We start from the raw sequence: 144,179 nt of genomic DNA, 5'->3' as shown, positions 1-144,179 counted from the left end.
GTGAATCCAATTATATCTAACAGTTGTCAGCCAGCATGTTAATACATACGTTGCTTTTGACAATAACCATTAAAACCCATAGAAATCTGCATTTTTTTTCCCACTTGGGAGTAGTGCAACAAGCTGATAAACAACCCTGACATGTTATCACCACGCTGATAATAGAAAGTATCCTACATGATCTTCTTAAAAGAGCTGTATTTAACATTCCAAACATTAAAATAGCAGCAAACAACTATTTGCTCTGTAGAGATATAATTGAGTAATACGGTGGTTAGTTGAACCCGTTCCGACCGACATGGTCATCGAGGAAGCGTAGCAGCAACCCTCCTGTTCCCCCTAAACACTTTTAGATCTGTCAGCACTTTCATCGTAGTTTGCACTGTTAGCGCCGTTAGCTATGAGCCGCCGTCGACATTCAGCCAATCTCAGATCTTGCACTTTTTCACATCAGATCAGTACGGAGATCAAGCAAGACTAGTTTTTGTATAAACTACTTAATTATTTTCACGTGAAAAGTGATTATAAAATATGCAAGTAAAGTCAATCTAATTTCATTATGTAGATTAAGCAAAACAAGTATTTTGAAATGTTTTTTAGCCGTATTCAAGAAAGTGAAGATGAGTTGGGGTACATACTTCAAACCACGCACATTTGATTGGATAATTGATCAGACCACCAATTTCTATTGAAAGAATGACATTAGTATTAATTTGCAGTTGTCTTTGTGTCCGGCCGATCAATGTAAGTCCGATATTCATTCTCGTTTTAGCTCTGTTTTGTTCTCAACCAACTTCTGGGGAAATATTTGACTTTTTGCTGATACATCAGAATGCTCTGATGTATCCACTACCTAGTCGCTAACTTTGTCTGTTGTTTGACAGCTGCAGCAGGAAATGAGTATAACATGAATATTGATTAAAGCAGCATTAAACTGATTTAAATGCTGAATGTAATGTTTTGGTCATTAATAGAAGCAATAACCATTTTGGCACAAAGGCACACACAAGAATCTAAACAACCCTGTAAAAGTTACATAGTTGTAATCCGTGGTTTGTGAGGTTGAGGTGTATTAATGACTAATAAAACAGACAGATTTGAAAAGTTGTTCCAGACTATATACACAGGGAGAAATGCTTTACATTGAAGCACCAGTTCAGTGAAGACAGAGCAAAGCAGGTGTTGTAATATTTAAAAAACTTGCTCCTATAGACTTAGACATAAACCTATTCTTTTTGTAGAAATTAGCTCCATAGGGGAGTGGATCAGTTTCATACGTGCCTCCTGAGGAAAGCCTAAAAAATTTGGAGGAAATAAAACAACTTGCAACCTGCTGTAGCTTTTTAGTCACTAGATTTACCCTGCATCTCTGACAAATCAAGTAGCTATCACTATGTGAGGCTCAATCAGTTATTGAACCAATGAGCAGCCTCCCTAACCAACCTGCTGCCTTCAGAGCACATAGTTATCAGCAGAAGCATTTCCAATAGAAGCTGCTAAAAGATCTTCCGGCTCACTATCCATACACCAAGGTTGCTGTCAGTGATGAGGCGAGTGGAGAGATAAGAGGAGCTAACTGACCAGATAATCAGGACTTAGTTTTTCCGCATTTCCCCTCCCACACTGCAGCAGCTGGGCTTCGGAGCTCAGCGGAGCAGACAACCTGAGCTCACAGGTTGGAAGAAGAGAGAAGAGAATGTCAATACCTCTTACTGCCCTGGGAACCTCCAAAGAAGGTGAGCATAAAAAAAACCCAAAAGAGACCCAGGGATGATAAGAAATCTACAGAAGCACATGCAGATGTGCGCTGTGAAATGTGATTGATCAATCAGCCATGGTACAGTATTGCTATTCATAACTGTCAAAAACATCAGTTGCATACAATATGTCGTCCTCAACATGCTTTGGAGCAAGATGCAGTGTTATTTGCCAAACAAACGTATCACTTAGACCGTTCCTTTTCTGTCCTCCTGTCTCGTCACTGTCTCATCTCTATGCCATGGCTTTCAGGTGCAAAGAATCTAAATAAGGATGGAAAGAGAGGTATAGAGAAAAATCTCTCTGTCTGTGGTCCCCATTCTCAACTAAGGCATTATTTTCAAGAGGAGCTGGCTTCAAGCTCCTCCTGAGCCCGGATGGTTTGGTACTCAAACATGCAACAGGTGTGCTTTCTCTGGCAATCCTTCCCTCTCTCACTGTCTTTCTCATGCACAGAGAGCGGCAGAAGTGATTCTGTCCTCATTGCCATTCAGCAGTCAGCCGTGTATGAAGGTCATGAGGGCATGAGAGGAACAAGCCAATCAGAGGAGAGGGATGAGACCAAAGTGTGATTGACTGGCTTGGTGAGGATGGGGTGGGGGGTAGATGATGGTGCCAAACGGAATATGCATACCAAATGAGGAATCAGGAGATGAAAGGGTCTTGTTGCTATGGCAACACACCTGCCGTGCTGGAATATTGGTGTGGCTTCATTGATATGAGGGCTATAGGGTTTTAGGCCATGGAGGTTTGAGTGAGGTTGGATGGAGAGCTCACACACGTTTGTTTGTTTGTGTGTGTGTTGTGTGCAAACAAACCACTACATACTGACTTTTAGTGCTCCTGTGAAATCACTGCCTCTGTCAATTTCTCTGAAACTGTTCTTTGCTCCTGATGATACATACCAGACATTTAGTATTCTGATTAGCTTTTTATCTCCTTCCTTATTTTTATAGATTCATATGTCTGGCAGTAAAAAATATTGGGCTTTTCTATGTTACAATATCATCATTATTATCTTATGTCTTATTATATGACATAATATTTAAATCTATGACAATATCATAAAAACATTGCACATATTCATACTGTTTCACAAGTCCAGTTTTAGCAAAACTTCTCCAAGACTGACCTGAAGGCTGAACAGATTGTCCTCTCACAGTCCTGAGTCTGCTAAATAATAGGACAGATTATCAGAATTGAGTTGTCATTTCCTTGATGCTTCAAGGGTCGTAGCCTTTAGCTGATAACGGAACACAGATAGCACTGATCAAGGATGTATAATACAACTTATCATACGGTAAATCCCACATGGTTTACAACTGATAAAGAAGTGATATATTTGTTTGGCTTTTTACCACAGCCATTTTTCAATTTCCCAGCACACTAGCATCATAAAAAGATAAAATCACCTGTCACAGAAATGTATTATACTGACTGTATAGTGGAAGATAACCTTGGTAGACAGCTTCCATGTATGATGCAGAAAATTGTCATATTTTGAAATCTTGAGCATCTTAAGGGGCTTTGAAGGATCCTGGGTGCACATAAATTTCATTTTTAAATTCCATTTTCAGTTTTTCGCAGTCAATCTTGTCTAAAGTATCACTGCATCAATAGAAGGACAATTGATAAAAGTAGCCTGGTTACCACTTAGATAGATAAAGGACAGAAGAGAGGACTTTTGTCTGCCAAGAGACAGAAAATAGAGCGATATTAGAAAATACATGAGTTATCCTCCCTGCGAGGCCATGTGGAGAAAAGGCCTTGTCCTCCTCCTCCACTTCTCTTCTCCTCTCTCCCACTCTCATTTATTTCAATTTGCCATGCTTTACTTTTCCCTTAAGAGAGCATGCTTGCTGGTGAGCGGCCCCATATAGGCCGCGAAATTGTGTCTGCGCCTAGGCTGTAATGAAACATTTAGATGCAGGGGAGAGTGATGGTTGCGCATTAATACAAGTGGTGGTGTTACCAATGCAAGCCTCGGCTCCAAGCAGCCGGCTCGGCATCCCACTCCAAACAGCATGGTGGTGAGAGATGTCTCAGCTCTCAAATCAACACCTCCTGCGGAGGGGTCAATGGTTTTCCAGTGGTGCATGATGGTTGAGAGCAGATGTTGACATGAGGTGATAATGGCATCGTGAAATGAAGGTCCTGAACCAACATCAGTACAGATCAAAACATTCGTGATACTGCCAATATCGTAATGCTGAGCGAGATTGTAATTTTGCTGATGTGAGCTGATGGCATTGAAACTGTAAGTAAGTTCATAAGTGTTATATGTTAAATGAACTTAAAGTATTGCAAGTAATTTACTTACAACTCTGAAAAATGGCCCCTGAAAATGTTGTAATATAAATATAACATTAGATTATTATTACTGATGCATCAATGTGATTAATGTGTAAATGTATGTGTAATGTTAATTTGAACTTTTCTATTTGATGTTTGGTTGTTTAATTTATAATAGTAATATGCTGTATTTACATTTTTGAAATTTAAAGTAACTAGAACTAAACTGATAAATGTTGTGCAGTAAACTGTACAACATTTCCCTCTGAAATGCAGTAGAGTCAAAATGTAAAGTAGCATGAAAGGGAAATATAAATATAAAGTACATTATATGCTAATTGTCAATTATCATTTTGTTTATATTGTCAATATAGCAACCCTTTATGAAATACAAAACACACCATCAAAAACTGAAACTATTCTATTTTTAACTGCTTTGAAAAATACAAAAATAAATGTGTCACTAAGACAATGTTGCTCATTGGAGATAATTAACCTCTGCCATTCCTGGCTGTGTAGAAAAATTGTACTCAAACGCTTCCATAGTCAACACTCCACCACATGCTGCTACATACCTACGCTGTTAGCTTTATTGGTATTAAAATGTGAAACAATGCATAATTTTGCTTTAAAAGCATTAGCATTCATTTGCATGCATAAACCTGCTGAGGGGCAAACCCTTGCCTTGGGTTGCTCACTAAAAGAAAAGCAATAGACACAGCAGACACTTGCTTATGTATGAGTGCTGTACACATTTTGCCTTATGCAAATAACCCCTCTCATCTTGTTGTAGATCAATTGGAACTGCACCATTAATATGTGAATTCCAAAATGTTTAACATGCACATCACATTGCATGACAAATGTATTATACTATGTGAAACATTTGTTGACATTGCGCAACCTAACATTGCTCATCTTAGCACATCAAAGCTTTAAGCAGGTAAAATCATTGCAATACACCTGTTTTCATCTTCTTCAATGACCCTAAACTTGTTTTTACCACTAAAATCATTGAAGTTCACCATATTTAAATGCAGATGCAATTGTCCATATCTTCATACAGCTTTTTCTTTCATGAATGCCTGATTTTCCACACTGGTGTTCTCCATTCAACATTTTGAAATAAAAATAAAACCAAAGGAATATCCGATGAAGTTGACAGTTTCCTTTTTATGTTTTTTATGGAGTGCTGGCGTTGGCTTCAGGCAAAGATCTTTTCTGTGTGTGCATCTGTGTGTGTGTTTTTTCAGAACCTGGTTAAGGGTTTGACATTGTGTGACAAGGAGAATACACTTGTGTTATTGAGAGATTAAAGGGAGGCATGTCTGGGTAAATTCTTACATCTCGTTGCTATTGAAGCCAAAAGGCAGATTGATACTGTGGCCTATTGAATGCTACTTTGAGCTTTGCATGAAAGTAGTTTTTCATGTGTGTGAGAGACAGAGAGAGACAGCCGTAGAAGGAGGAATCATCCACAGGATCCTCCAAAAAGCAAAAGGTCCATATTCATTGACCAGTTCCATATTTCTACCACCTGGTTAACAAACATGACTCACACCAAAACAACTCTGATTTTTTTCTTTTAACAGTCACGGAGTGAATCAAAATTTGGACAAATATGTGTGACCTTTAGACAAGAAAATCATGATCATTAGTGTCTGGTGCGTATGTATGTATGTATCGGCATGAGATGAACAATAGCGAATGGCTGATCGAAAAAATGAAATGAAAACCTTTGGTCTCTACCAAATTGAAAGGCAATCCAGTCAAATATAAGTCACAAATGTCAATCTCATGTTTGCGCTAGAAGAAAAGTCCTCGAGATTTGATTGTCAGCACAAAAATTGAATGGCCATACAACAGCTGTTAAGATATTTTGGACCATAATGGTGGACTGACTGACCAACAGACAGACATCGCCATCTCTAGAGCAACACTGTTGGGGGCTTTGCTAAAAAGCAGATCTAAGAAAGCACAAAGGAGAAAATAAATCATGCTACCTAGAAGTGTATACTGCATACAGCATAGCTGTATATACACATGTTATACTTTAGCTTAAAAGGCAGAACACACAATTTGTCATTCCTGGAGGTGGTTGAATTGGCATTTTATAAAAGACAGAAATGTGTTTGTAAGACATGTATTCTTTCCCATGACTTACGTCTTGGTAGTGGGACCAGCCTGAAAGATCATTGCTTTGTCAGTGTCATAACCTCGAGCTATAGCATGTTCTATAGGATTATACATTTGCCAGAACCAATTTAAAAATGGCCAGTAAGTTCATCAATTTGCACTGTGCAAGCAGCACGACAGACTTATGACATAACCATCCTGTCTAATGTAATTAGTCTATAGTTATAAAAAGAAAGGCGGTAATGAATTGTTTAATTCTGGAGCGAGAGTAATCCGTTTTCCTGCTTAAAAGTTCTATTATCTCATTGTAACACATCCTCTCTTAGAGATGTTAGACTTGCTTGTTGAACACTAAGTGTATGTAGCGCGAAAGAAATGATGGACAAATCCTGCATTAACACATGAACGCACAGTGGTAATAACAGACACACAATCATGCACACAAGCTAGGAGCATCATAACTCCCTGTCCTGTCCTGCCCTGTCAGTCTGATCTCCCCCTCAGGCGATGAGGGGAGCAGAGGTGGAGGGACTCTGGGTGGGAGTGCCTCAGGTCTTTTACAGAGGGGCCCATATAGACTCTCCTGTCCGCTGGAGGGTGAAATGAGCCCAGATAGAGCATACTGAGCAGTGGCTGGTGTAGCAAGACTAGATAGAAGGCTCTTCACCTTTAGCCCTCCTGCATGTTTTCCAGCTGATAAATTGCATATCTGGTCTGGGAGTGTGGAGCTGGGGATGGTCCGTCAGTTTTTTGAGTTGAGAGGAGCTCAGCTTGTGAGTGTGTACTGTAGGATGATGGGGATGCTATTGGTGGCTGTAGGGGTGTCAGCTAAAAATGCACAAATTCACTTGCAGCAGATGTTTGCTTGGCTGGCCATGAGCGGCTCAAAATCAATCAATAAATAAAGCTCTACATAGTACCACAAATTTAATGCATCCTGAGCACTAAGGTAAGCTTCCTTATGACTGGGTATCAGAACAGATATTGGACATATATTTTGTCTACACACTGCAGGTAACCATTGAATTGTGCATGTGTGCTGGTAAATGTAATCTAAAAGTAAATATAGCTATTTTAGAGAACATGAAGACCAGCACAACAAACTGTAAAACCTAGTGCTGTTAACAGCCCAATGCATCACCTCTCCCCAAGAGCAAAAACCAACAACTTTCATCAGATTGATTTAGATGCAAATGTTGTCCTCATACATGGTGGAAAATGACACTTGTTTCCTATTTTCTTACACCCCCCTTTTTTGCGCACTGCTTTGCAAATTAAGTGGAGTGTTTGTGACAGCTTGATGCTGGTGGAAGCAACAGCAAGCAGAGCTTTGGATTGCAAATGTTCCCTGAGGGGGCCAGCCCTGGTTTGATATACTTAATAAACTTCAAATCCGACAGGCTGGCAGAGGCAGTACGCCGCTGCTTATTTCTCTCCCTTCCCACAGTGAGATATGGGGCCCTGTGGAAATGGGAATGGGAAAGTTTAGACGCTTTTCTAAGAAGGATCAGCAAAGAAAGGTGTGTGTTTGTGTGTTCGTGCACAGAATTGTGTCTGCTTGTTATGGAGGACTGAACACTATCCAGTAGAAGTAAGGGAGTGTGTATATGTGCATTGCTGGCACAATGTTTTATCAAATAAAGAAGCATCTACAGGTTTGGACACAATAATATGAAAACCCTAAGAATATAATGCAACCCAATGTATGAATGTGCATGTTTGTATTTTGATTATTTCGAATTTAACAAGAATAGGACACTGCAGCCATGCTAGCAGCTCTGTGAGGCTGTCCTTTTGCCCAGCAGTGTTTTTAGCTAAATGGAAACATCACCATGCTAACATTTGCTAATTAGCCCTAAACAAAAGGTCCAACTGAGACGGGAATGCCATTTATTTTGCAAATATTGAGTCATAAGCCAACGTATTGGAAACATTTCCAAATGTTACGCTTATTTAGACATTTCACTCAAAACCAAAGCCATAAATGTCATAGATTTTGTCCCAATCCATCCAATAGTTGATGTGATATTTCACTCGATTACAGTAATGGTCTGGTCTGGCCAATTGACAGACCACTATTGCCATACACTATTGCCATACATATGACCACCTGACCTTTCCTCTCGCACCTTATGTCGGCCAAAATCCTCATTCTAAAAATTCAAATGGCAGATTACAACGAATAAATCCTTATTATTTTTAACATCAATTTACTTGCCTCTAAGGCAATTAGGCCAAAATGGCCCTTTGGAACATTGCATAATATCTGTGTGCAAACCCCTTCGCTACACTTACTTACTTACCACTATCGAACTATCAATAAAACTCACATTATTTATAAATAGGTTTGCTCACTTTTTTGTATTTGTAAAGCTTTATGCTAGTGTAGAAATTAAAAGCCAAGGCGTTGTCTGGGTCTCTCAAGCTGTAAGAGCAATCATCAACGCTCATTCGTAGAGCAAGTAAAAATTTACCAGCCATAGCATAATCCTGCAACATCTCACAGGAGTTGCTTTTAATCCTCCCCTAGTAAATTAAAGTAAGAAATTGAATTACAAGCTTTTCTTGTCCAATAATACAGATTTAGAACAAAGTCACTGATAGAGAGCAAATGCGGTAGTCTCCTCTATTCTGACATATCCTCAGAAGTCTAATCTCTCACGTACATGCAGTGTTTGATGTCCAATTAACCAGAATGCACATAACTGAATATCCCATTTAAACCCCTTTATCTAGACAACGGACATTTCCACAGCTACCTTTGAGTTTTCTTGTCAAAATGCCCATGTTGTGCATTTCCAATAATTCCAGCTATTTCCAGACTTAAAGAATAGCTAAGGGAGAGCAGTAAAGAGAGAAAATGATGCTGGCAAAATATTACCATAAAAAGTACCAATACAAAATTTTGGCTTCACAGTTCTTCAACCAATATATCAAACAGGCCAAATCAAGGTCAATGAACAAGCAACAGTTTTTGTTACCATTGTATCCCTCTTTAATTGGAAGAAAACGTGTAATATAAAATTCTACAAAACAGATAAGATGCTCCTAATTCTTATCTTAACCATATCGGCCATTAACACTGCCCCAACAAGTTTTCATGTTGCATCTTCCAGCAAACAGTTAGGGCTACTTGCATAAAATTGGCATACTCTGACCCCTATTACAAAAACATACAGTAGTGTGGACTTCAGATAGACCTAATAGTCACTAAACTATTTGCTATGTAAAGATATGGTGTAGTAATGGCATCCTGAGCATGAGAATGAAGTTACACTCCCTCTGTTTGTGTTCTAATCCGAGCTTCTCTGTACTTTGTTTACATAGCCGGTCCGTAGGTAGCCAGTGATTAGCAGTGTGCGGGCCCCATGGGCTAGCTAGCACCGTCAGCTGATAACCACCAGCTCAGCCGTCGCCATGTTGAGAAAATGTGTAGGCAATCCGTCAATCATATGCTCTGAATTTGGCACCTTTGAAGTAGGCCATATTTTGCATATTGCTACATAAATATATGTATATGAATTTTTCTACATCATTTGGCAAATTCTTTTCCAACTCTTTGCATTTCTTCGATGTGTAGTTTGGCTCTCTTGGGAAAGGCAAACAACCTGGTAAATGGCTACTTGGTGCACCAAATGTATTTTAAGTGCAAACTAAATGGGGGTCAATGCTCAGATTTAATAAATCAGAAACCAAACCGAACCACTTCGGTTTGGTTTCTGAGTCAGAAGATGTTCAGCACATGTTATTATTATCTTAATATTTTTTCCTCCCCTTTTCTTGTCTCTCACACAGGACACTGATTTGTGCTGAAATGTTGAGATTAATGTTTCATTTAGCAACAAGAACTCAGCTCTCTTCTCTTCTACACTGTGCTGCACTTTGACTCTTGACTTTGATGCTGAAGGGTAAATGTAAGGTAAAAACACCAAACGACGGATTTAATACATCAATCAATGATATGAGTCACTGATTCTACCTGGTCAAGCCTTTTCATTTATTTGTGGTTCATCGTTAGTCATTGTACTCTTCATCATATTCCTTATTCATTCCATTGATTTGTTTATCAATTTATTTTCTGTTTAGTTTGATTTGTGTGTATATGAAATAATATCTCCCTGTACACCTTGAGAAGAATTCCATAGCCACCCTAAGATTAAGATCTAAGTGATTCATATACAATTTTGAAGTTGTCCCTATTTTTCCAAAATTGGGTGGCGTCCTAAATTGAATCTTGTGTTAAATTCTAATAAAGTTAGTTAAACTAATGGTGTCTTATGGCGTAAACTGAGTACCAACATTCTTTTATACTAATTTATGGGTTTATAAATCATAATAGAATTATTTATAATAGTTACATACCTTGATATAATGAATAAATATGTATTAAATCTGCTACCAGCAATAGCGCTACATGTCACAAAAAATCAAATCGAGTATATGATGTCATAAAAAGTTTTTTAAAAAGTCATAGTATGGTATGTGGGGAAAAAACATAATATAGTATGTCCAATAAAGTCATAAAAAAGTCATAGTATAGTGTGTTCAAAAAAGGCAAAATAAAATGTCTAGTATGTCATAACGTATTGTGTTGAAAAAAAAGTTATAGTATAGTACGTCAAAATCTATCACTTCAAAATAATCACAGTATAGTATGTCATAGAAAGTCAAAAAAGTCATGGTAAATCTTTTAAAAAGTCATAGTATAGTTTTTCTAAAAAAAATGCATTAAAGGTAATTGTAGAATATTTTAAAAAGAGTCATAGTACAGTATGACAAAAAGTCATAATATAGCATGTAAAAAATGTAAACAAATCATAGTATACTATGTAAAAAAAAATCATAAAATGTCACTAGTTTTTCATAAAAAAAATCATATGTTCATAGTACAATATGTAAAGTCACTATAGTATGATTGAAAAATCATGTTAAGTTTATGTTATGAAAAGTCATTGTATAGTATTTCATAAAAAGGTCGTAGCATAATTTGTCATTCATCAGTCATCAGTCTGCCGATATCCTCCACCATCTTCTTTCATCTTTTGCAGTTAGAATCAAGTTCAGGCTCCCCATGACTACCACCAGCCCAGCACACACACAACAGAAGTAGCAGCAATTTAAAAAAAAAAGTCACTATCATCATATAGTCATAATATAGTATGTCATAAAAAAGGGATATGATGTGTCTTAATGAAAATCATAGTATAGTATGACATAAAAACTTCATAGTATTATGTAAAAAAACATAGATCTTTTTTATTTTCATGGATAAAACTGGTTGGCTGGTGTGATAGAGAACGTGTTGGTTACTTGAGCCTAAGCTTAAGACCTGTTTAATAAAGAATCCTGAGATGTAGTTGCTTGACGTAATTTGCATTCACCACATATAGTCCGGTAAGACCTGGAGAATAAGATGTCCTCAAATGGTGCTTCATTAATACCACACACACACATAATGTAAGCCACTCTTGTCTCATACTGAGTTTAGATTGATATCTGTGAACTACTACTGTGAAGTAGGGAAAACATGCCTTACTTACAACACAATTCATGCTATTTGTCACTATTCTACCTGCATAAACTTCAATATAGCTACACTGAATATATATGAATTTAACTGATGTATAATATTCATAACAGGGACATATTAAGCTAACAGAGAGCTCAGCTTGCTCAGTTAGGAAATCAAAGTTACTGCCTTTAAGGTCTTTAAGCTGTAGTTGAATTGAGCTACACAGACATTAAATGATAGAAACAACTAATGTACACAAAAACAAAACCTTCTGAAACGGGCTTATTAATTTGTCCACAGGGGAGTGCTCAAGGGTTATTCAAAGGTCCAAATGCTGACCTTGGAACAGTAGATAGGCACTGATACCGATACCGGTATTGCTATCGGGCCTGATACTGTGTTCATGTACTAAATACTCGTAATCGCAAAACTACACCAATACAACCGCACCCAATACCACTACGGCAAAATACCCTCTTGTCAATGGAGCTTAATAAGCCTCCCGGCTGATAACCTGATGTACAAACAGGTTGAAACCATCTTAACAGACAGCCCCCACTTCACCTGTCCGGGACAGTTGGCAGCCACAATCAGTTAGTTAAGCTGTGAGGTTGTCAGCTGTGTGTCTGCCTGAAATAACCTGTCAGAGTTAGAGTTTCCATCATATTGCAAGCCTGGTGTAACGTTAGCGAGCGACTAGTTGAGAGAGAGAGTGTGTGATGGTGAGTATGAAGGCAGCAGGAACGTTACAGCTGTAAACGTAGCTGCCGGGATCATAGTTTACTGAATTGAACATCATGCTGTTTTGAAGAAGACTTGAAAGTATCGATTGAGACCATAAACTCATGTTCACAATGTTTACTAAGGATTAAAAAATAAAGTGAGAAGTGGGGTCATTTTCTCATAGGCTTCCATACAATCTGACTTCTTTTTCCATCATGGCCAGTAGAGAGAATGCATGTTTAAGGTACATCTGCATTGGCTTAACTTTTCAGAACTGGAGGATCGGGGGCCTTTAGGCAGTAGAATAGGTATCTTTAGGATTTTATTACAACTAGGAGCTGATCGTATCAATACTGTTCTTTTTCATAACTAAATAATTTAAAAAAATATATATATATTTTTAAAAACAAAATAAATTTAGAACAGGATTAGAATTTATTTATAATTTACCTATGACTGAATATTGCTTCTAGAGCAGCAACAGCAATGTTTACAGCAAACTCACTGTATAAACTCAATAATAACTCACTTGAAACAAATCTAAAATGTCAATAAGATAAATAACATATCTGAGTTAAGTTTATAAGTAATGAGGAACACAAACATCAGTCAGTATCAGTCATACCACCTGTCCTTTGTCCTCCTCCCTCTGATGAGGGCCTGCAAGTACCGCTGGTACAGAGAGGAGGGCTGCTTTGTCTTGGCCAGAAACTAAGAAAAACAGAGACTGCGGACATAGCAGATCGAAACAGGTTAAGCTTATGTTTACATTAATGATGTTGAACAGGTGTATTGAGAAAGTATTGGCTTTTAGCTCGAACGTAGTCGTCAACTTGAATAATCTTCACATCACCCGGTTCACTTCAGTCTCTCTCTCTCTCTCTCTCTCTCTCTCTCTCTCTCTCTCTCTCTCTCTCTCTCTCTCTCTCTCTCTCTGCTTGTTTGATTGAAAAGTACTGATAAAAAGCACCTTCACCTACCACAACGATTCTTCATTTCAAAAGATGATACACTCTTGAAAACATAGTTCTGAATATTATATTCCATTTCTGCCATTAAATCCCCCTAAATGTTACACATTGCTCCTCTAATGTTGCTACTGCAAACTATGCTCTGTTTGTATCCAGAAAACACAAAGTTGAATGTTGAAATGTCAGCAACAGCATTAAGTTGCATATTTAATTTGTAACAAGAAAGTGAGGAACATCTGACGGAAATAAATCATGTTCTCAAAGTAATTGTTAGTACTGTAATGGTATAATTAAGTGCTCATATCTGTACTCGGTATCGGCAAGCACCCAAATATAAGTACTATATAGTAAAATATACATAGTAACGTAAAGTCGCATTTAGCATTTACTATAAGTTATTCCTGCCATAGCCCTTTCATGTCACTGCCTTCATCATTACAAAGAAAGATGTAAATGGTCTTTACTCCGTCAGTTGACAACAGAAGTTCAAAGTGGCCATAACAATGATTCAAATTTGCTGCTGTCTGTGGGGCTAGCGGCATAGTGAGTAACGTGTCTGACTACAGATTAGAGGATTGAAAGATCAACTCTTGGCTATCTTAGAATAAGCCTTAGTTCACTTGTTGTTCCTTTCTAATATTACTTTGGGCATCTCTGTGGCCTCAGGACCTTTGTTGTATGTCATTATATTTGTTTTCATCCTGTCATCCATTTCCTGTCAATCTTTACTGTCATTTGTCAAATCCCTAAAAATTCCTCCAAAAAATCTTTTTCATGCTAACTAATTCCCCTACTTTTCTAATATGACGGATATCTTCAGATTTTGCCATCGGTTAAGGCTAACAAGATGCTGACAGGTTGCTCTCTCTTCATATACATTAAAAATATGATGGCAATGAATGAGGATTCCCCTTTATAATAAGAATCTTTGAAAATAGAATTTCAAACAAGCCAGTGACCTTTCTGCTCAATGCTGCAGAGCCACTGCAGTGAGAACGTGTCTGAAGTCCGGGTGACGTGAGTCTGGTAGTTGTGAACCCCTCTCCCCTTTCTCTGCTGGCTTCTGTAAAGAGATCCAGCGAGGTTGTGAGAAGCCCTACCATTCCCTCTAATAAGGCCCTGTGGGACCTGCATGAACACTGCTGCATGTACATGCAAGCCGTCTGCAAAGTGAGGGCGCCAGCTACTTTTAGGGAGGGAGGGGGCCTTAACAAGGCTAGTGTGAATAGCCATGGTTATAGGATAATGACCTAATATGGCTCTCTGCTCTGTGACAGGTTATTGCCAAACGCAGCAGGGTTACAGTAAGATGCCCGATTCAATTATGGTTCAGTGCTCATTGCGGCACAAAATGCTTCCTTTTACAAGAGCTGGACTGGCTTGATGTTGTGTTGATTTGTGTGATGTAAGGATATTGGTAAGATGCTGGTCTTCTCCTACTTCATTCAATTACCAGGGAACTTGTCAGAGCTGCCCACTTCTTCAAAGTTCTCATCAATGTTTAACTCTTGAGCAGCAAAATTGGACATATACAATGTGTATTATTATGTAAAGGACAGGAAAGATTCATTCAGATTGATTACCTTTTTCACATTTATGTTGTGCAAGTTCCAAGTGCCAATCTGATTTCTCCAACATCAGATTTCAACTTAACCCTGTCTGTTGACACACAAATCCCCACAACAGCTTGTTGTGGACTCCGACCGAGGCACTCGATGAAGGCGCGCAGAATGTCAGCAGGTGCTGAGGATGGCAGCGTGGGGGCGTTGGTGTAATTAATTTTGTGGGAGACTTGGCGAGAGAGGTCCAGAGCCTATTCCTTTCATTTTATATCAGGTCTAGGGATCGCCCCCCCCCCCCCCCCCCCCACAGCTTGTGGTTCTGCTGTAGGGGTCTCCAGCCTTATCTATAGCACCGTCTTATCTCTAGCTTGTCCCTGCAACCTGACTGTGGGAAGATTAGCTCTGCACCTCTTGTCAGCTCCTGATTTTTCCTTCAGTGAGGACAGAAAGGAGCCCAACATAAGCCAAGATTAAGCTAGTGCTGTGGGTGTGCTAACCATGTTTTTGTGAAAGTCTTCTAGAGCTGTAGTGGCTAGGGTAAAGGTCAAACCTGTTTAGTTTAAGCCTTCACTTTTACAAAGTAATTACACAAGGAAGGGTAGGAAGAAAGTTCACTTGGGAACATAGTTCCTTATAGACCCCTGTATATCCCACTCATAAGTCCTTTCTCTTCCGTTGGAGCTCAGACCATCCCTAATATATATTTTATAGAGATTCCTGATGTTAGGCTCTAATAAAACTACAATACAGGGAAATGTGTTCTGTTCAATGCTCAGTCACTCAGTAAATTTGGGTCAGTTGCTGGCTCTAAGCTGTCACAGAAAGAAGGCTAAAAGGGAAAGATGAAGGCTCTGATGATGGGACCTTCTGGGAGAAATCACAAGCTCAGCCAATTAGCTGCCGAAAGGAGGGTGTAAACTTTGACCCTGCCTGCTGTACTTTCATTCTTCACAGTGATCTGATTTTGTTCATTAAGCCCAGTGTGGTATATTCTCTGCTGTCTACAGCTTGCTATTACAAAAGTGTCAGAGGCAAGGCCACAAATGGTACAGTTACAATTTCACCTCAGCATTTTGACATTTAGAAACGAGAGAGAAAAGAGGGTATTTGTTGAAAAACAAAATATCATTAGAGAGATAAAAATCCAGACAACTTGCTGACCTTTTTGTAAATGTTTGCCCTCTGTGCCACAACATTATTATTATATTGACATGTTGTGGATTGTTTGATTTTAGAGATTATGGGATTTTCAAGTCTGATTATGGAATATTATATCAAGGCTTTACCAAAAATATTATTCCTCATTTATGATTAATGAAAATTGTATCCCTCATTTATGATTAAACCATGACAGAATTCAGCTGGAAGCCTGATTTGGAGGGATATTATTGTACATGTGTCAATTAAAAGAACCTGAAAGCTGTCTGCCTCTTCTCCCCCCAAGAAAACAAAAATCAACTCACAACCTCCCGCTCCCATCATAAATAACTGCTGGTGTTTAGTAAATAAACATAACATGCTGAGGCATATTCTAGTACATTAAGCTGCCGCTTGAATGTTTAATTATCTCCATCCCCAAAAAAGCAGTTTGAGAATCTCTCAGTTGATTGGGTTGTTTTTGTTCACAAAAAAAGGAACTAGCACAAGAATTGCACAATATGTAATGTGTGAGACTTTTTCTCATGTATTTCCCTCTCAGAATTAGTTCAATTCTAGATTCATAATAACTTTGTGGGCATGTGTAAGCTGAATTCCTTCTCCACTTTTGTATGGGCATTAGTGACATTATGAAAACATTTGTTGTTTTGTTCTGCAGTAGGTTACAGTAGGAATACATATTTCAATGTTTTTGCTGTAGCTGTTTTAGTCATTGATTTAGAAATCAATCTGCTAGACTTAAAGCTGCAATCGGCTGCAATAAACTGTTTGCTAAGCCCCACCTCCCTTGGTCACTGTCGCTATGCCTGTCACCCTTTGCAGTTTACAGTTATAGTGGTGTAAGATTTTTTCAATGTGCAGTCATTTTCTAAGCAGAAATAAACAAAGCAGGTGTCTCATTTCTATCCCATGACTATCGATTTTTATTTTGTCGGTGAATTGAAAACAAATCTCTAGCAGATTTTATTTGTTCACAACAGCTATCTTAGTAAGTCGATAGTCAGGAGTCATTAGTGTCGTTAGTGTTGTTAGCCACGTGACTCACGTGAGTAGCTAATCAGAAACAAGAGACGACGTATATGAAAGGCTTGTCTCACAAGTAGCCAGTTTACAAGCTAAGCTAAGTTTAAACCAATCAAAATCAATTTCAGACGATAGCCGATGGTTTCCAAGATTGTATTTCAGCCAATGTGTTCCAACACATTCATCAATTAATTATAGCAGATTAATCCATTGCTTACACTTTTACTCTTGTGTTTTTGGTTTTGAAAAGGTGATTCAAAAAACTTTGTTTTCAAAATGATTTGGATGCAGACTGTCACTTTTAATTGAGTCACAAGCAAGCAGTTTTGGCACGTGGAGGAATCCAAAGCTGGACTCACTATTTAAATTAGTCTCACTTGCGTCATTTCAAAATGCTTGACCATCTGCAGGTGTGCTTAACCACCCTCAGAGGGACTTGCACAGCATGGCAGTGGCTCACAGTGAGCCCAGTGTGTTTGCACAGGAACACAGCCTGGAGATCATGTGCTTTTTCTGTAGAACCTAAATCCTAAAATAGTTTCCTTTTGGTCATAGGCTAAATGAGTAAAAATGTCTTCAGTTGCAGACAAGAAATATTTTGAGGGACATATAGCAAGTGACATATTTTTAAAATGTGTATTTCAATACCCATTTGTATTGTTTTGTAGTGTTGTGTGCACAAAATCAAACATGCATCCCTTACTGCCACTGAGGGCCAGCAAACAGCCCAGGCAGCTTTATATGTGTGTTTCTATTTTGAGAGATAGAGACAAGAGACAACTTTGGGATGATTGACAAGCAACAGCTGGGAAGGAGGATAACACAAGCCTGGAATACAGTGTCACAGGAACACAGGTGTCAGTCACAACGGCTAATTAAAACAAAGCCAGCAGTGTTAATGAGAAATGATGAGTGAATGTGTTGAAGCTCTCATTTCTGTCAGTTTACCTTTGACAAACTTATCAGCAAAGAAAGACTCTATGATCTCAAGAAAGTTTTTTTTAGACAAAGGAGAACTAATTGAAAATCAGAAAAACACCCCACATTTTTATACACACAGTAATGTTAAATTAGTACCGAGTATAACCACATTTTATGGCATCCTCAGATTTGCAACTTGACATCCTGACTTTTATATTCCTAATCATTTATATGTATGTTTAAATATGACTTCGAAAAAGTCGAGAATAACTTCAAGTGGAATTCTTGACGTGAAAAGCTCCTCTGCACTCCACTCACTGAGTGCTATTTACCAATGCAGTTTGTCTTCGATATAAGAAGAGAATAGCAAAACCTCATTGTATAATTCACATTCCAGTTAAGTTAAGCTCACAGATACGCTTTCTGGATGTATGTATGCAGGGACTCTTTTTGGGGAATGCTTGGTCTATAGAAATTGGCATGGTCCACACCCCTACATTCAATCTACCTCACCCCATTTAGAAGGATCAGAGGAGGCCCATCAGATACAGAAGGTAATGAGGTTTCTTTTGCACTGTACCTCTGATACTAACAGTGTTTCTTACCCATACATTATGTTGTGTGACTGACACTGTGGTATTGGTCGAGATAACAGGCTAACTAGCATTTTTTCAGAAGATGTGAGTCCCCTCAAAATCACAGAGAATGTCTTCACCAGAATTTAGTCTGTTTCACTTCTCTCTTCTGTAGAGAGAAGTGAAACAGTCAGGAGCAATTATAGTTTTAAATAGGACATTTGGAGAAAAAAAAAACAGAATTGCACAATGTCACACTAAGAGGATGTGGTGGAAAAAAAATCCTATACCCGCTTTGCATGAGTCTTCTAATGCTGAAATACATAATACCAAAAACCAGGTTGTCTTTTAAGTATTTATTCTCTGCGCAGAGAAGGTTCAATCATCACAACAGAATGCGTTCAGTCTCAGTGAGGAAGAACCTCGAAAAAAGTGAACAAGCTTTCTTTATACAGAATGAGCAAAGGTGGGGGCCGATGGCCAACGTTACAGACATCTCGGTCTCAGACTTTTGGTCTCAGACTGATAGGAACAACATTCAAAAACAAACGGCCAGCAACCAAAACAAGCAGCCAAAAGGCCTTGGAATGGAACATTCTCATACAACACAGTTAGTTATCTATGTGAACAGAGAGGGAGAATTATTCTTCTGCACAACAGAGACACGGTGAAGTTCAACAAAGTCCAGAGCAAAATTACTTATGCATGAATACAATATACAGAGTAGAAATATATACTACGTAAAAAATTACCATTACAATCCTCCCCTTGATCATTACATTAGATCACTACAATAGTATATATTCCCTGCTAGAAGTGAGAACATAAGTCAATAATATTTCATAACGATTTTAGTTAAGGTCATCATTAACCCCTAGCATAGGAAAGTGTTGGTGGGCTGTTTTTGTGTAGTGAAAACACCAAGCCTGTGGAGGAAACAATCTTTATCATAGTTGGGAAAAGTGTCTAATTGTGCAGTCGTTGGAACAGAGTGCCCATGGGAATACAGGAGGAGTTGATGGGACACTGATTTGTTGATGGTTCGCACTAAAGGACAGTCTAACAGACGGATTGACACGTACCATCATCTGGATAGTTCACTAGTTAGTTTGGTTAACATTGGCAGGCGAGACTAGAGAAGTTTACTGACGTGTGGACAGAATAATTACAGTTTTTTTCAGGCGCTACCAAGCGTTTGTCCAACCAGTGGTCACATTTTCAAAACTCTAAACACAATTAGCACAGCATCGGTCTTTTGTGGCCATACCATTCACACATTTCATGTCGTTCTCAAACAATATGCAGTCAGTGAACACATTTCCACAATGCTTACATTTTCTTAACAGACAAGCTATACCTCCCAACAAAATTATGGATTGTTTTTGTATTATTTACGAATGTTAACACACAACATCCCACAATGGCAAAAACAATATTCCAAACCTTAGATACAGTCTAAAAACCTCTTCTGCAATGATATCAGTTCTAAAACAATATATCTCAGCTGATAATAAACAAACAATTGAATAATTGACACACAGCTGATTTATGTTGGGTAAATTGGGCAAACTACAGCTGATTCCAGTCTGGCTCAGACTCAGTGGCATTACTTATACAGTAAAAGGAGGACTTTGAGGAGTGATGTTTTTGGAAACAGAAACAGAAAAAGACAAACACTGTAATGTCTGGACGAGGAAGAGTAAGAGCAAGGGGCCCAGGGAGAAGAGCAGGCCCAGTGAGAGATTCAGTGAGAGGTGCAGGAGCAGTGAGAGGAGCAGTGAGAGGTGCAGGAGCAGTGAGAGGAGCAGTGATGAGATGCAGTGAGAGGTGCAGGAGCAGTGAGAGGTGCAGTGAGAGGTGCAGGAGCAGTGAGAGGAGCAGTGATGAGATGCAGTGAGAGGTGCAGGAGCAGTGAGAGGTGCAGTGAGAGGTGCAGGAGCAGTGAGAGGAGCAGTGAGAGGTGCAGGAGCAGTGAGAGGTGCAGTGAGAGGTGCAGGAGCAGTGAGAGGAGCAGTGAGAGGTGCAGGAGCAGTGAGAGGTGCAGTGAGAGGTGCAGGAGCAGTGAGAGGTGCAGTGAGAGGTGCAGGAGCAGTGAGAGGAGCAGTGAGAGGTGCAGGAGCAGTGAGAGGTGCAGTAAGAGGTGCAGGAGCAGTGAGAGGAGCAGTGAGAGGTGCAGGAGCAGTGAGAGATGCAGTAAGTGGTGCAGGTGCAGTGAGAGGAGCAGTGAGAGGAGCAGTGAGAGGTGCAGGAGCAGTGAGAGGAGCAGTGAGAGGAGCAGTGAGAGGTGCAGGAGCAGTGAGAGGTGCAGTAAGAGGTGCAGGAGCAGTGAGAGGAGCAGTGAGAGGAGCAGTGAGAGATGCAGTAAGAGGTGCAGGTGCAGTGAGAGGAGCAGGGCCAGGGAGAAGAGCAGGCCCAAGGAGAGGGCAAGGTAGAGGTGTAAGAATGCGTGGTGGTGGCATTCCAAGGGCTGCAAGAACAGTAATCAGTGATGGAATTTGTGCCACTATCATTGACCATGTAATCAACCACGGTCTTTCACTAAGAGAGGCTGGTGAAAGAGTGCAGCCCAATTTGAGGCGGTCAACGGTTGCCTCCATTATACGCATCTTTCAACAAACCAACAGGTAAGTATAGCATTTTACATGGATTGTTTCTATTCTCACTTGACATGTCAATAAGGCCATACAGTAATGCATATGTTGAATTTTTTGTCCCTCTAAAGAATGCAACGTCTTCCTCCCTCTGGGGGAAGAGGAAAGCTCCTCACTAATGATCAAGAGCTTGCCATTGTAGAAATGGTTGTTGCAAATAATGCAATAAAACTGCATGAAATTCAAAGTAGAATTGTGGAGGACCATGGGATATTTGACAATATCAATAGCATCAGCCTCACAACCATTACGCGGACATTGTCCAAACACAGAGTGAGGATGAAGCAGCTCTACACTGTTCCCTTTGAGAGGAACAGTGAGAGAGTCAAGGAGCTACGACGACAATATGTCCAGGTATAGTGTATATTCAATTCAATGTCCAGTTCTATAAGCGGAGGGTGAAAACATGAGGACCTTTGTAATCACCTGGGACAATGTGGCTTTCCATCATTCGCAAGCAATAACAACATGGTTTGAAGTCCACCCAAGACTGGTACGTCTCTTCCTTCCACCCTATTCACCTTTCCTCAACCACATAGAGGAGTTCTTTTCTTTTATGACCATCAGCCACATGACCAGATGTCCCTCCTTGAAGCCATGGATGCTGGCTGCAGGGACATCACAGTTGATGTTTGCCAAGGGTGGATCCGACATTCCAAGTGGTTTTATCCCAGGTGCATCGCCTTGGATAATATCAGATGCGATGTTGATGAAAACATGTGGCCTAACCCTGAAGATTGCAGAGATTAGACACAGGAATTTTGTGCTTTTTTTAGTTCCCCCCCTTTTTATCTGGGCTTTTTGCGGTTGTTTTTTTGTTCAGAATGCTCTTGTGTGTTTCATGGATATTTTGTTCACTGTAAGCAATACTGTAAAACTTTTTCTGTTCTATCATACTGTAAACAGTATTTATACTGTACCTCCTGTAGTAAACAGTAAAGGGAAAAAAAACTGATTTGGTTTTTACTGGAATGCTTTTGAATGTGAACATTACATGTGGACATACAGTTCCCAACCAAGAAATTTAGTGTAAAAACAGTGGATTGCATGTTTTGCATGCAAATACCTGTAAAACTGAAACATAAAAGTCTATGCAGTTTTTGTAATGTCAGCAATAGCCAGTATTTTGAAACCTGGTGTACTTTGATTGACTGGAAGGACCTTGTGAAGTGAAAACAAGAGTTATTCTTTGACAGAATAATTTCATTTTGAGTCAGATTTCCAGTGTTTTGGTAAAGTTAGTGTGTGCAGAGAAAGATGTGTTCTATTTTGAAATGAAGAGTTAGTATATATTTAACAAAATGTGTTTTTGAGAAGAAAATTATCCATTTCGCCAATTGTGGTTTGTAGGTGTGAGTCTGTGTTAAGAGTTTAGAAAAAGTATCTGAAGTATGGGTAAGCGCTTGTTAGCGATTGAAAAAAACTGTAAGGTGTTGAAACAGATTTCGTTGTAGCCTGTCGTCAATCAGGGGCATATCAAAACATCAACACACAATACTCAAAATGGTTTACATATGCACATCATTAATCAATAAGGTTAAGGCATTAGCTGCTTTTTTCAAATTGTAGGCAACTCTATGTTGTAGCAAGCTAGGGAATGTTAACATGAACATGGGAAGATAAGTCTCCTGAGATGAGGTGAAACACAGACCCTCTCTGTTGAACAGTATCATAAGACAACATATCAGTGAGTTTCATAACAAACAATAATCAAACAACTTAAACGATTTGTAAGAAATTCTATCATATTATCATAATGCACATTCAGAATCAAGTGTCAATTTAATCGATTCCTTTATCAGGTAAACTAAACAAAAGCACTAGGTGTTTTGTGAGATCATATTTCTCAGATAACAAGCTGCAATAATAAACATAAGTATTACACAGAAATGTCACTATTAAAGTACTACTCCTCTAAGGGAGGAAAACAGTCGGCCATTGAAAACAAGTCACATGTTGCAGGATTGGCTTTTTTTTCCTTCTTTTCTAACAGCATGTCGAGGGCCAATTTAAATCAATTTAGTCTATTCATATCACATGTTATTTGCCGTTTAGTTAAATTACAAACCGTTTCTTTAATCTGATGGTTGCTGGTTTTTGGTTCTATGTTATTTGGTTGCTATGGTTTCTCATGCATCAATTATTAGGAAACACAATTATTATTGCACAAAAATACAGAAAACACATTGAACCTCTTAGGCCACACACCCCCCCCGGACCGTGGAATGAGTGCTATGGTGCTGGAGATCTGCCTTCCATCGCCGTTACTTAGGTGCTCGATGAGTTATTAGCAAACAATACATTTTCTTTAAAATACAAAAAACTATGCACTCTTTTGTGTACCATGCTGAATTAATACAATAACATTCCATATTTCTTTGCTTTATTTCCACTGACCGTTACTTTACAGTTTTTTTCAGGCGCTACCAAGCGTTTGTCCAACCAGTGGTCACATTTTCAAAACTCTAAACACAATTAGCACAGCATCGGTCTTTTGTGGCCATACCATTCACACATTTCATGTCGTTTTCAAACAATATGCAGTCAGTGAACACATTTCCACAATGCTTACATTTTCTTAACAGACAAGCTATACCTCCCAACAAAATTATGGATTGTTTTTGTATTATTTACGAATGTTAACACACAACATCCCACAATGGCAAAAACAATATTCCAAACCTTAGATACAGTCTAAAAACCTCTTCTGCAATGATATCAGTTCTAAAACAATATATCTCAGCTGATAATAAACAAACAATTGAATAATTGACACACAGCTGATTTATGTTGGGTAAATTGGGCAAACCACAGCTGATTCCAGTCTGGCTTAGACTCAGTGGCATTACTTATACAGTAAAAGGAGGACTTTGAGGAGTGATGTTTTTGGAAACAGAAACAGAAAAAGACAAACACTGTAATGTCTGGACGAGGAAGAGTAAGAGCAAGGGGCCCAGGAAGAAGAGCAGGCCCAGTGAGAGATGCAGTGAGAGGTGCAGGAGCAGTGAGAGATGCAGTGAGAGGTGCAGGAGCAGTGAGAGGAGCAGTGAGAGGAGCAGTGAGAGGTGCAGGAGCAGTGAGAGGTGCAGGAGCAGTGAGAGGAGCAGTGAGAGGAGCAGTGAGAGGTGCAGGAGCAGTGAGAGATGCAGGAGCAGTGAGAGATGCAGTAAGAGGTGCAGGTGCAGTGAGAGGAGCAGTGAGAGGTGCAGGAGCAGTGAGAGGTGCAGGAGCAGTGAGAGGAGCAGTGAGAGGAGCAGTGAGAGGTGCAGGAGCAGTGAGAGGTGCAGGAGCAGTGAGAGATGCAGTAAGAGGTGCAGGTGCAGTGAGAGGAGCAGGGCCAGGGAGAAGAGCAGGCCCAAGGAGAGGGCAAGGTAGAGGTGTAAGAATGCGTGGTGGTGGCATTCCAAGGGCTGCAAGAACAGTAATCAGTGATGGAATTCGTGCCACTATCATTGACCATGTAGTCAACCACAGTCTTTCACTAAGAGAGGCTGGTGAAAGAGTGCAGCCCAATTTGAGGCGGTCAACGGTTGCCTCCATTATACGCATCTTTCAACAAACCAACAGGTAAGTATTGCATTTTACATGGATTGTTTCTATTCTCACTTGACATGTCAATAAGGCCATACAGTAATGCATATGTTGAATTTTTTGTCCCTCTAAAGAATGCAATGTCTTCCTCCCTCTGGGGGAAGAGGAAAGCTCCTCACTAATGATCAAGAGCTTGCCATTGTAGAAATGGTTGTTGCAAATAATGCAATAAAACTGCATGAAATTCAAAGTAGAATTGTGGAGGACCATGGGATATTTGACAATATCGATAGCATCAGCCTCACAACCATTGCGCGGACATTGTCCAAACACAGAGTGCGGATGAAGCAGCTCTACACTGTTCCCTTTGAAAGGAACAGTGAGAGAGTCAAGGAGCTACGACGACAATATGTCCAGGTATAGTGTATATTCAATTCAATGTCCAGTTCTATAAGCTTTGCACTTTTCAAGTAGGTAACCTACACAGTAATAGGTTACAGTACAGTATGGTATAAAGTAATGACATGATTTACATAAACTTTGTTTCAGAGAGTTATGGAATTGGAGGCCAACCAGGCCCCTCATGAATTCATATACATAGATGAGGCAGGATTCAATCTGGCCAAAAGGCGTCGACGTGGACGAAATGTCATTGGAAAAAGGGCCACAGTTTATGTGCCAGGACAGAGAGGGGCAAACATTACCATGTGTGCAGCAATTGCAAATGCAGGATTACTCCTTCACAGATGTCAGGTTGGACCCTACAATACCGAGCGCCTCCTTGCCTTTCTCAATGATCTCCACCAGCGCCTGGTTCCAGAGCAGGATCAGGAGGGTGAAAACATGAGGACCTTTGTAATCACCTGGGACAATGTGGCTTTCCATCATTCGCAAGCAATAACAACATGGTTTGAAGTCCACCCAAGACTGGTACGTCTCTTCCTTCCACCCTATTCACCTTTCCTCAACCCCATAGAGGAGTTCTTTTCTGCATGGAGGTGGAAGGTTTATGACCATCAGCCACATGACCAGATGTCCCTCCTTGAAGCCATGGATGCTGGCTGCAGGGACATCACAGTTGATGATTGCCAAGGGTGGATCCGACATTCCAAGCGGTTTTATCCCAGGTGCATCGCCTTGGATAATATCAGATGCGATGTTGATGAAAATATGTGGCCTAACCCTGAAGATCGCAGAGATTAGATACAGGAATTTTCTGCTTTTTTTAGTTCCCCCCCCTTTTTATCTGGGCTTTTTGCGGTTGTTTTTTTGTTCAGAATGCTCTTGTGTGTTTCATGGATATTTTGTTCTCTGTAAGCAATACTGTAAAACTTTTTCTGTTCTATCATACTGTAAACAGTATTTATACTGTACCTCCTGTAGTAAACAGTAAAGGGAAAAAAAACTGATTTGGTTTTTACTGGAATGCTTTTGAATGTGAACATTACATGTGGACATACAGTTCCCAACCAAGAAATTTAGTGTAAAAACAGTGGATTGCATGTTTTGCATGCAAATACCTGTAAAACTGAAACATAAAAGTCTATGCAGTTTTTGTAATGTCAGCAATAGCCAGTATTTTGAAACCTGGTGTACTTTGGTTGACTGGAAGGACCTTGTGAAGTGAAAACAAGAGTTATTCTTTGACAGAATAATTTCATTTTGAGTCAGATTTCCAGTGTTTTGGTAACGTTAGTGTGTGCAGAGAAAGATGTGTTCTATTTTGAAATGAAGAGTTAGTATATATTTAACAAAATGTGTTTTTGAGAAGAAAATTATCCATTTCGCCAATTGTGGTTTGTAGGTGTGAGTCTGTGTTAAGAGTTTAGAAAAAGTATCTGAAGTATGGGTAAGCGCTTGTTAGCGATTGGAAAAAACTGTAAGTCTAGTCTTAAAATCCTGAAATCCACAGATGAATGATGCTACTTAGTCTATTCTGATAAATCCCTGCTGTGATACATCATAACGTATTGTATTGTAATTCCTAAAACATAATAAAAACAAATATTTATTGTATTTCTCTTTTACATTCCCTAATGCCAGTTAACAACTAATTTGAATACAGTGATATTTATATTATTTAATGTAGAGGCTCAGCTCATCATGTCATCATGTTATCTTGAGAGTATAGATAGATAGATAGATAGATAGATAGATAGATACTTTATTCATCCTGCAAGGGGAAATGTGTTTGTTACAGCAGCAGAAAATATACTAAAGCAATTAAAGTAACAGAGTAAAAAAGTTTAAAGTATAAAAATGCACAATATATACAATAAAAATATATTGTGCAAATATAGTAAAACTATGGAATATATACAAAAAACATGCACAGTAGTGTATACAATGAAATAGAATGGTATCATTACCTAAGCTAAAATAAACAGTAGTGCAAAATTTAGATTTAGTATAAGAGGTGTAAAATGTTCTAAAACGTTTGTACTCCTTGTATTTAAATGGTGTTTTTATTTGCTTTGATGATACATCAAGATTTTGACGACCAGTTGAAGAAAGGGATTATAACCTGCATGGGACAGTTACAAAGTAAAAGTATAAGATTCAATCTTATTCAATCTCTTATCACTGGTAGAAGACTGGGATTTTGATAGTCTTTTAGACAAAGGTTGTGGTTTTAAACAACGTTGCTGAATATTAAATTCTGTACAAAATGTGGATAACACATATACTTTAAACTACATATTTCCCCTGTACTAAGTTATCTCTGCTGTGAGCTAATTTAGCATACTACTGGAAGAGAGCATGTGGCAAATGTCTGCAATAATTGAATATCATAAGTGAGGGATATTTCTGTAGGCTCACCTAGCGTAAGTGTTGTGAACCAAAAAGAGTAACCTGATAATAAAAAAAATGCTTGCTTAGTCGTAGCATCAGCTGCAGCATTTCCTGTTGAAATGGGATCAGAAGTGTTAGTGTGAGCATCACATTTCATAACACAGACAGTTTTAGGGAATACATTCTTTACTTGTCATCTGAATATAAGAACTTTTCCTAGCAACTATGACAAATTAAATCATTATTTGTCTTTACTTAAGCATGAATTTGCATTTATTGCCCTATCAGAAACATGGTTTACTGAGGACTCTAGATACATCTTTAAAATAGCAAAATACAGTTCAGTTCACCATGCAAGAGAGGATGGATCTGGAGGTGGAGTATCTCTGTTTATTCATGGTGACTGTGAATTCAAAATGTTGTCTTTACTCTAGTTACCTTTTCCCTCTTATTTATAAAGCAACATGAGTTACAGAGTTACATGAGTTCTGTATTCAAGATTAATAGAGCTAAACATATTAATACAATAATGGATAATACATCGTTCCACAATAATGTTAGGCACATCTAATGTATTAATCTAATCTAATGTGTGAAACGGCAGAAAGGAACCATGAGCTCCCCATGTTCCTGAGTCAAAACTGATGTCATGTAACCGTCTCTTTCGTCCACGTACTGTGTGAACGGTGTGTCTAGTTTAGGTAGTCCAAGTGTCGGAGCTGACAGTAATGCGTCCTTTATGTCATTAAAGGCAGCAGTCGAGTAGTCAGTCCAGGTCAGTTTGTTCTGCGCAGAAAGATGTTTACCATGAATCATGGGAGAGAGGGATGCCTCTCTTTCTGAGTAGTTTAGGATCCACTGATCTAATATGACGTCATTCATACAAAGCTCATCATTTGTTTCTTAGTTGTGTTTTAGGCACATTTTGAATTGCCTGTATTCTCTTGGGAGAGAGGGTTTTGCCCTCTGCTGTGATCACATGTCCCAGATATGAAACTTTATCGAGAGCAAATTTCAATTTGATGGATAGCCTTGTGACCATTTGCAGCCAAAATTTAAGTAGGATAACTGTAATTGTAAATTACTCTAATCTGCATGCTTCTTCTGTGGGGCTGCAAATCATGATGTCATCAACATATTGTAACGAGGCAGAACCATTTGGTAACTATAAATTAGCCAGATTGTCTCTCAAGACACTGTTTAACGCCAGGGCATTCTGGGTATCCCTGAGGACACCGGGTCCCTTTAAATTACAAGCTACCCAAAATTGACTTTGTGCACAGGTACAGAAATACAAATATTTAAAAAAACATTGTGTGTGTGTGCGTGTGTGTGTGTGTGTGTGCGTGCGTGCGTGCGTGCGTGCGTGCGTGCGTGCGTGCGTGCGTGCGTGTGTGTGTGTGTGTTTTTTATCAAACATAAGTTGAGTTACTCTTTTACTGTTAACATTGATGTACATCATATTCTATTCTGTATACATATTACTGAAGTGAGTTGAGTCTTACTGTGCAGCCAGTCAGACATGTCCTTCCATCTCCAATAATGGGCCTCATGCATAGGACACATGTGTCAACTCCCTCTTAAACAACTCAGATTGTGTGGGAGACAGAGAAACAGAGACAGCAGCAGCATTTTCTGTCCAATAAATGTCCATCATACATAATTTCTCTACCTACCAAATTTATATAGCAGTGATCAGACAGTAGAAATGAATGTTTGTCTGAGATGTTATCTAATATACAGGATAAGGGCTTTGTGTACATTTCACTAATTGGTATTCCCCTGAGCCAATCAAAAATGTAACATATTTACCTTTAATAGTTAACGTGTTGTGGTAACTTTCTAAAAACTTAATTTTTGTTTGAGTACATCTGGTATGTGGGTGTGAGTGGTGTTTGTATGGTTTCTAATGTGTCTATTGATGTACAAGTTTGTCATAGGCAGAATCTAAAGTTAACTCACCCTCTGTTGTAATGTGTGTGCGTCGAATGGTCCATCACTGAGGTCCGCCCCGCCGCGCCTGCTCCTCCCCTTGATTGCTGATGTTGAGCCCTCCCACCAGTCCTGTCTCCATGGAGATTGTGGGCCGTCCCTTAGACAATGTCCAAGTTGTCACTTTTATGGCACACAAAGTTTTCAGCTGGTGTCTGTTTTCCAAAGTCAATTTTCCTCCTCGTCCGTCATGGCCTGATTCCATTGTCAGCTGGGCATCCTCAAGTTTGCGCTGACGAAAGTCTTTGCTTGTTCTCTGTCGTTGTACTGCTTCTCAGCGTGTTCAGCATCTTGTAATATGGTTGCAGTCTTCCATATCACACAATTCTCTTTAATGTTATGTTGTTCAGATTCATAGATGGCAGGAAGGCCTTCTTACAAAGTTCTGTCCTATATAACATATTTCAGGTTGATTACGGCTGGTGTGAATGCCGCACATCTTTTATGATAACGCACAAAGGAGGTCATAGTTCTCTTGAATTCTGTGAAGTTGCTCTTTGAACTCTCCAGATGAGTCATGGCTTCTTCTTCTTCACGTCTTCTTTCTCTGTTGTAATGTCCTCTTTTTCTTGCGATCAGATAATCCAGGTTCATATTGTCACCAGTGTTCATTGACGGGCTTGTAGCTGTGAGCGTTGACATGGTGCCTGTAGATTTTGATGAGTCTCGTTCGTCTTCTTCATCCTTGGAGTGTTGAGTGGTGGGTTTGGCTGTAATGTTGTTTGTGCCTGGGGAGCATACAGCAGCGGCGTTGCGGAGACCAGATCAGGGGCCTGTTGTTCGAAACCTAGATAAGGGATTAAGCCGGGATATGTTGGTTATTCTGGCTGAATTTATCCTGCAGTCGGTTGTTCGAAAGCTGGATAACTTTATCCTGGTCAAGTTACCATGGTGATTTATTCTCTGCAGCTAGCCTGCTCCAGACCAGGCTAAGTGCCAAGCTTAGTTGATCCTGTTGTCTTATCTTTGGAGTCAGCGGCTGCGCTGATCAGAAATGAATGTGTTTTATACAGTCATTCCATGTTCTGATGAAGGCTACGCATTGGCCTCGTTTTTAAACAAACAACACGTAGGCTAAATTATTATTTAAAAAAAAGAAATACAACAAAACATGATCAAATTAAAAAAATAAATAAAGTTAGCCTATTACGATAGTTCTTTTTCATAATTGGGGCCTATTCGTGTGTTCGTCATTGTAAATAAATACCCTTCATATTGTTTGCCAGCTCAAATCTGATTTTATTGCAGTCATTACAGTAATTAGAAATGGCTGCACTTGCAAAGGTGCTTGCAATTAATTACACTACTCATTTAATCAGTCCGTCTCCAAACTTCAAGACAGCAGCGGTGCTTCATTTTATGAGAGGTGTGTCACCTTACGTCAGCATTCAGATCCGCTGTTCATTGGAGGAAAGTGTCCACACCTGTCGTCTCATCAGTGAATCTGTGATCAATCTCTGTGGTCTACTGAAGAAAGCCGTGGCCGCGCACCTACTCAAATTAGTTAGACCTGGCTTGACAAAGCTGCCCCTCCTCAGCCTGGCTCGACGTTCGAACAACCAATTAAGCCAGGATGAACTTATGAGACTTTGTCCAACCTGGCTTTCCCTCTTATCCTGGATGTCTTTATTCTACTTTCAAACAACAGGCCCCAGGATCCACTCGACCATGTAAAACAAATTCAAAACAAAAAACAAAAACAAAGTTCAGCAGTATATTTTACTTTTCTATCAGTTGTATGTGTCTTATTCAAATACATCTGTTTCTTTCTTTACCTCTTGGACATTACTTCATCTGTTTCTGCTTCGCCTTTTCCTCTCTGCTCCAGACACGGTTTGAGTTGATCCAATTTTTGTCGTAGGCTAAAGTTGCCTTTTCCAGGGAACCCCAATTTTATGTTGTTTGGCCGTCTGATTATCTTTGTCCCACATGTATTTTATTATTGGAGGTAAGACCTTGGCATCGGGCTGCTCAGGCTCATTATATGACTTTTTATCATTTCCAAATGTTTCACCTTTATCTTTTATTTTTATTATATTTTTTTTTTTTCATATCATTCTCTTTTTTTTTTTTTTCAACTCTGTGTATAATTTCTGTATCAGATTGAGACTGAATAAACCTCCCGCAGGAAAACCATCTTTGTTTACTTATTTGTTTGGATGCCGGCAACTCACCTCCCCATATTTGTTTTTCATGAACATGACATTGGGTCCATCAGGCGGAGTAACCTGGCACTTACTCTTACTAGCCCCCATATGCTAACCTTTTCACTAATATGGGTCTATCGCGCGTATCTATCTCTTTAAACAATATAAACACAGTGGTCACCGTGAGTTTCAAGATTCGTTTCTGGCACAATCTGAATAAAAGCTGTTGCTCTAGACTCACTGTCTAAGCCGTTATATAGAGGCAGCCGTCCTTACGGACATCTTTGTCTCTTTGGTCAAGCGACTTCAGCGTTTAGCGCCTAACCCCAAGATAGAGCAGGCGCCAGATGCTCACCTCTGTTTCCCAGCATAGGTCAAAGGACTTCAGCGCTTAGCGTACCTCCCCTTTAAGGCTAAGGTCTGCAACATGCAACATCCCATCCTTGTTTTCCAGTCCTCCTTTTTTAGACAACATTTACTTACAGACTTTCGTCTCACAGGTCCAATGACTGCAGTGCTCAACGTCTACCTCCTCGAAGGTCTGCAACATGCAACGCTAGACACTCATCCCTGCCTTGTTATCTACGGGTCAAAGGACTTCAGTGTTTAGCTCTATATCCCAAACACTCACCCTTGTTTTCCAGCTACCCAATCGTCACTGCTCAGAAAAATGCTAAATTACTAAAATACGAGTTGCGCCAACATCCTCAATAAAACCCACAAAACAAAATTAAAAACCCCAATGTGAACAATAATAGACATATTTGCTTTTCAGTCTCACGATATGGTCTTCCAGGATTAATTTCACTCATACGATTATTTTTAATAATTTCAGCGACTCACCAAATGAGAATTTGTAGTTATTTGGACTCAACGGGTCCTTCAGGATCCCAGTGAAGACGATCAGGACAGGGATCGGGCCTCTCTCTCTTCATTTTGTCTGGAGGTACGCAGAGGCAGAAGGGCCAGTTCACCGATCCCTGTTGGCTTCTGACAATCTTACAAGGGATCCTGTTCGTGACGCCAATGTGGTGGAAAAAAAATCCTATACCCGCTTTGCATGAGTCTTTTCATGCTGAAATACATAATACCAAAAACCAGGTTGTCTTTTAAGTATTTATTCTCTGCGCAGAGAAGGTTCAATCATCACAACAGAATGTGTTCAGTCTCAGTGAGGAAGAATCTCGAAAAAAGTGAACAAGCTTTCTTTATACAGAATGAGCAAAGGTGGGGGCCGATGGCCAACGTTACAGACATCTCGGTCTCAGACTTTTGGTCTCAGACTGATAGGAACAACAAGTGAAAACAAACAGCCAGCAACCAAAACAGCCCAAAGGCCTTGGCATGGAACATTCTCATACAACACAGTTAGTTATCTATGTGAACAGAGAGGGAGAATCATTCTTTTGCACAACAGAGACACGGTGAAGTTCAACAAAGTCCAGAGCAAAATTACTTATGCATGAATACAATATACTGAGTAGAAATATATACTACGTAAAAAATTACCATTACAAGGAAAAATCATATATAGTATTCAAAAAACATATGTAAATTTGACTTAAATACATATATCACAGCAATGTTACAGTCTCGGATAAATGCCTGCGGTGGGTATAAACTGCACTGATTAAATTAACGCTGCATGTCACATTCAAAGATTGAAGTTGTAACTGCTAAAAAAAAGTTTGAGTATTGAAATGTAACTGATTGAAATTGTTCAGTACTACTTGACAAATTTAATGACATCACATCACAATATGGTAGATATTGGTCTAGGTTTCATAATGTAAAAAAGATTGAAGTCTACTCATACTTGAGTGTGGTCTACACTGAACTTTAGCTGTACCTGCTAATCTCTGGGGCGAAGAATTGATCCTGGTTGCCAGACCCAAATTCCTTGAAAAAGTCATCCTTTCTAGCTCTCTCTTTAGTCAGTTGAATAACCTTGTCACGTAAGATGTCTCTCTCTGTTTCCAAGGCCTGATATTCCCTCAGTAGTCTTCTCAGCAGGTTCTTGCAGCAGAAACATGACTGGGTTGAGTTCTGTTGAGATTGGTCGTTCTGGCACATGTCCGCTATTATGGAGCTGTTGAAAGGAAATTGATCTGTATCTTCTTTTGAAAAAACTGTCAAAAAACAGAAGTTGCAGGTTATAATTACAAACTGTTCCATCTCGGAAACATATTACAACATGTGCTGTGGGTTATTTTGCATTTGTAAGACAAAATATTGCTATTCACCACTTACAGGCAAGGCGCAAGGAGATATTGAGAGTGGCTTGTGCGATACACAACACTCCTAAAGTTAAAATCCCAATTCTGAGAAGTCTTCCTTTTCTCTGTGTCGCACCTGCACACACAGATACATACACAGTACAGTCAATCATTCTGTTATTCGGGATAATGACACTGCTATCTGAACCCCTGGATGTAAGATGACTGGTCTTCTTACTAAAATCAAAGTTGTTTTAGGTTGATGATCTGAGCAACTCATCCAATCATTGTTGAGTGTTCCTGAGTCTTCATCATTTTGACATCATTAAAACATGAGGTAGTTTGAGTAAATTTGATAGAAAACACAAGATACAATCATTGATGTGTCGTATGTAATCCCTGATGAACATTGCTGTTTTGCAGTATCCCTTAACTGAAACTCTTAATAAATGATTCTTTATTTGTGCTCTTACCCGACTGTTCAGTTGCACTGCGGTTTGTTTTAGTTCCCTGAAGCTCGTGTATAGTGGTGTTGTGAGAAAGCTCCAATTCTTGCGCCATGGTGAGGTTTTGGCAATTCTGACAATGTCAAGAGTCTATATACACTGTCTGATATGTCGCTGCTTTGAGGGTTTTTCTCCTGTCTTTCAAAAGGAAGGAAGTTGGTTTTTGAATTGAGGAAATACACAGTTTTGTCAGAAAGACTAAAAATAGGCAATAGATAGATAGATAATAGAGGCCAAATGTCTGTACACGTATTTAATCAGTCACCTTTACCTGTATATGAAAAACTAATTATGGGTCAATTTGATTTACATCCTTTTCATAGCTAATCTTTATGCATTTCCAAATTGTCACAAACTGAAAAGAGAATCAATTTATTAGGGTCTTGAACCCGGTTGGTCAAATCTAGTGGTAAATTGATCGGCAAGAATCTCTTTCAAGTGCGCTATTTTTCTACATTCGCCTGTTGCAAATTTGTACTTTCTGTTTTTTTGCTATTGTTGTGTTTTTTATTTGACCACAGGACCCTACTGACATCACAGGCGTCTCTTTGACCAAACAGCCTGGCACGATGAACCCAGCCCTCTGCAGCTGCATCACCACATACTTCCACAGTTGCTTGTGTAAAAGGGGCATGGACTTAAGGGGATTGCATTCATATACATATATCCCTTTACCAACCACAACCTGTTAAACGGAAATGAACAGCCCACCTCTGACCTTTAAATCATGAAGCCTTGCAAAGCAACAGGTGTTTGTCCATGTGAGGAGTCAATCGTGCAATTGGTGGGTTGTATTTAGCAGCAGAAGGGTGGCTTTTTTATGAACACATACTTTTAATAGCTATTTTGTACTAGTATACAGTATAACTGCCATTCATTTTAAAACATCATACACCTTTTCAAATCTGCAAACACACAAAAATGTGACACTAGATAAATTAGTTGTCTAATTTTATCATTTTCAAAACCTAGCATATAAGGAGGAAAAACCTTAATGTACAATTATGAAACAACTTTGACTTGACTTCAGTAATCAATAATCTGAGTGCTCCAAATGCAGGGGATTGTTCTAAAACTATGTACTCATGTATCACAATAAGCTGGTCTGAAACTAACACTAGAAATATAATGTTTAGAGTTATTGTAACTAAATTAAAATATTGAATTTGTTGAATGTTGCAACACAGTACAGCGCAATCAGAGCCAATTCGCAATTTACTACTTGCACACACACTTTGCACTCCATTTTCAGCAAGAAGAGGAGTTCACAAGAAAATAGATAACGACAGATGTTGAACATTTAGTGACAGGCATCAAGTTACAAATGCAGAGTGTGATATAAAGAGAATGCATATGTATGCAAGCGGCTGTCAACCGTACAGTTAAGGTAAAACTGCGAACATGTGAATTACATGTGTGATAAGGCTCCAACATACACTGGTCCCTGTTGAGCTTACATTTATGTATGAATTCTACCCAATTTAATATTTTCCCTAGAGGTGAAGTAATACCTGTCACCTGAGCAGGCTGCAAAACTTTATCAGCTCAAATTAAAGCTTTAGTGGTGTAAATGACACCAATACTGACACTACTGTACCACTCCCATATCTTAACAACCAAAGGGGAACCGGTAATGATATAGTTGTGGAGATGGGTGAAATTAATGGGTGTGTTCAACTGGTTCAGCTAGAGAAGACCTGCATCGTGACACTGACATTGATTACAGGGAGCAACAGTGCATTCTAGTGGCTAAAAGTAAAATCACTGGAAGTATTTCAAAAGTGTGCTTTGGTTAAATTATTTCTTGTGGGGCTTTCAAAACTAGTTTGAATGTTGAAGAGCTCTTTTTAATGATTCAATTCTGCAAATGACCTGAGGCTTTTTAATTTCTGATGCTACAGATTTAGATGCTGTGGGGAATAATCATGAGAGGAGGCCCAGATAACAATACATGACCTAGCAACGTTTCACGAATCTTGCTAAGATTCAACAAACACACAAAAACAACTGTGTAGTGCCAGGGGTGTGGTGGTATACTACAAGAGAAAAGAGACTACAAAAGATATGAGGCTTGGGGCTGTGTGGTTTAGAGGATATGAGTATATCATATCTGTTATGTATACAGTATTTATAGCTCAGTCCACCCATGCAGAAAAAACAATCCCAAACTCTGAGGCAGAGGCACACACATACCTGCACACACATGGTCGCTGCACACACTCACTAGAAAACACTCAGCCATTCATGCCCACAACCCCTCTCACACTATTCCATATCATGCACCTGTGCACACACATTCACATTCAATTACATGAATTCAGATGCACTCATGCAGGAGGGCACACACACAAACACCCAGCTGCATGCATACAGGTATTTTAGGTGTGCGTATGTGTGTGTGCATCCACATGTGAGAGGTTTATAAAAACAGTACATAAATCATGGAAACAATGGCAGCAGTCAATGGTGTGCATGTGTGTGTGGGGATGTGGATGCCTACAACGCTGCCAAACAGACCATGATGTCACTCTGCTGGCAAGAAACCTGTCACTAAAGATCTTTATTCTTTGAAGAATTATTTTTAGCAAAGCTAGAGACATGGCTCTAGGGAGGGCAATGTCAGTCCACCACTTTGATCCAGACCCAGATATCTCAACCACTATCTAATGGCTTTCCACAACATGTTGTACAAACATTCATGGCCCCCAGAGGATGAATTCTACTTCGTAGGTTATCCAGTGACTTTTCCTTTAGTGCCACTAGCAGGTTGACATTTTGGGGTTTGAGTGAAATGTTAGCAAATGTGCACGCTAACATGCTAAACTGACATGGTAAACACAATACCTGCTTAACATTAGCTTATTAGCGTTGTCATTGTGAGCATGTTAGCATGCTGAACACTGTGCCCCAAGTAGAACCTCACAGAGCCTAGCCTGGTTGTACTCTGTCTTGTTGATACTCTAGAAACACTGCTGCCCTGATTTCATGTTAACATTGATACAGACACTGCCCCAAGAACCCATTTTCTTTCTCTGAACTTCTCTTGTCCTCACATAAAGTCATAATTGCCGTTGTATTGTGACAGTTTAGCACTTTAGTACTACAGTATAATAAGTGTTACTTTGAGATTCTTGACAACCAGCAACATCCTTTTCTTGCATTACATTGCCTACAGTATGGTCCGTGAGAATTGCTGTTTCTGAATAAAGACACTTTCTTAGGAGAAAATGAGCCAGATGTGGCATGTTGTTTCTCATTAGTGACATGCAGCTCACTCTTTTCCTTGTTAAAACAAATACTCTGCCCTGACTTTGTGTATGACAGCTGGAGATGAGTACTCAGTTAAGTGGAAAAATAAATCAAAAATAAATCAAAGCAATTGCCATCTTTTTGTGATGATTTGTCTAATTCTTGTCTGGTATGTCCAAGGGAGGGGAAAGGGAAAGAGATATAGAGGCAGTTGGGGAATGTGGAGATAGTGTGTGTGTGTGTGTGTGTGTGTGTGTGTGTGTGTGTGTGTGTGTGTGTGTGTGTGTGTGTGTGTGTCGTGGGGGATGAGAAGAGAGAAAGAGAGAGTGAGTAAGAGAGAAAGAGAGAGAGAGTGCCTGTGTGTTCGGACCAGCTGCACAGCAAATCTGTTTATTCTGCACAATTTGGCATCAAACACAACAGACTGCTGAGTGCCTGCTACTGCTTGTGGTGCCCCATTAAAATGGAATTTATTGCTGCCTTAAGAGCAAACCCAGAATACACATTTTTCCCTTCTACGTTCTGTCCTCCTCCCTCTCTCTTTCTCACACACACTCTCTGGTGATGGTAGTGGTGTATTTTTTCCCCACTTTAAGTAACAGCTGTCAGACAAGCTCATTACAGACCAACACAGGGAAGTATGGTAGGCATGCTCACCTACCTGTCAACCATCTCCACTGTCACCTGAGGGTGTGGTGTGGTTGTAAGGTGTCATAAAGTAGGAAGACATTCTTGTCATCTGAAGGCAGCATACGTATGTTGTGTGAGAGGACAGTTTAATGTCACATCTCCGTGTCGGATGCATCCTCATGACAGTGACTGAAATAACCACGTCCTTGTTTAAAATTTAGGACACATAACCTCGCCAACCTGACAACTTGTTACCCATTTAGCTTACAGTAATATGTAACCAGACTTTGAACTTACGCTGTAAAGAGAGCGTGAACTCGGGGCCCACATCTCGCTCCATAAATCTCCTCAGCCAATGATAAATTCATATTTAATGACCATGGCCATCGTCTGGGAAGGAGGAGCATTCTTTCATTATTGCCTCTTTCCCCTGCTGCTTGGTCGAGATAATTGATTTCTCTGTGGTAACAAGGTATCGACCACGCATGGTAGCCAGCTAAGACGGCGGTTCGATTCAAAGGAGGGGTGGAGAGGGGAGGAAAAAAAAAACAGAAGGAATAAAAGAAGAAGAGATAAAGTGAGAGAGCAAGAGCATTGAAAGCCAACAAGCCATACAATTATTTGCAGTTAAAAAAACTCACTGGCTTTAGGTGGGTGTAGATTGGACAACGACTAGTCTTATTTTTCAGGATTTTTATAGATCTAGTGCAGGACAGTTTGGTATTTTAGTGTTGTATGTATAATTCACCAAAAGGAAAGCATATTGATCACACAATCTGTCACTTAATTCACTGAAAACTGTGTCAGAAACAAATCTGGAGGACCACTTTTCAAGCACATGCTTCGCCTGCTAAGGAGGCAGTATATTGGTCCCGTTCCTTGTGTTTATGAATTTGCATTTATTCTCTAAACCTGACAAACTGCTCCTTCTCCCCTGCCCGTTTTGATGTGATTTCAAAAGCAAATCTGCATGATGCCTAGCTTAATCCAGCAGTAAATCTTCCAAAAATAGTAAGCAGATTCTACAACAGCACAGCAGGAACGTAGAAATGCCCCCCAGCAAGTAACAAAATATGTAAAACACTGCATTTTATGTAGCAAATGTACATCAAAAATAAAGAAATGAAAGAAATATTTGTTTACTGGTTAACACAGCTTTCTGCTTTAATAAATGTATTGATTAGATACATGATCAGGTGGATTTGACTGGCAGTTATTGAATTGACATCTCTGAGGCGCTGACATTATTGACCCCGACCTCGAGCAGACAACGCTCGACATGTATGCACTGTATTTTCAATCAGTCAATAACTTAACTAAACCTTATGAATTGAATAATGTATTGATTGTATTCAGCTTCCAGAGATGGTAATACACCTGTTAGTTCCTTTGGCAACACTGCCTTGCAGGTCACTCTATAAATAGAGGAATTAAATAGTGCTGCTGTTGTCGTGTGTTTACCAGCTTACATTGTAATTTATTTAAGAGCTCTTAATTGGACTAGTTACTCATTTGGCCCTCGTTGGTCCCACAGCAGAGTGGAGCTCCATCACTGCACACTGGGGCATGCTGGAATATGGAGCTACAGAGACTCACTGCACACAGCCAGCTGTTTGATGTCTGTAGCCGCCGAGCGTATGCTGCACCATACAGCATAAATAAACACACAATCCCCCCCCATGAGAGGACAGATCGACACACAGGAGACCTCATTTCAGGCTGATGAACTATTAATGTTTATTTGAAATTCAAACATTTTCTGAGGGCCTCCTCCGCAGTCGTTCATGGCTCTCTCTCTGTGCGTATGCGTGCGTGAGCAAGAGAGAAAGGAAGAGCCAACAACCTAAATTTGGATGAACTCTGCACACCATATTTTTATTTCTCCCCCAAACCGCTGGACTCCGATGTCAACGGGCCTCATGTGTTGTTGAAGCTCCGTATCGAATGAGGCAATACAAAATGTATGTCAATGGGTTCAGCCTGGCTTAGCACTCTCCAAAGTAACTGTTAATGGAATAACTATACAATGTATAAATGGTCCCCGCTTTAATTCATAATAATGTTGGACCTCATCAGCTGCCCACTCAGCCCAATAGATTATGGAAATAGCTGTAATGACTATTGGAACAATGAGCCAAATTACATTATCATTCAGTGCCACATCAGTTTTGGAATAACCGACGCCGTGCTTTGCTCCTTCACTGAAGATCTTGAATAACAATGGCCAACATTCAATTCCCAACAGAAAGATGAAGATGAGGAGGTTTTAGGCCGCGTGAAGTAGACATTAATAACACACTTATAGTTAATAAGGCAACACTAATCCATTTCCAGGTGCAAGAGGATTTTTAGGTTCAATTGGTAACAAAACCCACACATCATACATGTATGCCTCACATGATTTCAGTAGGGTTCCTCACCCCACAAGCCCAGCTCATGCATGAACACCCACCAAGACAAAAGAACCAGCCTTTGATGTTTTATTTTTAGCTCAACCATGGACTTTTGTGTGATTTTATTGGAGTGAAGACACAGAAATTAAAGTTAACATTCAATCCAATCTTTGGTAACTACATCAGTTAGACAATAGAACCATATAATGGAATAAATGTACAACAATGTAAAAAAAACAGTGTAGTTATTCTTGAGTCCCACAATCTCCGACTATGCACATTTTTTTTAAATCCCCAGGCAAAACATGGTTAGATTCGGTTTAATGACTAAATACTGTTAATCAGTTTTCGTCAACATAAATATTTCTCCTCTAAATAACTAATACTTGTACCAGTAATGTCATCATCACGCTAAAATCTGGAGCTTCTAAAAATATGGCAGTGAGAGCAACCGAGAAAAAATTTCCTCAGAGGAAAAGGCACTTCTTGTGCATTGCTAGTGATGTAACTGTGCAAATCAGTTATATTCATAAATTAAAGAAGCTCCAGATTGTATTTTGTGATGACCACACAGATAAAGAGTCTCAGACCTCTGGCTTGTGATGGAGATAAATCTTCACTGAACTGTCCTAGATCACAGGAATAACTTAGTGTTTCCAATGATCTGTTGATTGTAATGGGTGTCAGTAATACTCACTGGTTGTGTGCATAACATGCAGTAAATCATCTTCATTAGTTATGGCTTCCATATCAAAAGTGGTGCAACAGCAGCCTCTAGTGGCGTGTACTCCCAGGTAGACTCCGATTGTTACATAGACAGTGCAAAATGCAACATTGTTCCCATTCAGTATCAGTGTTTACATTGCAGGATTGTTACAGTATATAAATTGTCATGATTCATATACATCATAGCGCACAATCAATATAAATATAAAACATAATGTTAAAACAAAAAAATGTGTCAGTTTCAGGACAATGATAAGGCAACCAATGCCAAAAGACAAAGAGACACTGGCCAATAATACAATTTCTTTCCTCTCTGTCAAATGCAGATGTGTATTTCACGTGTGTTCGAGCACCCCTGTTGCTGTGGTTACAACCACAGGTTCAAAGACAGACCAACACCTGTGAATGCATAGCTTTTGTACATCAAACCTGTGTTAAACACAGAGCATATAATCCTTAAATTGTTTTAGGATGGTTGCATGGTCAAAGCCTTCAAACATCTTACAATCATATAGATGTCACCACAGTTTTGGTCAATAATAAATCATTAGTAATCAAAGATATAAAAACACACTCATGTCGTAATCTTTTCAAAGAAATCAGGTTAGAAAGACTTGTACAAAACACTTGAATAAAAAAAAACTCATTACATTACGTTACATGCTAAAATTGCACAGTAGTTTTCTCACATGATTATGTGAATACATCTTCAGTTATTGCAGTAAGCAACCCAGAAATACAATATGGGTGATATTGAAGAGTAATATTTTCTCTTTTACCATTACTTCAGCTGTGGAGAGGCGAAGAAGTTTCCCTGGCGGTGAGAGGCCACTGATGCTTTGCTCTTGCTCCCAAATCTACGGATAGGGGATAGGGGATACGGGGGGGGGCAGAATTTCAAGCTTAGTGAGAGCAATTTTTGCAAATGCAAGAGGCAGAACTGGTGTGGTCAGGTCCGCATGTCGAAGTGTCTGAACTGAACCCCACATTGCTCCCGAATCGGTGTAGGAATGATTAGATTAGAATCTGATGTGCATGGTAGGCTCTGCCATCAGTATATGAATGGATGTATGTTGACATGTAGTGTAAAGTGATTTGAGTGCTCATGAGAATAGAAAGGCACTATATAAATGCAAGTCCTTTTACCATTTAACTGTGAGGATGAATGTTGAGGTAAAAACAGGAATCCAATCTTTATATGTGGACAACTCAGTTTGCTTCACTTGATTGTTGATCATTGACTTAGCTCAAAGCTTAAACTGTATGAGGAGCATTGATTGTGTATGTGAAACAATGCTCAAATCTGCAAAAGTTGAAGCTTTATCAGAGTTGGATCTTGACCAAGGCTTTTTAACTGCTCTTCTAATAAGAGCCCAATGTTCAACCTGCATTTCCCCACGCAGAGTTAACGTTTGTGAGATTCTTTTACATTAAACCAGAGCCCTGATATCTATTGTCCAGCTGTTTCAGCCAGGTGCACCTCCACCCGCTTAAAAGACTAAACGCCAGCAAACATGGATTTAAGCAGAATATTTTGTTACAATAACAACAACTTTGGACAATTTGGAAATGTTTGGATCACACGAGTCAGAAACAACCCTACTACAACCCTACACCACTGGATTCTAATTCTAAGGCACCGATAACCTATCCAACTGAGGAGGAAAGTGCAGCTGTGTGTAACAAGCAGAGTAGTGAACCAGCCAATGGACCCTTTTAAATAGCAGGAAAATACTGCACCATTGACTTTAGACCAGATTTTTTGTTGGTCAATGCTGAATCGCTTTCTGCTGCCTCAAGATAGCAACGCCCCAGTAATGCTCCTGATCCTGGGCGCATGTACATTTGCTACTTCTACAATGAGGGAGCTGGGCGTGAAAATTACAACTGCATGGCTCTGAAACTAGCAATGCTAGTTTCACTGCGCTGTGCGCTGGATGTGAGGTAGAGCCCTGTTTATGTGAGCATGAGTGAGCTTACATCGTGGTGCTGGAGAGGGTCTGCTTCATGCGCTGAGACAGCGAGCTGGAGGAGGGTGTTTTGGCCATCATCTGGTGCTCTGGAGTGGTCAATGGTCCCAATATGCTCACTACAGATACATTAAAGAAAAACGCAATCAAACACAGTTGATTATTTCAAGAGAGCATTGCGCAATTTTGAATCCTCAAAAGGTGAAAAGGTTGGTGTTAATCTCTTATCTGTCATTTCATGTGTACTATTTACAAACAGTTCTTTAAAATAAAATAGAACACATCGTCTTACTCTCAAGCTATTCAATTTTAAGAAACTTTTACTCTTGGTAATCCCTTTCCAGTGATTTACCTTTGAGGTCTGGAGTTTCAGTGTGGTGAGCATCGTCCATGCCGGTATTATCTGGATAAGCAAACTGGTCCCAGTAGTTTGCTGGAATACTAAGCAAGCGCTCTACAACCTAGAAAGAGAACAAAATAAATCCAGTATTTGTAGTCAAAACCATTCCAAAGAACAGAAACACCAATGTTGAAGTAAACAAAAGCACACACATCTGCACACTGTATTGTCATTCACTTTACCCGTGGTTGTCGGTTTGTGTCATGCAGGATGGTCATAGGGTCTGGGTCGGGAACAGCATGACCCACCAGAGTAGGGCCAAACACCCGGGCCAGGTTGGTCACATCCATCTTGGTATCCACACACTCAGAGACCCTGTGAGGAGACAAGGGTAGAACATTTCAGTCTGAAATAAAATGAAAGTTAAGATGTAGGAGGTTACAACACGCTTGCCCACCCGTGACTAAAATCATATACATTTTGGACAAAAGTCCTTCAGGCTTACAAGTAGTTGCTTATACTACTACGATCTAATGCGTGGAAGGCAGTGCCAAACAGATGGGAGCAAAAACAGGATAAAACAAAAAGGCTTCATAGAGCTACTGAAATATAATGACAATTACTTTTGCAGATGGATCATGAGGCAGGCCAGAGTGTCTCGGTTAGGTTGAGGCAGCTCACTAATGGTCTGATACAGCATGGCGAGACTGTTGCCATCATCCTGGATTTCTACAAAAAACAAACATTAAAACCAGTCATTTAATAGCTCTTTAGTTCAACTAATGTAAAAGTTTGTTCTTGAAAGAATAATGTTGCGTAAACACACTGTTTCTAAGTCCTAAAGACTCACCAGCTGCTTCCATGAAAACTTTGTTGAGGTGGAAGGTCAGCAGTGGCTCTGGGAGGTTTCTGAAGAAGTCTTTTAGGACACCTGCAATGACGTTAATGTCATCCACTTTGTGAAGTGGAGGCAGAGTCTTTCCTCTAATCAGCTTCTCTTTCAGCTCTTTCACCATGCGCTCTTGGCCAGAGACTCTGTACAGGCCAACCTGGGGCAAAGGGAAAGATAAACAGCTGTCATTGTCTGACTGCTTGTGATACCGCACCACTGAATGAGATAACTAATTAGAAAGTATTATCTATTGTAATCGCCCAGGGGGAAAAGGATCAGAGCATAACATGAAGGTGACAAGTAAACAAGGACTTCAATAAAGTCTGTCTCACCTCATGTAGGCCTCTGTGTTCAATCTCCTTAATACAGTAGATAACCATAGCTGGGATCTTTGGGGAGGTGGCTGGAGCAAAGTCAGCCAAGGTGCTCTGCACACAAATTACACAGAATTAATCTAAACATTATAGCAATACAAATTAATGAAAAATAGTTTAAACATGCCATGTACAGCATGTACCTCTGTGGTCAGGATGGGAGTGCCAGCGGCTGGCGGGTTACAGGGCAGGGGACAGTAGTCCCGACACTCTGGATGGGTCACAACCTTACAATCCTGGCAGCGAAGGTACATCTTGCCAAACTTTGTTCTTCTTCCACATGGTACGCAGAACTCAGACTTGATCACCTTATTTAGAGAAGGAACACAGTGCCAAAGGTGAGTGGTGGTACTTCAACAATGGTGAACAAGTTGTTAGTGTGGATGCAGACAAAACAGTAAGTAGACAGTCTTACTGTTTTGGGGTTGAACTGGTGCTTCTTTCCTTCTCCATTATGTCTGGGGGTTCGGAGCTGGGCTCGTAAAGTGGAGACTGGTGTGCTTGGAGCCTCACTTGCGGTCTCAGATTGGTCAGTAGTGGTTGTATCAGCCCATGCTGGAGCAACTGTAGGCACAATCACATGTTGAAAAATTATCAAAAATGATTCAAGCAGATAATGGTTTTATATTCTAATTAATTTTGTTGTTTTTGTTCAAAAGGTCCCGTAAAGGAGAAACCATACAGAAGATCTAGAAAATCCTCACCGCTCTTTCTGCTGCGTGTCCAGTAAGGAACAGCTTCAATGGTGGAGACGGCCTCAACAGCACCACCGTTCACCGGGACAGTGATTGTGGTTTTTGCCACTATAGACTCATTCATCTGAATCAAATGTTTAAAAAACATATATTAATTGCTTTTTTTTTTTTTTAAACAAACTGATGGACATCTGAGTTGCTTTGGAATAAAAAGAGACTTAATCACCCAAAGCTGTTTCACAGCCATTTTTTTTTCTTCAAGTGTTACTGTTATGTAGTACATTTATCTGAGGAGGTCAGCATTACCCTTTCTGCTGTTCGTCCACTGGAGCGAGGTTTCTTCATTGCCAGTGGAGGAACCTCAGAGAGTTTTCTGGAGGAACGCTGCAGATTAAAATGTACAGTAACTTTCAAAAACACATTTTATGGATTGGCCACTGAAGACTGTACACCAAATAGCAGGACAAAGTTGTGCTGATATGTAGCAAAGTAACATGAATCAAACACACTGAGTGTCTTTACACCTAGCCTGAATCATTAGAATGACTTCATTAATGCACGCAAAGAAGGCATTCTTTCAAAATGCACAATAAAAACTCACTCGTTTCTGGCGTTTCCGCAGTCGCACAGTCTTCATCACGGAGGAATCCCAGTCCTGCATGTTAAGACACACAAACCACAGCACTTAATGAACTTAACTAAATGAATGCTGTTGTATCTGAAATCAGAATTTCTCCTAAAATATACAGTGACACATTTAAGAAAATGGTTCAAAATACCAGAGAGTCATCCGTTTGGTCATAGCTGATGTCTGACAGCAAAGAAGCCGATTCATCAATGGTATTTAACCTGTAAAATAGATTAATGTCAGCACTTAATCTTCCTGTCGGAAGTCGATGGCTAGTTGGAAAATAAGACAATATTCTGGTGAGTTACAAGGCTTTAATATAAGAATTCATATTTTACAGATTGAATTTAATATAATTTAATGTACAAATGCTACACCTCTATACAGTCACTAACTTCATAAAGTGAACCAGTAAAGTATCCTTATTATACTTGAAAGTTCAAACAAGGATGGGACACTGAAATCATTACTGTTGTCTTATCAGTAGCTGTTTCAGAACTAGAGGAGGAGGATCTGACCTGCGACTGGAGTTGAGGTTGCTCTTAGCAGCCTGTGCTGTCTGTGAGTGAGCACTGAGGAAGGCCAGGGCGGAGCGCTGCTCCTCACTCAGGTAGACACTGTTACCGTTCTCCGAGATCAGCAGCTCCCGGATCAGCTGTAGCTGACGTTCCTGTTACAACCACAAACCAGCATGTTGACAGGGACAGATTAATATATATTAAAAAAAGACAAATAGATTATTATTTTTATTAGAATTAACAATCTCCAGTTAGATAACATATATGCACACACAGTGATTGCATTATCTGAAGATTAACATCTAGGTTGTGAAGACATTGGAGTAGAAGCACTGCTGGATGTTTGTGGCGATCACATACAGCTGCTATGTGGATCCTTCTGGTGTGCCCTGCTTAGTCCATCTTGTGAAGGGCTCATTGCATGGGTGGAATATCGTCTCAAAAAATATAAAATGCAAGAACCCTTCAAAAGTAATACATACATAACGTATTTAAAATGACCAACATCTTGCGACCGACATGGAACTTTATCAGGTTCGTTGTCAGCAAACTGCATTTTATATGTTTTTTGAGACCATACTCCACTCATGCAATGAGTCCCTCACAAGATGAAATTTATTTCTAGATTTTCCTTCTTCTAACTTCCTATATATTCCAATAGCAACCACACAGATATACAAGACCCCTAACTAGTGTTGTACCAACCAGCTTCTCATAAACCGCCTCCGCCTTCTGCCGCCGGCGGATCTCCACATCCACCTGGTTGCGGGCATGCTTTAGCTTGACCTCTAGGGCTCCCCTCTCAGTCTCTGCTTTTGTCAGCACTTCTTTACAGGAAACCAGCTCCTCACCTGCTAGCATCCACTTCTTACGACACTCCTCAAAGTTAACTGCCATCTGGAGGAACTCTTTAAATAGACAATAGAAGAGGAGATTGTTGTATTGCTACTGTGCATAATAATAAAAAAAAATTCTGTGGTGGTTATGTGTGATAAGCCTCCAAAATGCCATAGCAGTGGCAGTGATGTAAATTACCTGAAGATAGAGGACAAGAGGACAGAGTGCTGCAGTAAAGTGAACAAATGTGTGACAGTGCTTTCCTGTTAGATACAATGGAAATGAATTGCATTATCTGGACTATTGAAATGGAAATGTTTACTACACCCCAATAGCTAGTTCAACACCCATGTGTGACATGTGGTGCACCAACAATTTCTACAGCAAATCTGTAGTCCTGGCTCTGCTAACCTTTAGTCACTAAGGCAAAGGCTCTATACTTCCCTGCATTCATTACCCGTGGCGAAGAATTTGCACCAACTAACACAGTTTGGGATTAAAAAAAAAAATGCACCCAATATCACTGCTACTAACGTTAGCACCATGCCATAGCAGACAAGCTTAACCACACTAACGTTACACAAGTACTTAAGCTCTGACAGCCTTCTAAAGGAGGTGGCAAATACCAAAACCAAGTATGGAAATAACTTACGTGGTTCAATGCCCTCATTCAGACCGTCCACCTGGGCTCTCAGACTCTGGAACTGGTTGTACAGGTTCACCACAGACGACTCCATCGTGTGTTACTGCATGCAGCTACTTAGATTAGTAGGGAGAGATGGGTAGAGTTTGATAATAATGCCAGTAAATGTTACCCTACTTATTAACCCGTTGAATTAGCCAGTTAGTGGTACTAACACTAAATAAATTGCATGTCGGTTGGTTAACCGTCAAACATGAAATTAAAAAATGCTTACATTAGCTATAGTGCTGAAGAAAAAACACGTTAACGTATCTCCTTGTGTTTGCCATTACTTTAACTCCACTGTTTTCGAATCAACTTTCAAGCTAGTTATCCAAGTTAATGTTACGCTAGGTTTAACGTTAACGTTACTGCACCTAAAATGACGCTATCGGCATGCTAACAGTAACGGTAGCAAGTTTGTGTTGACTTAACGCTAGCTAATTATCGTTACGTTGGTCAAAAGAAATAACAAAACACATTACCTGTGCAATGTTTTTCCCGTGATAGTGTGGTTGACATGTAACGTAACAACGTCCAATGTCTAAAGCAAACGTTATGTGGTTAGTTCCTACACCAGCAACAGCAGAGCCACACCTATTTGATAAAGTTTTCACATTCTTCTTCAAAGTTTAAAATCAGCGCCGGTTTTCTTCTTCGTGGGCTGTTTGACGGAAGTTGCAGCGCTCTATCGCTCCCACACAATCAGAGTTGTAACTGCAGGTGATTGTGGCGATTAGTGTCAACTGGCTCCTAAAACAAGAATCCAAGCATCCCCTGGAGTCAAGGTGGCTTAACGTGATGTGTGTGTAATATCAAAAATAAATGTATTATATGAGTCATAGAAATACTTTTTAAAAAGCAGTAGTATTTGAATTTTCGCTGTACTATATGAACATTAATTAAATACATAAAAAAAAAAAAAAAAAAAAAAAAAAAAATATATATATATATATATATATATATATATATATATATATATATATATATATTATTTTACTACTACTTATTAACTGTGTAATATATATATATATATATATATATATATATATATATATATATATAAATTACACAGTTAATAACTGTGTAATATATATATATATATATATATATATATATATATATATATATATATATATATATATATATATATATATATATATATATATATATATTCAGGATCTCTGGCTCAAAAATCTGTGTTAAATTTAACTGAGCTTGGAGTTTTAAAAAACTCTGGAGGTTTTTAAAATCAGATCTGTGCTTGAGGTAACTTATTAACTGTACCCAGGAACCCCACTAATAGCATCAATAACTTTGCTATATGTGCCATTTTTTGCACAGTAAATAAAAATATTTAAAAGGTATGTTGATTGAGGTGTGTCAGTCCAGTATCTGTGCCTCCTGCTTTCCTGACTGTTTATCAAAATATTCAATTGAGTAGGGACAAATTATGTGTCAAATTGTAAAATCCTTTGAAACATTCACTAACTGTGTCATGTTGTGGGTCTGGCACATGGGATGCTCACAACGACATCATTAATCAGCCACGGAAGGCATATCTGGGTGCAGCAGCAGCACTGTGCAACATTTAATGAGGGTATCACATTCTCTCTCTCTCACACACACACACACACACACACACACACACACACACTAAATCAACTGCAAATAACTTACATGTGTGCTTCCATAACACATTAGAATTAAAAAAAATAGACTATAACTGATTTGTGTGTGCTTGTGTTTTTAAAATGCATTGGCAGGCGGATTTAGCATCACACTTGTCCCCAGAAGGTTGTGTGTGCGTGTGTGTTGTAAATATCGCATGTCCATTAGAGGTGATTTGGGATAATGGGATCTGTCAGTCAATATGCAGTCTCTGTCTTAGTCAATTATTTATTTCTATATGTACATTTCCTCCAGTCACAGATCATTTAACTGACAGAATTCTCTGTTTACATCAATCATTGACTCCCCTTCCTAAACTGAGTGGACTATTACTACTTTGTGCATTAATCTGTATTCTGGCATCAAGAGCAACGCCTGACGGAAAAAAGGGAAATAATTAATTTTGCAAAACAGAGCAGTTGCTTTTAAATGTATATTTATAACATAGTGCAAATTTATTATTTATCAGATCAAACATATTGTAAAAGGTATGTTACCACTTTGCCGAGTTTATTCAGACAGGCAACAAAGGTCAATGTAACATTTTCTTTAATTCACAAGCAGTTTTTAAGACAGAGTGTTTACCTGAATAATGAGTTCACAGATTTATAGATGTCTGTTTAGAAGGTGCATGAATAATAGGCTACAGCAAGGTCCAAATTTCACAAGTGCATCTGAGGAATGAAAAAAGTATCAGCAGGCTCTTATGCACCGAAGTTTCAGAGGAAGCACCGGCAGCTTGTGCTGACTAAGGCTTAGGCCTCCTCAGTGGCACCATTGGAAGGGTAATGGATCCACAAACAGCCTCATGGGGAACACTTGGCAGATATACATCTACTTAGGAGGATGCATGCTAGCAGAACACATCCTCTATACATTCTTTACATAGCTGTGCACACAAAGCAAAGCAACGTTTAAGGGTCTGGATTCAAGTAAAGAAAACAAGCATTTTCATGCACGTTAGTTTTTTTCCCCAATGATATACATTGTTTTTGTCCACTTTGGTGTATAAAGGGAAAAAATGCTTATCTATTGTTGAACAGAAACAAAATCATCCATATCTAAGAAATTAGAAGGCGTGGACAAAAAACATGAACACCTAGAAAACGTGATACAATCCAATACATTTGCCCTTTTTATTATTGAGATAGTGACAGGTGTTGAATTTCACTATTTGGTTACTGATAGAATTGTAATAGATTACACATACTGTGTTGTAAAGTGTGCCTCTTATTGTGACCACTCTATAATGCACATTGTATTGCATTACAGCCTTATTACAAGCTCTGCAAATGTAGTTTTTACTGTGGACATATTAGGTTGAATTTAATCATATTTTAGAAGTGTGCATGATTTTGTGTCAACCCCCCACAGTCTGGCACCAAGAGTCGATTTTAATATAATGTCTACCGAGTTAACAGGAAGCTTTTACAAAATGGAATGTCACACAACTAGCAAGACTATTTTCATCATCTGTTAAAAGGACGCCAGAAGAATCTGGTGGTGCTAAGTGAGCCTGCAGGTATGTGGAAAAGCTCTGGCCAAGTGAGTATAGTGATAGGATAATGTGCATAGGTGCACTTCAAACATCCCATCAATTGAATTACAAGTGGAATCTCCCACTCAGAGAGTGTTTACTGGAAAAGGCTCCCTCTTTCCTTCACCACTTCAACAACAACACATTTTTTTTACCTTCCGGGTTTTGAAACCTGAAACTTGGTAAACACTCCAACGCAAACACATTCATGAGTGGATTAAATAGCTTATGTTTTCCAGTATGAAAAATGGGAGGAACTTTATAAAAATATTATTTTTTTTATTGGCTTAAACTTGTTTGAGCACTATATCTTGTTGTTTAAGGAAAGGACAAGAGTATTCAACCTAAAAGAAAGTAAAAGCGCTCCTGTCGAGAGAATCCATTACTATTTATGAACAGAGGATGTAAAACTGTTATGTAGTGATAAAACTCTTTTCTTACATAGAAGTGAAATAAGCCCTGAGGTGGCAAAAAAGTCAGGCAGTGCTCAAGACTGAAGCTGATTCACAATGCATTCGTAAAAGTGTTGTTACTCAGAAAGAGTAAGCAAAATGAGACAAAAAAGAAACTAACAATTTGCATTGGCTCAGTATTACGAATTTTAACATATCCTCTCAGAGATATTTGACAATTATGTAAAACATTGATACTGAAATGCTTCCTTTTTCAGCCATCTGAAATGATTAAGAACAAAAATCATTAAATAAATGACAGTAAAGGGGGAAAAAACGTAACATGGGAGATTACTTACAATGTGTTGTGACTGCACGAGGGAGTGACTGTAAGCTACAGTTCGAATCTTCCTGTTTTTCTGAAGTCATAAATAATGGTGCTGCATGCAGAGAACTCTAAGGAGTTACTGAATGTTAACTGAACACCAATCCAGCTTTATGGTCTTGGTGTCAGTCAGTAACTTATCTCCATGAGAATGGCGTGCAAGCTCCTAGGTACAGCACATATCTGGCAGGCAACAATGTGGGCTGTAAAGGTCTTCATGACCCAATGGTGCAAATGGGAATGACAATGATGAGAATAATAACCACTGCAGACGTGATGAGTGCAAGCAGCTTGCAGACCTTGGCCCGGCGGAGGTCAGCCTCTTTACGCCTGAGTAGAGCATCATAGCCTGGAGTGTAAATGTCGTCCATCCAGAACTCCATGTTGTTGGGGTTCAGAGACTCCTGGGTCTGAGTAACATGATGCCATTTAAAGATTATTAGAGCAGTTATACACTCATATAGACTAAATACAAATCCTAATCTAATCTAAAATGTTAAAGGAAATTGCTCTTTCCTGCTATGAATCATTCATTTGTGATGTGCTATTTCATGACAATAATTGTATTTTACTAACCCCACTCTTTAGCTTGAATGATATAAAAAATATGAATATAAATATATTTATACTAATCAATTAGGAAAACATATTACATTTACTCATCTATAGACTAAAACCAACGACTTTATACAAAAGATATGCTAGGAAACAGAATTGGATTCAATGTTTTTAACTAATGTAGCCCTTTCAAAGTCAACAAATCTTACCTGTAAGTCCAAAGGGGAGATTCGTGCCTCTCTGTCGTCTACAGTCCATATGGGTCTTCCCCTCCCCTCAGACAATCTGGGGTCCAGGGTCTTCCCAGAGGTAAGCCCACCAGTCAGACTGCTGTCTTTGTGGCGGAACAGGGACGAGTTAAACACTTGTTCCACCAGGCTGGAGGACTTTTTGGAGATTAGGTTAGTCGTGCTGCCTGACTGATCTGCCTAAAAGGAAAATGGGCCAAACACAGATTTTATATAGACTGTATTATACAAAAAAAATATTTTATTCTTTAAAATGTTTCTTTGCAGCCCTGACCAAATAGTGCTATATATAAAGATGTATTAAATATTTTGCATATTTGTTATAATTTATCCCTATTTTTAACAACTGCTTCTTTGTAATTATTTTGCATATAACAGTAAACAACTTGAAACATGAACTGTTCATTGTAAAGGTTTAAACAAACACCCCACAAAGTGGCCTAATTAGTCAACTGACCACTAAATCACATAGTCTGCACAGCAGACCTCCAGCTTCAGGCCAAACACATTTTGTGGTTGCACGTTATACACATGGTTTGAGGATTTGTACTTCTGTCTTCAAAATGGATTACTGTCACTCATCTCTCATCTAACAGTTATTTCTTCATGTATCATGGTAAATAGAATAAACGGTGCACAGTAAAATTAGTCTACCTTTTCATGTGAAGATTTGCCATCTTTACTTTTGGAGAATGACACTGTCCAGTCTCTTGCAGAGTTAGAAACATTCAGCTGTTTTGAATCAGAAAGATTTTTCTCTTCAGGCTGGGTTTTGGAGGCACGACGAGATGATGCATCCTTCTTCCCTTCTTTCCCACCCTTTGAATCAGCCTGACCGTTAATGCTTTCTGTATGCTCCACGGACGTGTTCCACCGGTTCCAGTCCAGACTACTAGTGCTGGTCCCTGGAAACAGATGCTCAGACACAGACAGAGGCTGAGGCTCTGATGACTCAGAAGGGGTTATAGGGTGGCTCATGAAAGAGGAGACACCACTGAGAGGCTCCAGCCAACGCCCACCGGTGCCTTGTCCATCAACACTGATAGGCTGCTGGATCTTTTCATCCAGCCGCTGCAGAGCAGACAGTACCTGGGAAATCTCAGCCTTTACATCATTCAGTGAATCCAGTTGTCTTTCTATCTGGCTCATGCGGAGCAGCAGCTTACAGACACCGGCCTTGAGCCCATCATCACTGCTTTCCAGAGAGTGAAAAAGCCTTTGGAGTTGACCTAGGCGACCACGTCTGGCTTCGTGGGTGTCCTGGTTAATGGCCCCTGATCCATCGTTGGGGTGCAGGACTCCCGTGGAACCACACATGCTTATGTCATCTAAGAAACGAAAGATGGCACTGATGTCATCCTCACCAATGTCAGGGTCGTCTAATGAGGTCATGAAGGAGAAGCGGTCAGCGTGGACAAGGCTACGGAGGCGCCGGGTGTCTGGTGGGTCTGTCTGGGTTCCTTGAGCTTTGACTCTATTGCCTCCCCTTGGCAATCCACTATCCCCACTCTCGCCTCCTATGGACCCCCCCAATCTGCTGATAGCAGGGGTTGATCGTCTTGGAAATTGCCCCCCTTGTGATTCCATCCCCATTCCAATGCTGTCCAGGCCTATCCGGTCCTCTAGACTGTGACTCTTGTTGCTCCAGATGGGCCTCTTGGTCCTTGGAGGTTGAAGGTGCCGGGGGGACCACTCTGGGATTGGCCGTGGTCCGAAGTAAGTTGAGTCCTGTAGATCATTAAGGCTCTCGTGTTTAGCCCTCTGCTCTGGCGATTGGTTGACTGCTGCTGGTGATGGGTAAGGATTTGGGATGGTTTCAAAGCTGTGATTGTCGAAGCCTTTTTGAACCATGTTAGGACTGGGAGACTCACTGTTAACAGTCACCTGGGGTATTAGAGGTGGCTGGTTATGAAAGTCCTTCTTAAAGATGTTTCTCTTCTGGTCGACAGACGATCCCTGTTCATCTTCAAACACCTCCATGGGCGCAGAATCTCCACTAGACTCACTGTCCGTCTCCAAAGGCAAGTAGATATTCTTCATGACCTCGTTGGGGATTTGGCCACTGGGGTACAAAAGTGTGGTGTGAGGCAAGTCGAAAGACACAGCCCTCGCCCTGATTGGAGGGGAGGACAAAAGTGAGATGGGATCGGGGGGAAGACTTGCTCGCTTGTGGGCAGAGTAATTAGATCTTGGAAACAGCAAGTGCTGATCAATAGGCCTGCCACTGGAGTCAGAGTGGGCACGTGCTCTTTCTCGACCAGAAATGTTTAGCTGGTGTATTCCAGACAGACTGGGGCCTGGGGATTGGTCGACGGGGAGGACCATCTGCGATCTGATTGGTTGGCTGTCATCAGGGGCGCCACCCGTCATCTGAATAAGATTGAAGATAGTTACAATGTCAGCAGCGACGCCTATGGGTGAAAGCCCCTGGCCTCTTGTGGAAACACGATCTCTGAAGAGAGTAGCTGGGAAACAGGGGTCCTGGCTGGCAGCAGCAAACAGCAGACTCCTGAGCTCGATGAGGTGCTCCAGGTCAAAGCGGGTGCTGACCATACGACAAAGATCCTGGAAGGTCAGCCATTGGCGCATATTGGCCAGTTCCTCCAGGATCCCCAGAAGGACCTCAGGGTATTCCTGCTGCAGGTTAGCCATGGCTGCTCACCTGAGAGAGAAAACCAGGCAGTTAGTGAGGTCAAGGGAGTATTTTTGTAAAGCACCTTTCAAAACCAATATATTTCAAAGTGATTTACAAAACACATAAATAGCTATTAAGACAAGATATAAAAGAAAAACAAGTCAACATAACAACACAAAGAAAACAGATAAGTGCATGTAAATCACCTTCTCTCTTTCTTTGATGCAAACAAATATCTTTTTTTAATGAAAGTATAATAGCCTAATAATAAATATATATGTTTTATAGTATCGTATACTACATGTCAATAATGATAAAAAAGCAATGGATATTGTTATGTATTAAATATTTGTTGTATTATTATGTACAAATATATAGGTCTATTATAGATTATTACCCATGCTCTCATTATATAGCATGTTAATAATAGAGATAAAACGCTGGTAGTACAATGTTTTGAATAAAAAACAAATTGTCAGTTCTATTTTTAAATGACTCAAATTAGTTTCACTTGGGTCCAATATCAATAGTGGTTCAGATCTGATACTGTTTCATAGGCAGCATATAATCATGTAATTGGTCAAAATTAGAATTAGATAAGACATTCTCAGTTCGGATGGAAAAAGAACTTTGAGTGGAGAATTTGGAAAGCGACCTTATTTTTGGAACCTAAAATAACCGATCATCTGACCTGATGACGGCGTCACTGGACATTTTTAATCTTCTCATTTCTATTAACCACCTCAGGGCAGACTGGCCACTTTACTAAACACGTGCTAGATGTGTGTCGATGAATATACTGACACGCATTCAGTAACTTTATTCCAGGCACTTGTGAAAACGGTCTGAAGACGAGGACAGGGCTGGACATATTCTTGGAGAAGGAGCAACAATATTTTCTGCAAGTCGATCCCCTTTTGAGTATCATCAGCTGGGACAATGCCAATATGTCAGTGTTGTAAATGCAATTTGGGTTAGCATCTTACCAAAGGTGTAGCTTAAGTGAAGGTGAGCCAATGAGTAATTCCACTTACCTGAATCTGATGAAAGATAAAGTCAGTCCTGTGTCCATGAAAAATGACTAATAAAATCCAGTTTTACACCGATAGAGAGGCCATATTGCAAATAGATCCGGGGCTGCTCATACTGTTACACTGCTTTCATGGGCTTCTCTGTTTGTAGCAGCAACTAGCTCACAGCTCAGGCAGGAGAGGAGAAAATTAGAAATCAGGTCATCTTCCCACAAGTCCTTGCAGTCCCCTGAGGGACCTTAAAATACATTCAAATGGTTTCCCCGTATCAGAGACAAGCGCCGACACTTGCAAAGTCAACAGTGCACCTTCATTTCTGATTGATACATGGGAGGAAAAACACCCTGTTGGCAGTGTATACGAGTAGGTCAGGTCCAGGAGCATATTTTCTCAGGGTGCTAGAGCAATAATTGGTTATGTGTGCAAATTGAGCATAGGAATAAAGGGCAGATTAAAAATTGATGTTTGCTAATAGACACTCCAAACTGACAGTAAGCCATAAGAGCTGAAGTAAATTACCTGCTAGATTGCTGCCTACATACAGAACTGCCTGCCAGACTTCAGCCCTCCCAGACTTTTCACCATTACTCTGCATTATCATCCATAAAGGGTTGTACTTAAAACTCCATTAGAGCAAGAGAAGGGCAAGGCTTTCATCGGCAAGTGGTAGCACTCCGCTACAATCAGAATGGACATCTCTAATACATCTGACAACTCACAGAGGAGCCCATCCATCATCCCATGTACTCCAGAATCACTGGGAATCAATGCAGTGAATGAGCCATAGTATGTGGATGTAGGTATAGGACAATAATGTATCACTGTCAGGCCTGTAGCATAGTGCTTCTGTATACCAGGTGAGAAAAGTACAAAAGTTGAATAATGTATTCAAAACATAATCTGCTTTTTTCTCTTTTTTATTATTTCACTGCACATGGCATTTACAAAAGGATCTAATAATTGAGGAAAACTGATTGTTTTGTCATTATTGCAACATTTCAGTAACCTACTTCTCGCACAGAAACATTTAAAATTAGACTGGACAGTGTACTTATGCATACATTAGGGAAAGATCCCTCTTGTTTAATGCAAACAAACCCAAGGTACCTTCCTAACAACAAAGTTGGTACAAACCAGACCAGAATTTGCATTACAGCACCAAATATAACAGTAAAGGTTTTACACGACATGACAAATATATATGTAAACACTACTGTGTTAAGGTTTCAGCTGAGATGAGATTCTCTGTCTCTTTTCATCTTTGGTTTCGATTTCACCACAGGAGTTACAAAGGTTGGCGTCAGTGAAGGATTCAAGGCTGGATCTAATGCTGGGTTCAGGGACAGCAGGTCCAGTATAGTTGCACTCTCATTACCTGTTGAAATATGACAGCATGAAAAACGGAGACAGAGGAATGGTGTATACATATATTTACTATCTGACTAAAAAGGTGCTTACCAGTGTTGTCCTCTTCACCGCTGGGTTCTAGGTCTGAACTGTGGAGGGAGACCCGGGCCAAGGCTGCCAGCTCAGTTATGAAGCTTTCTTCTGCCTCCTAATGGACACAACAACACAGTGCTTTCAGAAAATGGCCGTGCAAGATTGTAAATCAAGTCGTTAACCTATTGTCAGGCAGCAAAGTAAAGAAAACATGAAACATACTAACCAGCAGCTGTGCTTTGATCCTTTCCATGTTCTGATCCTGGGCTACTTTCTTCTGCCTCAGTTCCTCGTATATAACTTCCTGGTCTAGATCACACTGCTCCAACACCCTCCCTTTGTGGAGTTCAACCCTGAGATACAAAAAAAACCCAAAGTAACAAGCTAAATTATTATTATTTCATGTATTTAAGACTGACAAAGAGTGTCGTGCTGAAGGGTGGTATAGTGGACGGTTGTTGCACCTCTGTTGAAACTCAGCAGAAGTGGGTTTCTTGCCCCAGTTCACCAGCTCCCTCAGCAAGGATCTGCTCAGCTGACTGCTGCTCTCTTGTTTCTCATTCACCGCTGAAGGAACAGTAACATTAACACACAGTAGATTTTGTAACTTGAAGGGTTCTTTCACACTTAAGCTGTTTGGTTAAAACAAACTCAGGTTTGTTTGTCTAGTTTTTACAGTTCATTTGGGCTGGTGTGAAAGCTGTCAATTGAGCCCTGGGAAGGACCAGACAACCAGACCTCGGCCGTTTGAAAGCAGACTCTTGTGCTCTTTGTCACGCTACAAACAAACCAAACCAACCACAGGATTTTAAGATTGCAGATATGTGATTTTAGCATGAATTAAAAAGCTAAGCTACTAATAAATACATCTGCTGACCCTGAAATATGTTCAGGAAGCAACTATCTAAATGATCTGTATATGGCAATGCATATATCATTTGGAAACCATGGTAAAACATATGCACGTCAGCGCGGGTATTTTCCCTAACTAATAGGCCAAAAACTGTTAAAACGGCTGTATCCAACTCTGTATGCTTTATCAGTTCATTAAATCAATTAAAAAGTGTGTGACAGCGATCCCACAGTAATAATCCTCAAATCATTACTGTACAAGATGCCTCCTTTTCGTCCCGTCTCTATCTGTTAGTGAGTATTGATAACATGCGGTCGATTTACAGTCTAATAATACTAATAATGCTTTTAATTTGTTTTTCTTCGTGAGCTCTTAGTGACACCAAAGAACATTAATACATGCAGCAGAAGGATTGTGTTGCATAAACTTCCTCACGTGATTCCTGATGATGCAGGATGACAATAGCCAAAACTGTCCAATCAAAGAATTATCTGTCAGTCTGTTTTTTATTTTTATTTTATTATACTATATTTATCCCCTTAAGGGGGAAATTTGTCTCTGCATTTGACCCATCCCTGTATCAGGGAGCATTGGACTGCCCATGACAGGTGCCCCCTGTTTGACTTCATGTTTACTCCTCTTGGTTTGTTTGTAGAAAGTCAGTCTGAACAGGAACCAGATCATTTCCCCTTCTTCGGGACCAAATGAACCGAACTACAGGTCTGAAAGCACCCTACTTAAGACGTATCTACTATTGTCTGCTTAAATCATGCTGCCTTAACAGTGAAGAGTAGGATAACAAAGTAGGTTATAACAAGTCTAACACAATCCTGGTAATCATTGTACAGTTGTACTGCAAATTGTCCCTATGACTTAAAGAAAAACTGTAAATTACATACATCTTGTCTAGATAAGGATTAAGGTTGCAGTCATAACAGCATCAAAATCAGAGTTTATACAGATGTGAACATGTGCATGCGTGTTGTGATTGTCATCTCACCCGTGTTTATGTTAAACTGATCCTGCTCCATTTTTTTTATGATGTCCTTCAGGTGGGAATAGTAGCTCTGGACCAGTGCAGTGAGAGAATCTTTGGTCACATACACGCTCTCTGAGGCAGCCTCTGTCAGGTGGCACTAATGAGAAACAAATGTTACTCTAAGGTGCTTAGCAAACATACCTGAAGTAGAAAGATGATTCTAACGCCTACCTTCAAGCCATCATCCTGATTTGGAGAAGTATGCGACTCGGTGGGTGGGTTCTCCATCATCTGTTGGATGGCGTGGCTAAGGGTGTTGCCTACCACGAGCTGTGCGTGGCTCTGGAGAAGCTCCATCCCTGTTTCCAGTTCAGACAGGAACTCCTGCTGGAAGCTGTGGCCAACCAGCTGACTCTCTGGGCCCAGATGCCTCTCTGCTAGGCTGGCACTGCTGCTCTGTGATTGGTACGGGACAACAACGCTGTTCAATCTGCCTGGCTAGTATGTTAGACAAGTGAATAGGAGACATACTGTATTTTGTGATGGTTTTGAGGTGCTTAAAAGAATGTATTAATAACAAAGAATACGTTTTTCCCACCTTGAGAGTTGAATTGACACAGGACTGGCTTTTACTGGGATCCTCCATTAGCACAGCTCTGAAATCAGTCTGAGAGAGTGCCTTCAGCTTTGACAGCCTCATCTCCTTCAGCATGTGCAGACAGACGTGCCTGACCACAAAGTACCTCTGCACCGCCACCAACAGGTGCTCATGTTTCTTCTCTATCAACCTTCCCACGTGGCTGAGAAGAAGATCATATTGCATCATTTCCAAGTGACTCATAAACATTGATTTAAATACTGCAAAAGTGGATGTGACTGCTGTGCTGTAAATCTGCTCCCAGTGAGGATTTAGTTTTTGTTTACATCAGGTAATCGTTCACACTCTCAATACGCCATAAATACTTTTTGACAAGCGGCTTTCAAATCTCACCTGTTGAGTGTGTAGCTCTGTCTGGCCACCATGGCCCGGAGGATCGTCATCTGTTGTTCACTCAAATGTTTGAGACAGGCCTGCACCAGAGCCATCTCCTCATTCCACACCTACAGCAAAAGAGACTCAGTTAGAAACAACAGAAAGCCTTAGTTTAATTAAACTCTTGCAAATATCTAATGTACATCCATTTAAGATTTGTATGTCTCTCATTCCACAAGATGGTGTCCACCTGTCCATCTTCATCCAGCTGAGCCCTCATGTCCTGCAGTTGCAGCTTGGTAGTGCACTCTGCTTGCTGCAGCTGTGCGACCAGCTCCTGCTCCAGATCCAACCACAGCTTCTCGCAGCGTTCAGCGGAGACCTTTGACTGGGCGGGGACAGAGGTGAGGAAAACATCCTTGGCTAGATCTCCAAGCCTCTTTGACCAGGAGGCACGGAGTTTCTGCAGACACCAAAAACGTACATAAGAACAATCTCGCAGAAGTAAGCGCACAAATACAAAAATGCAGCATTCAATCTTTTACCTTCCAGTGGTCACAGAGGGCTTCAGCCACCCTGTTGTCCTGCTGCTGCTCCAAGTCAGAAATCTGCTGCCTGTGTTTCATCAGCAGCTCCTGGTACACCTGAAGGAAATGTTACAGTTCAGATTTAGATACTGGTGTAGTTCTACAAGCAGTTTATAGGCCTGTTTATTACAAACGGTAATCCCAGATCTACATATTGAGGTGTGAGAGGCAAACATGTTACAACCTTGGTGAGCTGCTTTAGGTCATTGTGAGTCTGTTTCAGTTCCAGGGCGCAGCTCTTCTCCTTGGTCTGGCTCCTCAAAAGCTTCCTCCTCTTGGACTCCATTCTGCTGCACTTTTCATCCACCAGCTCCTTTGTCTTTCTCATGCACTCTGGAACATGATCGATCAACTTCTGTATGAGCTGGACTCGTCGAGCATTTTGAAAATAACTGCAGTTTGTAAAGCCAGCTGGAAGACTATGTTAAGAATGATCATTAACACAGATTGTTCTTGTAATGAATGAGTAGTATGTGAGTGACAATATATTCAGTATACCCCCAGTTGCATATACTTACCCACAAGAGTAATAAAACCACAACAGAAAAGTAAAATACACCCAGAAAAGGAAGTACATTGCCAAACTAATGTTGCACTTAGTTGCATGAGAGTCTAGGGTACAGTAATAGTGCAATAGATATTCTGTGCTGTCCTGAAAGAACCTGACCTTATTTAAGGATCTAAAGAGGATTCCTAGAAAATGGTCTATTTTGAGAGAGTACATCATTTGAGTTTGAAAAGTAGGCTAGACATTGTCCACTGCTACCTGCAGCCAGAAACGAGTTGAGTGAAATGACACACACTCACACTGTGTCAGTATTTAGATAACTGTGTTACTACATTTTTCAACTTGCTTAACTCACAAAATGCTTACTCTAACATACCTTTTGTTTATTGTCTTTTGACCTGGTAATGTGTTGCAGTGCATTGACTTAGATGAAACTGAAATTTTCCTTTGACACGTCTTACCCTCTGTGCACTGTTGAAGGCCTTCGGTCAGAGTGGCCTGAACCTCTGAAAGTATCTTTTCCATGTGGCTAAAAGTCAAGACGTCATCGCTCGTCAGCTGCTCCAGTGTCGTTGCTATCAAGCCCTGCCTCAGAGACACTTCCCGATTTAGCAGGACTGGTTGGGATTGAAGAAGCCCCGTCAGCTCCTCCCACCACAACAACTTCTGCTGGATACTCTGCGAGAAGTATAAAACAACTTTTCCTTTAGTGTATCCAGTTCTTCGCACGATGACACAAGGGATAAGAAGCAAAACGAATGGTGTGCCAACGAATAACTAGTAGTGCTTTACCTTTAGATAAGCTTCCTGTGTGTTCATCAGGTGGTTTTCTACTAACAGAAGAGTCTGGATGAGAGAGAGAATCACATCCTGTGCTTCATCTGGAGAGAAAATGCAGGTCTTCTTCAGCAGATGCTGGCACAAGTCCTCCACCTGTTTGCTGAAACATCTGGACTGTGAAGGGACACGGATATTAGCTTTCCCTTTAGAACTGTCAGTGTAAATACAGGTGTTCTAATAGACTTAGTATATAATGAGTATTTGGTTAATTGTTAAATAATTTGCTCTCTGGGGCTTTCTCCTCATTTTTACCACTTGAAGGCCACGTTCAAGTAGATCTTTCTGAGCTCTCTCTATTTCCTCCAAAGTACAGGGAGCATCGTTCTTTTTCTCGCTGGCAGTGTGGCCTGTTGGCAACTGTTTCTTCAGCTCATTCAGTTCCTAAAAGGACAGATGACAACAGATGTATGCAGCACATACAGTTGTGGTCAAAAGTTTACATACACTTGTAAAGAACATAATGTCATGGCTCTCTTGAGTTTCCCCGTTATTTCTAAAACTCTGATTTTTCTCTGATAGAGTGATTGGAACAGATACTTCTTTGTCACAAAAAACATTCATGAAGTTTGGTTCTTTCATGACTTTATTATGGGTTAACAAAAAAAGTGATCAAATCTGCTGGATCAAAAATATACATACAGCAGTGCTAATATTTGGTTACATGTCCCTTGGCCATTTTCACTTCAATTAGGCGCTTTTGGTAGCCATCCACAAGCTTCTGGCAAGTTTCTCGTTGAATCTTTGACCACTCCTCTTGACAGAATTGGTGCAGTTCAGTTAAATTTGATGGCTTTCTGACATGGACTTGTTTCTTCAGCATTGTCCACATGTTCTCAATGGGATTTAAGTCAGGACTTTGGGAAGGCCATTCTAAAACCCTAATTCTAGCCTGATTTAGCCATTCCATTACCACTTTTGATGTGCGTTTGGGGTCATTGTCCTGTCGGAACACCCAACTACGCCCAAGACCCAACCTTCGGGCTGATGATTTTAGGTTATCTTGAAGAATTTGAAGGTAATCCTCCTTCTTCATGATCCCATTTACTCTCTGTAAAGCACCAGTTCCATTGGCAGCAAAACAGCCCCACAGCATAATACTACCACCACCGTGCTTGACGGTAGGCATGGTGTTCTTGGGGTTAAAGGCCTCACCTTTTCTCCTCCAAACATATTGCTGGGCATTGTGGCCAAACAGCTCGATTTTTGTTTCGTCTGACCACAGAACTTTCCTCCAGAAGGTCTTATCTTTGTCCATGTGATCAGCAGCAAACTTCAGTCGAGCCTTAAGGTGCCGCTTTTGGAGCAAGGGCTTCCTTCTTGCACGGCAGCCTCTCAGTCCATGGAGATGCAAAACACGCTTGACTGTGGACACTGACACCTGTGTTCCAGCAGCTTCTAATTCTTGGCAGATCTGCTTTTTGGTGGTTCTCGGTTGACTCTTCACCCTCCTGACCAATTTTCTCTCAGCAGCAGGTGATAGCTTGCGTTTTCTTCCTGATCGTGGCAGTGACAAAACAGTGCCATGCATTTTATACTTACAAACAATTGTTTGCAATGTTGCTCTTGGGACCTGCAGCTGCTTTGAAATGGCTCCAAGTGACTTTCCTGACTTGTTCAAGTCAATGATTCACTTTTTCAGATCCATGCTGAGCTCCTTTGACTTTCCCATTGTAGCGTTTGTGGGCGTTTGTATCCAATGAGCCCTATTTAAATGGCCTCAGAGAAGTCACCGGCTGTAGTCACTCATAATCACTCACAAGAAGTTAAGAGGCCATGCTATGAAGCTCATTTCATTGACACAACTTTCTAAGTCACCAAAATTGCTAATTCATGTTGCTGTATGTATATTTTTGACCCAGCAGATTTTGTCACTTTTTCTGTTAACCCATAATAAAGTCATGAAAGAACCAAACTTCATGAATGTTTTTTGTGACAAACAAGTATCTGTTCCAATCACTCTATCAGAGAAAAATCAGAGTTGTAGAAATAACTGGAAACTCAAGAGAGCCATGACATTATGTTCTTTACAAGTGTATGTAAACTTTTGACCACAACTGTATGTATGTACGTACGCATGTATGTGCGTATAATGACATCTGATCTGGCCCTACCTTTTCTTGCATTTGAAGAATATTCTTGGAGAAGTCAGCATCATTTTTGTCTTTTGGAAAACGACCACTGAATATTATTTTCCCCATTTGCAGAAACATCTAAAGCAGGAAAAAGATAATAACAGAAAATAAAACAACCATTTTTTCCTTTTGAACTTTGACACATTTAGGAAAATATACTTAAATATTATAATACTGTGCTCACCAGGCATTTGTCATCCTGAAGCTGGGAGCAATGTTGTTGGATGTCCTGCAGGGCCAAACAGTAAAGGCTGATCCTACCTTCAAAACTAAAGAGATACCATGAGTGTTATTGCCTCCAACAAACTGGGGTTTGTGCATACTTGCTGTAAGATTAAGGTGCATGGCTTTTTAGAGACAACTGGTTCCTACCCTGGCTGTGTCAGTGTGCGAGGGTAGTGACAGACCCTAGTGAAGCTCTGGTTCTGCAGGCTCTTGGGGAACAGCGAGGAGGAGATAAACTGACTGCTATCGTCGTTGTCCTGTTCTTGACTCAGAGACTCTCCATCCGTGGACGATGATGACTCATCGTTAGGCATTGCCGGCAACTTGGAGTGCTCATGCAGTGACGGATTGGACGCTCCGTCTGCTAAAGGCTGACAAAAAAGTGAAGTAAATCATAAACCAATTGATTGCAACTTACTATATTATACCTTACTAACCCATGGATTGGTCTGCAACTGGTTACTATTTTCTGTTATGCGACCACTTCTATTAAACGGCACAAATATTGCTTAACATTTTTCTGATGTAATACAGTTTACTTTACTAAAGTCAAACTACAAATTATACAAGTATTTGTGCTTAAAAAAGCCCTTCTATTAAGCATTTATTTCAGTCATTTTGTGAAGAGTCTATTACCTTGTGTACCTAGCAGAAGGTGTATGTTATGATGGTGATGTGCTGTATATTTATGATAGACTTACTCTGTATTTTTGGTTGATGGGATAAACCACCTTTGCTCTGGAAGCAAATGCAGCCACATCACTGTTAATGGGTGGTGGCTTCTTCTTCTCCTGGACAAGGAGTAAACAGACATAATTAATTAGTTAGTGTTATGTCAATTAGTAGCTTTAAACATCAGAAATGGGCAACCCTGAATGAAGCATGAATGGGTGACCTGTGTCATACATGTGTGGCAGTCCAATCCAGGTATTTTACATCAATTTACCAGTATATATTTCTTGTCACATCCACTTGTTTTAAGTTATAATAAGTCCAAGACATGTCTTGGATGTTAAAGAGAATAATACTTGATCATGTGCAATGCCAGTTGGAGGCTCCTTTCTGCTGTTGCTGACACAGTCACTTTGGTTGTTGTCTAATTCCCCATCATCAGGTTCAAGCAGCCGCCTCGCGTTGTAACCCTGATGGGAGGACACAGAAGAAATACGTTACTGTACATCCAAAGGATGGCACATAATGCCACTGTAGGAGAAACAGAGGTTGCATGGTATGTTTGCTTACTTGTCTCGTCAACAGCAAAGGCTTCAGACAGAAGACGTATAAAAGAGCAGCAGCTAATATTCCCGACAGCCCTCCACACACCGTCGCCACCGTTAACAGTCCCGTGTATATGTGCAGCGACTCGGCGAAGCTGACCAACACATCAGTGCCGCATCCCGCCGTCAGGTCGTGCTCCGTCATTACTCTTCAAACTGTAGGAAGACTTTTAGTCGATAACGTCTAGCTAACGTTAACAACACATCTCGAGAAAAGTAACGTTAGCTTCTTCTTGCTGTTGACACTGACGTTTCTTTGCTCGCGTATGGTTTTATATGTGTCTTCAACTCTAAAAGGTTCTACATGTTTAAATATTAGAAACCTACAATTGAGAAACAACTTCTTCCAGCAAAAAAAAACAAACTTTACCCCAAAACGACAAACTGACAGTGTAAGTTTTAGCCAATGGTTGTACGGAGATTTAAGAGAAAGACAGAGCTGCGTCAAGACAGAAAGCTAACTAGAATTTAGCCGGAAAAGAGATGAATTTGCCTTCAGTGTAAAAGCACAATAATGATTCTTGGTAGAAATTAGGAAGCAGGTCCCTATACAAAATATTGAGGCAAATACAGGTGGATCAAATGTGTAGACACTAAATATTTGTATGGTTTCTTTGCATATTTGTTCATGTTCCCACAGTTCCGAAAATCCCATGGTCTCTCCTAAGGTATTTTATTTTGAAAGTCACAACCAGAAACATATTTATGTACTTTGTTTTTAACCTTTCCTTGAAGAGTTGCTCATTCTTCCCAAGTTTTGGAAATGTTTTCCGAAGTTGGGAAGCAACGATGATCATGGACCTTGTGTTCGAGTACACCTCTTTGAAATGGCGTCCGTAGTTTTCTCTTGAAATATCTGCATAATATAAGTAAAATGTTCTTGTACGCCGTAAACGCTGCTACAAGGGAATGTTTCCAAGAAAAAGCGGTGGGAATGTTTTAATGGAGGATTTTAACAGTGGCAACAGCCAGAAATGCAGCCAGCTAGCTAGCGGCTCTCCTTTGGTGAGAGTGGCACACTAATCTACGAATGCTTCCGATAGACTTCATCGGGAAGCGGATCACAATATGGTCATTTCTCTTGAATATCCAAGTGTTATGTTTGTTTCCACCCGCTGTGTACTTCCGTTGGTGTCGCGATGTAACGTTAACTCGGTATACCGTTGTATTGGAGCATCAGCGCTGTTGTAACGGTACCGTTATACCTCAGGATGTATCTTGGTACACAACTGTACCATCACAGGAGGTGAGTGACCCAATGGTGAAAATCACAGAGAGATCATTTATTTTGTTGTGTCCCTGAACCTTATTTTAGCAACCAATATTTTTATTCACTTGTCATATCTATAATCAGGCTTTGGTGTTGAGCAGTACCCTTGTTTATGCATAACATATTTAATGTACTATATTTCATTTTCGATTGTCAGAGGCACTCCAGTATCCATGTAATGCAACATGAGCCCGGTGGGAAATCAGCAGAGCAGGCATTTATCAGGATGGATGGTTTGTTAATTTTTCCCTCAATTCTATGCACCAACAATACAGTAATAACACAAGTCATTTCTGTGCAAACACCAGATCAACAATTGTACATTTGAGTCTGTTCTGTATGCCATGCTGTACACGTACAGATGATGTAACGTTAGAATTCCATAATAGTTTTAGGTCGTAAATATATGATATACAGACTGTTATACAGAAAATCTTTAGTACACCGGTAAATACAAACCCACAGTATGTCTATGCATACATAGTATTCATTTATTGTCAATTTCAGCCTTTGTAACTGAGCGTTCAAGCACCTTATATTTCACCTGACAGGTACAATGGAAATCAATGGGCCCATGGCGTTGTCTGCAGAGGGGCTCTCCTCTTCAGCATCTGCTGGTCCGTGGGAACACTCTTTTTACACGCCACTTAGCTTCATGTCAAACATCTTGCACCAACGGAACCGCAGAAGCACTCTTACAAGATACAACCCGAGCCTCCCTCTGCCTCAGGTGTGTTTCTAAGAGGTGTTTTTGGTCGCTTCAATCACTGTACACACTCTCATGGTGTATGCAGATGTAGCATGCAATGCACCTTTCTCGTGTATGTGGTAATTCAAACGGTCACATCTGTACTTCACATTACAGCCCATTCCCATACTTATTTATAGCATTACTTTATGTGATTTATCAAATAATTATGTTGGAAGAAACTAAATATAGAGTGTGTTTTATGTTTCTGCAGACTCAGAGTGTGGCACCTCCATCCGCATTTGGGGTCAAATTTCACAAGTGTGCACAGGTACATCAGAACAATTGCTTGAATACGGCCCATTTTATTTATCTGCGTTTATTTTCAACATATTTTACTGGAGCATTTTTAATATGTTGCAGTCCATGCAGTGAGTCATCAATCATGTGGTCCCTAGGTGAAGCTGGACACTGATCCTCCTCAACTGACATTCTTCCTGCTGATTCACAACATGGGACCATTGGGTGGCACCAACTTGTCTCAGGTGGCTATCCGGGACTCCATTTCTGGAATAGTACCCCTAAAATCTGAAGGCCGTGTGGTGGAAAGAGGCTACCAGACGTTTGCTATTGATTCACTGTCTGGTATGTCTGGCAGTCAATATGTTTCAAATATTATTGAAAATGAATAATTCGATTTTTTCCTCGCTGCATTCACAATAAATACCATTCTACTGATTTAACTTCTTTAGCTGGATCCCAAGTTGTTGTCAACTATACTGCTCACATAAGGAATCATAAGAGTGAAGTCCTCGACCTTCCAGCTTTCCTCACCTTCTCAAACGCCTCACAGGTATTGTTTTTCTGCTCTATTTAACTCAAAAAGGAATCTTCCAAAGGCTATTGATCTCACCATGTCAGCATTAGCAGTACTAGAAGAACAATTTCTCTCTTCTTACCCAGAGTATTTTTTTCTTGACACGCAGAATGATGTCAGTATGTTTGGTCCATTAACGGCTAATCTAACCCTGAGGGTCAATTCCACCGACAGGGTAAGTTGTGGTCAGTTCCTTAACTGGAAACACACTTTCAGCTTCAAACACTGCATGTTTTGTTCTTGTATTGTACACAATTGATTTGATGAGAAGACTGATGTTTCTGCCCACTGTTATAGATTCATCCTAAACATGGGGTCCATTTTGCTGGATTTGTTGCCGGGTTCTTTGTTGCGCTGATGCTGCTGTCACTGGGGTTTCTGGCCATGAACCTGATAGGTCTCAGAACCAGGCTGAACCTTCTTCAACAAAGGGTATCTCAAATTCAAATATGTTTTGTTCAAGTCAAGCTTAATGTTAATTACTTACAGTAGATTTACAGTATTTGTGTATGTTAATGTTATAAAAGCGTTGTTGATGCTTGTTCGTAAAAAGGAAATTTGGTATTTTTGTCCAACCAACAATATACAGTATATTACAGTTTTGTTAACTAACCATATTTCAACACGTGTAACTAATTTTGTAATTTTAAAGAACTGTTTTGTCAAATTTCTGTCAGTATATTTAGCTAATTGTTTTTTTTATTTACTGCAGGTATAACGTAAATCACTGTGCATATATTTTCTTGCTTCAGAGGAACAGAGGTGATTCTGACCCTGAGTATGCAGACTGCAACATGAGTGAGACCGTAAAAGATGAGGCCGCATTTGAAGACAAGATGGTGGACACCATGGTGCTGGAGGATCCCCAGAACATGTACCAGGCTTTAGAGAAGTGAGTAGACGGGTCAAGAACTTCAACATTCAGTTATGCCAGTTGTAGCTTGGAAGAAAGACACACCGGCCCTTTATGTTGCTTTCTACTGAGCCACGGTTTCAAATCAGTCATCATTATAACATCTAATTCCCTCACAGAATAGGGTGTTTTCTAATTTACAGTTTTTATTGTCATACATGTTATTATCAAATCCACCAGGGACAACAAATATTGTTTTTATATTATATTTTTAGAATACATCTCACAACGCCCAGGTTTACCCTGCTTACTCTCTATTTGTATCCCTTTAAGCCTTGAAATGTCCACACTGCTGCATGCCACCAATATCCTGGAGGCCACTCGGATTCAGATCTACAGGGACGTGATGTCCTCCCTGCTGGGCGGCCTGCGTTCCCGGGGCCAGGCCAGTGCCCAGGCCCAGCAGAGGCTCCTTAGTGTGCTCCACGGACAGATGCTGGGCATGGAGGGTCGGCTGAAGGAGGAGCGAGGGGCCCGCATGGCTGCTCTGGCTGGCCACTGTAACCAGGAGACTCGAGAAGAAATGGAAGCAGAGCACCGCAGAGAAGCTGCTGAGAAGGCCCAGGCTGAGCTGCTGTGTCAACATGCAGACCAACAGGTAATAAAATGTAATTTGCTTGTTTGTTTTTCTCCCCCTGGATCTGAGTTTATTGCATTCATTACATACTATCACTAAACTGTAAACCTCATTTTGTTACTAGGAGCTCCTGCACTGCAGTGTCCTCCTAGAGAAGCTGCACAAGCTGAGTCAGAGTCAGCTCCAGCGCATTCTGTTGGTCAGACATGAGGAGGCCTCAGGGAAGGTCCAGAGGCAGATCATCGAGTGGCGTCGGGTGGAGTTGCACAAGATTTTCTCTGAAGAACTGGAGGAGGCCACCCGGATGGGCGAGCTGGAGAAGAGCACAGCCAAGAGTCTTCAGCACGATTACTTTGTCTGTCAAGTGAGAAACCAAAATTTGCTTTTAAAGTTGTGACACATGTTATGTATGCATAATTTGAGCTTTGTTGACACCTGCAAACATGGCCAACAGGGCATGTAAAACAGCATTTGTCATTTATATATTTGCTTTATTCTCCTCTTCAACTTTTCAGCTATCTCTATTTGTGATAATTGGCATATGAAGCAAACATATAAAAGTCATTCGATGACATGTCCTTCTTTTTTCTGACCAGGATCAGCTGGAGGAGGTGCTGGATGTGGTCCTTGCCAACCAGCGCTACGTGCTCGCTGAACGCCATGCACAGAGGAAGTTCTTGGTGCACAGCCTTCACAGCCTCAACAGCCTGATTTCTGACAGCTTCTCCAGCACCTCCAGCAATCTGGACAGCTGGTTCTCTCACATCAGGAGGTTGGAGCTTATTGTAGTTACCAGTGATAGCATCATGTGATGATCACTTCACATAGATGCACTATCACACTACACTACACTACACTATAAATGTGGCCAAGTAAAATTACATTACAGTATGAATGTACATTTTTAGAATTGAACCTGTGGTGCTTCTATTTGTGATGTAAAATATATAATAGAAAATATAGATTTGCAAAAAAAACACTGCTAAAGAAGAGGGTAAATACATTACTAAACAAACATATATATATATATATATATATATATATATATATATATATATATATATATACACAAATAAAACAAAATATTTTACTGGTATTTTTCAGAAAATGGGTACATAATGTGAACATTTGTTAGCTGTTCAACCTTGTAGTTAGCGCTAAGCTTGCAGAATATAAATGAAATTAACTATAGTTGTTTTTTAACCTGGCATGCTTTAATGTTTCCACCAGGGGGAGCAGTGTGCCTTCCGAGCAGATAGACCAGCTGCAGGAGAAGGCCCAGAAAGAGCTGGTGATGGTGAGGCAGAGACTGGAGGAGGCTCTGAGCCAAGAGAGGAGAGCCATGCGCTGTGGACTGATTAAGAAGAGGCGGGAGCTCATCTCTGACTTGGTGAGGAGATCATGCATATTTAAGGTTTTATTCCAAACAACTGCATCATATACTGTATATATAGTGTATATACCACAACACCTGTTCCTCTCATACTTTAACTATTACACCATCTTTAATCCGTCTCCCTGCCTTCTCCAGCTGCGGGTCCACAAACAGAGACAGAAGGATCTGTCGGTTTTTGATCTGGAGGGAAGGAGAGATGTAGCTCAGCACCTGCACTGTTGGCAGAACTTACTGACGGCTCACAGTTTGGAGCTAGCAGAGCTTATCAACAACCTTGATGAGGAGGCTGCTGCAGACATCCGCAAGGTGCCACTTTTAACAGCACAACATCAGGCACACTTATGACCGAATCACTGTGAAAGATACAAAAACACTTTGTCTTGATATCCCTTACCTGGTCTATAGGTGACCATGCGTGTGATTCAGGGTGCCATAGCAGAAATCAAAGCCATCCAGCCATCTGCAACTCAGGCCTTGCTAACGCTCCTGCCTCCAGGGGCGCAACGTGCCCTGCCGCAGGTGGAGCCAGAGGCAGGACCCGGACAAGCCCAGGGACAAGGAGCTAGCACTCTCCTGCAGGGCCAGGAAAAGCTGCACCAGGAAGGCAAGGCAGCCTTACACACCCTCAGCTGCACCAGGGCTGCTCTTAGGGAGGCCATGGAGAGAGAGCTGCAGGAGCAGAGGGAGCTCAGGGCGCACTGCAGAGCTTTCTTCAGGTCAGTGATATAATAATACTGGTCATTTAATTTTAGGGGGTCCAAAGTAAAGTTCCTATCAGCCGTGGATGTCCTGGGAGAGGTAGCTAGAGAATGAAGACAAAAATGAGCACTGTGAATAATACTATGAGACTGTGTTTTTACACAAGTTGACATCAGATAGTGGTATTCTCTACAACAAAATGTATTAGATAGCAGACTGTCCCGTAATATGAATACCATCGACAAACAATAATTACCCCATCCTGGATTGATGTTATTCCACTCCCAACGCAGCCATGTAAAATCTCATGGTGTGTTTATCCGCCTGCCTTTTCTCTTCCTGTCTCAGTTGTTTGTGTTCGTCCCAGCTGACTCTGTCTGAAGATGATCGGCTCCGGATGAAACTGGAGTTTCAGAAGTGTCTGTCTGTGATGGACTTGTGTCTGGTGCTGCCCCACGCCATCGCCAGAACCAAACTCCACACTACTCTGGCAGCTTGGAGGAAGGAAAGCGAGCAACAGATGGTGAACAAATAATCACACTTTACTGAATTCAGTTGTCATGTTGTTAAAAAGCTATGTGTGGGGAATTAGAACATTTCTGACTTTGGCTACTGCTAGCTGTGGTAGTATATAAGAAAAATACAGTCACAGTGGCAGACAGGAATGCACACTGCTACACTCATTTTTGGTGTAATATTTACATCGCCGTCAACAAGAGCTCATATAGCATCCAACCTATTTGATTGAAAACGCATGTGGAGCACTCTGAAATGGTCCTTTTGCAAGACATGAGCAAAACCAAATTGTAAAATAAAGTGACTTATGGTTTTTGCACTTATTATGAACAATGTTGAATTAATAAATTCTAAGGAAGGGAATACAAAAGGAAGAGAGAGTGATCTCTAAACCACATTGAATCAGTGTACTATGAGTACTATGAGTAAATCCACCATTTTTAACATCCACAGGTATTACCTATGTTTTATAGTATTATTAGGCATTATGGCTCAATGACTCGTTTGTAATTCTTCTCTCTTGTCGGAAGGAAGTTTCTATGCTCACTTCTTTTACTTTGGGTTAAAGGTTAGCACAGCGATGGTCCTTTCTTGTTTAAATCTCCCCATGATGCAATTACGGTGTAAATCCCACATGTATTAAACTACAGCAGGATATAATGGTGCCTTCAATATTTTCTCTAATGCGTAAGAAAGGGAGAAGGGCGACCGCCAGTGCAAACCACACTGCGATCAGCCTCAATTGTGTGGCCGCTGGATGAATGCACATTGTTATTTAGAAATAATACAGGGCTCCACAGAGTGGTTTCATTTTAATCACATAACAGTATTCTTGGAGTCATTTCCCAACCAACGTATGGATATTTTGGTTTTTGCAGATTTATATGCAATCCAAGAGGAAAACCAGCGAGGCCAGACAGAAAACAGACACATCTGACCTGCTACTTTTCCAGAAAAGGCTCGAAGACGGGATCCAACTCTTTGAGAAGGAGAAGGAGACGGAGAGTGGTGTCATGAACAAGGTAAAGCCGTAAAATGACCTTATGACCTTAACCGTGAGTTATTTTTAAGTGCATTAAGTTACTGAAAGGCTCATTCAGTAGCAGAAGCCATCTCCTTGAAGTGAATCTCTATCTGTGTTTAAAGTTTAATATCTAGATTGGGATTGAGTTGGTACGAGATGACTGAAATCCATCAATCCTAATGTTGGCAGGTGATGGAGGAGATGCGTAGGGAGAGAGAGGATGATCTGCGCTCTCAGGGCGACAGCCTGGCGATGCAGATGGCTACCATCCACTACCAGAAGGCTGAGAGGAGGACCAAAGTCTTGGAGACTTCAAGAGCAATGCTTGCTCTGCACAGCCTGCTCATTCAGCAGCTCAGAGAGAGAAAGAGCCTGGAGAGACAAGACATGGCACAGAGTATTCACAACCACTGCTTGGTAGGCAAAGCTTTACTCCACGTTAACCCCCATGGACATATAATAAGGTTCAAACTAATGTGGTATTCTCAGAATACTTCTCATGTCTCCTCAGAGAGTAATACTTTCTCATTAGACCGTGTAGACTTTTATTAGAGTGTAATTTGACTCTTGCCACAGGGCCTAGAGGAAGCTGAACAACAGCTTCATAAGGAGAGGACAGAGCGATCCAGAGTCGAGTCAAATCCAACAGAGAGAGGGGACTCTGAGGAGGGAAGTGAAGAGGAGAGGCTGTTTCAGCTGCAGCAGGATTGCAGGATGACGTCCATCCTCCAGGAGGCACTCTACAAGAGTGATCATATCATCGCACTGTTAGCCGAGAGGTGAGCTGTGGTGTTGGTGTCATCTCAGGAGTAATGAGGAATTTGGTTTATTGACACAGGCCGTTGAATTTTACAGTGTTGAAACTCTCTGGTGTTTTCAGGTTTCAGGAAATGACTGGCAGTAACCAAGCCATGGAAGATTTAAAAGAACAAATGGAGCTCAGGAAACTTTATGCAAACTGTGACCAGGTCTGAATTTATAAATAGACCTTTTTTTCCAATTTTATATTCAACACAATGTTATATAAATGGCATGGAAAAATACAGGGACATCTCACTTCTGTGTGCATGCCAGAGAAAGTAGTGGAAAAGGTGTATTAAAGGGGGGCTCCGTGCCCTGCGTTTCATCTCAGGATCTGGAGTTTGCATCTCGGCTGTTGAAGCAGAGTCAGGCGTCTGCTGAGGTTCTCCTGGAGGCCCTGCGTCTCCTCCTCCCCACCCTGCCTGAAAGCGAACTCCTCTCCATCACTGATGCCCTCTGCCCCAAACAGCTCCTCGTCTCATCATCTGCAGAGCAGGAGCAATCCGGGTAAGAACCAGGTTCAGCATCTTTCTACTGGCAAACATTCATGTAGTTTCTAATTTACACAGTGATGTGTCACATTAGGTGAACATGTTTGACTCATGAGAGGTGATAATTATTGTTAGTATAATAACAATAGATATATATTTATATTTTACTGTATTTTTTCTGTCCAAGTTTTTCTCTGTTGGACTTTTAATGAGCCCTGTGCAGCAGAAGGATTACCCATGATCATACAAAATCTGTCTGGCTCTTCCAACTTGCAAACATAGTTTTGAGTCTGGTTGCCAACTAATGTTCAGAAGCCAACAAAACCTTTTGTCATGCACAAGTCTCGTCCATGTTATTTTCCTTTCCCTGCTTTTTTGAAAAGGAAAAAAAATAATTGAACAAATTGAATATAGGGAAAACCTTTTAGCCCAAAGTACGCAGCCAGAGTCTCAGCGATTCAAGTTCTGTGGTTGAAGAAAGTAGTTTTCTGAGTGAAGTCACTGATTTAATATAATCTGCGTTTAAACACAGCTGGCTGAAACAAACACATCTCCGAGCATTGTCTGAAATTCGAATACAGTTTGACCACGATTCCACAGGGGTTGTTTTCCCCGAGCCCCGATGGGAGGGATGAACAATTATACTCATCATTTAATTTCCTGATACAATGGAACACTCATGTCTGGCCCCCGCTGAGTTTGAATTACTCTGCTGATGAATAATGTGTCGTGCATGAGGAAAGGAGCTGTCTGGCCAAAATACAAGGAAATGAAAATGCTCAGTTTGGAACAATATGCAAGACATGTGTTTTTCTTTTCTTTTTCAGCTCTTGTTTCTGCTTTTTTGTTTGCAGGATAGAGTTTATGAATTCAAGTGAATAGTAGAACGTGAAACTCCAAGACGTAATGACTGGATTTTCAATATTTAGAGCTTGTTAGATTAGATTCTTGATCAAATCACTTCATCTATCGCCAGGCAGTTGTCTGAAAACAGAAACTTTTACCTTGGTACTCGGTGGACCCACTGACGCAGGGGTAGGGGAGGTTTAAGAGGGTCTACTGGAGGTCAAAAGAGAATGGAGGTGGAGTGGAGACAGCGTGTGCCTACCGCAGTAGTTGAGACAACAATCTGGTGAAGAGCCGGTGTTGATATAGAGAAAGAGACGCGAGCAAAGTAGACACAAGGGAAAATACTGAGACGCGGTTGTGTCCGTGAGAGGAACAGAATGAAATGTAAGAGTTGGCACTTGTACTATCTAAACAACTATATCAAAACACGAAATACATTATCAGAGAAAGTTGAAGTGGACAAAAACATGTACCTCTTACCTGCCTTGATCAAGCAGCTGTGTTTGAGAGAATGATCCATGTAAGTTGCCATTTATCCTATAAGAACCCAAACCCATTTTTCCTTAAAGGAAAATCATAGGGGATATAAAACAGACCAAATGGACCACATGGAACACATTTCTGAAGGTGTCTGTGACAACTGTGTCACCGTGGGTTCTTAAGGGTTAAGTTTGACAGATTCTACTTCTGATTTTTTTTTTGTCTCCCATTCAAATGTCTGGCATGTGTGTCTTGTCACTGTTTTCAACCTTGTTTTGCTAATTTGGACATCAGAGTAATACATCAAAGCTCTAATCATCTCAAGAAAAACATTTGTCCTCTGATGTTGTGTTCCCTCCTGCTCATTGCGTCCTTCCTTAATTTGTTCTGGTACAGTATGTACCTCCCAGGGACGTGCGGTCAGGGGAGGCAGGGAATACAAATTAATATTGCTCTACTGATCTGTGCTATAAATGTAATTTCTGTATGATTCCAATAATTTCAAGCATTTTTATAATCAAAATCGCTGAATTAGCGCATGTCCTGTTCAAACAGAGAGGAGACACGTGAGGTGAGGCAGCAACGAGCTGTTCCTCATCTCAGATTGTGAATCCCTCACAAACTGGGTTGAGCGCGTGTCTTTTGCTTCTCATTGTTTGTCACCACTGTAATATTTGTAGACACTTTTATTATATGTCCTTTCTTTCCATAGAATAGGTAATGTATTTCACGTCTGTGTAGAACATATTTAGTGTTGCTGATCTGACATTAAACCGCAGTGAAAAAGCACAGAGGGAGGCAAACACTACTCTGCCTCAAATAAGAGGGCGAGCGAGAGCCCACGGGTCGGGTTTATGCTTGTTCTGTCGTTGCTCTTCTTCTACACTTCTCTTCTTCTTATATTTTGCTTTGACCGCAAACATTTAAGATTCAATATCTAAGCTTAAAAATGTCTTAAGTAACCTTTTATGTGTTTGTTGTTCTCTATATACATCCGTGGTTGTTACACAGATCATCGCGGGATCTCACGATTTTTGCGGGTGGTGCCCGCGAGCGCTCCGCTTTTGAAACGCTCCCGGTGGAATCAAATATGTACCTTACCTATGTGTGTGTAAAGAATACTGATATGAACAACAACCAGTAGTCAATGTACAAGCTGCCAATTGAATGGTGATTTAAGCTACTCTATTGAGTTCATATATTTGTAAATCTGACTTATGTAATGTACAGTCAGTGCCTCACCAGCCACGAACCTCACCGCACGTCACTGGTACCTCCATATTTAATAATTTACTGAATGCTTAGAGGTGTTTATAGCATCTGTTACATATGTAATCTAACGCCGATAACTTGTGAAATACCCAGAATGCAATGAAATTACATTTATTAGCTTTACTGACAAAATACACTTCCGTTTTGCTTTTATGAATATTGTTATCAACAGTTGAAAGATATTGTACTTGATTTGTTTTTAAAACTACTGAGAACTTCTCATGAACAAGACAATGCACATGATTCACTGTTTCTGTTCACAATGGAAAGAAAAACATTTGTCCTCTGACTTTCATTTCCCTCCTGCTCATTGCGTCCTTTCTTAATTTGTTCTGGTACAGAATGTACCTTCCAATTTAATAATTTACTCTAAGCTCTCATTGTAGGTACAGTAGGTGTGGTCAGATGTGTTCATGACATCTATTACATGTGTAATCAAACGCTGGTAACTTGTGAAATACCCAGAATGCAATGAAATGGCATCTGTTTACTGACAAAATGTACTTCTTCGTTTTGCTTATGAATATTGTTATCAACTATTAGACAAGTCGAACATGATGTACTCTACTAAGAAAGAATTTCAATATTTAATCTTTTATCTTAGTGGAAAAGATCACAAAGCTCTCCCTCTAAACCAATGAGCAGTCATTACAGCGTATCAGATAGCCAGGCATCCCTGACCATTCTTTAATCAAAGCCAATCATTGTCTGCAGAGATCATATCGCAGCTACCAGCTTCATAATCCTTTGATGACTTTTTGACCAGGTGTGCCGGGGGGTTGAACAGACTTCTTCCTGTCAAACTGAGAGAAGCCGTGTTGTATAAAAATATGCCAAATATACCAAGCTGCACTGTGGAAAGAGAGAGGTGAGTTCAACACATTTCTGTTTTTTTCTACTAGCTGCTACATAAAAACTTAATATTATGCTATAATCAAGACTAGGCAAGTCCTTTATTGATCTGTAATGTGCCTTTTGGCGGTTACATGGGAGGGCCACAGTGACCACATGCATGACGTAAGCACTTTAACACTCCAGTCCCACTAACAATAGCTCCTCTGTCCTCCAAATCTCACAGACTCCAGGAAAAGAGGCAAAGTCTGATGGAAAAACTGCTGCCCAGATCCCGTGTCCTGGCTCCAAGAGATGTTGCACCACTGCTGGTTGAAGAGAAAGAAAAGGAGGACGGTTTCACTAAAGCACAACGGCCTATTTATAAAGCTAGCCTCACTGAAGACACAACTGCACGGCGGCAAAATGACACTGCAAAAGAAAGGGCTGTGAACACAGTGAACGAAACATTACACAGCACGGCAGAGGAATACATGATGCCCTCCTCTGCCAGCACTGCTACCGGAGAGAGGTTGTTTGTGTTCCGGGATCCACCTGAATCATGTGTCAGTGCCGGTGCAAAAAGGAGAAAAAGGAAAAAAAACTTTCTCAATCTGAAGAAAGGCTCAGTGGCTCCAACAAACCTACCTTGAGACTCACAAACATTGTCTTTTGCACGTTTTTTAAAAGCTTTTTTTAATGATGATGGTACTTTATAATGATGATATTACAATCCAAATCAAACCTATAATTTTGCTGTGGAGCAAAACATTTTCTGTGCCTTTCTAAATGTATATTGCATGTTGGTCATACTGAGGTAGTTGACAAACAGTCTTGTCTTGAATGGATGTCTTTAAATGGTGGGAAAGTCCATTAAAGTTCAGACTCAGAGTTACTGAAAATGTTAACAATTTAAAAATCATTTTCTGTAGTATTAGTGTGTACTGCATTATTATTAAAGAGTATTATTATTCATGTGCAAGACTACAGATATGAGTGTTTGTGGTTTGATGTGTGGATTGTATACCTCTAAACTCAAGATGCACAGGGACATTAGAAATATATCCAAATTCCAAGTTCCTTCATGTGCAACGGTTTAAATTAATTTAGTAAAATCAACATAGTTCCATTGATGAACCTCATGAGTACAAATCAAACTCTTGTTTTGACATCATTTATATGCTGATAACGATTATTTAAGAAATTGACATTTAAGAAAAGCCACAAAATTGAGCAGAAGTTGCGACTTGTTTGGCTGTGTTACCAGCAAGAGAAGCTCAATCGTCCGTGGTGTTTTGGAGCGTACATGAGCAGAATGTCCCAAACGCCTCCACGTCATCGCCCCCCCCCCCCCCCCCCCCCCCCCCCCTTTTCCACCAAAACTGTTGCAAGTCCTCCTCTTTTACCATTTAAACCCCTGTTGACTGTCCCAGCAGCTGGAAGCGGTCCTGAGCCGCACTGTTATCCGACATGAGGTTCACGGGGCTCGCTACTCTCGCGTTTTTCTTCAGCTTCGTGTGGCTGTCGGACTGCGCGCCGCCGACCTGCTACTCCAGAGCGCTCGGCCTGAGCAATGAAGTCATGGTTCTGCTGGACAAAATACACACGTACCATCGCACGGTAAGCGAGTTGACGTTGGTTGCATTGTCACATTGTGCAGACATGCCTGTGTGTAAACGTATGTTTTGACTGGCGCTCCGTGTAACGGTCATGTTTGTTGGGTTGCAGAAAACGTGTGCTGATGTTCTACCCACGATCTTCCTTGATGTGCATGTAAGTTTAATATGCAATATGTGGATAGAGGTGCTGAGAGGAGTTCCCAAAATATACTGGGACTATATGGCCATGTGGTGTTCAAAGCGCCAAAAAATAAAAAATACATTTGAAATACTCAACAGCAATGTCTCTTTGCAGAAGTCATGACCTGGTTACTCAAGAAAACAGACCTTGTTGTGAGCAGTTTTAATGTAGGAACTAAAACTAGCAGACACCTATATGGCCAATATCTCCCAAACTGTAGGCAACTCATACCAAAAGTTTGATTATTAAATAGCACAACATGTAAGAGGAAAAACAGTCCCTTTAAGAGCTAAGGGAGTTAATTGAATACAAAATCAACAAGTTGACAAAATCCCAATTAGATAAGAGCTGTAGCTTTCATTCTCACCGTGCTCAGGAGACAAACCAATGCAAATCAATGTGTGCTGTGAGACAAAATCATATCTGATATGAATTCATGACCTGTTATTTGAGTGCTCTAGATTCAAAAAAGTGAAAAACTTTAAAAACTGTTGTGCAAAAACAACTATCTGTGAATAGTTTTAAAGGACATTTTAAAAGAGCCGTTTTATCTTTCTAGAACTCATGCGTCACAACCAAGCTCCGTGACTTTCTCTACGTGGTGCTGAACCATCCGAACCAGTACTGCAGAGAGCGTCCCAGAATGGTGCTGCTGAAACGTAAAATCCAGAACTTGTACACCATCGTCACCAGAATCTGTTATCGGGTAAGAGCATTTAAAACACCTGCAGTGTTTTTGACCTCAACATTGTTGTGATCCAGTTTGTTGACCGCATGTCTTTGCTTCGTTGGCAGGACCTGGTGTTTTTCACAGACGACTGTGAGGCTATTGACACCGGACACATTAGGCCTCACTATTCAGAGGACAGGCTTCAGCTCCTGCAAGAGGAGAAATGAGCAGCGCACGAAGCAGAAGACGGACCCACATCGGTCCGTTACATTCATACAAACACATCAGCAATATGTAGAATGGTAACACATGTGCACAGCCTGCACTGTAATAGATGCATCACAAACAATACACGGAGCGCTGCTTCATGTTGTACCTAGTTGGCTCTGTGTTAGCTGCAGACTCATGTTAGTGGACATGTGTGGCTACATTCCAGCAAGGAGTGCAGAACTTTCCACAGGAAATTTGCTGAATGCCAACCATGCCGATGAAAACCTTGGAATAATAAAGCAATAAGAGATGCTTGTGAGCTGGGCTTAACCGCTGCTTACTTACCAGGGCTGATCAAAGGTTCATGTGTCATTAAGAGAAATATGTTGCATTGCCATAACCCTTGGTCTGACCAAGAGGTCTTAAAGGAGCATTATACAGCATTTTGAAAACATTTGAAGAGCTGAACATGGTTATGTAAGAAATAGATGTCCGAAGCATTCCTTTCTCACACTCGGTTGTAGAGTGTGCTCCTTCAGAATTGTCTCACTTAGCAAGTTTATTTTTCTTACTTCTATTTTAGATCAAAAAAGTTACAACCGTGCTGGTGTGTGTGCTGAAGCTGAACAAGCTAAATATTTTCTTGGCTCTCAACGAAAATGGATATAAAACAGACCCTCACTGTTTTAGACATATTAGACACATGCCTGTTTTTATGTACATACATTATGTCTCTCAGTATGTAATAAAACTTCTCTGTATGTATCAGCTTTTACTTTTTTTATTCTCTGAAGTAGTTTCCTAAATGTCTGCCAGTTGATTCTTGGAAACAGAAACTAGTGAGACAAAACTGGCCCATGTCCAGTCTGAATCAGCATGATGTCCTTTTTTTTTTTTTTACATGTTAGAGGTTATTTTCTCTCTGACTGATGCTCTGGTTTCCTCTCAGCATTTTACAATTACTGATGTATTTCATTTTTATTGAGACAATATGAAGTTTTGACACCACTGGACTAAAATACAGTTGCATTTCAAGTACAAAAGCACACTTCCTCTGCAAAGCAAAATAAACGTGTTCTTGTGTTTTGAAAATGTGATTGAACTGTAAGTGAAGCAATGTGGTTTTTACACAAACCACAGTCCACTCTCACAAATAATGATGCAGTTTCCATGTTGGGTTTGGGAACAAGGCTTCCTCTCTGATTTCATTCATGGCCTCTGTGGGCCAGACTGTCTGATCTACATGCAGAAGGGCAGTTGCGTAAAGTGTATTTTATACACATATTCAAAGTATTCTGTGATTTTGGGTTAGGGTTAGGGCCACTTATCCCTTAAATATGTGCTCTTCTCCAACACAAGCCAAGACGTTTCACCATATATGTGCTGCATTTTGCTCAACCTTGGATTTGATTCATGCTTTAAATATATCTGGTTTAATGAGGTCATGATGTTAGAGTTACGTGCCGTACAGTTCAGTAGACTAAAACCAGCCAGAGTTGAGTCGACTTCGCTTAAGGCCCCCAGTCAAAGGCCCCTGACCAGCATCACTACTGACTCACTACCTTCCACTCATGTCGGCACAGTGCCAAGATACATGCATGAAAAGGAATTGTAGAGACTTGAATTTACTTGTGATAGGTAATCTAGGCCAGTGTGAACATTCAGCCAGCTTTTCTTTTTGTCAAACGAGGCCTACGTTATTTTTGATGATGCTATGCGTAGTTGCCAGCAGCGTCTTGTTTGACAACTCTCCCTGTTGGTCCATTGAAAGACATTCCAACCGACTTAGCTGCAAAACAGCAATATATTTAATGAAAGAAATCATTTCAATCATTCAATTTCCATGTTTGTGTTTGTGAATAATTTCTCTTTTGAATTTACCTTTCCCAGAACACACATGGATTCTTGATATCATTGACTGTCTATGCAGACAAGCATTAGACCCCCATTAATGCCACCTTGCATATTTGTATATTCTGCAGCATCTGTCCCATATAGGGAGCCATCATTTTTATTGCTGCTTTGCGGTTCTTTGCTGCTGGAGCCTGGTGCTGCCAATGTTCTCCATCAGAGAAACTTAACTAGGCAACAGGATGCTTTACGTTTGTCATGAGTTTGAATATGGCTTTACTGATGGCAGAGATAGCTTGTGTGCCATGTCTAGTTCATGTGTTAGGCCTGCAGATTTCCAATGCTTCAGTTGTCTTGAGGGTTGTTGAGGTGCAGGTTATGTTCCTGGATCAGGCCCACCAGACACTTATCTAAACTGAGGCAGGGTTCCCATGCAATGGTCATCCATTTACTGTTTGAAATACTGCAGGTTTATCCACAGAAGGAGTTTGTCAGTGCCTTCATCGGTCACAAGGTGGTGCTGGTTGTTGTAGTTTTAGTTTTACATTGCCACATTAGATGAGGATGGTATTCCATCATTTTATGCTGCTGAACTTAGACAGTATACTCTCTCTGTGTGTTTGTTTCAGCGACAGTAATCATTAATAATGTTATTTCTAGATGTAAATTTATATCAGCGATGCAGCGCAAAACAGAGTAACATCTGCAGCCTTTAAGTTGAAAAGATACAAACTATTTCCTGCTGTGAAGAAAACTAAATATCAATGTTTCAGTCAAGGGACCAAACTAAATGTTACATTAATAAGCAAGGACACATGGATTCATAAAGGTTTTTTAAACATGTTATAATGCCGCCGAATTTTAATCAACAAACCTTGTGCAAAAATCTACATTATTTTCTTTCATTAAGGCAAAACAAGAATAAAACCACAGGCGGTTAGATAATTTAACAATTTAATGCTGTGACACTGCACCAAAAATGCTTAATGTTGCACCATAAAAAAAATATAAAACTTAGCCAAAGGGGGACCGTAATCATTCTCTGCCTTGTTGCAATAAATTACCTTGTAAAGGACGGATCAAAAAGCTATTTACAATAAAGCATCGGTGATGTAGTTTGTGATGCAGTTTTGTTTATGGGGGTTTTCAGGCAATTTTCCATCACAATTAGCACTTTTATTGCATCTTAAAAGAAATGTTGCCTCATTAGTCCACATATGAAATGTTTCCCCCCCTTAATTTCCAATAGATGATTGGCACACTCTCCACACCATTGTAATTACGCTGCACAGTAAATTTGGTTGGTATTTAAAACTCTCACATATTTAGACCAAAGCTTCTCCTGCTGTCAACTGTAAACAACTGTTCCATTGACTTGCACACTGAAGTATTCAATGAATGGTTACTGGAGGACCTCTGATAGCAGAGGGAGGAGAATACATTTCATCAAGCTAAATATCAGCAAATGTAATCTATCATTGTGAGATTACTCTATCGGCATCTCAGTGGTTAATAACTGCAGCCTAAGGTGTTAGTGCCAAAGTGTGATTATGTCGTATAGGTCAACCGAAAAAAAACTCCCAGTGCAAGTCGGCCAATACACCACTGCCCTCTAGTGGACACTGTAAGCCATTGAAGTACCACTATAGGGTCTGCTATAGGAAGCAGTAGTCCCATCATTGCGAAATAATTCAAGCTGATGAACAGATTTAGTGTAGCTATAAATGGTATAAGCCATGTGTTTTGTTATTTCATATAGTGTTAAGATATTCACCCTTGACTATCAGCATGTTAAGGCCGGTTGGGTTCACAGGAAATAAAATGTCCAACTCAATAATGTATTACTTTCCTTTTGTATTGACTTTTACTGTATGATAGTCTGACTTCACAGTGACATTATTGCATTTTTTATTTTTTTTAAATGCCATTTCTATAATATTTCTTTACATTTCTTATGAGAATATCTGGTTTTCTGCAGGAGACTTTATAGGTCGTTTTGGTAAAAGTATAGCTGCGAGAAATTGCTGCTGATGGCTATGTTTGCTGGTATCTGAATATTGAATAATAACATTCTTGCTGCCTTGTTAATAGAATATACAGCACGTGGCTCTGACGGACTGAGGGCTCGAACCGTATTTTTCTTTACACAGTGAGGACGTGACTGCGCTTTCAAGTTTGTCTGCCTATTAATCTATAGTAGGCGATTCATATTTAGATGTATTTATAATTATATATTTCAAATTAATATTTGCCATTGTGTACACGTTAACTGAGGACATTTTCTCAATAAGCAGACAAGTAAATACATTTTTAAGAAATTATCTCGTCATGAAGCTACTGAAGGTGAAATTGCATTCACATTCTCAGAGAGCCCCACTATTTAGAGGTTTTTCCAAATACATAGTTTTAATTAATTTCTTTGCCACAAATATTTTAAAATCAATTAGTATTGCTCTGGTTTATTTGCTCACTGTTCACAAATGCCTGAAAAAGCTGAATAAAAGCACAGAGCCTGTGTAGGTCTACTCAAATATCGTTATAATATATACTTATTTCTTCTTGGCGCGTGGATAACAGTTGGAAAATGATTTTATTAGGGTCGATGTTTAGTGTTTAGTGAGGTAATATTTGCAATTTCATACTTTATGAAAGGAAAGCACATCATGTTACTCCGACTCTGAACAGAAGGTGGTGGTGTGGTATCTGAAAGAAACACAAAGCTTGTGTATGTCATGTATCTTGGCTTGAATCTATAGTGTAAGGTCAATTTCACCCGCATTTCAAATGGTTAGTGTTTTGAACATTTATATATCCTTTTATAAAATGTTCTACTCATTACCAAGACAACACTGTGTCTAATATTTTTGAATGAAATGATAGAAGCCAACCTGACTAACCTTTGCAACTTGCAGTAACCAGGTTATCATACATATTAATATAGGCTATGATCTATTTCAGTAAAAGTCAAATAAAATGTGCAGACATTAAAAAAAGCTTATTTGTGAAAAGCTAAATGACGTTCATATTCTAACAGCAACTTTCTTCAAATAACTCATGTGTCAAATCATTGTATTAGGGCTAAATAAAAGGCTACTTTAAGTGGAATAAAGCTTCATTAATGGTATATTGGTATATTTTGGTACATATTCGGCCAGATTATCCAGATTTTTGTTTGGTTAAATATTCTGCAATAAAAGTGTGTCTGAAGACTATTTGTTAAAGAATAAACAGAAATAAACTTTTGCAGCACACTTTCTTTAATTATTTATATTAATTAATCTTAATCCTCTACATGTCTTGGAGGTAAAAAACGACAAAGGTGAAGGTCTATTAAACACCCACTCAGTCCTGTGCTTTAATAATAATTTATCTGAGCTGTAGGCGACTTCTAATAACCCATTTTCCCTTTTGTTGGGGATCAAGGGGTTTAACTGCAGAGTCAAATAGCGTCCTGTGATCTTTTGGATGATATAAACAAGTGAGTTTTGTTTTCTGCTGGGCTCCTGGCAAGATTGAGCGCCGGGGACAAAAGAATGAAAGAGTTGAAAGAATGGACGGATCCCCTTGGGCTCTTTTGTGTCAAGTTTCTCTTCTTTTCAGAAAGAGCGTCCATCCGTGTGATTTAAACCTATTGTCAGGGATTTATGTATCAATTCATGTCTCGTGGATATAATGGAGCGTAGATGGTCAGAGGAAAATACAATACCAAATAAATAAAACAACATCCACCACGAACTAAAGTAAACTGTCAGAAAACATTGACTTCAAATTAATTTAATAAGCTACAAAAACACAAACTGAGTGTGAGTTAAAATGTGTGTGTGTGTGTGTGTGTGTGTGTGTGTGTGTGTGTGTGTGTGTGTGTGTGTGTGTGTGTGTGTGTGTGTGTGTGTGTATTAGAATAAATCAGTTTAGGACAGCAGCTTGTCAGCGTTGAGAGGGAAATCACAGCGCAGAGAGAAGTGTTGCCCGTCCCAGTCCCCCGTTGACATTTTAGGAATGATAAAAGTTCCGCCTTGCCTGGAGCTACAGCCTCACTGGAGCCGGCCTCCGTCTGCGGCAGATTGCCTTTGCTCATTACAGCAATTATTTTACTGCAATTTAACCCCTGCCTGAATGGCAGAGAACTCAACAAAAAGCCTTTAAAACTGCTTTGGAGTGGTCTGTAATTGTCTCCCTATCGGATCCCTGTTTTGTCATTTAAGTCTTCCTGATGGCAGAAAATGAGAGATAATCTGAAGGATGAAATATTTGCTTTATGTGCGCAAGTAAGGTAATATGTTTGTACACATGGGCTCTAACACCCTGTCTTCTCCATAATGGGGTGTCACCTGGCTCCTTTTACACCCTAAACACTCCATAATGGCACTCTAGTGGATAGTTTACAAGCAATTTAACCCAGAGAAGCAATCTCCAGTATTTATCGGTGTGTTCTGAAGTCCGCACAACTGGTTGCCCCCCCCCCCCCCCCCCCCCCCCCCCCGCCCATCTCCACCCCCTAAATTCTTCTGGCGCCAACAAAATCTAGGTTAGTTGTCTCAAAGCAATAGGCAACAGCTGTAGCATTACGTTCCTCCAAATGATATGTTGCCAGTTTAAATGCACGCTGCACACCAGCACTGCAAGGGTTTGAACTGAAGGAATGTGGACATTATGTTGTCAATGTTGTTATGGCGTGGGTCACAGAAAGCCTTCGGACTCCTCGATGGCATTCCTTAAAGCATGATGTTATATAAATGCTGACCAATTTAACTGTTCTCTATATTTAACACGGTTTTACAGGCCTGATAATAATTATCACCTCAGTTTTTGCCCATATAGACTTTGTCTCAAGATGCTCCAACAAGTTACACTCAAAACAGACCCAAACTTCGTCGTAAAAACAGATAAAGAATTGTAAAATAAGTATTACCTGAAGTTCTCACTAAAAATAAGAAAATATAATTTAAAGGGATAGTTTCTCCGGCTGCTTTGTAAAAAAAATATTTTTAAAATGAAATAGTCTCCAGGCACCATGCAAGTCAAAACGAACAACTGCTTAATGAAAAAGAATAAACAATTTATTGTTAAGTTATGTCACAAATATATTCATAATATAAATGAGGATATTCTTCAAATATACATTATTTTACAGTACACATATCCCTTTCGAAGGGAATCATTCCAACAACAGACAGTGCTGTTATAAAAACAAATGCTGTGGTTTGCCAAATTCACAAAGAGCATTCATTGACACTGGATTCAGTAACCCACTAATTACCCATAATGCAAAAATTGTGGTTTTTGCAGTGCACTGATGCATGACAGCCCAACATACGTGTGTTGGTGCAAAATGTGAATCTGCGAAATAGTCTCTGCCTCACGTAGAAGCTGGTTTATTAACCATTTTACCTGACTGATGAAGGTTAAAGGGAAACTATCTGTGACACACTGAGGCACTCAGCCTGGTCCACTCGACTGTCAGGTACTACATTATTTTTTCCACCACTGCACCGCAAAAATTAGTCAAGTCAGTAAGTCTCCCGGTCAGATAAATTCTATGACATAACATTTTTCTCAATATTCTTGATTGGCTTTATAATTTAGTCCACATTTAAGACTCAAGAATAAATGACTAATAAAGTTGGATTATTTCGCAGTGTGTGAACTTACTGGCGAGGTCAAGAGAAGTGGACAAACTTCAAGGTCCTCAGAAGAGGGTCTGTTAGGAGGCTCTGACCCCCCTGTCAAGGTGTGACAGTGAGCTCAGTGCCAGCATGCCTCTTCATTTAGTATTTAGTGTCGCCTCACCTGTCCGAAGGGCCCCCCTCGCTCGGGGCCCTCAGAAAGTAGTCTAAACCCCCTTGTGTCCCACTGCGCGTGCCCCTCGTCCTTCCGTCCCTGTCAAGCAAGGTGGTACATGCTGTATCCGACGTGAGCGGCGTACAGTCCCACGGGGGAAACCGGCAGCGAGTGCCTCTGGAACGGGTGTGAACCATATGACGCGGGGACGTGCGCACCGAGAGGAAAGGAAATCCCGAAAGCTGGAGGCAGCATAGGCTTAGCTGCCATTTTCAGTTTTTCAAGTTCTGCCTCCTGCAGCCGCTTGGCTTTGGCTCTTCTGTTCTGAAACCAGATTTTGACCTGGGTCTCCGTCAGGTTGAGGGAACTGGAGAACTCTGCGCGCTCGGCGATAGAAAGGTACTGCTTCTGGCGGAACTTCCTCTCCAGGGCCAGCAGCTGGGACGTCGTGAAAGGGGTCCGGGGCTTTCTGTTCGTCTTGTGTTTTCGCAGAGGACAGGCAGGAGGACTCAACCTTCCTGTAGGCGGACAAAACACTTTAATTTAAAACACTGGTTTGCAATGCAGTGCCAAATCCAAACAAGACAAATACACTGAATAAAGTTATCATATTATAAAAGCACGTAGACTAAGAAAGAGATCACATTAAAGTCCAAACTGGAGTATAACATTGCACAGATTGTATTTATCTTTTAATAACTTTTACTTCTGACACCAAACTTACGTGGAGGTGTTGGAGAAAAACGAGGACTCTGTAGCCATGAAGTCCTCTCGTTACTGTCCGGGCTCTCGGGTTTAATCAACACGTCGTCTGGCATGTTCATGATGTCGCCCACTGAAAACGGGGAGCTCATGGATAAAGCAGGAACTGAGGTATCCAGACTACCGAAAGAACCCATCCTTACGCCTTTTACCAGCGCATGGGACGTCCCGGGAACGGACGGGGCATCCGGGGATACCGCCTCTCTGCTGGGTTTCCTGTCAGCCATCAGTGCCTCGACGCTGAACGGCAAAATAGCAACTTTTGGTTTCACGGGCTCCTCTGCGGGGCTCAGACTGGTCTGCATCTCGCCTCTGCTGACGAGAACCGAGCGGGGAGGAAGGTCTTCAGTTTTCAAACCAGCGGTCAAAGCTGACATGGCGATCGATGGGGCCATACAGGTCCGACCGGCACGGGTGAGGTGACGAGTTGGCTCTCGTGAGTACAGCAGAGAGGGTTACACAAAGTTATTGCGGTGCGCCCTAAGGTGACGGTATCCTCATGTTTATGTGACCGAATTGGAGTGCAGGGCTATAATAAGGCAGGCTTGGGGAGAGAGTCAACCAATCAGGAGCGAGATGGGCTGGTCCTGGACAAAAAAAAAATCAGAGTGGGGAAGTTAACAAGTTACTTTTTTTTTTAAACAAGCAACTTCAAATAAACATAAACACAACAAACTCTAAATGGGCCATGTTTCATCAAGACTAAATCCAACACAAATGATGTTAGTAGGACTGTACCCTACAACAAGTTATTGACATGTTATAACAGCACCTGAAGGCATGTGTATTATTTATTATTACCCATCATGTGTATTCCATCTTTGATAACTTCTCTGTCCCAAACATTTTGACCTGCTTTATTCACATCCACCCTGTGTGATGATTGGTTTTGGCCATGTGCTAAAACTGCTGAAGAGAGTCTTAAATGTTGCACAACAGTTTACTGCTCCCCCTTTATGTGATGAACCTCTTGCAGCGCGCTGTTTATGGATGGCTGCGGGGCTCTAATCAGATTGAAACACACAGGCCATCGCAGTCATTTAGGGATAATTATCGGGCTTGGGGGAGGGATCACCAGGATTTTCCCCCTTTGACTACATCCATTAAAGTCAAAAATTATGTGGAGTCGAGGGCAAGGAGGAGGAGGCAGCGTGGAGCCAAGGAGAGATTTAACCCAGGACTGTCATTGATTTACCTTGCTGTACCTTCTCATTATCTGCAGTCCCTATAAAGAGGGTCTTTTTTATTGGCATTATAGCTTGCAGGGAATATACCACATGGATATATATATATATATATATATATATATATATATATATATATATATATATGTATATATATATATATATATATCATATAGCATTGAGAAGTACTGCGTAAAGTTTGAGGTCATATTAAAACATGTTGCAGCTTAAATTTTGAAATTCACAAATCTTAGAGGAAAGACATGAAAATAGATCACCTTTATTTTGTTGCTGCCTAGTCAGTTCTCGGGAAAGCGTCTGCGTCGCTAATTGCCAAGCATAAACAATCTGTCACGATTTGTCAGTCTCCCTAATGGGCAGACAAGTTATGTTGTTTTTAGGCGCCAGCAGTGCCCGGATCAAAGCGCTCGGCTCGAGGGAAACTATTGAAAAAGTTCAACCCGCACCGAGAGCGCGGCACCGCCTCCTCCTCTACCCGCCCTAGCCCAGGGACACTCGAGCCATTCAGCCTGAAAAATTAGCTTTTTCTCAGCCGATCGCACGCCATTTCCATCCATTGAAATGAGCGCTAGAATCGGCGTAATAGTAGGCTCCTCTGAGGAAAAAGGTCAGCGCCCACTAGTTACTCTCAGAGAGTTTCTCTCTGAAAAGGATTCCTCGGTGCAAGTGTTTCCCAAGATACACATTAGAACCGCAGATCCCCGTCTGAGGAGGCGTTTGTTGTTAGGACTTTGTGCGGGAGCATGCGAGGCGTTAAACACAGTGGGGATTGTGAGACCTCAAACCAATCATCCTCATAATCTATCTGTCCCTGTGCCATAACTTCACCAAGGGAAATAAAAAAAACCTCTCCAGGACCACAGGAGTACTACCGACCTCAACCAAAGCCTCATAAAGGTTTAACTTGTTGTGGTGTAGTCTAGTCATGCTTGAAATACCGAATGGCTTCCTTCACTTGAACATTGCAATTAGCATGCAAGGTGACACAGGGCTTCTACCTGTTTTGCATGCACGAGCGATAAAGACGACACGATAAGGTAAATCATTTGCTTTTCGGTCTTTAAGTGTGGTAATTTTAGGGGAAGGGGAATCAAATCAAATAAAAGGATATTTCAATGGTTATTGTTTTAATCACTGGTATTAAAAATAATGTTAAAATGATTAGAAAATAACAGGTAGAGTGATTTCCGGTTGCCACATTCATATTTAAATTGTAGCCACAGGTGCCCCCCCCCCCCCATAGTTGTTTTGCATTTTACAACAGACAACCTGGGTCCAGTTGGTTACTTAAATCTTAACGCACAAGTCTTAATTTATCATTTCCTTTCGGCAGCACATCCTGTGTGTGTGCAGGTAAAGCAGGGCCTCCGCGTGCAGCTGCGTTGTGTTTGGAAACACTTAAAGCCTCTAACCTGGAACGAGTGGCACTGTTCCGACAGCTTTGAAGTCACCGGAGTCTCCGGACTCCCGCGTCCGTCTGAAGTCTCTTCTGCTTGAGGCTCAAGCACTTAACCCGTCCTCCAACACCAACTCGTTGAACGAGTCTGCGTTAACACAAATGGGCACACGTGAGACGCATTAACGCGAGCTGTTTGTTAACGTGCAGCAACAACGCGTATAGCCTGCTAATTTCTCCTGCTGAAGTGTACTTGTTCGGAAACTCATAAATCACTTGTTGGTTGGTTATGAAACGTTGCAGGTCTGTTATTATTGGTTATTGCGTGTCTCACATGTTAGACACGAGTGTTTTCTGATTCGATGATCATAGTCCGAGGACATCATGATACTGAAGTTGACAAATAATAATTATTATAAAGTATTAATAGTGTTTGCTTTCAACCACCACCATTTTCTCACTTTTCATCATGCAGCAGATGATTTAAACATGATCTCGCCCAAAAGTTGATTTGAATGAACATTTAACCAGATTGTGGGCCTTGGTTGTTGCAGTTTATTGGGTTTGTGAACAGAGGGACGGTGGTGCTGGAAAACAATGTTAGTGGCAATTAGCATCCCAAACAGTGGCCTTTTGAGGAGACTGATGGTCCATGGAGAAGGCGATTACCATAACGTTTCATTTAAATCCCGAGGCAACAAATGAGGGCCGAGCTGAGGTACAAAACAACTGTAAGGCTCATCGGGCCTTTGTGTAACTTTATAAACTACTTTGATTCCCAGTCAGGAGGCAGGGACTCCAGACAAAGACCCATTGTTGCCCCCTCTCAAAGTTGTCTTAACCCGTTTCATGCAAGGTCTGTCTATTTAGACTGTAAAGACATAAAAGGGAGTGTCGACGTCAAAAGGCATTTTCAGGCAACATATTTGCACTTGGTGCAAGTAAATGACTTTCGTCTGGGGACAATGACGCTCATGTGAGTAACTCAAATATTCTATAGTCACATTTGAAATTAATAGTAAAATTTGCTATTTTCAAACATTGGGAGATATTGTCTGTTTAAGTGAAACCCATTTGACTAAATGTGAAATCACAGAAATATCTGGAATAATCAGATCAACATTTGAGGGATTTTAAGTTCATTTGATGGCAACTTTAGAGCAACTCGGAGAGATGAGAGAAAACAGCCGGCAGTCCAATCCCAGGTCTCAATAATTATACATAATGTATCTTATTTCAAAGCAATTAGCGCAATCAGGCGGATCAGAGCACTTTGCTGCCAGTTAGTAACAATGCCTCACGGTCATTTAAGCCTCGACATGCAATTCACACTCTGGCTCACGGGTCCTCCGGCAGTGCTTCAGTCCATTTGGCAGGTGTATGAGTCCAAAGTCCAAAAGTCATCACCAAGTCAGTTTACGTTTCGTTCATCCCACCACAAAAACAATGCACGTAATAACCTTTTTAGAACAGGTTTAATTCAATCTTAAATACTGCAGCCTACAGAGGACATAGCAGAAAATTAGGTTTGCATTTTAATCAGCTTTGCATTGAAAACAAAATAAATGATCATTTGATACTATCATTAAACATAAACAGTTAAAACATCCTAAATATGTAAAATAAAAGAAGTGTGTGGCATTTTTTGAATGTATGACAATAATAACCATAAAACCTGCAGATTAATTAACAGACATTGTTATTGAAGTTTAAGCTTTAAAATAAAAACAAACGTATTATTATTATTATTATTATTATTATTAATAATGATACATAGTAATCTAATATAAAGTCTCTCAAATGTTGTAATAAATTATAATTTAGTCGAAACTGCTAAAATTTCAGCTCATAATTAACGTGAAAATAAAAAGCTAACAATTTAACATGTATGTAGTACCAAATGCATATATAATAAAAACATTCAACATGAAATTGTATTCATGTTTCGGAGATTAATTTAGTTGAATCTAAAGCAGCTCCAAAAACCTGGTGAACAGCAGGAAAACAGCAGCTCAGAGAAGAAACGGATCCCAAATGTGAAGGCATGCCGTATGACGATGATAAATGCATCTGAAGCTTCGGCGACTAAACGACTGCATGCTGCTTAAATAAAGAGAAGAAGAAGAAGAAGAAGAAGAAGAAGAAGAAGAAGAAGAAGAAGAAGAAGAAGAAGAAGCAGCAGAAATAGATGTTTTTTGCGAACTATTACGTCTCTAAGTCAATCAGATGCACCGCTTAGTGAACTTTATTCCCCATTCATCTCCCTCACCTTTCCCCCGGCTGACAGGCAGAATGAATGTGTCCCACGGTGATGATAAAAACCCTCGTGCGGTTCAGAAAAAAGGCGCTGTCGCCAGCCTTGCTGGGGGGGGGGTTCTCTTAAAAGAATTACTGGCATCACTTCAAAATAACTCGGAAATGATGCATAATGATTTAAGATTGTCTGCACGAAAATATTGATATCATGAAACTAATGCCTCTGCAGATTGCATCACACGAGTGTCCTTATTACCCAATGTCCTCTTTTCTCTCCCTTGTTTTTTTAAGGTAGATTTTTTTGGGGAAAGCAATGGACTGTTCCAGTTTGCAGTACTAAAACACACACCTGTGACCGCATCACAGTTTCTTGAAATATTACTGCGCTAAATGAAAACCACTTCAGTGTCACTGAATTAGTTTAATAATGCTCACCGGAAGAATATCATTCAAGGTAAATAGCCAGGTAAATAATGAGAATAATTACATCGAATGAACGTGTGGCACATTTGGGTACTTATTTTCAGTATGATGGTGTGTTATCATCATTTTACTCTTTATTGTTCTAAAACCAGTGGGTCATTGGACTAACTAGTGCTTCAGCATTTTCAATCTGCATCCAAAAAACACTACATATTTTTGTATGAAAATCACACGGAACTTGCCTAATCACATTCCCAATTATTAGACATAAGCTAACTGCATTCAAGTGATGTGAACTTCTTAAAAGATTAGTAACGTTGTTGTTTTACATTACTTTATTTTTTTGTTCGTTTTAAAACAACCTTTCAAAATAAGATCCACTTTATTCTGGCTAAAATTGGCTACATATTTACATTATGCCAGTCAGTTTTACACATTATTAGAAGGCCTATTTATAATAATATTCATAATTGTTATTATAATAATTAATATAGATAATAATAATAATTTTATTTTTATGATTATGATCGTGATTATTATTATTAGAGAGAGATCCATGTCCCTTATTCAAGTTGATATATGCTCTAGGCTGTAAAAAACATGTATTTATATTATGTTTCTATGGAAAGCAGTCTGTACAATATTCGTTTTTTTCCTTCTGTGATTCAGCCACACAAACACACACACGCACACACACACACACACACACACACACACACACACACACACACACACGACACGCGCCCGCGCAGGCGCGTGCACACAGCTTCAGTCAGATTAAGATCACTATCCCTCACACCCTGACCTCTGCATGACTTTAAAATCAAAATAATTCCATCATGTGAGCGGCGGTATCAGTGTTTCTGCCCGCCGTTCACTCCTCTGTAAAACTTAGATAAAACTGCAGCTTTTACATTTACAACATTTCACCGTTCAATCAAAGACATCTCAATTACCCGAGGTATTGGTGTGAAATTGAATTATCGCCCCTTTATTTCTTACACGCCATTAAACAGGAAGCATACTAAAATCATTTGCAAATCACTGGCCCGGGTAATATGATATGGGCCATCTAAATGGACTGATTAACTAATGACAAATCATGGGATTTATTTTGATAAGTCGATCATTTGGCTTTTTCAAACGCGAGTGCGCTTGTTGATTAGAAACTAAATAGAGTCTTAAATGAAATGCTTAATAAGCGCATAACAAGCAATAGTTTGAGCAACAAATCATTTCTATGATCGGTAATGCGGGGATTCAAAAAGATGCTTAATGATGAAGTAAATGATGTGGAGCATCAAAACGCTGTCACCCATATTTCCCAGCGCCCAAAACAAATTGCAGGAATAATGAAAACATGTTCAGTCTTATTTTAGAACAGAAATACTGCTGCAACCACAGTAACAAGTATTACAGCAGTGTGTCATCATCTTTATTATTATTACTATTACTATTACCATTATTGTTGTTGTTGTTGTAGTGTAATTATCAAAAATGCTGATATATCCTTCAAATTGTTTGATTTCATACTTTTTAAAAATTGTTTCCACTAATTGAATGAATAGCTGCATTAAAAACATCTTTTTGACAATCAAGCAGGATTTCACACAGTAATTAACCGTATATCAAATATTTATAAGTTTAAAAAGATACCTGTTCTTTCTCCCAAAAATATTTTCCATCTCCAATAGATCAATTTTCTCCTTGGAAAACTATATTCATTTCCCATTTTCATCAAGATAGGCAAGCATAAATAACTTGAGGTAATTGTGTTGGAAATTAACTCTGTGGGAACTGACATCAGATAAAAAAGACAGGATTTGAAATGCAATCATAAAGATTTATACAGTGGTGTGTGGTTCAGCCATTTTAAAATATCACTGCAAAATCTCTGTCTTGCCCTTCCAGTGACACCATGTACATAAACCATCCTTCACAAAAACCTTAAGCCCATCATTTTGGGCGGTTCCCTCCCGCTTTAGATCTGGCCAAAGAAAAGCAAAGCAAAACAACAAAGGGGGGCAGAATCAGGGGGTTTGTCTGGGAAGTTGCACAGTGGACGGCGAGCCGCTGTGTGCCCTGTCCTTCAGATCACAGCGTAGCAGACTTGGCTCCATCCTAATCTCACAAGTCTCAACAGTCTGCAACTCAAGTTTATCCAGAGGGGGTTGAGCTTCTCGAAGCCCCCCATCACCATCTCATCTAACCCACCCCTGTCCTCCGCCTGCCTCCACCCAGAGGAACACTCTGTTAGTGAACCTTTGCTGACTCTCGCTGCCTAATCCTTTAAATGTGGGAAAAGCCTGAAATGATGAGGAGTTGGGCTTTTTTATACAGGTGATGTCCTTTGCCTCTGCATGTTTCCCTGTGGCCAGCAGGATCAGCCTTAAGACAACAGGAGATCCTCTGGGTGTAATGGGCCGAGCGGCGAACCCCACATTGAGCAGTCTGCAGCAGGAATTCAGGACTGTAGGGTACATCCCCTTTGTTTGTTGTGAGCTAATCCGTAATCAAGAGGGCCATAAGTCTAACAAACCAGAAGTTGTATTGCCCTTTTGTCAGTCACACAAAGTAATACTTAACAAATGAATTGGTTAGATACAAACGTTTTAAAGGAATAGTCCGATCAACCTCATAATACCTTTTCAAGTTATGTCTGTCCGATGTCAATGTGTTAAAGTTAGATTTTGTTTGCAAGGTACTTCTTTGTGGTGGCTTCTGTAGCATATTGGGTAGAGCAATGGAACCTTATTGAACTGGATGTTGAAGAAACCTTCCCAGTAAATGGCTGAATGACTGAGCTCAACAGCAAACACATACTGAAGCTCTGCCTGTCACTGCGTTACAGTGACCACATTTATTGGCAATGCTCAAGTTAAATTGCATTATGCTGCCTGTAGTTTGGCATGAAGCACGGCATGCCGTTATGCTGTTTGTATTTGGAGGTCAGCAGAAATGAGTGATTTATAAAAACAGGCGTTTATAACGGTCATCTTCACTCGGTCACTGCAGTCAGTGTCTGTTTAATGACGTCATAGCATGTCACATTATGACAAAATCATTTGCCATTTAAGGGTGTTGTCACACACCCACTGGCGCATACACACCAAATATGCCCCTTCAGTCACAGCCCCTCAAGCAGTGAGCTCACTCGGGCAACAGCACTTGTACCCACCTCCTTCCGCAACCCCACCCCTCTCCTATGGGAGACATATTTAATTTAATTAAGGCCTGTCAACGCTATTGATTTTGGCACTTTCAATTATGGCCCACCCGTTTATGGGCTCCATGGGCTGTGGATCTACTGAGCTGTGATGAGGGGGCCCTATCAGCGCGGGACCACATGGACGAGGAGCCTCTCCGTCTTCCTTATTGCCCTGTGCTGTCTGCAGGAGACACTGAGGTATGGCTGTTGCCTCTGTCCCACTCCCCTCCTGCTACCCATAATTAATCCCTCATTAGACAGGTCTTTATTGTTTAATTTGTGCCGTTCGTAATCAAATTGGGCAGATTAATTGCTACAGAATTTAGATACGGGGGTGAAAAATAACCTCTTTTAATTGCCTTCAGGTTTTATGACGCCCGAGGCTCTTTAGTGAGCCATCACTGGACACGGTGAAATATCTCACACACTCAAGAATTTTCTCTACATCAGTTTTTGAGTGATGAACCGTTATTGGGGTGCTCTTTTTAGAGAGCACGGCTGCTTAGCAGAAGCTCATTAAAATGTTTCTCACAGATATATTTTCCCTTGCAGTCCTAATTGCAAAAGTCAACCTTACAAATTCTTGTGTTTATTTATGGTCATGGCCTTTTGCTTGTTTGTGAGTGCTGGCTGGTCAGTGTGTGTGTGTGTGTGTGCGTGTGTGTGTTTGTAAAGCGTGTATCTGTTTCTAAGAAAATATTTATCAATAGAGTTATATGACAGGAAAAACAAAGTAAATATGTGAACTTTCTGTTTGTGTTATTTAAGACTTTAGAGTTATCATTAGTGCTTCATATTTTAGTTTCTTCAGACTGCAGTGGTGAAAAGGGATTTGGATGAATAGTGTTAGGTGCGACAATAAAACAGTAACAAGCTATTTGCTTGACACATTTTTACAGCATATATTTAAGTGGTGACTAAAACACCAGTAGCTGCTAGCACTTAATAAAATAAATACTTTTGTACGCTTTGCACAGGCACCTTGTAAATTAAGTTCTAAGCCAAATTTAAGTGAAAACAGAAATGAATATTACACTCACTTTGTATGGGTTAAGGTTCACAGAGGTGACTGAAAAAGCAAAGGTAAACCTTTGTTCTATGTCCTGAATCTAACAGCTTGGCTAAAGTGTTGATGCACGCACAATTTTAAGTTGCACTGATTCTGAAAAGTTAATAACAATATTAACTTTCTGGAAGGAAAATAAGTTATGGGCTTTATTTGATTACAAAATAGTGATAATTTGAGGGAAAATAAAGTACAGGCAACAAGTAAGAGTAATTAGTTTTTCACCTGAACTCTATTAATACTATTAATAATTGTATTGCAAAAAAAATAAATTACAATATTACTCCAAATTGTAACTTAATTGCAAAGCGGATGTTTGTAGTAATCTGTTGACTTTAGAAAACATTAATACAATTTAAAATAATTTTTTGTGCATATATAGATATCTGTAAACCCTTTCTCAGACTGTGTGTTCATTGTGTATGTTTGGCTGGCTGGCTGGCTGGGTGTGTATGTATATGCAACGTGTCATGTTTCAATGACATCATTTAATGAGAGCATTGATGTCAAAAGTAGGGTAATTGCGTCGGCTGTCGTGTCACCATACACCTTGACAATTATAGCGTCACTCAACGATTATGGTTCATTATCTCTCTGAAAGGTCGGCAGTCCAAACAATGGAGTCGCACAAACCTATATACTAATTGCTAGCAGACACAACTGGACGTGTGGAGCCAGCTGAAGAGGTATATATTTAGCTTCTGTTGAGTGTATGGGAATTATGAGGGTGGGAGTTACCCAAAGATGATTATTAAATTTCACTTGATGGACAGATGAGCATAGTAAGAAGTACAAGTGTGCTATTTAGTGATGGATCTAGCTTTTAACTACAGTGTAGGAGGGCAGGATTGGATGGCTTAGTGGAAAATACTGAGAGCCGCTTGAATGGTGGAATTATGGGTAATTCAGAAAAGGCTATCAACTCCAATGCTGACCCCTTTTTGAAATGAAAAGTTGAAGAAAAGTTGGCTTTACATCGAATCGTTAGATCCAGATGGGACACGAGTGATCTACTCACAATGGAATCTCTTTGGGACGTGATATGATTTATTAAACTTCTCTTAGTTCCACTTTCGTAGACAACATTTTTTTTTCCCATGGATGAGTTGGTGCTGTCCACCATTTTGTGCCCTCACTAACCCCTTTGCCCTTGGTGCTCCACTTGAGACCTAATAAGGCAGCGTGGATTCCTCTGGCTTGCATGCTTCATATTATCTTCACATCCCCCTTATTCAATATCTCTGATGGTTATCTTTGTTGAAGTTGAGGGCCGTGACCAGGAGCCTCGGTCCTTTTAAGCACAACTGGATCTCGGTTTATGTTTTCTGTGTCATATGTGTAACCGTTGTGTAATTGGTTTCGTTTCCAACAGATGGTTGTTTACTGTTACTGCGCACGATTATAAACTCTGAAGTGATTATTTAGAGACATGCAGATTTGGTTGCAATTTATTGTATTTTGCTTCAACTGGTTCAGATGTTTTACAGGAAGGCAGGCTTTCAGAGTTATGATTGCACCGACCAGGTGATGAAAATCAAAGTCAGACGGCAACGTTGAATAACTTTTATATAACCGTGCTTCATTTAGTCTAACGTCATGCCATTCAGCTCACTTGGCCTGACAGTTTTCGGAGAAGTTGAAAGCAGTTTAGCGAGTACCAAGTGGCAAAGACCCAGAGAATTTCAAGCATGCTTTAATTTTGGCTCTACTTTCTGATCAAATCACTCCCCAACAGCATTTCTCCTCAGTGAGTCACAATGAACAGTTTCCATTTCGCACCTTTTCAAACCTGGTTTATTTGGTGACACCTGTGTGGTTACTGGTGGTGGTTGAATACTACAGGTCCCAGAATTATGGGGGAAAAAAACATTTGTTGAGCAGCTACTTCACCAAAAATACAACAAAAGAGCAACTGGTGTGTCAGCTCATAGTGCAACTAAACAAATAAACATTGTGTTGTTAAAGAAACCTGTCAACAATCAGCCTTTTCCCATCGTGCAATGACCAACCACCATTTGATATCAAGCTGCAGAGTAGTGTCGAATATGACAGCAAAACATAATACATGTAGTTTTATTATCTTGCTGAGAAGTTTGAAGGTGACCAACTACTCTTCATTTTAAAGCGTACTCTGGCTGCTCCTTCTTGTTCCAATACTCCCTACAATATTTAAAACTGATTCACTGTCAAAAAATGCTGACATTTTCTTGTTTGTAAATGCATTTTTGAGAACGATAACTGTCAGTGAGTTAATACAGCTCTGATACAGCTATAGAAGACTGAAGAGTACAACGCAGGACTGATTTCTATGATATAAAATTACAAACAGTAATGCTGGATTACATGCATATATTGTTTCTTGTGAATCTCTCATGCATTGTTAGGTCATTTGAAACCATGCAGCATGGAAATGGCGGACCCCGCCACTATCGATGAAAACTACTAAACAGGTAATTACAGAATATAATTACAACGAATTGCAGAAAATGCTGGTCATAAATTGTATCAAAAATCTTAAGGATTATAAATTTTCTTTTCTTTTGCAAAACACACACACACACACACACACACACACACACACACACATACACACTAAGACTCATTATGAGCTGGGGTTGCGTAGCTAATTAAAGTTGCATAGGGCTGCGTTGGCGAGGCGCGCTCCTCGCTGTGTGGTGGAGCCACAAAGGCTGCACAAACATCTCCACAGAGGCCCCGCTCCTTGTTTAATGAAACATCGCAGGGGCCCTGCGAATGCACACAGAGAGGCACGGCACAATCTGACGGACAGTGTCACCGGGGCCATGCCAATTATGTTTTCAGCAAAAGCCCACCAACCCCTCTCCCTCCTTCATCTGTATTTCACGTCCCACACCTCCTCCTCTCAGCCCAGACATAGAATAACAAGACAGAGATATGATTACTAATCTGCCCCCCAAAAGCCAAACACTAAAGATGTTGGGATTTGTTTGTTCAGTCATCAAGAAGTGTTTCAAACTGAAATGTGGGTCTGGGGCGATGATGGTTTAATGAGAGTTTGCCGCTTCATATGTTTGTTTTTGTTCTGATTGGATTGCGTGAGGCTGGATATGTCTCAGAGTGCTCACTGGTCTCATTATGGGTGTAGCAATCTACTTTTAATAGCAGCAATTTGTTGGGTATACCACGATTGGTGTCATGGACTGTAAACAGGATCGCAAAGACTAGTTCTGAACATGGTTAATGTAATACAGTAATTATGTTTTCTGACTTGGTGGCTCGGTAATGTGCTGTATGACATGTCTGCTGTTTGGGAGAAATCACTGCAGGAGCATCTGAACATTGTTTTCCACCTTGTGTGTCTCTGCTCACAGTCACAGATGATAACTTATTCCACTCTCCACTTGTGACTGTCTCCATTGAGGTGCCTCCGCTGCTCCTTTCACAAGGATGAGGACAAGATTAAGCACTCTTCTTATGGATTCATTCAATTTGCTGGCAAAGGTACTACATTCACCTGACAAGGAAGGATGGATAAGTCATTTGTCAATTCCTGCAATTGTATAGAAGCGAGACAGCACATGTGTAACTGAAAAGAGAGCAAGAGACAGGGGAATAGAAGAGAAAGCGGGTACAGAGGAGGGCTTTGGAGGTGATTTAGCGTATGGATGTAAATGTAATCAGAAGAATAGGTATTAATGTTTATTGTTTTCCAGAATAAGATCCCTCGCTCTGTCAGTTAAACCTCCACATTCCTGAAATCATAAGCCCTGCATCCATGTTATACTTAGCAGTTGCACTAAAAGTTATTGAAAGCTTAACCCTGTATATGTATATATATTTTTTTAATTCATATACATACATAACTATATCCAATAATCAAAAAATATTAAAAACGCTGACTACACAATGGCAACCAATTTCTTTTTCCGACCATATTTATCAAAATCTCACATGATGTGAGCTTGTGGCTTCCCCTTGCTGTCTTTATTCTCTTGTGCAATGCCACTCAGCCAACAATAATGGATAAACCTACATGTATAGAAAGGCAAAAGAGGCCTGTAAATGAGCAGCGGAAGGCCTCGGAGTGAGAGACGTGGTTGCTTCTTTATTTTTTCAAAACAGGATTAGCGAGCCCATAAAAGGGGACGGCACGTAAAGTGACACAATTATGGGCGGTGTCAGATTCCCTTTACAGTTTGAAGAGCTCCCACTTCTCCCTTGCGGGCAAAGAACCTCAGCGGAAATCAACCTCAGTTGCTCGTGAACCCTTCAGGAGTGGCTTTTCGTCGGGCTATTCGAGGCTGACACGAGGGCCTCTTCCACCCCTCCACCCCCTGCAGTGCACAGCTCATTGGGCATAAGAAACACAATTAAATTCAGCTAAAGCACGACCGCTGACTGCTCGGCTAGCCTAATAGGCTTAAGAGGGGAAAAAATAAATCTAATTGCGTGTTATTGGTCTGAAGTTAATCCCCCCCTGTCTTGACACTAGACTGACTTTGGCGGGTGATGGTGGTGTGCTCTGTGGTTCTAGAGCAGTTCAAAAACAACTCAATGTGAAGAGTTTTGGCGGTAACAAAGCCAAGGAGCTGCACTTGACTCCTCCTGACAGGAGCTGAACACCACTAGAAACCTTCTTAAGTGGCTTGTAAGTCTTATCAAGTGCACACTCTTGTATGGAGAGAGCGCCCGGTGAGAGTCCACACACCAGTGAAATGATGATGTCAGGACCACAGTGCAGAGTGATATAAGGTTTGAGTTTCTTTGGGGTGAGGGGATTATGAAAGCTTGACAATGTTCCACTGACTGCAGGCGTGGGAGGTAAGAGGCGGCATTATGAATTTATTGTTTCACTACGCAGTTTTGAAACACATTGGATGGGATTAATATGAAATTACTCTGTCCGCCACTGACACCCGATCTTATTTCTAAAGGCTACATTAAACGAACCATAGCGATATACAACACTTAACTTGCTGTTTGGATTCTGAAATGGTTTCCAGTCCTGGAGCAATCCTGTGAACACATTGGATTTTTCTCCAGTCCACCCATAATTGGAGTCTCACTTTTGCCCTTTTGTACATATTATTAAGTTGTTAAAACTATCAAGTCAGAGGTTGGGCTTTTGACCGCGTAGCCACACGCATTGCTAATCCTTTCTCTGTTATTTCAACTCGACAAGACTTGGCCTCCCTCAAGGTTTTTCTCAAAGTGTACAATACCTTTCAGCTGTGCTTATGGTCATGGATGTGTTGGTGTAAGATGGCTAAATAGCTCGTGGTGTAAATAGGACCCAGACAATTGAGCTCCAAAGTGGATGGAAACAGTTTTCAAACTTATTTACTTAGGAACGATCAAGAAAACCACCTATTTACATACCAGCCTTTCTTCCTCTGAAGATATAAGTATGTCTTTAATTTAGTGAGCACTTCAACAACTCACTTTTCACAATGAGTACTAATAGTTCTCACTTGGATGGGGGCCCTGCGGCATGTGAGATTTGCAGCACTGTGACGGCCTCCTTTGCTGCAAGCAAACAACACAGAGACAAATCAGTTAAACCTCAGACAACACTGGATTCAGCTCTTTGCACAAATTACTTGTTCTCCACTGTTTAGACACCATTGGTTGCAGCTGAAACTGGGCTAACGCCTCTGGTATAAAGACATGATATTATCTAATTAGAGTGTTAAGAGAAACCTCCAACATCTTTTGAATTGTTAAAGGGATAAAAAGTGAACAAACTTGCAAACAAAACACAATATAAAACCTTTTTCTTATGTAGCATAAAGGCCACTTATGACACATAGACTGACACATTTAAATAATGTTGCAGCTGTTATGTTATGTTTGTAAGACCCAAAAGCAGAACTCCATCACACAGCTTGCAATTTGAAACAAAGTGAAAGACTTGTGTGTTGAGCCGAGGTAGATATACAGCAGGATCTTAATAAATGGATGTTTCTCAGGCATGCAGGTTGATTGGCAGCAGCAGAGAGATTGAGTGCCACACACACACACACACACACACACACACACACACACACACACACACACACACACACACACACACACACACACACACACACACAAACAGAGACACCCACACACCAGGAATGAAAGAGAGAGGCACAGCCTGACCATGACAGCAGCATTAACCAAGATTCCAATTTTGGCACAAGCCAAAAGTACATTTATAATGATGAGTCTTAATTTTGTGTATTAACTTTGAATTAAAATACAAACAACTTGTTTTTCTCTGCAAGCAATAGAGAATTAAAAAACTTCATGGAGTTTGGTTCATAAAATACAGATTTCTGCAAAAGCAAAAGCAGCTACAGTTTATAGAGTTATTGTTAACAAATAAAAAAGGCAAAACAGCTTATGAAGCTCCTACTCTCCTCACAGACATCACATGCAGATGAAGCAGTAAGTGCTTATCTTGTTGAATGGGAGTTGGGAGTCGATAATTAGCGCAATCAGTCATGTTGTTTTAAAGGAAAGAATCTCCTTGGAAGTATTGTTGAGTCTTTGATCACAGCCTGATCACCTGTCTACTTATCTGGACTGTTCTACACACGAGGCCTCTGTTTAGTGTTCAGATAGCGTCTTTGTTAGCCGAGTGGCTTCTTCCTTTGTGTGGTCAAGCATGGAGCAGATGAGCCTTGAAGAGAGAGTGGCTGGACTTCTGAGGTGAATGCACCGAACGTCAGTGAAACCTGAAGAGTGCATCAGGATTTTCCCTAACACTGATAAAAGCCAGATTTAGTGCCGCTCATAAAACACAAGGCAAATTGTGCGCTAATAGCTATCTACTTCAGGACCTGGTAATAGGGTCCACTAAATTTCCATCTCAAATACCACTGCCAACTGAGGCGAAGTCTTCACCGTTTCAACTCTGTGGGTGGGTGGAAGTTTTAATCTTTATTATTCCTCCTAAAAGTGAAAACAACCCTGACTTTTGTGATTAGTTTTTTTAGTTTCGTTTTTGTTTTGTTTTTACATATTGAACAAAATATACACAAATATTGTCTTGTAATCTATGCATTTTAATTGGGTGATAAGAAGAAGGTTTAGAAGAATTCAACATTATCAGTTTTTCAAATAATGCTGTATAGATATGCTTTAATATTGAAACGTATACATACTTCAAGACCAAAATCTGCAAGCTAAGGGGTAATAAGTGTTATCATTGGATTAGCTGGTTCATAAGCCTCCTTTCCGCTCTCATAGGTCTGGAAGAAAAGTCCTTTCACACGCAATTGAACCCAAAGTTAATATCCTAACGCATCACACCAATTATCTCAATATCCGGTTATATAAAGCCTTTAAACTTAAGGAGTATGGCTCCAAACTCTGAATCCAACTCAGTTTTTTTTTTTCATCCATCTCAGATGTACTTTGTGAGAGACAGGTTCGAATAAAGAGGTGACAATTTAGATAACACATTAAAAAGCTCTCTTTCCTATTATTGCTCTCTTCTTCTGTCAGGGTTCAATTGTTTTTGCAGCTTTATTTGATGATAGTTACAATAATTCCCACAATTGTATATATATATATATATATATATATATATATATATATATATATATATATATATATATATATATATGTATATATACTAGTGTAATTGATGTCTATTTCTGAAACATAATATGATCTGCAGGTATAAGTTTTACCCACAAACAGCGCATTTCTCATTGACATCTGTTCTAGCGTGGTCTAGCACTATCATTTCTTAACCACAGTGCAACAGTAGCTCAGCAGTGATGGTGTGGAAACAAATGTGGCAACAGAATCAGCCCGAGGCTCAATTTATGGCTCACTGAAAGTACGGAGAGAAAAGACAGCTGCACTTCCTGCAATTCCATGTAAAGCCCCAAACGAAGTTAATTATGATAATAACAACTTTCATCAATTCACTGTCACAGAACTAGGATTTCCTTACCGTACCTCCTATTTCTGAGAGTGACTTTCTCCTCAGTCCCCCGTTTTTCCCTCTCCCGCTCTCTTATTTCACAAGAATATGAGGAAACAAAAATATTAGACGTAGTCGTCAAGCGGGTAACTGGTGCCACGTTTTTTGAACAATAATGGATACAGTGCTTTGTCTTGACCCTTGAAAGTGGCCTGCAGTAAAAACTAAAGTGACGGAGGAAGGAATAAAATGTCAGCGGGAAGTTCTACATTTACACATATAATGTGAATGTATCAGTTTATATATTTTATTCTTTGTGTGTGTGTGTGTGTGTGTGTTTGTGTGTGTGTGTGTGTGTGTGTGTGTGTGTGTGTGTGTGTCTGAGTGTGACAGAAACAGAAGTACAGACGGGGGCCGAAAGAGAGTGAAGCTGAGTGGGAGAGAGAGCAGGAACCTCCTCTGGTATCTAAATGATTACAATGAGTCCCTTTCAAGCCGTAGCGCCCATTGCTGTGACTTGATATGATTTTTATCAGATGCTGAAATGCTACATTACCAAGTGGGCAGTAAATTATGTCTAAACCAATTACAGCGGGACCCTGTGCGGCCCAACGGCCACAGAGGGCCAAGTGGGAGGGGACGAGGGAGGATGGAGGAAGGGGGGAGGCAGGAATGAGAGAAAGATATGATAGGGTGGGTTTTGGGGGGTGAGGGGAATGGCTGGAGTTTGTCTTGATTAGTGGAGTCTGGGGATGCATGAGAGTCTGGCGATAAGGCCACTTGCAGGCAGTATGTGTGTGCGTGTGTGTGTGTGTGTGTGTGTGTGTGTGTGTGTGTGTGTGTGTGTGTGTGTGTAGGTGTGTGTGTGTGTGAGAGAGAGAGAATCACACATAAACAAAGGTTATTATGTGTGTATATGTTTCCTTGTGTGGATAGGCGTAGATTTATGTGTGCATTTAGGGAAGGTGTGTGTCTGTCAGAGGTCAGAGAAATCAAAGAGGAGAGTCATGGGAAAATGTGTTTCAAAGCTGCCCCCAATAAAGCAATAAATTAGCCTCAGTTACCTAACGCTTGTCAGGTGAAACTGCTGAATTGGTTTCATATATCTGGCCAGCGAATCACTGCATATTCCCCTTTTTATTGTCAATAAACTCTCTGAAATATATCCGTGAAAATGGCTGTTATCACAGTATTGTGAAACTTTAAGAAACAGACTTCTGAAACTACTCACATGTAGTTAAAAGTAATTACACTACATTTAGCTTTATTTTTCATTCCAAACCAGCTTACTGAAAATTAAAATTAATTTTGGACAAAAAGTAAAAAAACAGCCCTTGACGGACCTTGGTGTTTGTTTTGACTTGTGTACATATTTGATACAAATTATTATTATCAGATGATTAAATCTAAATTTGGATTATTTTTTTTGCCATGATTGCGCCCCAGTGTTCTCCAAAGGACATGCATGTTTGATTCCAACTGTAGTGATGAGCAATATTTATGTTGGTGGGCTTATAAGGTTGCTTATAAGGTTTGAAATATTACTTCATGGTTACACAGGCAGTTAACCAGCTGAGCGATCAACATTGTTAGCCGATACTTTGTCCTATCAGTGCATTGAGCACTCCCTACACCATGACTTTGTTTGTAGTCACTCCTTGTTGTAATTGTTTGTGTCGGAAAGTGGAAGCTAGCTATTTTATTAGTTAAAATAACATAACATCTAGCGGAAATGGACAATGTTAGCTTGCTTCCACTTTCCATATTTTCTCCAGTCAGTAGCACAGTACAGAAGTTGATAGCAAATTGTTCAAAACTGCTGTTTCATAGAGGAGAATAAATTTGAGTTCAAGTAATGCCTCTAAACTTTGAGTGCAAACATTATGTGTGTGTGTGTGTGTGTGTGTGTGTGTGTGTGTGTGTGTGTCTTATCCTGTCCATCTACACTAATTTGTTTATTCCCATCCTTTTCATAAACACCATTAGAGGGCAAATAGGTGATAATAAACTGGAATGGCTCTCCCTCCCATTTGCTTGGACAATTAAGATAAAGTGAAGAGATTTAGCAGAGCATCTTTATGGGCCTCTGCCATTTTGAAGACTAATGGAATAACTTTCCCTTGTCTCTTTTGTTCAGCTGTTTCTGCTGAGCTGTTCAATGTGGCTCACTGATATATTCATTCTCTGGGTTTTGCTGTCATAAAGGGGAACAATCAAAGTCTCTTTCAGAGCAAAGATAAATGGTAACAATACAATCAGAATGGAATCAATGGCAAAGTTTGCATGCAAGTGCAAGTTAAAATGAGCAAAACATAATAATCGCAAACCTGAGAATCAACTCCAGCAGCATCAATGCTAAAGTGCTTGTGGCAGATGTGATTTTACCCTTCATGCTTTTATCCCTGTTTATACATTTTCTATTTGTGCACTTCATTTATTCAACCAGAATGCTGTTTGCTTGTCATGTCTAATTACATGTTCTATATATGATGAAGTCCAGTTTCCAGTTGACCCTGTCACTGGCAGAGAAAGTTGATGTGAACAAAAAAATGAACCACTTTGTTGTTTAAAACCACCTGAGCCAAGATAGAGAAGAAAAAACCTTCATCCCACGTCCAACATTTACCCATTTTTCTATTTTTGTGTCCATTTCATTGTTTAAAAGGAGGCTTTAAAAATGAAATGAAAATCCCCTTTCTTTGTGATGTTTATTTTGCCTTTTCCCATATCCGCTCCTGCTCCGTCTATATCCTCCCACCCCTATTCACCATATTCCCGGATGCAGGGGCTTGGAGCCAGCGATAGACTGCAGATGAAAGGGGAGAAAGAAAGGGGGAAGATGGTAATGAAGCGGAGGGAAGAGACAAGAGGTCCCTGTGGGGACTCTGACGCCTCCCGGGACTTGTTTCGCCGTCAGACCACGCTGGCCCCCACGTCCACAGCTCCCTGTGGAGAAGATGTGTCAGAGGATGTTCTGGGTCAGCCATGGGAAGAGACCATGTCTGAGCAGATAACGGCTTTCTGCCAAATTACCGTTGATGCTTTTGATGTTGGGGAGTGTAAATGAAAAGAGAATTGGCTTGAACTATAGTCTAGATTAGCTGAAATGGTCTGAATCTGACTAGTGTTGTTCCAACGCCTGCATACGTGCATGTGACTGAACAGACATGCTAACACACAAACACATTTGAAAAGGTTCATTAATTAGATGTACAATGTCTAGAATATTTCAATACATCCTCCAAAGTCATTAAGTCTTTTTCAATGGTGTTAGCCTGACAGCTTCTGTGAGTGGCAGGCGGCACCATGCTACGTCATCCTGTGTGCAGCTCTGCTTTTCCTCAACAATTTACCACTTTAAAAGGCCCAATGGCCAATCTGCAGACAATCGTCCCCTGTAACACTATCTGGGCCCTGCTGATAAAATGCAGATGTGGCTCCTCTCAATGTGAATTTGTGACCCATTAAGTGGAGCCCCTCCTCTTTCCTCACCACTCCATCCCTCGTCTTGGCAGAGACCCCAGACCGCCTTTTCACATGCATTCCCCAAAAGCAGGTATGTGGATAGTATCAGGCTAACGAGTCACAATGGTGAATTTGTTCAACAAGGAGCACCGCATTACTTAAATCCAAGCGTGGCTCTCCTTCTCTTTGAGATCTGCGGACTAGATTGTCGCAGTCTCCCCAGCGTCTCGTTTAGGGACGGACAAAAGGTGAATTCAAGCGCTCCCTTTGAGGTTCACGAGACCTGACTCTAGTCTATTGATGTCAAGTCTCCCCTCAGTCTCCCAAAATGTCTCCATTGGTCGGCCATTACTGCTGTGTTGCTCTGTTACAGTTTGGTTGTACTTCAGTTATAACAACAATGAAAAAAACGAATTAAATCATATAAAAATGACTCAAATACATATGCACAAGCCAGTCTCATGCTCAACTGAAGGTGTGTTAACTTTCTCACAATTATCCGCAATTATTACCTCAATCGTGGTCAATACCTTGTCATATTTCTTCTTTGTGTTCAACAGCATGTATGCTGCGTTTGTTTGTTTTGGAGAATAGATATTTTAATTGCAGGGTAACTCATAGCCATCCATAAAACAAGTTTTGCAAGTTTATACAATGGGCCCAGTGATACTGCAATTATCTAGAGCTAAAAAAAAACTATGTTGGCAGTAAACTGCAATGCCTTTCATATTGCTATAACAGATGTCTAATGATGTGGTTGAAGGGAGAGAGTACACAAACAGAAAATAACAGAAAATACATGTAAATTCATGCTTAACATGCTGTATTACAAGCCATGCCAACTTTTATTAGTATTCTGTATTTTCAATAAAACTTTTATCAATTTGTCATAATAGAAATGTAAGCCTGACAATTTTGCAGGATGATATTTCATTAACATTTGTGTTTATTCATTGACAAAAGAGGCTGTGAAGTAAATGTATGCTTGAGTTGAACTGTTTGTCAGATTTTGGGTGAGCTTTCATAACCTAACAAAACAGACAATCCAACAACCACTCTCACTACGCACAGTAATTTGCCAGGTATGCAGGCATGCAGGATTTGAACGCCACCCTCAAGCTATTTGTTTTTTTCATTCTTCTCACATCTACTTGTTCCTTTGAATGTATACAACCACGTGCAACACCATGGGAGCCTTTGAGGACAGTCTGTCCAAAAAGTGCGCCGTTGCAATGTGCCCGCATAGGTAAGTATGATATCTAATGAAAAGTTATTCCTACATTTTTGTGAGTTCTCCTATGAATATTCATCAACACGTGTCAATTGAGTTAGTTATGTACCACAAAGTCTTTAGGAAAAAATATGTGATCTGGGTTCAAATAACTACAAAAGTTGCGTTACTTAAGTACGAAAATACGTGACAGATAATCAAATGTTAACCTCTGGCTTCACCGGACACAAACTGCAGTCTCCTGGGTGAATGTCATGGTGTTTTTGGACCCACCCATCTAACCTGACCTGACCTCCCTATGTCGATGTTGTCGCCATTTCCACTTCCTGGTTCATGATTACAGTGCATCACTTTTCATAGGTATAGCTATGTGTATAAGAACAACCTGGCCGTTACCTCTATTTGAATGATTCATAGTGTCTTACCTTAGTTGTGGTCAGACAATAAATCGCACAAACTTTTTGGGCATAGGCCTACTAGACGTCAGCAGAAAAGACGGTGTTAGCCTCAGTGGTGAAATGGCCGAGTAGCAACCTGGGTTACATGTGTTTTTCAATACGAATTAGCAACAACACTGAAACAAGGTTGGAGCATGGCTGCCACTGAGTAAAATGCAGTAAGTCTATCTCTTTGTCAAACTATACTCTGTGTCGAACTGTATCAAAATAAAATCAGTTCCATTTAAGTGAAACGAGTAGCACAAAGTCTCATATATACACACGGGACTGGTGGAGGTACAGCTATCACACTAGAGATGCTATGAGTTTCTATTTATGTTCAGGAGTAGTAAATTGTATTTCCAGCTTTCCATATAATTCCAGTAAATTTAGTTTTGACCACCCTGACCACTTCTGATTTCAAAGCGTCCAAATAACAGTGTCTCAAACTGTTTATACTGACCTCATTGTTCAATTTGTAAAGATCCCCCCTCATCTGTGGCTTGGCCCAGTGGTGCCTCTGGCTATGCTTTTACATACTCTGTGATCTAGCTCATTGCACCACTTCACTGTGAATAGAGAGAGTTAAAGTCAAACCCCGGGGTAACAGAGGAGAGCATTATGGATGAGCAGCCTGTGAAAAAGGCCCATTGAAAAAAAGCCTTTGACAGTTTAATTGGTTGAATTAGTCACGATATTCAAATCGTCTCTGTTGACCAGCCAATGACTGAAGTGTGTACTACTGTAGGCTGGGCCAACCACAGAACTCTGTCCAGATTGCAAACGAGACACATTAGGCTCTCCCTTCCTGCCAGCAAACCCCAGTCCAGTGGCACAGCACTTTTGCCAGTGCGGCTTCTTGAAAAAGTTTCATTGCTACTTTCTGGCTACATGGAAAACATTTAGAACTCCTTTATAATATCTGTCAGCTCCCCCAGTCTCCAACATAAACAGGTGTTCCACCCAAGCAGTGTATTTACTTATGTCAGGGCTGTGCTTACATATACAGACACTCAACACACTTTTAACATTCTCCTCAATGCTACAGTCGAACGGCTCTTGGCATCAGTGTCTGCGGCCGGCTACACTGTTTCAAGGAGACAAATTAAAGCCATATAATTTGCCTGCTGAAAGACTCGCTCTGTATCGCAGGTGTGAGGGCCCAAAGCAAGCGTTAACTCCCTCCAGCACCCCCAAACACACACACACACACACACACACACACACACATACGGTGCATGCTCACACTAACATGTATGTAAGACAGCTACAAAAAATATCTCGAGCAGTCACTTACGTCCCCATAGCATGGTTAACGTGGTTGTAAAACATGCTGGCCTGCACATGGCTCCAGCTTGTAATAACAGGTGATGACAGTAATATGAGTTTTTGTGTGTGTGTGTGTGTGTGTGTGTGCGTGTAGATGATGTATGTGATTGTGAAAAAATGTATGCACACGCGTTGCTGCAAAGAGAAAAAAAAGACATGGATTGTAGAGCATTAGTCGATTTGTAAAGAACTATGTAGCGATACACTTATTTGCTTTTTTTTCTAGGGTAAGATGAGAAAATAATTTTCAACATCATGTCTATAGTTTAAACCTGTAAAAACTGGATTTGTGGTGCAGTGGAAACAAGCTATAAACACAACACTGACATATAAGTTGGTATGACAAACATAGTGGCAAACTATTTACACTATCTGCCGTGTGATGCTTGGCAGGTAGTGTATTGTGAGTTTATCCAAATTTTGGATAACATCAATCGGCTGCAGTAACAAGTTTGGTTCACATGTGCCTGTGCAGAGATCTATACCAAAACCTGTGCCCTCCGATTAAATATAGCAACCCACACCGAAATATAGACACTGCACATAACTATTTAGAGAATGGATAAGCAGTTGTTTGTCAAGAAATAATTCCATCACGTAACAATTGTCAACAGGCTCAACAGACTGCAGCTCATTAAGAGGACTGGATAGTGTGTTTCTAGACGCCGCCCATTCTTTCCAATGAAAGCTGCTCACCAGTCGAGCCAAGAGACTTCCTGTTGCCTAACCACACACATTAAAGACACTACAAAAATGTACTAATATGGCTCTTATTTTTTATTGGGTCTAATAAATGGATTTTTCACTTCAGAGTTTTTGTGATGGAAATTAATTCATTCCTTTTGTCACGATTGTGTGTGGGGGAAAAAAAGTCTTTTCGGGGTTTTGGGCACCACGTGACCTGTAATTCCAATTGTGGGATATATACCAAAATCGTAGCCCAGAGCTGTTCCTGGGGGCTTTCTCCAACTCCACACTAAATGCATAAACATTGACCTTCTCATCTCACTCTCAGAAAAAAAAGCAAAAGAGCATATTCTGCAAAATGTTGAACTATTCCTTTAAATGAAAGGTGGGGGGGAAAGTGGATCCAGCAGGGAGGGAAGAGGAGATGATGAGAAAGAGAAGAAGGGGAGGAAAGGCGATAGAGCACTGAAATGCCTAAAGTAATAATCCTTATGAGACACAAAGGCGTGCACTCCCTGGTGCTGTATGTGTGATAGTGTGGCTTGGCCTTCAGCCACTTCCAACAGTTAAAGAAAGCACTTGAGAAGAGAACCGAGGCTGTCCCTTCCACTTACCCCCCCCCCCCCCCCCCCCCCTCCAACCTCTCTCTCTGACTCTCTATATAAATGCTTGGCAGTTTTACGCATGGCTGGGAGCAATTTCCCACAATGTGTAAATTAGTCAATCTCCCAAGTCAGTAAAGTGGCCTTTGATGGGGAGGACATTAATGAAGTGTACCATTAGGCCTCACATTTGTATTCTTAGGGGCTCTCCAAGCTTTTGATGTCGCGGGCCCCATGGCTGATTATCCACATGCCAGCGCTGCATGCCTCTGTTACTTAGACGAGAGGGAGGGAGGGGCAGAGGGAGAAAGCAGAGATGCTGAACGTTTAAGGTTCTCTCTCTTCTTTCGCTGCCCTGCTGGACTGTCCACACTGTCCTGCTGGCCATTGGAAATTGGCAAGAGAAAGAAAGAGAATGAGGGAAGGAGAGAGAGAGGGTGAGTAGTCCAAAAAATGCAGTCTTGGAGCTGGACTTCTCTCAGGCACTTCAAAGCGCTGTCTGGAGTAAATTGCTGTGGACCGCTTCATTCAGAGTGGAAGGGCTTTCCCTTCGCGGATGACAGTTGCATGGTGACAAAGTTCAGTTGGCACTGGTAGGAGTGGAGAGGGAGGGGGGCCCAGATCAAAGCAGGACCATTGTAATGGTTTTGTTCCGTGGAAAATCGCTTTTTGTCCCTGGCCTTTTCAAGCCAACTCCTGGCTCCAGTCAGAGTAAATGGGATTTTTAACTCCCTTGTGTGGGTGGAAGGGCGAGGGGAGGTGGAAGAGCAGAGGGAGGGGAGATTCTTAGCCTCAGGGTAAGGAACTCAAGACCCTCCCCACCTCCCCTCCTGCTCCTCCTTTAACCCCCCCGGCCCCTCTCTCCGCCTGCTGACAATGCAAGGCCAACTTTGTTGATGTTATTGGCCCTTTCATCTGAACTCGCCATCATAATCTTCACAGAAAAAGTTTAGAAGAGCAATTGTACAATTACGTTAATTGTAATTACCAGAATGGGACGCGCCAATGACTTATGTCCTTAAAATGTGCTCTCATCTGCACTTGTTCACTCACACATGAAAAAATTCTATCTGTCTTTTCTTTCTTTTCTCTATCAGTGACAGCCTCACACATTGTAACTCTTGTTGTTGTGTACTGGGAGATAAAGCAGAACCCGAACAGGTTGATTTCCAATTATAAACAAATAAACATTCAACATCTATCTCTGAGCCCTAATCTCCTCCTCACATGCTTCCTTTTCTCTCATCAGCACTTTTTTGAAACAGGACATGTGAAGTCTCAGTCGTCAGTTTGCTTTGAGTCAGTACAATGGAAACATCAAAACATCAAGTTTTTTAGGGCTATAGTGACCAAAAATACTTGCTTTCCTATTGAATGGATTGCTATGAAATTTGGTGCAGATATTCATGGTTCCTAGAGGATGAATCCTAATGGATTTATTATCCACTGACCTTTTCTCTAACACCTCCAGAATTTATTTGTGTATTTCTTCTCAACAACTACTGAATCAATTGACATGACATTTGGTACAGACATTTATGTTCCCCGGCAAATTGTAATCTCTCTTCATCTAACGCCACCATCAGGTCGGAATTTTGCCCTCATGAATGTATTCATTTAATGACAAATTATACGTATGTGGCTAACGGCGGATCTTCTCGCTCATCAAAACAAGCATCCACTTTGTCATATTCTTCTTCTTCTTGGAAAACCAGCTAGAGGTGCACACGCCACCAACTGGACGTGTTGAATGGAATGAACAGTTGGCGCGCTTGCTACACGTGCAGTCCGCTTTGAGCTGCCTGCGGACATCCTTATAGGGTCCACAAGGACCCTCGCGAGCACGGACGAATGACGACAATTACATCACACAGACCAAAGCAGAACGCAGGACACAGGAATAGGCCTTAAACATAGAAGCATGCTGATGTTAGCATTTAACTCAAAGCACTGTTGTGTGTGTGTGTGTGTGTGTGTGTGTGTGTGTGTGTGTGTGTGTGTGTGTGTGTGTGTGTGTGTACAGCCTCACAAAAACTCTGCAATGTTTTTTTCAACATGCACAGTATATTATATTGATATATTATACATATCATTATTTAAGATATATAAAACTGTATCACAACCTCCTCTTCCCTCTAATTTGCTTGGCTATTCCTTCATCTTCGTGCTCACTCAATTAAAATAATCAGCAGTTTTTGCATCAAATCTTCATATTTCATCACAGTACATTAGTGACAGTAAGTTTCTGACTGATCCTAAACTCAGAACCAAAAACTGTGTGTGTGCCCATCTGTATGCCTCCACACACACAAGGTATGAGGATATTTTAGTAGCCAAGTGCGTCAGACAGAGCTTGAACTCGGTCTGTGTGATTGACTGTATGAGCTGCTGGCCAAATGTCTCCGTTTTTTCCCTTGAGCTGGGGGAGAAAAGTGTTATTTCTTCAAAAGCCCCATTTGAGAAACCCCGCAAGCCTGTAATTGCTAGGGAAAAGGCCGGACAACCTGCCAAGCCAAACACTTGAGAGGGAATTTGAAATATTGTAAACAGTAGAGTAACCCACTCACTGTCGAGACCGAGACCAGAGGGGAGGAAGAGGAGACGTGGGGGTGTTGGAGGGATGGAAGGTGGTTGCAGATGAAACATAGTGTGTGAAAGAGAAATGCTGTTTTTTGCAGATTTATACGCATCGATGATGACAACAGCTCACCGCTTCCTTTGAAGCACCACCAGGAGAGGTACTCCTATTAAATAAAAAAAAGAGTTCCAAACTCAAAATGCAGATGTTTGAGGATCACACCTTCTGCAAAACCTGCCACAACTTCAAAAACTCTTTCCTCACATAGGAGTTGTCAATAATAGCGAAGTCTCCCCCCCTCTCCCCACTTTTGAACAGTGAACGTAGTTTATGATCACCACTAACCTCTTTTATGTGTTGACACAATATTTTTCTTGTGCTGTCAAATGAAAGCGGGGGATTATTATTCTAGCGCGACCCCATTTTCCCATCTTAATGACCCGAGCCATGCTCTCCCGGAGTAGGAACCATTAAAACCCAGTTTGGGTTCAGTGCAACTCTGCAGTTCTGTTGGCATATTTCCCCCTCCTCCTTGCTTTCCTCACTCGCTTTTCTTTTTTTCACCTTCCCCTTTAAAAAGCCAAAATCCCCCGACACCAATTAGAAGGCAAAAACGGAAATCTTCGACCAAACATGACATTTACAGGCCAGAACTCAAGACTTTTAACAGCTCCCCCCCTCGCTCTCAGGCACATATTATGCAGGAGCTTAAATGCAACACACATACATTGAGTTTGCTGTAATCAAAACCGAATCGCTGCATTTTTATGCAGTTATATCCTCATGTTCAGCCACATTGTTTGATGTTTACAGAGAGTTGGTGACCTACAAGAAAAGGTTGCAGGGTTTTGAACCTTCATGAACCCAAAGTAACAGCTCTTATTTAATTTCTCTACATGTCACACTGCCACCCTCAGCGTCAATCTGTGTCAGTCTGCACAAAATTACATTTACATGTGTCTGTATGCCTGTGCTTTAACCAGAGTGGACCACAGCATTAAATAAGATGGAAACACATCATTAACTCAGACCCCCCTCTTTCCTCTCTCTATTCTCCTCCCCAACCCAGGACTACAGAGCGTACACAAAAACAGTTGGGTAATTACTGATAATTAAATCAATTACAGGCGGTCTCTGCCTTGCCAGCTCTGGATGGCGGCAGCCGCGTCAGGGAGCTCCAAATATTTGAACAGCACAATCCAAATATTCTCTGAGAGCTGTTTTCGCTTCGTTGCAAATCATCCGCCAGCCTTGCTCTGACGACAGCAAGTCAGCGTGGCCATGTGGGCAGTGCCAGCAGGCGGCAAGGCCCTGATGAGCTTCAGCATTAATGACGAGGTGATTAGTCAGCTTTTCCTTCCTGCGGAAGAGGCTCTGCAATTTCATCCCAATAGTAGTTTGCTTTAAAGGGTTTTTGGACGACTGTAAAAAAAAAATTGCTGGGGCAATTAAATTGTTTTTAATCTTTTTTTCCCCCAGATTACTATCTGGTGCTCCTGCGGTCATGGTTGACAGAAAAGAGATAAAATGGACCATTTACTGCCTCCTTTGGGGGTGGGCTCAGGCAGGGAGAGGGAGACGCTGCAGGCCTGGGGAACAGGATGCTCTGCTTCTTCTTTTCACTGCTTGTGAGGGTCAAATGTAACTTTTCACTTTAATGAAGTACTGAACATTTTCTCTGGAAAAAAAAGGCTTGTCAGTCAGAGAAGAAACAAGTAGATTAAATCACAAACTGTCTCAGTTATACTAGGAAAGACAGCACTACCTTTCTTTGGTGTAGCCTTTGATTGCTATTTACAATAAATAAGCGGATTCATGGGTATAAAGACTCATTGATTTATGTTTCAACATGAGCTGCAACAAGTGAAATTATTTTCTGTGGACTGCGGTGCCAGTGTAAGCAGCACTTTACTCTCCCTCCAGGTTTTGGGTGGCATTATTAGCTGTGTCTGATGTGGAGCAGTGAAGTACTAGGGAGGGGAGGGGGGGAGTTTATCAGATGCAGATTTGTGGGTAAAGGCAACCACAGTGGGGAGTGGCCACCAATGTCTCTGTGTGGTTTTGATAAAGATAGAGATTTATGCTCTTCCAGCGTTTATGGGTCTGGCCCATTGTGGCGATGCCTACTCAGACCTGCCGCCACCTCTTTCTCTACAAGCTGGGAGGGAGGCGGATATTGTTAACGGCTCCCTTTCCTCGTACCCCACCTCCTCCACTCTATTACCCCCATCATGCCAACAAGGCCAAACAGTGATAGACTGGTGGCTCAGTGACTTGTCATGTGCATACAATGACCTCGCTGATAGAGAATTTACCATGAAGAGGTAAAGATGTGACAGCTGCAGAGAGGATTTCCCCAGGGTGTCTCTGTCTCAGGCCGCTGTCTGTTTTAAGGTTATCAGATCAAACACAGATATTAATATCAGGGTTAATCATGAAGGCCTCATTCACATTCATAGGTCAATGGTGACAATGTTGAAGGGGAAAATCAAACCTCAGACCTTGCACACCTCTTCTTCTGTGGATGAAGGGAATGAAAACGGGAATAATGCAATTTTCTAATGACACAATTCCATTGTAGTAAATTTGCATTCTTAGACATAATTTCCAAAATTAGTGGAAATTTTGATTCAATTATTTGGAATTGCATCCTGCGGGTCAGCATAGGGACAACCATTATTTAAATGCAAAAAGATGTCAGTGGTTAAATCAGAATGAAGCATTTGTATTCAACGGAAGCTCCTTGCAGACTGACATTTGTTGCAGATAGTCCACAGAGGCTTCAGTCGGAAGAGCTAGGGCGCAGAGGGCAGGGGGGGAGCAGTGCGCTGCTGTGCTTGTCCCCCCTGGCTTATTGAATTACCTAAATGAGCAGAGGAGACCAGGCTGGGGCTCTTAGTTGTTTGAAGTTTACAAATCATCGTGACTGCTCTGGGGCTTGGACGGGGGGGGGGGGACGTCGCAAGGGAGGGAGCGGGTGGGGGGTGTCTTTTGATGCCTTAAATAAAAACATCAGGGAAACAAACAAACAAGGGAGAGAAAGGGGATAAAGATGGAGACGGTGAAGAGGTGGTAAGGAAACACCATGTTACCCATGGCAACCTGGGAAAATGGTGATGGTTGAGAAACCACTTCCTGTGTATGATGGGAAAAGTTCAATGTTGGTTTCTGAACACACTGAAGACAAACTGTGTATGTTTGTGTTTGTGTGTGTGTGTGTGTGTGTGTGTGTGTGTGTGTGTGTGTGTGTGTGTGTCCACTCTTGCGAGAATTTGTCTTAAAGGAATCTTTCACCATTTCGGGAAATATGCTTATTTCCGTTCTTGCTGTAAGTTAGATGACACGCTTGATACTAGTCACGTGTGTAGCTCCTCAGGGTGAAGCTTAGCTACATCCAGCAGCTGGTTAGCTTAGCATAAAGACCGGAAACCAACGGAAACAGCTAGCCTGGCAAAGTCCCAGTGTAAAGCTTTGTTTATACTCGCGCTTGGCACCGTAGCGGGAGCCTCCACAGATGGCGCGCAAGCTTCGAGCATTGTATAACGCCGTCTTTTTCTGTCGCATGTGATTCGCGCGGGCTTCACTACGGTGAGTGTAAACTACACTTAATGAGATCTGCTTAACACCATTTTCAAAGCTCCCTGATTAACATGTTGTAGCTTCTTTGCTGGTAAACATTTAAAAAAGAAATAAAGCCGCCTGTTGTGGTTTCACGGTGGGTTATACGCGTATATGAGTATTTGCTGGGTGCAGTGCCTTTCTGGGGTAATTGCTGATTGCCTGGCAACCTCACAGTGATGACACCAACAATGCTGATTTTGTTATCTTTAAAAAGAGCGTGATTTTCCCGTTTCCAGCCTTTATGCTACACCAAGCATATATAGCGGCCGACGATAATTTCATATTTACAGCACATGAGAGTGGTATCAGTCTTCTCATCTCAATCTCTGCAAGACTGCCAATTAACATATTACCCAAATTGTCAAACTATTCCTGTAATTCATATCGGACTTTGTTTTTGTTTTTTTCTCCCTGTACATTTGCAACTTTGCTGTAATAACTGGTGAGAAACTGCTTTGCTCTGAGCATCAGTAGACTAGAGACCTTTGCTCAGAAAATTATTTTCGAACATTTGGTCTATTTGTGAAGAAACAGATGGGAAAGAAATTCTGTGCTTTGTTGCATTCCCACATGGATCCAGTATTCAAAATGATATTGAGAAAACATGCATGAATCCATTTGTTTTTCCTTTTACAGATTCAGCATTTTCAAATGAAAATTTTACTTTCAAGTGTATTTTGCCCCCTATCAACGCAGACTCCTGTGATTCTTCTGTAAAGACCAATCAATAATTGATTGTGTCTGGATATGATGGAGAAAAGATAGCATGTTGTTAGTACAATCAGAGGCCTTTTCCAAGCTATTAAGTGGAACTAATTAATTATGGCATGGAAATGCGTTAAAATGTCTCTCTCCCACTGAAGACAACATCCATTTTCAGAATGGAAAAGCTTGAAATGTAATTAGTTACATAATCATGGCAAAATATGGTTGACTTGATTCAAACCATATTGTTCCCATTGCATGACCCATTTCCATTCCTCAAAGCACCCGTAACACAGTATTTTGCTTTCAAAAGATATTTACCGTTCTCTCTTGTCGTCCCTTTTGCAGTTGATTTTTAAAACACACGTACACATGCTCATGACTGAAAATATGACAATGGGGAAAGAAGGATTTCAGCATACAGATTACCAGGAACTCAATCAACAACTGTCTGGGGACGGTAAGAATCCATTTCAACTTCTTGACCCGTTGGCTCTGGGTCTTTGTAACCACGTGACTCCGCTCTAATTGGACGACACAATGTCTGGGAGTTCTGAGGCTGGACAGAACTCACGGCAAATTACCACTCACTTCCTGTTCACTCTGAGCGGGCACTGGAGCCGTCAAGGGAGCTGTTGGACTTTGAAAAGTGTTTGCTTAGCTTGGCATCTCCGGTAACCGTGACCCTGTTGTAATGAAGAATAATTTACCATTCTGGAAAGTTCATTTTTGTGCATGCCTTATTTACAACAGCAACATCCCAACTGTGCATGGAACAGATTCAGTAAAGTCAGTAGGTAAATTGAAATGACACTTTTTGTTGGTGCTGAAAATTATCTTCAAGAGAAAAGAAATGTTTATAATGTTAAATATTCTTCTCTTTACATTAAGTATATATTTTAGAATTGTTTGAAAAAATCAAATAAACATAGGAGTAAACAAATTAACAGATATATTGTAGGTCTAGTTAATAAAACATTAGTAACCTCGCCAGGTGGTTTGTTATACAGAACTATCTGAGGAACTGTCATTGGAAACCGTTTGGAAAGAGCTAGCACTTTCAAAAAATACTTGGCAGGTGATTGGATGAACCACCCGTCAATCTAAGAGCGAAAACATCTTCTCCACCGAGAAAAGCAGTCAGGGCCGTTACTCTTCTTTCAATGAAAGAACAAACAAAGACAGACACTGTACTAATATACAGTTCTGATACAACTGAGCATCTACATTAACCACTATTGTTATTTAGAATGAACAATCGCTTTTCTGTGCCTTCTCACTTCACTCTCTACCGATTGTCAAACTTTTCCTAAAGGAAGCAAGATTGGGCTTTTAAATTTAGGGTTTGAAACAGCAAAACAAATTAATTAATAAAATAGAATAAAAGATAGAATAAAAGAGACTATGCACATGTGTATATACTTTTTCTATGTGTATGTAGTGAGCAAGACTGTGCATGATGATGATTGATGTAGCTGCAAAAGTGCGCATGAGGCCTTCAAAATGATATTTTTCTCCAATAAGGTATATGAGGTGAGGTATATAAGGTATACGTCTTTTATTGGGAAATTATACATAAGTTGACGTATCTTGCAGTCTTCATTTTTGTTCTTGTGCCCGTGTCACCACGTAGGCTCCAACAAGCTCGGTGTCTCCGTGCTGCTGCCTGGTGAAAGCAGCGTCCAGTGGAAGAGGATTGGTAGTGACATCTGGCAGTTTGATAAAGTGGATTTGGTTTCTTAGGGGCAATTCCAGGCTACTCTCCCCGGGCGCCAGGCCTTCTCTGGTTAGTATATGACTTACATGTGTAGGCTGCTGAGAGGGTGGACTGATGTGTGTTCGTGTGTGTATGAGAAAGTGAGTGTCAGTATGTACAGTATACAGTAAGCAGGTAGTGTGTGTGTGTGTGTGTGTGTGTGTGTGTGTGTGTGTGTGTGTGTGTGTGTGTGTGTGTGTGTGTGTGTGTGTGTGCGGTTTGGTGCATTGAGCAGAGGGGAAGCGGTTAGTTCAAATGGAAAACAGCAGTCCCTCCACCATTTACATTAATCCAAGCCTTTCATCACCAGCTCCCCTAAAGCATGGCCTCTCTCCTTCTAATTTACTTTAAACACACACATTAGTCTCATCAATAAACACTAATGGCTCTTTATGAAACAGAGGTCTATTTCCCATTTTTCAAATGAAAGCCCCTTGTCCCTGCAGAGCCTCGGAGTCCGATCTAATCCATCTCTGAGATGGCTGATCCGTCCTTCCGTAACATCCTCCGCCACCACCGCAAAGTGAAGACAATAAACAGCATGCAGGCATGTCCAAAACCAGGCCAGTGCTCGCTAACATGTAGCTTTTCACTACACATGGTATAGACAGTAATGGCTTTCTTTAAATTTCCTCTTAAGACTAGCTCCTCTTGTCAATTTATATGAATGTAAAAGGGTGTCTATTTCTAAGGAACCAGAGATTTAAAGGACCCATACCATATTGTCCCATTGCAACAATCTTCGGGTAATAATATGATACATAAACAAAAGCCAAAGTTACTGTCATGAAGCAGCTTTTTAGGTTTTTGTGAATTCATTTGACTAACTGGATAAAAGGGCTTTTGTATCAGAGCCAGTAGAGCTCAACAGATACTTGGAAGATGAAAGCACTTATGAAAATGCAGCATTCAACAAAACAATATTTAGAGAGAGAAATCTGTAGTCTGCGAGCAGAAAGAAGGAAAAATACTGCCACTAAAATAACAGCTCATAGAGCAACTGATTTAAATTGCAAAACATCATCAGGAATGTCTTTTTTTGACATATTTTGTTCTTTATGTGGCTTCAAAACTGAATGATTATCCAAGCATCTGTCCCGAGCAACTGATTTTTGAACATGTTGTGGGTTCTGAGGTTTGCTTTAGGATTGGACCACATGAAAGCCGAGGTGAAGGTCAATAGCACAGGACTACTGTGGCTATGAAAACATCATGGGTGTTTTCTCACCAGGGCTCACACGAACAAGCATGGGCTCAAGGACAGACTCCTCATTCTGTAGTGCCACCATCTTAAGGAGAGTTCGCCCAAAAATATAAATAGGATTTTTCATCCCCAGGCAATTTCATAAGCACCTTCACACCGTGTCCATGCTGAAGAGGCTGATCTTAAAATATCTTATCAGTCATTGCATCTTTAGCCCAACATTTTTGGTTCTTTACCTGTTTATTGGCCAAGTATCGTGCACATACAAGGAATCTGACTCTCTCACATAGAAATAAAATTAAAATAAAATAAGTTAATAGTTAACAGTAAAAATAAAAGAGACAGGAAGACACAAGTGAAAAAAATGGTTGTTAGTATAAATTAATAAGTAGTATTTCTTTTAAAAAGCAAAAGTCCTGCATTTAAAGTTTTACTTTAGTAAAAATACAAAAGTATTTATTTTAAATACTTAGCCAACAAGTAATTAGGAATTGCAGTTAAATGAACAGAGCAAACATCTTAGGCAGGTATGTTATTATGAATTTCTCTCATCTTGTGTCATCTCCATCTGAAATTATATCTGTTTGATTTCTCATCCATCTCTCTCAATCTTACCTCTCTCTCTCTGTCTCTGTGCTGTTGGAGGACCTTCTCAAGAGGAAAAGGATCCAGTCGGGCCTTACCTCACCCGTGGCATTGGAGGGGGAATTATAGGGCTTAGTTCTCTCAACTTGACCCCGCTCCTAATTACTTGTTGGATAAGTATTTTGGCTCCTAGCGGAGTGTTGTTCTAACCTCCACTTGTCTGCTTTGTGTCCAAACATGGAGAAAGGAAAACACGTTCCAGTGTACCAGGAGGCTTAGCCTCAACGCTGCGTTCTCACAGAGCCAAACGCCCCACCGCAGGCTGCAGGGACACACACAGGTTAGACTGAGCACCCCATCTTACCTTTGTTTCTTCTACTCTGGGGATATAAGAGGATAGTGATGAACTCATGAATGTTTTTAAAATTTCCAGTTTTTCGCAGTTTCAAATTCAACACTATGTCCCTCTTTGAAGCAAAAGAAAGAAGCACAAACAGTGCAAGCTGGAGGCAGCTGGCTGGCCTGTCTGCACTATTTTGAATCACAGTTCCCTTTTAAATAATCAGTGAGAGGCACCAGTAAGTGGTGGCAACCTGCGGCAAATTTGTCTTCGTCAGACCATATTGTCTCAGACATTTCAAAACCTTTTTTGGCAACCTCCCCTGTAATCATGGCCCCTTCAAAGACAATTATCAGTGCAACAACTTAGTGTGTAATATACGCTAATGATGGATAATAACACTGGTAAACAGAGAGAGACGACTCATCTTTTATGCGTTTCTGACATGACTTTACACTCAGCAGGGATGTGTTGTGTTTTTGTTCTTTTTATGAGTAATTCATAACATTGATGGTTGACTGAGAGACACTTTTAATTCCTCCTCTCTGCTGTGAGTCACACAGCATATTCTACCTGAATTGGCACACTAACAAGCTGCAATTATGTTTAAATAAAGCTGAGAATGTTAATCATTTTTACCAGAAGAGAAAGTTAATGTCCAACATCCTCATTGTTTAGTTACTGATCATATCTCCTCAACTCATCCCACCCCCCAATGCTCTACCCCTGGGAAAGAGCTCTCTGCGATCACCATACTTGAAATCAAAACTCAAAACAGGGATTATCAGGCTCAGAGATTAGCTTTTAAATGAGAGCTCTCCAAACATCTTAAGGTATGTCATCAATTCTGTGTAAAGAAAGATAAGGAACTTCGGTGGAAAAAGACAATCCTCCAGAGACGGAATAAGTTAAAGGTGGGGAGTTTATTTCATTATTGTCTAATAGCTTCCATAGCCATCACCCTTTACCCCCAATAAAGTCTCATTGGCCTGAGGATTGAGTCTGGATTACATGGTAGCTCTACTAATAATGTCAAACACATGAAGAGACCTGACCCCGAAACTCACCCATCACCACAGCGAGCAGAAGGCTAACCTTTCACCGGAGTGTTAAGTGTAACACACTGTGCTTACGGGAATATAAATAGCATCAGGATGTAAAAAGTATTATGCATCAATAATGTGTTGTGCTCAGCGTGTGAAACATATATTTCTGACATGTTATATCATAGTGTAATTGGCATTTGTGTCTTTGAGAGGAGCTGTGCTTTAACAAGGACAAGATAAAAAGAAAGAACAGCCTGTGCCTTTTCCTTTGTGTGTGTGTGTGTGTGTGTGTGTGTGTGTGTGTGTGTGTGTGTGTGTGTGTGTGTGTGTGTGTGTACATACCTCAGTTTGTAGGCTGCAGCACTGTATGTTCCCCCCTGGGGCTGCACTGAGAGGCTGGTGCCAGAGAGTCTCACCTAGTCAGGTTAGCCTGGGAACATACTCATACTGCCTTACAGGTATTTCTTCCACTCACACATAAACACACACTGCTTGCACTGTCACGTGTCTGCATGCACACTGTGCTTCCCACATCATAAGCTAATGAGCCATTATATTGTCATTAGTGTTTTATTTGCACCACCCTGTCTTTCAACAATCTGTCACACTGTTCGCATGACGATGACTCAGACGCCCAACAGTTGTTTCGGATTTGAGCAATTGTGCACACACTTGTGACTTTGTGCAGGTCTGCATGCTGCTCGTGTATTGTTATGTATGTGTGTCTTTTTTTCCCGTCCATGTTCTTGACATCAAATCAATTTTCCATTTGTCAAAACCTGACAAAATCTGAATCCATCTTGTTGTTCTCAGTGAATCCAGCTCATGATGATGTTCTTGGCCTCAGGAATCATTCAAGATTTAAGTAGACTTGAAATGTGTTTGGTCAACGTCTACTGTATAAAGCATGTGTTTATGTACATAGCACGTCATTATCTTTGTATCTTGATTAGGTTTCCCAACGTTTCTCATGTTTGTACACCTAAATAGGAGAATACGATGGCGGGACCACCCAAACAGAGCAATCGCACATGTCAAATAAGAACAGGGATGCTCATTATGTGGCAGACAGTTTGCCGCTCTATCTTTGCATGGTCTCAGTTTGCATTTGATGCCTGAGAACATCAGTGGGAAACTAAGAAAAAAAGGAATGACTGTAGATACAGTAAAAGTTTGATGAGGAATCTTTGGCAATAACTTCAGGCATCGTATTTGTCTCAGAGGTTGAGTAAGGTGATTTGTATTCTCACACAAGAGTTCACAATGAATTGAACATCTGTCACCATCATTAATCTACAAATGAAACCACAACTTGGAGCAGAGTGATTGCTGTTGCACCTAGAGGGCAGGGCGCAGAGAGCCAGGCTCACGTCGAGCAGCCGGGCTCTCCCCAGTGTTTGCTCTGAGGAATGCACGGTGTTGACACTCAGTATCAGCTTTATTCCTCACACGTGCTAAAACACACATCCACATGCTGCCATGGATTCATCAGTGTCCATTTTTGTTGAGATAGATTTAATCTCAGCGCCAACCTTATATGCAAGAATACATTTTAAACAGCTCGCTGATATGATGAGGACAGCCACACCAACACGTAGAGATGATTTATATGGGGCCTTTAAAGAGCTGGCATGGTGTTAACTTGCAGAAAAAGTTATTCAAGATTCTGAAGCACGTCTCATAAAAACTAAAGCAAGAATGAGTTCCTCTCTACTGCTGGGATCCCATTGTACCATGCACTGTGAACTGCGATTATCACTAAGCTGGAATAAATCTATACAAACTTCTAAGACCTAAAGACCTTTGATTTGTTTCATGGCTTAACTCAACTCAAATACAAATCTGGCTAATATTGGTACAGAGAAATTAATGATTATTCAAATTCTAATGTATTTGTTACATTTATTATTGTCACCATCACAGAGCTGAGCTGAAACCTGCTGTGTTTTTCATGTGGTGGTACATGTGGCTCATCATGCTGAGTTGTCAGTGAGTGACTCAGCATTGATTAAGCAACAAGGTAATAATACTTGTTTCGTGCCAACAGGCCACTTTCTCTTCCCATGATGCTTTTCCCCCCACTTTCCCCCTTTGTCCTGCCCTCTCTCAAATTTTCCCTTCGGTTACAATCCACATAAGATATTTCTCATGTGTTTCTTTTGTGACAATACTAAAGCAGTAATTATGAGACCAACACACTGTTTTCATCAATAAACTGCAGCTGTGAGGGATGTGACTGTTTTAGAATTGGAGTTTAGCCTTTAATTACCTTTGAGTGATTGTTTTCCTTGAAGAAAGCACAATGATGCTGTTCGAGAAGACATAATTAAATAGCAATTCTAATTACAAAAAGCAACACTTCTAGAAAGGTTCTTGGGTAGAGTCAGCTTGTAACTAATCCCAGAAAGCATTCATGAACATAGTACAGTATATATTTAGCTCCATTCAAAGTTTGCTCTGCTCTCACAGCCTGCACCCTAGTGAGTCAGAGTTTCAACATCACCTGAAGAAAACTTGGCACTGCTACTCGGCAAGCGATGGAAAATTAAAAGGCCAGTTAGTGCCTTTGGGTGAGAAATAATTATGGGTGTTCATTACAATGGGGTACAAAGGGAATGAAAATTCCTAAGTTAAGTGTTTTACCATCAAAATGCCAAGAGTGAAATTAATGTAATTAAGCCCACAAATACCTCCGGCTTTTGTAACAAAGCTGTTTTACTGCCTTTAGCAGCATACAAGTACTTTGCCTAACACTGAGTGCTCAGTACAAGCGCTTTGGCTGGGAATGACTCTGGAATCATTCAAGCACAATACAACATGTAATTTTGTTGCATATATTTGTTTACCAATAATTGCTGATTAACTACTGTGCTTTTAAGTCTCTATAAACCATAGCACCATAACACAGCAGTGGTGTGTCACAGTGTAAGAATCACAGTTTTTCTCTGAACAGAATATTAGAAAACATACACTGAATGTTGAGCTGCCCATATCATTGATTTCCCTAAATAAATCAATATCAGTTGTTAAGGAGGCAATTCAGAAAATAATTAATTAATTTACTTGAAAGAGGGATTTTTAAGCTTTGACTAAATATAAATATGGATCACGTAAAAGATGCCACAGCTCAGTATCAGAAAGTCACCCGCAATATTTTGAACTTTGTACATCATGAAAGTTGAATACGCAGCCAGATTTCATGACTTTAACATCAGTAAAATCATCACAACTCAGACCCAAAATCACACTGACTGCGGTCAACCATGAGGATGAGACCGTCGCTGAATAAAAGTTAAACAAGCGGTTTAACTCATCTTTTTTTATGCTCCAGCCTTGGACTGTAAGGCCCATGAAGTCTCTGTCTGCTCCAAAACTTGTTTGAAAAGATAATTTTGCACAAGAGTTCAAGCATCTTCTAATTTACATACTGTTCATTGTAATACACTTAGAACCAACGTTAATTATGTTATTTCCTGTCACTGTTATTCACAGTAAAAAGAAACACCTAAATCTACCACAGCATCATGTATGAGCATAACTACAAATTACATGATAGTAATGCAGAATAAAATATATTTATGGAATGATAGAAGGAACTACAAGTCTTTAGTAGAATTTATTAAATCAAGTGAACAAAAATAAATAAAAAAGATGGAAGATAATAAATAACTTACATTATTAACCTTTCATAATGGAGAGAATGCATAATGTGCTTAAACAGACTTAATAAAACTGTTCTTAAAAAGTATCAAAATGTATGCTGCAGAACTGGAGACATTGTCTTCTTCTTCCTGCCGCCTATATTAACCACAATGCAACTTGATCAACGACAGTACAGTGGGAGATTCGGATGTGTTATGTTAACAGCTAATGTAGAAGATTGCTTTTATTCTCAGACTTGTAGTGTTCACACCCAACTGATGCTAATTCGCTTCAGGCAATTTATCAGAGTTCATGCCCCTCCCTCTGGAGCCACAAACAGCTTTGTACAACTTGTTTTCACAATGCAGTGATACAACCCAAGTTTCTCTTCTGTCGTTGTCAGATAAGATGATATTATATATAAATATGTTTATGTTTAAGCTTCAACACACTCAATATGTATTTTAATAAATGAAGGAAACTTCAGAAATCCAAGAGACCAGATTGTGCGTAATAGGACCAACAATAATGCAAGCTTTTTTAAATTCACAAACAGCTGTTGCAGAATAAACATCACATGTTTGCACTGACACATAGTTTGTTATGTCTGCTGGATATCAGAAGGGTTAGAATATATATAGAATATTATCCGTGTCACCCTCAGGATATTTGGACAGTTTGTGTGTGTGTGTCTGTGTGTGTATGGTGGGGGGGGGGATTTAAAGGGGGATATAAAGCTTGGGTGTGCGCTTGTTTGTGAAAATTACTGGGCATTTTGTATTTCCCTGACATATGGAGTATTAATAAGCAGATGTCAGAGTAACGGTGAGGCAAAACCACTTGTGAGTTTAAGAGGAACAACAGAAATCTCTGAGGCTATGAGCCTATTAGACACAGCATGTTTTATTTCATGTGGACCTAATTCTATCAAACCCACACTCAAGCATGCTCTTATATCTGAGCTCTGCTTTTCCCTCAATTGGAAACATCTTCATGGAGATACATAAACATATTCAAAAGGCCTATTTTGCTCTACATTTGGGTCCTGCCCGAGATCTGATTTTCCTCTCTTTGATGTTACGTTCATATTCTTCCTCCTTCCCGGCAACATATGTCCCTCATTACATCACGTCATGCCAACGAACAATCAGTTTGTCATAACACATCTCCGGGCACCGAGAGAAGGGATGAGAAAGGCTAGTGAGGGGAAGAATGGCTGAAAACTGAGGGGACTGTCAGGAGTATTATTAAACCAGTAACAGATAGCTGCTCTTAGCATCGCATGGCCAGCGGCTCCAGGGCCTCGCCCCCAGCACCTTCTCCTTGATGTCAGCACCGGGGAGCTCTAGGATCGGATCGGGGCGGCTCATTGAGTGACAGCTTCAATAAGGCTAATTACAGTGGGCTGCGGGGCCCAGTTATGTTGTCTGGCAACTTCACCCACTGTGGAGCCAGAGCGACTGTGTTAACTATGGTTTTAGACCAAGGTAGGCATCAGTCAGCCACCGCAGTAAACACACACACACAGTCAAGTACTCACATCAGGAACACACACTTTTATTAAGACAAAAGTTGACTCTTGAAATAATTCATGACCCGAGTGAGTGTCCTGAGAACAATGATGCCAATGTGCGTTATGATACCAACATTAGTGAAGTAAAACATTTGCTCAAGTGCGCTTAAGTACAAATATAAGGGAACTTGTACTTTACTTGTGTATTTTTGTACTTTTTGCTCCACTGCATTTATTTGACAGCTTTCAGTTATTTTTAAAGATCACAATTCTACACAAAAAAAATAAATAAATATATATATATATATATATATATTTAACTGTTATAGATGAAACTACCCAACACCATATATGCAACTACTACTTTTTTACATAGTAAAACACTAACCAGGGGCATTTTTATTTTTGACATTTCCAATGCGGTGCTTTTACTCAATCAAATTTTTCTTTTGCTTTGTGAGACTGAACCTCTGCTCTTTTCCTGTGAATATTAAGGATTTATTTAAAAAAAAAAATAAAGTCTTCATGATTTTTTTTTGTGTCAGGTGAGGTGGCCCACCTCTGCAATATCTCAAAAAATCTCTGTGGGACACTTTGGATACTACTCTGCAGCATTGAGGGAGAGTCAAACAGCTTTAGTTTGATGCTGAGTATAGCAGTCATTTTGTCTGTTCAGTGTGTGTGTTAGACACGCCAAACTAAAGACCAAAGACTATCACAATGTTTATATACAGCATCTAAATGTCTTGGGTTTGGTGTGTTTACAGTGTGTTTACAGCCATGTCCTGTTGCTGTAATCACTGATTTGCTTTGCCTTAGATATAACATTTAATCAGATATGTTGAGACATTTTTAGATTTTGACATTTTTAGGAGACAAGAAAAAAACTCTTGGCTTTCCAAGTCATAGCCAGCAGCTAAACTGCTTTGCTTCACATTAATTATAAATCAGGTGCAGTCTTGCCTGTTTATATGAAAACTGGAAATTATGCTTAATTAGAATTCTGCTAAGTGACAGTCATTAAGGTATATTGTAATTCATTATGGTATATATTGTAATTATTGGTTGCTCAACACAACAACCACACCAGCATGTTGCTTCATTTATCATTACAAGGAGTTTTAGTTTTATCAAGAACATGATGATTTTCTGGTGCCGCGGTTGGACCACCTGAACTAGTCTGACTCTGGAGAGAGGATTTAAAAAGTTTTTAAAATGACACACAAGGCAACAACCTGCCATTTGTGAAAAACATTAATATCTTGTCTTTTTACATGACACCGCATCAGTGAAGACGTTAGTCGGCCAACCTACAACGAGCAGGACAGAGATGTTTGTGAAGTAGGTAGGCCGGTGTGGGAGGCTCATTCCAAACTGGTGCCAGGACTGTTTAGAGGCCTGTTGTGTCTGGAGTCTCTCAGGTCACTTTAATATCAGCCCAAGGCTTTAAATCGGCCCCCATGTCGCTCCAGCGATTACAGGAGGATCCCCATTGTCCGTCTTCCTCCCTCTCTCCCCTCATGCTCTTCCTCACCCTTTTCCTGCTGTACGTCACTTTGTTGTGTCTATTTAACTGTTGCCTCTCACATTCTTTCACTTTGATTTCTGTTTCTTCCTCACATTTCCGATATTAAACGTAACTGATGCTGAACACAAATAATATTCTGCACAAAATCCTATTTACTATGCCTCCAAACATTGGGTCTTTGCCATTCCAGAGGAGATTTGAGTGAGAACTGTTAACCCCCCCGAGTCCATCATCAACCTTTTTCAACCATCTCTCTCTAAACTCAGTGTTTACTCTATTGTTGAACTGCCAGCAAACCAAGTTCCTGTGTGTGTATTTGTGTTTTAGCGTATACAAGTCATCCCCGTGAGCTTGCGTGTATACAATAATGCTTTTAGGGGATTGGGCCCTGCGTTGGGCCTTTTAACTTCAGTCATCGCTGCATCCTGATATCCTGGTGTGACTGGTTTGAGGGGGTAATTCACTCCACCAGAAACACAGGCTTTTAGAGGTTCCACATGTGCCTTGGCACCAGACAGAAGAGAGGCTGGTAGGTTTCATTAATTGTGGTAACATTCCTGTAGCGTTGTCAGGCAGTTTTATTAGTATTAGTGTTGCCCGCAGGCTGTCATTATGCACCATTTAGAAACCAAACCCTTCCCATGGCTGTCAGGTCTCAACCGTTCGAGAATATAGTTAACCACTAACTACTTAATCATTCAATTGATAACGTCAATTTAATATTACTGACTAATTGAAACAGTCAGCCTATCTTAAAACAAGTTCCTGAATATATTAATGAGAAAAACATTTCAGAATAAAGTGATGGAATTTATGTAAATGTTTCTTATCCCAAATACCTACAAAAAAGTTGCTCTACTTTTCCCATGAAGCAACACATTTTAAATCACCTCACTATCTCAGGGTTTTTATTTACAAAAACCAACACAAGAATTAACGCAAATGAATTACCTGCAAATGAATTACCTGCAAATGAATTATCTGCAAATGAGGATTATAAACCAAATTATGTGTACCGAATGTGCTCTTTTACAGAGATGGAGTGACAAAAAATTTTGTAGACTTCCCTTGTCAAACATTCCAGAAGAAATGTCAAATGCTCCTTTAATCCAGGCGACTCACTGGGTGGATTCATTGAAGCAATCATCCTAATAACAGTAAATCCCCAATAATTGACATGTCAAAATTACTTGTAAAAATTGACTTTCCTTTTTCACAGACCTTTAAACAGACCGAGATGATCCAGCAGGTTGAAAATGAAAAGCAGATTGATCGTTCCAGACGGCATTAACCCCACCTCTGGTTGAATCTCTTCGGGTCAGGCCCGGCTACTGAAACAGTCGTGCTTCTCACTGGTTTGATCCGAGCCTGTTGACAAGGTCAGCTGTAACTGGCTGAGAGGTTGTCATGACTGACTGCAAAGCGCTCCTGACTCATCTGTGCAATCATTTGTCAGCTTGTAGTGCAGCTCAAATGTGAGGGTTGGTTGAAAAGAGGCCAAACAATCATTGAAAATTACATTTTATAGTCTTTTGTTGGCCCACAGAGCATTTTTATAATCCTCAACGAATTGTTTTAGACTTATTGAAAATGTTTCCATTTTTAAGCATTTCATTTATTGTTAAATAAAAACTTTTTTTTTACTGAGACTGAAAAGAAAATATAGAGCCTACAGTTTACAGATATTCAATATGTCCTTTCACTTTTTTATTATCAAAGCTCTGGGATTCGACTTCTAACATACATCGTTTGACTTATTCAAGCAAAAAAATGTGACTAGTTAGTGGTGCTTATTGTGGTCGTCTGGACATGATTTGTTTGCACCAATAAAAGCGGGCAGGAATTGTTTGTTTTTAATGACCATGTTATCCACCATGGAAGCATGAAATTTTATGTCTTTTTTCCATGGAGACCTCCAAAATCACCCCAGGATGAGATAATGAAACTGAATTACACTTTATTAGAAATAAATGTAGTTGTTTTAGCATATGAGTAAATATTTTACTTTGATGAAGTGTTTTTATGTGCTCATTGCATGCGAGCACACGCATGATCTGTTTGTTTGTTTGTGCAAGATTTATAGCCACTTTAAAAAAAACAAACTCATGAAATCCTGACATCATTATGACTTGGTCAGAAGACAGCAAACTGCATGTACACATCATGCTGTAAGTGGCTGCTAATTCACATTTTACCACTGTGTGTGTGTGTGTGTGTGTGTGTGTGTGTGTGTGTGTGTGTGTGTGTGTGTGTGGGTGGGTGTGAGCCCAGGCTCCCTGCTCGCCCTGTGGTTTGCTGTCTCTCCGCATGGAGCACAGACTTGAGGAGTGAAGGAGGAGCACTGCTGCCATCCCACTACAGATCAAATACACACCAGGCGGCGCGAGGACGGCAAACAGTCAAAACAGAACCTGATCTCGGGGGCAATTACCAGTGTTTGCTTAATCTTTGGAACGTGCTGTCGAAAACCAGGGTCAATGGCGCTGCTTGACTCTCCCTTTTTAGCTGGGGCGAGAGTAGGGATTATTACTCATTAGGACTTCACAGTTTGGTGTTTGAAGATGTGGGGGCAGCGGGGGAATGTGTGTGAGTGGAGTGAGGCGTCTTAAGGCATGACCCCCCCCCCATCAGACAAACAGGAGAAAGAAGAGTGGGTTAACTGAGTGGTCCGTGTGTGAAGGACATACAAGAAAGGGGATAGAAAAGGATGAAATGTTCATCAAATTGGTTTAAATGGACACAAATTATAAATCACATACACGGTTCAGTTTCCAGATTTTCTTAAAACTTACTTTTCAGGGCTTGTGTTGGTGAACAAAGTTCTGACACTGACACTCTTTCAGCATTTTTCAACGTTAACCCGCTGGCAGTACTCTCCCAACGATTCTGTTACCTGTTTGTTACCTCAGCATCAATTAAAGCTATTTGAAACCTCAGCCACCCACAGGCTCCAGCACCGTACAATTAAAGGTGGCGTGAGACCTGGGTTTGCTTCACACTAATTCCACACCGCATTTAGATGACAGCGTCGAGGGGCCTTGAGGGCTGTGTGAATGGCTTTATTGGATAGCTGAGGATTGATAATTACCTGCAAAAGTAATTGCAACAAATTCCACCCAGCCTTCAGGATATTCCAAGTTAGGTCTTTAGCTGAAAGCTGTAGTGTTCAGTCTCTGATTGCCTGTAAAGAGGTGTGAATACTGAAACGTGTCTTAGATTTAATGTTTAAAAGAATGACAAACAATATGTTTTTTGGATGTGACTTGCTGAATTGAATTACTGTAATACTGGGGGTTTTTTCATAATATCTTTTGCATATATATCTATTAATCTGTCTATCAGGCTATCACAACAAAATTACTTTATCTGGGAATTAAACCTTGATTGAGTTACCAAAAATGCCCACAATAACCCAGAAGCGGTTTGTTTGGTTTGCGCACAAGCAGAGCCGGACAGGGGAAATATTTCAGGCAAGGAATGTAAGCCCAGGCCAATCTCCACACATTCAATTCAGCAATTAAGTTGGTGAGTGTAAATGTATTAATACCAACAGGAAAAATGACAAAAAACATTGAAAATAAGATACGTATAGTACGTAGTAATCGAGTGTAATTCAAAAAAGCTGATTCTGAGTGCACTAGCTTCTTACTCTGAAATTTGTCATTGTGCTTCTATTCATTTGTCTTTCCAAAGAATTTACACATGGCCATGTGGTTTATTATCTTATTCTAAGATAGATCAGCATCTTAGATGCTAAGAATTGATTTTAACACTGATTAATTTGATTAGTTAGGGATTTATGTTATTAAATGTAAATTAAGTTTTTCTTATTTTGGAACAGTATGCAAAAGTTTGGTTTCTGTTTGGCTCTCTATAAAGCAGACTTATTCTATACCTGAGGAACTGACTTCAGAAAATGTGTAACCTTCTTTTTAGTTTGTTTTCACTGTTCCTCCTTCCTGCCGAAACTCTCTCCTTTTCTGTCTCTCACTCACACACACACACACACACACACACACACACACACACACACACACACACACACACACACAAACTCAAACATCTTGTGGTCATGTAGTGACTAACCCGGGGGATGAGAAGAGGTTTCATGCTGACAGGATGTCGGTGCTCAGTGGGAGATGGCTAACTAGTGGGAGCATCAAAGAATAGCTAAATCAGCTGCCTCCCACCGCAGCGCGGTCACCGCATTCCTCATAGGTGCAGATATGAAAGAGGGTATGTGCTTTGTAGACTCGCCAACAAAAAATATGTACAATCTCAGATAAGATTTGATTGTATTTGGCAGTAAAAGTAGTAGTAGAGGAGAGTCTATCCTTTCATTTTTCAGTTTTTTCCTGATTTTGTCCACCAACTTAATCAGAATTCTCAGCTCTCGATACATATTGCAAAACATTCATTTATCTGTTTGTTTAACAATTCTATGTGTACCAGTACAGCTGTCTTCACTTTGTAGTTTACTGTTGCCTCTTTTCATTACTTTGGCAGCAGTAACACAGTAACCACCATCCTTAAGAAAATCTCATATACCACTCAGCACACACTGAGGGGCCCTGTGCATGTATGCATACTTCTACCAGCTTGGAGCGGTAAAAGTTGTTGCGGACAGGAAAGGGAATATAATGAGACATTTATTTGGTGACAGCTTCACTCACTGTGCCTCTGTTTCACACTCAGGTCATAAATGACAAAATGGAAGTCATGAACATGAACATGGACACTACTTTGATTTTAGAGGCAATAACTCTAAGTTAGCTGTGGCAGGGATGTATTTAAGCAAATTATGTTTTTAAACAAAAAAAAAGAACAAATGCATTATTCATGTTTGCATAAGTTTTTGCTCATTCATATTAGCTGTAGATGTCTTTTACAACTATCCCTCCCTTTTTTGACACAGAGTAACTGTAGGTGAGTAAACATTGACTTTATTTCATCCAAAGTGGGTTTTTCCCTTCTGCGCTTCATAGCCTCACTATTGTGCTCTGGCCATTCTCATTCATCCCAAACTGCCGCCTCAACCCCAACTCTCCCCTGCCAAGCCAGTCACAGAGCCAAACAGGACGGGCTTTGACTGCCACTTAATTACACACCGTTTTACTCCACAGTTTACCAGTCAAAAGGAGGGGCCGGCTGGGGGTATGTGGAGGGGTGGGGGAAGTTGGGCTGGGGGTACGGGGCCCCCAGTATCCTCTCCATCAATGTCGGCAGCCCCCACAAAGGCACTCATGACAGAGGATGAGTAGTTATAATGCCGTGTCCGTGCCTGCCGCTCAAAGTCACCCCATTCCTAATTGCCCTCAGAGATGGCAGATAATGGAGGGGCTTTGAAGTGAAAATGGCCCCTAATGAGCGAGAGAGAGGAAGAGAGAAAGCAAGGGAGTGAGGTAGGGAGGATGGGGGATAGCAAGGGTGTGTATATGTGTGAGGATTGCCTGTCAACCTGTTTATACAAAGGAGAAAGTAAAGAAAATATCAGAGAAATGTGGAAGAATAACAAAGGATGTGTGATGGGGAGCTGCTGTACTCCTCAGTCTGTCCCACTGTGCTCATGGGAGCGCACAGGAGTCTGAGACGGGAGTCTGAGACGGACACTCAGCAGGGGTCTGCTTCATCCATCTTCCTGGACCCCTTCGTCTCCAGCGTAGCCTCCAGGCACCTGCCTCCCCCCGATGGCTTGCTTCGATGCTCCTCTCTCCTTCTTTTCTCTCCTTACATCATACTCTCCTTCCTTTTATCCCTTTTTGTGTTGTCTGTCTGTCTACCCATCCATGCCTTGGTTCCCAACCCTCCCTCTCTCTATGTGTTTCTGATGGACAAATTGACAATGGCACCGCCACTCGGTCTGGCGTCAGAGCCTTCCCATACCAACAACATGACTGGGATTCTTTGCGCTGTCTTGCATACTTTCACATGACGCCAAGGAAACTCAAACGATTTACATACAAAGCATTTTTCTTTTTACTGCGTGCTCCTTTTGTCATGCTCCTTGGTACTGTCTTTTGATTACGTTTTCTTTGTTATTGTGATGAAGCTCTCTCACCCGTTGCCTCTGGCTTTGTCAGCAGACTATAAAGTCAATTTACTCTCTGGGCCCACAGTACTACAACTAGACAGTAAATCAGAGCCAGTCACATTGAGTAAATGCACGAGAATTACATTATAGAAATATTTGTATACAGTATGATAAATATCAAACCTAGAATTAAAAAAAATATATATTCAACCTAAAACCAGATGTCACGGTTGCCTGTAGAAACATACTTATTTACTTAAAATTAATTTAAATGACCATTACATTTGAGTCACAGAGCTTTGTATCTTATTTTAACAACACAGTGCAGGTATTTACAGAATCCTCAAAGACTCTTCAAATCATTTAAATGATAAAATATTCCCAAGTCCTGTTTCTTTTTCCTATTCCAAACAAGGATGTAAGCCAAAAGTGACGTATCTACTTACTCAATTCGTACAACGTGAACCAAAATTATTGTCACTTATAGTTGTATACTGAATATTGATTATTTGTATCTTTCTTTCCAATTTCTATATTTTCATACAGAATTGGAGATTTGAAATTATAAATCTTGCCATGATAATGTGAAAACAAGATGCTGTGCCAATGATAATAAAAGCCATCCTTTTCCGGTTTCTTTTCTGGTTTTGCTACCATCTTGCATTCCCAATTTCTCTGTTGTTTGTGTCCTTTTTAAAATTTTATTTAGATCCTATTGCTACTTGTTCAAGCAGAAAACCAGCATTCCTCATTATGAGCTGAAGTTATCTAATTAACATGTACCGATTTAATCAACAATTAATTTCTCAACATTTTCAATTAAAAAGTTCTCTTTAAACTCCTTGCCGTAGCACCCGATAGTTCTAGCGACCTTTGTCACGAGCACAACTCGCTCGGCTGATGAAATGTCCAGTTAACTGTAATCTGCCTTTATCAGGTCCCGTCAGCCATTGTGATACTCCCTTTAGCCTTTGTCTCTCTCTCGGACAAGTTGTGTTTTCAGTATGGCCTGCCATTTCAAAGGGGGCCCTCTCCTCTTGACAAAGACCAGAGCCAGCGGGGCCCTTCTGAATGACAATACTTTGAGGAATCAGTTGGTATTTACCGCTCAAGAGGTGGAGTGCATTAAGCCAAAAGACTGATTGTTGTTGTGTTTGCCTTTACTAATTGGCTGGAAGGCAGTAAGCTGCTGATACAATTCACAGGGAAAACACAGATCATAGGAGGAGACGGGGAAAAAAGGAAAGGAGGAGTGGAATCTGCAGATTAAAAAAATGCATGGTTGGTTGGCCCTCTGTGGGCTGATGAGAACATTAAGATTATAAGGACATGCCAGACAGCCACATGCGGTCAAACCTTGTTTATTCAATATTAAATTATACTGTGTGTATTCCCCAATGCTGAATGAGGTCATAACCCACTTTAACAACTTTGTGTAGAATTATATCATCTACACAACACGTATTAACCACCAAAGTGGCGAATGATTAAAAGATGGTTTATTTCAGAATCATCCACAATCCAAAGGGGTCCTTGTTCTTCACAGAAACCTCAGACAACGTCACTCTGAAACATGAAGGCGGGAAAACGAGGACCAGAGAGACCTGGTTCTGTCTAACCGTGGGTACTTGTCTGCTTAGTAATCAGGACAAGCTGTGGGGAGACTTGGCTGAATTCACAACTCCAATTTCTTCCTCCACAGTGGAAGAAGACCAGGAGGAATAACAGAGGTGGGAACGGTGAGCGATAATTTTTGCTGGACGAGCAGAAAAGTTGCCATACCTGTGATGTGTTGTGACGAACGGAGGCACAGGTCGAAAATGGACGCCCACTATATTTGTGTGTGTGTGTGTGTGTGTGTGTGTGTGTGTGTGTGTGTGTGTGTGTGTGTGTGTGTGTGTGTGTTTGTGTGGGCACACTGTGCATGTTTGCGTGTGTCACAAGTGGACCAAAGGCATACATCAGTTCGGTTTTTGCCGACAAGAGCTGCTCCGAAAACAGAGACGCTACTCATCAACTTTTAGGTCAGAGGGAGCCGAAATTGAGTGTGTGACATACAGCCGAGAAGGAGACAGGAGGGGGAGGGGGAGACTTGAAATCAATGCGAAAGCCAAAAAGTTGGGCTCTCAAATGGTCATGGTTGAAACCAGTATTCACAGTGAATTTCCGGCCGCAGTGCCATGCCTAAGTCCCCTTGATTATTTTCTGGTTCAGGGGTTGTCGCATTTCAAAGCCTCCTGTCTGCCCACGTCTGTGATTTGGTCTTGTTAAGAGACCTATATTTCAGCAGAGAAACACACATAAAACCGTAAGCAAAATGAACAGTGACTCTCAATCACACAGAGTCCTCAGTCTTCCATTTGGGGTGTGGTGGTGTGGACCTGGACGTTCAGCGGTGTAACCCTGCAACACTGAGTGGGCTGATATTTAAGTGTGTGTTTTGGAGTAGAAGGTTAAATTTACAGTGAGACAGGGAAATTGGGGAAAAGTCTTTTAATGCAAGAACAGTGAGTAGGTCTTTGTCCTCTGTGAAGATGCTTCGGTGGAAATGCACAATCACTTTCTGTCGAATGGAAAATATCAAACTAACATGAGCTTTTGTATTGAAGAATATACTTTTGAGTAAAATCTGAAAGTGATCCAGAATATGATATGAACAATATGCAATAGGAAGACACAATTGCTTGCATCCTATTTGAAATATTTGTTGGATATTTGTAGACACAACAAGAAAAGGTAATTTTTGATTTTGAGCCATGGTAAGGTATATACACACACAAAATTGTGGATTTTTTTAGATTAGATTTTAAAGGACCATTTTAACTATCAAGTAATATGATGATTATTTGTTGAATTCATGAATTACAGTTTTTGCTTTATCCACAAAAATAGCCATTTAAATAGCCCAGAGCATCACCCAAGATCGTCAGTCTTTGTATTTAATGTGACTTCTTCGCCACTCAAGATGGCACTGGTGAGTACAGTAAATGTTTTATTTTTTTCGAAATTACTGACATACTTTTTTATTGTTTCTTTTTGTGAAAAATATCCTATTCAATTTAGAAATTGCATACTGTAGCTAAGCACCGAATCATTTCACTGTATGATTGTGTATGTGACAAATAGACATGATTTCATTTCAAATCACTTGTTTTGCCCAACAACAGTCCACAACCAAAAGATATTTAATTTACAAAGATATGAACAAAGAAAAGCAACATATGCTCACAATTGAGAAGTTGCTTGAGAAATAACAATCGATGAATCAACTAAATGTATCGATACTAATGTCTTTGGACTGATGAGTTTATTATCTAATATTTAGGAAACTTCTGTGGTTTGTATGTTTGCACTGAATGAAAGTCATGACAGGCAAGTGGCATTTAGCGGGTATGAAGATTGACCTATCAAATCTTGACAAAAAAATAATTGTCCAACAAAACTCCTGCAGGGTATGAAAGGAAAAAAAAATTAAAGCATTCAGATGAGGGAGCAAGTATCTGTTTCACATAGTCCCTGTCGCTGTTCATGACACTCCCCCCTCCTCCCCCTTATAAGACATGAAAGAGTGAACCTCATAATAAAATGGAATAAACCATCTTCCAAGGTTGAATTATTGTAATTACATGTAATTGAGTGTTTGGCGGCAAAATCATTTCCTCCTCAGATCCCGCATGTACTTTTTGAAAATCACAATCACTTTGTTCTTGGCCCCAGCCACCGATTGACCTTCTCCAATTGCAGTCTTTCCTGAACGGCTGTGACATGAGACAGAGTGGGACTTGGGGGGGGCTGCGTGCTGTGTTGTCACAGGATGAGTTACTCTTCACCAGTTCCATATGGTTTCAGTCATCTGTTGGGCTCATTTCTCTCTCTTTCCCCTTTTTCGCTCTGCCTATTTATAAATACATAAAGCCGTGTGCGACGTTGTAGCCTTGGCCAGAGGCTGGGGTTAAGCATGGGAGAAACCACCAAAACACAAATTAGTTTGTGTT

At 40.5% G+C, this 144,179-nt stretch overlaps 6 protein-coding genes and 1 long non-coding RNA gene across 9 annotated transcripts; 2 read left to right on the top strand and 5 right to left on the bottom strand.

Moving 5' to 3' along the window:
- Positions 1–32,866: 32,866 nt before the first annotated feature.
- LOC137879559 (uncharacterized) lies at positions 32,867–34,557 on the bottom strand. Its single transcript, XR_011103745.1, has 3 exons — positions 34,435–34,557; positions 33,996–34,097; positions 32,867–33,874 (listed from the first exon to the last, which is right to left on the bottom strand). It is a non-coding gene; the product is annotated as an uncharacterized lncRNA (long non-coding RNA).
- A 6,284-nt stretch (positions 34,558–40,841) lies between these two features.
- LOC137879474 (rac GTPase-activating protein 1-like) lies at positions 40,842–48,983 on the bottom strand. 3 transcript variants are annotated; one of them, XM_068720212.1, is made up of 17 exons: positions 48,887–48,983; positions 48,372–48,478; positions 47,588–47,790; positions 46,883–47,034; positions 46,516–46,585; positions 46,338–46,391; positions 46,043–46,120; positions 45,746–45,860; positions 45,457–45,605; positions 45,185–45,349; positions 45,000–45,095; positions 44,626–44,824; positions 44,399–44,504; positions 44,018–44,150; positions 43,788–43,896; positions 43,446–43,554; positions 40,842–42,322 (listed from the first exon to the last, which is right to left on the bottom strand). In XM_068720212.1, exons 2-17 carry the CDS (start codon positions 48,454–48,456, stop codon positions 42,247–42,249), a joined length of 1,899 nt encoding a protein of 632 aa, XP_068576313.1. In that variant the 5' UTR covers positions 48,457–48,478; positions 48,887–48,983; the 3' UTR covers positions 40,842–42,246. The 3 variants fall into 3 exon arrangements, with proteins under 3 accessions (XP_068576313.1, XP_068576311.1, XP_068576314.1); XM_068720210.1 differs by having other exon boundaries at positions 48,372–48,475; XM_068720213.1 differs by lacking the exon at positions 48,887–48,983 and adding an exon at positions 48,637–48,697.
- Positions 48,984–52,601: 3,618 nt separating this feature from the next.
- LOC137879682 (major intrinsically disordered Notch2-binding receptor 1-like) lies at positions 52,602–55,844 on the bottom strand. The gene is made up of 3 exons (XM_068720586.1): positions 53,847–55,844; positions 53,154–53,372; positions 52,602–52,796 (listed from the first exon to the last, which is right to left on the bottom strand). Exons 1-3 carry the CDS (start codon positions 55,842–55,844, stop codon positions 52,602–52,604), a joined length of 2,412 nt encoding a protein of 803 aa, XP_068576687.1.
- A 1,915-nt stretch (positions 55,845–57,759) lies between these two features.
- On the bottom strand, positions 57,760–67,093 carry LOC137879614 (evC complex member EVC). The gene is made up of 20 exons (XM_068720485.1): positions 66,638–67,093; positions 66,424–66,537; positions 66,097–66,186; positions 65,543–65,766; positions 65,355–65,439; positions 65,150–65,248; positions 63,291–63,419; positions 62,991–63,152; positions 62,660–62,876; positions 61,875–62,023; positions 61,649–61,747; positions 61,354–61,566; positions 61,122–61,231; positions 60,729–60,930; positions 60,362–60,586; positions 60,152–60,287; positions 58,763–58,865; positions 58,525–58,651; positions 58,317–58,413; positions 57,760–58,233 (listed from the first exon to the last, which is right to left on the bottom strand). The coding sequence occupies exons 1-20, from the start codon at positions 66,815–66,817 to the stop codon at positions 58,085–58,087; spliced, it is 2,910 nt and encodes a 969-aa protein (XP_068576586.1). The 5' UTR covers positions 66,818–67,093; the 3' UTR covers positions 57,760–58,084.
- A 363-nt stretch (positions 67,094–67,456) lies between these two features.
- Positions 67,457–80,345, top strand: LOC137879579 (limbin-like). The gene is made up of 23 exons (XM_068720394.1): positions 67,457–67,918; positions 68,100–68,175; positions 68,494–68,672; positions 68,905–68,961; positions 69,089–69,275; positions 69,383–69,483; positions 69,617–69,682; positions 69,805–69,939; positions 70,260–70,399; positions 70,694–71,018; positions 71,122–71,361; positions 71,594–71,769; positions 72,228–72,387; positions 72,529–72,699; positions 72,799–73,109; positions 73,441–73,615; positions 74,487–74,630; positions 74,822–75,049; positions 75,209–75,411; positions 75,513–75,600; positions 75,765–75,940; positions 79,292–79,393; positions 79,604–80,345. The coding sequence occupies exons 1-23, from the start codon at positions 67,703–67,705 to the stop codon at positions 80,007–80,009; spliced, it is 4,062 nt and encodes a 1,353-aa protein (XP_068576495.1). The 5' UTR covers positions 67,457–67,702; the 3' UTR covers positions 80,010–80,345.
- Positions 80,346–80,752: 407 nt separating this feature from the next.
- On the top strand, positions 80,753–82,801 carry cytl1 (cytokine like 1). The gene is made up of 4 exons (XM_068720192.1): positions 80,753–80,976; positions 81,085–81,129; positions 81,716–81,862; positions 81,952–82,801. Exons 1-4 carry the CDS (start codon positions 80,827–80,829, stop codon positions 82,051–82,053), a joined length of 444 nt encoding a protein of 147 aa, XP_068576293.1. The 5' UTR covers positions 80,753–80,826; the 3' UTR covers positions 82,054–82,801.
- Positions 82,802–88,981: 6,180 nt separating this feature from the next.
- On the bottom strand, positions 88,982–93,063 carry msx1a (muscle segment homeobox 1a). The gene is made up of 3 exons (XM_068720281.1): positions 93,048–93,063; positions 90,393–91,017; positions 88,982–90,186 (listed from the first exon to the last, which is right to left on the bottom strand). The coding sequence occupies exons 2-3, from the start codon at positions 90,823–90,825 to the stop codon at positions 89,771–89,773; spliced, it is 849 nt and encodes a 282-aa protein (XP_068576382.1). The 5' UTR covers positions 90,826–91,017; positions 93,048–93,063; the 3' UTR covers positions 88,982–89,770.
- Positions 93,064–144,179: the final 51,116 nt, after the last annotated feature.

This window comes from Cebidichthys violaceus, unplaced genomic scaffold (assembly GCF_023349555.1).
Source record: "Cebidichthys violaceus isolate CVI_PGR_0920_01 unplaced genomic scaffold, fCebVio1.0.p SCAF_25, whole genome shotgun sequence".
NCBI classification, from domain to species: Eukaryota; Metazoa; Chordata; class Actinopteri; order Perciformes; family Stichaeidae; genus Cebidichthys; species Cebidichthys violaceus.
This window is presented reverse-complemented; position numbering and strand designations above follow the sequence as displayed.

What these genes read in the sequence shown, in the direction of transcription:
- LOC137879474 (XM_068720212.1), bottom strand. Translation starts at nt 48,456, where the DNA reads ATGGAGTCGTCTGTGGTGAACCTGTACAACCAGTTCCAGAGTCTGAGA. An exon ending in AGGCGGTTTATGAGAAGCTG is followed by an intron (nt 47,035 to 47,587) that starts GTTGGTACAACA and finishes TGGTTGTAACAG; the next exon opens with GAACGTCAGCTACAGCTGAT. An exon ending in ACACAAACCGACAACCACGG is followed by an intron (nt 43,897 to 44,017) that starts GTAAAGTGAATG and finishes TTCTCTTTCTAG; the next exon opens with GTTGTAGAGCGCTTGCTTAG.
- LOC137879682 (XM_068720586.1), bottom strand. Translation starts at nt 55,844, where the DNA reads ATGGCTAACCTGCAGCAGGAATACCCTGAGGTCCTTCTGGGGATCCTG. An exon ending in GCAAATCTTCACATGAAAAG is followed by an intron (nt 53,373 to 53,846) that starts GTAGACTAATTT and finishes TTTTCCTTTTAG; the next exon opens with GCAGATCAGTCAGGCAGCAC. An exon ending in TCTCCCCTTTGGACTTACAG is followed by an intron (nt 52,797 to 53,153) that starts GTAAGATTTGTT and finishes CATGTTACTCAG; the next exon opens with ACCCAGGAGTCTCTGAACCC.
- LOC137879614 (XM_068720485.1), bottom strand. Translation starts at nt 66,817, where the DNA reads ATGACGGAGCACGACCTGACGGCGGGATGCGGCACTGATGTGTTGGTC. An exon ending in CGCACACTGACACAGCCAGG is followed by an intron (nt 65,440 to 65,542) that starts GTAGGAACCAGT and finishes GTATCTCTTTAG; the next exon opens with TTTTGAAGGTAGGATCAGCC. An exon ending in CCTTCAACAGTGCACAGAGG is followed by an intron (nt 62,024 to 62,659) that starts GTAAGACGTGTC and finishes ATCATGTTCCAG; the next exon opens with AGTGCATGAGAAAGACAAAG.
- LOC137879579 (XM_068720394.1), top strand. Translation starts at nt 67,703, where the DNA reads ATGCTTCCGATAGACTTCATCGGGAAGCGGATCACAATATGGTCATTT. An exon ending in AATTTCACAAGTGTGCACAG is followed by an intron (nt 68,962 to 69,088) that starts GTACATCAGAAC and finishes TGTGGTCCCTAG; the next exon opens with GTGAAGCTGGACACTGATCC. An exon ending in ATGTACCAGGCTTTAGAGAA is followed by an intron (nt 70,400 to 70,693) that starts GTGAGTAGACGG and finishes TATCCCTTTAAG; the next exon opens with CCTTGAAATGTCCACACTGC.
- cytl1 (XM_068720192.1), top strand. Translation starts at nt 80,827, where the DNA reads ATGAGGTTCACGGGGCTCGCTACTCTCGCGTTTTTCTTCAGCTTCGTG. An exon ending in CGATCTTCCTTGATGTGCAT is followed by an intron (nt 81,130 to 81,715) that starts GTAAGTTTAATA and finishes TTATCTTTCTAG; the next exon opens with AACTCATGCGTCACAACCAA. An exon ending in TCACCAGAATCTGTTATCGG is followed by an intron (nt 81,863 to 81,951) that starts GTAAGAGCATTT and finishes CTTCGTTGGCAG; the next exon opens with GACCTGGTGTTTTTCACAGA.
- msx1a (XM_068720281.1), bottom strand. Translation starts at nt 90,825, where the DNA reads ATGGCCCCATCGATCGCCATGTCAGCTTTGACCGCTGGTTTGAAAACT. An exon ending in TTTTTCTCCAACACCTCCAC is followed by an intron (nt 90,187 to 90,392) that starts GTAAGTTTGGTG and finishes GTCCGCCTACAG; the next exon opens with GAAGGTTGAGTCCTCCTGCC.